The 107,006-nt window shown below is 48.8% G+C and overlaps 2 protein-coding genes across 4 annotated transcripts; both read left to right on the top strand.

The window, feature by feature from the left end:
• The first annotated feature begins 791 nt into the window (after positions 1-791).
• On the top strand, positions 792-40,529 carry KCNN1 (potassium calcium-activated channel subfamily N member 1). 2 transcript variants are annotated; one of them, XM_072601681.1, is made up of 9 exons: positions 792-1,773; positions 16,467-16,943; positions 18,850-18,945; positions 22,934-23,352; positions 27,453-27,594; positions 27,852-27,962; positions 28,269-28,396; positions 34,658-34,727; positions 35,208-40,529. In XM_072601681.1, the coding sequence occupies exons 1-9, from the start codon at positions 1,759-1,761 to the stop codon at positions 35,436-35,438; spliced, it is 1,689 nt and encodes a 562-aa protein (XP_072457782.1). In that variant the 5' UTR covers positions 792-1,758; the 3' UTR covers positions 35,439-40,529. The 2 variants fall into 2 exon arrangements, with proteins under 2 accessions (XP_072457782.1, XP_072457781.1); XM_072601680.1 differs by lacking the exon at positions 792-1,773 and adding an exon at positions 11,647-11,940.
• Positions 40,530-41,494: 965 nt separating this feature from the next.
• Positions 41,495-64,252, top strand: ARRDC2 (arrestin domain containing 2). Of its 2 annotated transcripts, none has more exons than XM_072601679.1 (8): positions 41,495-41,999; positions 57,004-57,070; positions 57,466-57,613; positions 58,512-58,614; positions 59,105-59,361; positions 62,086-62,248; positions 62,677-62,828; positions 63,241-64,252. In XM_072601679.1, the coding sequence occupies exons 1-8, from the start codon at positions 41,747-41,749 to the stop codon at positions 63,292-63,294; spliced, it is 1,197 nt and encodes a 398-aa protein (XP_072457780.1). In that variant the 5' UTR covers positions 41,495-41,746; the 3' UTR covers positions 63,295-64,252. The 2 variants fall into 2 exon arrangements, with proteins under 2 accessions (XP_072457780.1, XP_072457779.1); XM_072601678.1 differs by lacking the exon at positions 41,495-41,999 and adding an exon at positions 56,442-56,788.
• The last annotated feature ends 42,754 nt before the right edge of the window (positions 64,253-107,006 follow it).

Raw genomic sequence — 107,006 nt, 5'->3', positions numbered from 1 at the left:
CCGCGCGGAATCCCCGGGCCCACGCGCATGCGCCGCCCCCGGGCCGGGGAATCCCTCCCACCCCCATACCCTCTCCGCAGTCTGTCTCGAGGGGGGTGGAGGGGGAACCGGCTTAAACTGGAGCAGGGATGAATTATTGATTTGCTGAAAGGAGAAGACCAAGGGAACTGGAAACGGAGTGGGGGAGGGGCGGGGGCTCTCTTATGAGATTCCCCTCCCTCCCCTTCCGCACCGCGGTACATCCCGACGGGGCTGCCCGTTGCCATGACGACCGGGAGCCTCTGCTGACAGGCTGCGGGGGCGGCTGTTGAGCTGCTCGGGGAAGCCAGCCGCACTCCGCGCCTGCGCCGGGGCCCAGGGCTCACGAACCTGGGCTTCCCCTCCTGCGTGCGCGGACCCGCAGGTGTGGGGGGAAGGGCGGAGACTCCGCGGAAGATGCGGCCCAGACCGAGGGGAAGGGCTCTCCACCGCTCCCCCTCCCCCCAATGGCTACGCGAGGACGCGGGCGGGGATGGACGTGGAGGCGGTGGGGGCAGGAGACTAAAGTTAGGACCGTTGAGGCCCGCTTGGAGGGAAGTCTCCGGGGGAGCATCTCCGGGATCTGTACCATTCCGACAGCCGAGTGGATGGAGGGCAGGAGGCGGCCCGCTGGTCAGAGACTGGCCAAGGCGCTGGACGACCCGAGCTTCTCCACGAAACCAAAGCCCGTACTTTAAACACTGCTGTGCTTTCAACATCCTCTCATAGGAGCCAGTAATTGAAATGAAGCTAACTCCCCCCCACCCCCAAAGGGCAATGGAGTCCGGAGGGGTGGCGTGAATGGACTGTCACATATGGCAGAGGATCGTGGAAAGGAAGTCATCACAGAAATGCATGCGCTCACATGGGCTGTTCCCGGACTGCGAGAGCCAAGGACAGCCCGGAGCAGCCCAAGTTCTCCGATAACCTTGACACGTCTAGAGAGATGGGAAGCCCGACCCACCCCCAGGAGACGAGCTCTCCGGGGATTTTGTAATAATGAAAAATAAGAAATGTAGAGCATCCCCAAAGGACCAGCACGGGCTCCAGTCCCAGAGTAGAGCCACACTTAATACACAGTTCTTGAGCTCAATTGGACAGGCTTGACCCATCTAGGAAAATGGAACCATGGGTGGGGCTGGACCAAATGTAAATTCTTCCATTTGGGTCCAAACAATCATCTTCAGAACTACAAGATAGAAGAGGCTTAGCCATCCCAACAGTTCATCCGAAAAGCCCGAGTCCTATTGGACTTCAAGGTGCCTTTGGCGGCAGCCCAAGAAACCAGTGCCTTTAACGGTAGGATGAAAGAATAGTGTCCAGCACCCGGGAGATATTTAGTCCCCTGTCCTCTTCCCTGGTCAGACCCCATGTGGAATATTTTAGGTCACAGGAGCCAAATTTTAGCAATAGACAAAGTATAGATCAGCCAGAGGAGCTCAATCAGGATGCTGAAGAGCCTTGAGTTTGTGCTACTGTAGAAGGATCAATCAAAGCTTGGAGAAAAGGAGACATGAGGGGGACATGACAGCTGCCATCAAGTATTTCTGAGGCATTCATGAGACTTATGCTTGGCCCCAGAGGACAAAGCTAGAAGGAATGGGTGTCAGTTGCAAAGAGGCAGATTTAGGCTCCATTAAAGGGAAAACTTGTTAGCCATGAGAACTGTTGTTCCAGAGTGGAGTGGGCTGCCTCCAGAGGTGGGTTCTCTGTCACTAGATATCCCCAAGCAAAGGCTGGATGACCACTGAGCAGGTAGGTTATAAAATAGTCTGCTTCAGGCATAGGTCTGAGAGTCTACGGTTCTGGGACAGGGGAGGGTTATCTGGAGGGGAGAAGATAAGGAATTATAGGGAAAGGGATGAGGGAAGGGGAGGAAGATAAAGCTACAATCAACCAGGATGTGGAAGATACCAGGACTCCTGGAGAAAGACCCCTCCCCAAGCTGGTAGCTGACCAAGGTAACAGCCAGCTTGTCAAAAGAAAAAGGAATAGGGTGGGGATGGGAGGGAGGATAGATGGAGTTGGGAGGGAGGAGGGGAAGGGGGAGGAAGGGAAGAGCCTTGGTCTGGGAGTCTGCAGACCTGGATCCTACTGCTGCCTCTGTGACCTTGAACAAGTGTCTTCACTCCCCTAGCCAGTTTCTCTTGGGCTGCGAAATTGGGGAGCTAGACCTGCTGATTCCTAAGATCCTTTCTATCTTTCTCCTGCTTTCTCTGTTGCACACACACACCCACACACACACACCTCTTATCATCCTCTCACCACACGTTCTTTCCTGAGTGTTCACACATACACACACACACACACGCCTACTCACACGTGCCTGAACACATACACACATGGATCCTGGCACACTGAGTACCTGGCATCTTTCCCTACTCTGTTTCCTGGCCAGCACTGAACTCACACAACTCAGCCCTTCTCACATCCTCTGCCTGCTTTGTCTATGGGTGTGCTATCCCCAGCACCCACTCAGATACACACGTGTGGCATTTTACACACAGCCCCACATTTTCTCTCTCTCTCAACCCTCATGTTCTTTGATGCCCCTGTGCTGTCTCCCCAATCCCTGTATTCTCTTTCATTAGCATCTTCTAATACACCCCATCTGTGTGCTCTCTCTCTGTCTCTGTCTCTCTGTCTCACCACACTGTGTCTTCTTTCTTACACCCTCTGATTTCCATCTCATATCCAACATCACACAGCCTCGTTCTCTCATGTGTGCAATTGTTTGTCTCCCAACCCCTTTGTCTTTCTCACATACCCTTGTATATTCTTTCTCTCACTATCATACTCTCTCCTTAAACACCCTTGTTGTTTCTTGGACACACACGCCCATTTATCTTCTCTCACACCCATTCTCTCTTTCTCTCTCTCTCTCTCTCTCTCTCTCTCTCTCTCTCTCTCTCTCTCTCTCTCTCTCTCTTTCACTCTCACACACACACACGCACACATCCCTGTGTTCTGTCACTCACACACCTCCATATCAAGATGCCCCCCTTCTGTCTCATATTCCCTTTGTTCTCTTATCTTTCTGTCTGTCTCTCCTGCTTCCCCTCTCTGTCTCTCTCTGTCTCTGTCTCTGTCTCTCTCTCTCTGTCTCTCTGTCTCTCTCTCTCTCTCTCTCTCACACACACACACACACACACACACTTTTTCTCACAACAAGAGGTAGTGAACGATGAGGGACAGAGAAGGAGAGATATGAGAGAGAAGGAAAGAGAGACAGATGAGAGAGAAGAGACAGGAAGGGGAGAGAGGGAGAAAGAGATACAGGAAGAGAGAAAGAGAGAGAAAGAAACAGATGGAATAGGGAGGAGAGAGACAAGGAGAGATGGGAGAGAAAAAGAAGGGGGGATGGAGGAGAACATAGAGAACATAGGTGTGTGAGAGAAAAAACAGGTGTGTAAGAGAATATAGATGTATGTGAGAGAACAAGAATGTGAAAGAACACAAAAGTATACGTGAAAGAGCATGAATGGATCTTTCATTCTATGTTTCTCTCTCTCTTTCTCTCTCTCTCTCTCATCTTCTGCTATTCCCTCTCTTACACCCTACCTCATTCTATCTCACTTATCCATTGTTCTCTCTCACACACTGTTGAGTTCTCTCACATACCCATGTTCTCCTACACACATATATCTTTTTTCCTCATTTACACACACCATTACACACACTCTCTCTCACACACACACACCCCCCTATGTTTTTTCTCTTACAAACCCTTATTGTCTCTCTTTCACACACACACACACACACACACACACACACACACACACACACACCCCTACCTCTCTGTCCTCTCTCTTACACACACATCCTCTCACCCTCTGTACTCATACATATTTGGGCTCACACACAAACACCTAATTTTTCTTACACATCCTCTTGTACTCTCACACCCCTTACACACCCACATTCTCTCTCACATACCTCCATGTTCTCTCTCTTACCTTACATTCTGACTCTCTGATACCCCCATGTTCTCTCTTTGTCTTACACACTGCTACATTTCCCTCTCAGATGCCCCCATGTCCTCTCACACTTCCCCAGATTCTCTCTCTGCCACACACTCTTGTGTTGTCTCTCATCTCCCCCCTTGTTCTCTTATACACCCACATCCAAGTACACCCTTGTGTGCTCCCACAAATGCCCCCCATTCTCTCTTCTCACTTCCATCTTTCCTGCACAGACTAAGCCCCCTCAAATCTCCCTCCCTTCAGTCGTTTTGTCTTTACCTCCTCAGGTGGGAGTGTGGGAGAAGGAGGATGATAGAAAAGTGGGAGCAGGGGTGGGGAGGGAGATGAGGAACATGATGGAAGGAGCCCACCTGCGAGGAGAGAAGGGAGAGGGTACTGCATGGGCAAGATGGAAGGGGAGATTCTTATCCAGTGACTGCAGTTCTTCCACGACTGGCCCAATGCTGTGGGGAGCATCTGTGCTATTTTTAGAACAAGAAGGAGAGAGAAAAGGAGAAAGGGACAGCCCCAGAGAGAGTCCAATTGAAAAGAAAACTCCCTCATTCAGGGGGCTCAGGAACACCTTGTGCTTGGGCATTCCTCACAACCACTAGGCTGTCCAGCCAGCCAAAAAGAGAGGATGGGGGTGATGAGGGGCCTCCCCTATTTACCTGTTACCGTACCCACCCATCAAAGGTTAATAGTTGGGATAAGCCCTCCACCCCCAGTTGAAAGAGAAACTAAAGGTGGTACAAGTCATTTCTAAAGGAAGAGGAGGAAGAGGAAGCAATTTTTACCAAAAACAAAATTCAATTCACTCCTCGCCTGTTTATTAGCCACAATGTGAATCACAGAATGTCAGAACTAGGAGAGATTTCAGAGATCTTGTGGTTGGAACCCTTCATTTTCAAGATGAGGAGGGAGGGGCGGGGCACAGTGATGAGAGAGGTGCAAAGCCCGGAGCTGGGTGGGCTTACAATAGGATCAGAGATACAAAGTCTAGACAAGTCAGCAAGGTCCCTGCCCTCCAGGGGAAGGTTAAACTGCAGATACGGCTGACATTACGTGTCAAGTGTGTTAGAGAGGTTAAAAAAAAATACTCTGTAAATGTCATGTCTATCCAGGGAAGGCTTCCTGAAAGAGGTGGCATTTGAGTTGGGCTTTAAAGGATGGATGGGGATTTATCTTCAGCATTATCATTATTATTGTAATATAGCCTTTGACACTAACTGTGAAACCTTGGGCAAACCACTTAACCTCTGTCTCAGTTTGCTCATCTGCGAAATAGAAATGATAATAGCCCCTACCTCCCAGAGTCATTTGTGAGGATCCCACAGATAAGAGGATTTCTGAAGCGCTTTGCAAACCTTAAAGTCTTATGTAAATGCCAGCTATTATTCATATTATTATTAATGACAACTTATAAGAGGCAGTGGTGTAGTGAATAGGGGGCCAGAGTTGGAGTCAGAAAGACCTACCTCTAGCATATATTAGCTGTGTAATTAATACTGGGCAAGTTTCTTGACATCTCTGGGTCCCGAGGCCATTCTCTAAGGCTAACGTATAGACCTGGCAGTGAGCTTTATCACTAGAGGGTATTTCCACCCTGAATATTCCCTACAGGAATGAGATAATCAATCTGGACCAAAATAATCATCATCATCATAATAGCTACTGCTACTATTGTTTCTACATAATTTCTGATGCACGTATTTCACCTTAAAGCTTTCCAATTTTTCTACACACATTTATCTCAAGAGGATGCTCTGGCATGAGATGGGACAGGGAGAAGACAATGCAAACAAAAGTTATATGTAAAACAGTATATAAGCAAAATCATGGAGATAGGAAATCAAGTGGCATATTTGGCAGGCAGATCATAGCCTCATAGACCCAAAACGTGCATGGAACAGAGTGTGGCTTTTGTGGAGGACAGGAATTATAAGCCAAAAAGGTCTCTTGGCACCAGATTGTTGGAAAGCCTTGAGTGCCAGGCAAAGAAGGTTGAATTGGATGCACTAGATAGAGCTAAAAGGGCCAGTCCCACTTCAGGACCAGGGACAGAGCAGAGTTCAGCCCCAAAACCTGGGAGGAGACTTGCTGCAAATGGGGCATTGGCAGGAGTGAAGACCTGTACTAGCTAGAGTAGAGGCATGGGGCATAAATATAAGAGACAGTGTGGTAAAGTGGAAAGAGCACTTGAACTCTCACTGGAGTCAGAAATCACTCTGAGCCTCACTTTCCCCATCTGCAAAATGAGAATAATATATAGGGCCTGAAGTATCTAACCAAACAGGCCAAGCTGCTTTGAGGATTCAATGATGGATGGTCAAGTAATTCCTTAATGGGCTATAAAAATGTCAGTTTTCATCATCATCATCATCATCATCATCATCATTGAGGGAAGACACTTCAACACTTTGTTGGCTATGATCAGCAAGAGAGAGGAAGAAGTCAAAGATAGCACCAAAGTTTTGAACAAGGGAGAGAAGCGGAGTGCTGGTGTCCAAGACAAAAGAGAAGAAAATCAGAAGGGACAGAGAAAAGATTAAATAAACTTGTCCTTGGACTTGCTGAATCCGAGGTTCCAGCAGGACCTTCAGGTGAAGATGTCCTGTAGTCAGATGAAGATGGGAAACTAGAGCTCAGCTCTACACAGGGATGGCCATCCCCATGACCTGACAGTCACTCAGAATTGGTCCCCATCCATGATGGAGAATGCCCAAAGCCCTCTCTCTGATCACTGCTACCTCTCCTTCTCCCTAACTTCTCCCACTCTTCCACCCACCTTCCCCAATTCTCCCACCTCCATTCTGGCCTCATTTCCCTGCCTTTCTCTTCTTGACCCAACAGAAGCTCTCTGTTACTCTTTAATCCTTTGCTCCTTCATCTTATCAGCAGTTATGCTTTGCCAGGCTCCAAAGCTAGATTCCTCCATCCCCATTCCCAATCCCATCTCTTTCTACCTACTTGTTGGTGAATGCTGCTGAAGTCACCCCACCCTGCTAATTGGATTCTCTACAAATTTATGTCCTCTGATATCAACTTGGTCTTCACGGTTGCACGAAATGCTTTTATTGTGCTATGATTGACTACTTGTCAGAATTTCCACAGCAGCTCTTCCTGACCTTCTCTCTCCTCAAATCCTTCAACCCTCAATAGAGGACCCCAATTCCTACTCCATTGAGAAAAGAAGCCATCCATCCACCACCACCTCATTTACATCCTGATTCAAAACCATCATTCCTCATTCTCTCTTCCTGTGATCCAATATTTAAGGAAGAGGTGACCCTTCTTGCTAAGGCCAACCCCTTTACTTTTGCCCTCAACCCCATTCTCTTTTGTATCCTCCAAGAATTTGTTCCCTTGATCATTTCCTCTCTTTTTCTCATTTTTAGTCTCTTCTTATTGACTGGTTTCTTTGATGCCATCTGTATGCATTCCCAAATCTCCCCATAGCCTTAAAAAAGTCACTTGACCTTGCAATCCACTCATGCTCTTGTCCTATAGTATATCTGTTGTCTCTTCCATTACCAGAAAGGGTCTCCTGTACTAATTATCTCAATTTCCTCACCTGCCACTCACTTCTCAGTCCCTTGTGATCTGATCTCCAAAGTCACTACTAGACTGAAATTTCCATCTTTAAAGTCACCATCAGTTCCTTCCCTGTTCAAACCAGTGGTTTTTCTCCATCCTCATTGTCCTTGGTATCTCTGTAGCTTTTGACACTGTCAGCCACCCCCTTCTGCCAGGCACTCTCTCTTCCATTGGTGCCTGTGATATCTCCCTTTCTTGCTTCTCCTCCTACCTGTGTGACTGCTTATCCTCACTCTGTTTTGCTGGGTCATCATCCTTCTCAATTTCACCAAGTGTAGGTGTCCAGAAAGGTTCCATTCTGGGGCCTCATCTCTCTCCCTTGGTGATCTTGTCAGTTCCCATGGGTATACCTAAGTATCATTTCCATGCAGATTCCCACATCTGCACGTCCAGCCCTAAATCCTCTCTCCAGTTTTACCTACATCGCTATCCTCCTGATGTCCCATCAGATTCATTTCAAATTTCTGAAACAGAACTCATTATTATATTTCCCCCAAAATCCATCCATCTTTTGAACTTCTTTACTTCTCTTGAGGTCACTGCTATAATTCCAACCCATAGAAGGTTTGTCACCTCACCCTCATCTTGCTTTTCCATACACTTGCCAAGTCTTGTCAGTTCCCTCATCACAGCTCAGACATCCATCTCTTTTCCTCCTCTCACCTTTTACTCTAGTTCATGTCCTTATCACTTCTTGCCTTGCCTCAGAGCCTTCTCATTAGCTTTCCTGCTTCTAGTCTCTCCTCTCTCTAGCCTACTTCTACACAGCTGCCAAATTGATATTTCTAAAATATAAATCTCGTCTGTTCACAAAACTCTACTGCATCCCTGTTGCCTCTGGGACAAAACACAGCCTGGTATTGTAAGCCCTCAGCAGTGTGGATCCCACCTCTACTTCCTATCAGATTTCATAATATTCCCCCTTTTGTGCAATCTCTGTTACAGTCAAACTGGCCTCTAATTGTTTCCCCCTGTGATAGTACATCTTCTACTTCAATGGTTTTGTACTTATCCCTAGCATGTAGTCCCTCCTCGTTTCAATTTTGTAAAACCCCTGGTTTCCTTCAAAGCACAGCCTGGGCCTCTCTAAACTGCCCTGCTTATCTGCAGTCTCTCCTTCACTCTTGAAATTACTTAGTATTTATTGATTTGCTTTCCCATGGTCTCACTAGTAGAACAGAAAGTCCATGAGGGTGAGGATGTCTCATATTTGTCTGTCTATCCCCAGTACCTAGTATAGTATCTGGCTCTGAGGAGCCACTTACTAAATGTTTCTTGAGCTTAATTGCTGAAGAGTTTCAGAACTGTACATAGAGATTTGGGAGTCCTCCTTAGTGGTGCTAATTGAATCCATGGCAGTGGATGAGATCACAAATAATAACAACTGACATTTATCTGGAGTTTTACATGATCTCATCTGAGGTGTCCTCAATTTCCCCAAGCCCAACCGTCCACCCATTCTGCCACCTTTTGTCTCAGTATTCCAGATGAGATCTGACCCGGGCACACATAGTTTAACAGAACCTCACCTCCTCCCTCCTGGGAGCTTTGCCTTTCCCAAGGCAGTTCAAGATCACAAGAATTTTTTTGGATACCATCTTAGCCTGTTGGCTCGTAATCAGTTGGTAGTCACTAAAGCACTGAGATCTTTTTCAGACAAACTGCTATCTAACAATTACCTCCCTCATCTCATTCTTGTAAAGTCCATTTTCTTCACCTAGATATGAGACCTGACATTTATCCCTATTATATTTTATCTTATTAACTTTATGAAATCTACATTCTAGCCAAGTAAGCTCTTTCTGTATCCTTTGCAATCCAACCTGTTAGCCATCTTCTCCAGCTTTGTGCAATTATTATGATGGGGTATTATGTTGTAAGGGGCCCCCCAGCTCTGACATTCTGTGTCCTAAGGGCCCTCCCAGCTCTGACAGTCTCTGTTCTAAGGCCTCTCCCAGTTCTGATATTCTCTGTTTTATGATCCCTTCTAACAGAACTTAAGGGTCACAGAATCTCAGGTATGGAAGGGACCTCAAAGGTCAGCTAGCCTACCCTGCCCTTGTTTAGGAATCCCCTCTATTATGTCAGTAACAGATGTCATACATTCACCTCTTGAAAATTTCCAGTACGGGAGAAATACTACCCTTCAAGGCAGCCCGTTTCATTTTTGGACAGCTCTAATTGGTAGAGACTTTTTCCTTCCATTGAATTGAAACCTATCTCTCTGCAAGGCTCCCCTTTGCTCCACGCTCTGTCCTGTGAGACCAAGCCTGTATTCTACAGCCCATTTCTGTTCCAACATTCTGTGTTTGAGGCTCCTTCCCAATTCAATGGTCTATATTCTAAGGACTCTTCCATGTCTGGGATTGTGTTTATTCAGAGAACCCTCCCATCTCAGCTGTTCTAAGGGCTCTTTCAAACCTAACATTGTGAGATTTTAAGAAGGCATGACCCAGACTAGCAGAGAAAGGGCCACCATAATAGATAGACTTGCTATGGGGAGCAAGATGGAGGGGCCATTCTCCCCTAAACCACCATCAATCTGGGGAAAGAAAACCCAAAATAGATGTCTGGGGTTCAGCCACCAGACCTGGTCCACCTTCTACCTAGTGAGACTTGTTACTAGTTGCCCTACTAGTAATGCTGATTGACAGCTTAGCCCACCTCTCTCTTAGAGAGGAGAGGCAGGAGTAGCTGCCTATCATGCCTACCCTGGGTGAATCTCACCCAAGGTCAAGGCAAATACCTGGTCCTTCTAGGCTATTGACTGGGGCATTGTATCACAGAGAGGTCCGAGCTCCCTGTCTAAAAATACTCAGCCCCTCAGCTTAAACCTATCCCTCTGACACCTGGGGACTAGCTGAGGGAAGATGGGGCAAGAAGAAAGCTGAGCAAAGAAGGGATACCACCATCGCGCTCACTTGGTGTAGTGAAGGAGCCCTATAGTGGGTGGGAGCCAGGAAGGCCTGGGTTCTAGTCCTCAGTCTTTCCTTGATGCTGTGACCTGACCAAATGCCTTACCATGCTCCGATCCGGAGGTTCTCCAGCTATAAAAATGAGGTACTATTGATGTAGGGCTGTTGTGAAAGTCCGGTGAGTTAATGTGTGTAAAGCTGCTCAGGCACTGGAAGGCCCTAAGCACATATCTGAGAGAGATGTGATTATGTTACTCTTTTGGGGACAACTCAAACACCCCCTTTGTCATGAAGCCAAATAACCTCTCCTTCCTCTGAAGCCCAGGAACCCTGTAGTAAGGCCGATAGCGTCTTTAACATGTAAAACTCGGAGCACACAGAGTCGGAGGGCCCTTAGAACAAGGAATGTCAGAGCTGGGAGAAGCCTTCCAAGGGAGCCTGTCACCGACGGAGTGAACAGCTGGAGTTCGAAAAGTCCTTAGAAATCAGCCCGTATGCTTTACACTTGTGTTTTACCCTGAGGCTGGGGCGTGCTATGGGACTTGTCCAAGGTCACATAGGGAGTGAGGAGGAAGATGGGCATCCTCACGCACGTCCTCTGATCTCCAATCCAGAGAGCACTAGCTCCGCTCCAACGGGAGTGCTCTTGGGGCCAGGCTTCCTCTCCTTTCTCGAGCTGGGGAGCCCCCTCCACCTTCTGCGCCCCACTTCCCCGTCCAGGGAGAAAAGAGACTCGCGTGGCCGAGCAGGTGAGCACACGGCAAAGGCAACGGGTGCGCATGGCACCAGCTAGAGATGCTGCCCTGCGCTCCCCCGGGCCCAGTGCTCACCGACTCAGCACGAGCCCCGGACCCCGCAGGGGAGCGGAGATGGGGGGAGGAGGGGCGGGGCGGGGCGGAGCTTCGGGACCGAATGGGGGGCGGGGCCTGCGGGGCGGGCCGAGAACGTCACGAGGGTCTCGCGCCCGCCTGAGCCCACCAATCAGCGGGTCGGCGAGGACGTCCCCGGCACCCGGGAGGGCGCGGGCCCCAGTCGGGCGGGCGGCAGCGGCGGCTGCAGCGGCTGCAGCCCCCAGTGGAGGTGGAGACGGCGCGAGGCGGCGCGGCTGCTGCCGGCGCGGGGCGGGGCGCGGGGCGGCCGGGCCAGGGCAGGGCATGCACCAGCCGCCGCCGCCCCCCGCAGCCCCCTGCCCGCGCCCGCCCCGCAGCCGCCCCCCGGAGTCCCCGGGCCATGGTCCGCCGCCGGGTTACTGGCACTGCCCGCCCCCGCCGCGGCCCCGGCCCGCGGCCCTGGGGGGGAGCCCGCCGGGACCGGGAGCCGCGGCTAGGACGCGTCCGCCCCCGCCGCCTCCCCCAGCGCCCCTCGGAAACTTCTCCCGCTCCCCCTCCTCTTCCTCCTGCTGCTCCGCCCGCGGGCCCTGGAGCCCGAGCCCAGCCCCGCTCCAGCAGGTAGGCGGGCGGCGCGGGACAGGGCGTCCGGAGTCCTGGGGGGCCCTTGGGGGGCGGGGGGCAAGCGGAGAGCTGGAGGGAAGGGGCCGGGAAGGGCAGGGGCCAGCCCCGGGACTGGGGAGGCTACAGTCGCCCGGTTTCCAGTGCGCTGGACAGGGATCTGGGCGGGAAGATTGGGGGAGGGGGCGCAGGGTCCCTCAGGAAGAAATCCTGGGAGGGAGTCACCTGGGACCCTGCCCCACGACGGGGCCTGGCAGGTGGCCCCCCCAGTGCCTCCGCGGCAGGGGCGGGTTTGAGTGCGTGTGTGTTGATGCCGCACCGGGAAAAGAGACACAGACGGAGGGCGCCCGGTGGCGGCGTCAGGCTGGCTCGGGAGAACCTCCGCTAATTGCACCCTGCTGATGGGGTAGCCACTGGGGAGATGTGGGAGGGAGCCCCGGAGCCCGAGACACTCGGCTTGGGCTGAGAGGCGCTAGGCAATTAGCAGGGGCCGTTGCATAATGCAAAGACCTTCCTCCTTTGTCTGGAGGGAGAGGGGAGTCGGAATCGGAGCCCCAGGTTGGCGAAGAATCCAGCCCCAAGGGGAGGGGAGGGTCCTTGCATGGAGCCCATGACCCGAAAGAAAGGGGAGGACCCTGGCCGGGTAAGCTGCGCCTGTCCTTCACCCGGTACTGCCCATCTGCTCTATAGGAAGGCAGCTCCCATCTTTCCTGTGCCCTATCCTCCGGGCGCTTCCTTCTGGGAAAGTTGAAGTTCCTTTCCCCATGGGAGGGGATGCGGAATGCTAGAGCTCTGGGTCAGTTTCAAGGGGGACTCTTGTGGTTTCCTTCTGGGAAAGTTGAAGTCCCTTCCACAAGACGAAATGGAGATGCTGAGATTGAGAGTAGGGTTTCGGAGTAGATCTGGGATGGTTCTACCTCAATCTGGTTGGGGCAGGAAAAATCAGTTCCTTTTTTACCCCACCAAATCGGGAGGCCTGGGGGGAGCCTCAGTCCCTCTTTTCCTCAATTCCTTTGGAGAACTCCCTTCTCCAGGATGGTCTTTCTCCCTACCACCTCTCTGAGTCACTTAACTTAAACTAGTTCTCTGCCCTCTGCTTTGATTTTTAGAGTGGGAGATGTGCTGGGACTCCTCCCTGATCCCTTCCATGACTATGGGTCCCACATTTGACCTTGAGCAAGCCCCTTGTTTTCTTGGGGATAAAATGAGCAAGCTGGTCCCTCCCAACTCTCATGTTCTACGTTCTAAGGTCCTTCTCAACTGTCATGTAGCGTTCTAATGTCTTTCCCAGCTCTCAGGATGTCTTCTAAGGGCCCTCTCAGCTCTGATATTCTAGCTTCTAGGACTAGTTGTTCCCAGGAATTCATTCCAGCCATATCACCACTTCCCAGGGCTGGTAAACTATATAGGCAGGGACCACCAGCATGTGGGGGTGGGATGGGAAGAAAAAACCCTTCTCGTCTTCCCCCAGGACCTCCTGAGGCAGCTCCCTCAGGTCTTCCACTTTACAGAAAATCCACCCTCTAATCCCAGACTGCCTCAGCTGGAAGGGCCCTGAGACATCTCATCAACCCTCCCCCTGTCCTTTTACTCAGTTAGGAAACTGAAACCCAGAGAGGAGAAGGGACTTACTTAGTATCAGCCGTAGAGTGTGACCACAGCTGTCTCCTTTTACCCAAGAGACATAAGGAAAGAGGGTTTTTCCTGAAGCACACTTGGTCCATTTGACACTGAGCCCATCTGCTAGGGGTCCTTTTGGACACTCCAGTCTAGTGGTGACATTGGGAGTCTCCCTGAGCCTGCCTCCTAACCAGGACTCTTCAGAACTTGGGTCAGATAAAATGAGGTGGGGGGAGAAGACCAGAAACAGCATAGCAGGAGCCCCTGCTGGCTCTGGCTGAACTGTGTGTCCTGAGGCACTCAGCCGATGAGCCAGATTTCCAAAAGGTAGCTTCTGCAATGCATTTCTAGAAGGTCACTTGTTCCCAGTCCTCCAACTCCCCTCCCTTCTTAAACCCCTTTAATAGCCTTCAGCCTCCACAACCCTGGTGAGAATTCCACCGTGGTGATCCTGAGTGTGGATTGAAGGTGCAGCATTTGCTGGGTGGTAGAGAGTCCATGGACTTACACATAGAATGTCAGAACCAGGAAAGGCCATTAGGCCATGGGATTTCAGAACCAAGAGGGCCCTCAGGCCAGACTCAGAAGACCCTGTGAGCCAAGGGGCATAGAAAAAAACATTCGATAAATAGGGAAGGAGCATCAGATTGGGAATCAAGAGAACTGAGCTGCTTCCCCCTCACCTTTGCCACCACCCAACTCCCTCAAAGCATGTGACCTTGAGCACCAGGTCCCTTGTGCTATCTGAGCCTCAGTTTCCCTGTGTGTAAGATGAGGACCTTGGGCTGGCCAGTCTTCCTGTTCCTTTCAGCTCTGACATTCTGGCATGTTTTGTCCATAGTAACAAGTGTTCCTTCCCTCCTCGTGGCTTGCCAGCTCTTTGCTTCGACCTTTCTTTCTCTGTCTTTTTGGTTCCTTTTCCAGGCAGAACAACATCTCTGCCTGTTCACCTTGGGAGTATTTTTAACAGGTCGTTCTGAGACTAGGGAATGAAGGGATAATTAGCCCTTTGTTTGGCTGTGGGAGCTGGGCAGGCCCATAATCATCCCTCACATAGGCACCCGGCTTTATAGTTTACAAGGTGCTTCTGCAAAGTGATTCTGAATAATCTAATATTCTTTTTTGATTCTTACAAGAGCTCCAGAAGGTAGGTGGTTGAATTTTGTTGTCCCTTTATTACTAATGGGGAAACTGAGACCCAGAAAGAGGAAGTGGCTGCTTGTTGTCCCAGGTCCAGGCAGAGTCAGGTCTGTAACCCATGTCCCTTGACTCTAGCCCCTAGGGTCTTTCATCTATAGAAAGCTGTAGAAGGTGTCTTCTTCCTATTCAGAGGTTTCCTCCACCCTAGTTTTCAGAAAAAAGAGACATCTTCTCCCCTCCATGCTGGGAGCAGGCCATCACCCTGATGCCAAGATTTATCCTCCAACAACTTTGCCCTTCTGCTTCTCTGACCCACCCCCAACAGCCTCCCTCTACCCTGGCCCTCTCACCCCCAACCCCTACTCAGCCATGGACTCTTTCCCCAGAGCTCTGTCCCAAATTCCGCTCTTAGGAAGGCTGCCCAGATGAACCTTAACCAGGTTACAGCATTGACTCAGCCCTGAGCTGTCATAGGCTGGTGTTCTTGGTGGTTATTTGTGGGGCCTGATCTTCCTCTGTCACACTGGGACAGCTAAAATGGAGGGGCTAGACTAGATAGCCTCAGTTCCCTTTTAGTCTGTGGCCGTGATCGTATGATCCTCAGTGACTCCTCTTCTTGGGACCTCAATCTCCTTAGGTCTCAGGTCCCTGCTAGTTCTGACCCGTAAGTTCTATGGTTCTCTGATGGACAGGGAAGTGCCCTCCCCACTGAGGCCTGTCTAGATAAGTGGTATGGGTTTACCTGACAGCAGCAGGCATTAAGTTAGACTTAAAAAGGACATCCTAAGGAAAGTCTAAAGCACTGCTGGAGAACTGAAGTGAAGTGTGAGAACTTTTCTGATGGTCTCACTTAACCGGCCTATCCTCTGCCTCCCTGAGGTCTTCTGTTTTAGGAGCATGAGTGAGTAATTTTGGGGACCAGAAGCTTGTTCCCATACCTGGCCCAACTAACCAGGGAGCAGAAGACACTGAGGAAATCAGCGTAAAAGGAATCTGCAAGTTAGATCTGAGTTTCAGTTTCCTCATGTGTAAAATGTGTCAGATTAGATGGTTTCTAAAATCCCTTTCAGCTCCAAATCCTATGACCCCTTCAGTTTCCTACTCCCATCTCTGTGTATAGATATTAGAGGGCAGAATCTTAAAAGTAGACTCACAGGATTCCAGGAATTTACTAAGTTCCATTTCTGAGCAGGAAACCACACAATAGTATTTCTGACAGCTAGTCCCTCTGTCTACTTGAGCTTTCTACCCATTGGAGTGACCCATTGTATTGTCAGTGGGCCTTCATCACTGATAGAGGTAGTGACGCCTGTGTGGAGAGTAAAGTGGGCCTGGGAGTCAAGAAACCTGGCTGTTCATGTCCTGGCTCTTACCGGTTGTGTGACCCAGCCTGGCGAGGCTTTACCTCTCCCAAGCCTCAGCTTCCGCATCTGTCAAATGGGGGTGCTGATCCTTTGATCACTTCCCTCCCAGGGCTTATAAAGCTTAAAGAGCCCTAGAAATAGAAGCTGGCATCATAAGAATTTGACTCTATTGAGATTCATGTTAAGTTCATAGGAGTGGGTTGGAAGGGCTTGTAGGAATTTTAGAGCTAGACAGCAGCTCAGAGATCACTCAGCTGGCCCCCACGCCTGACCAGGAATCCCCTCTGTGGTATGCCGGAGAAATGGACCGTCTTTGTTCCCATGCCATCCAATGACAGTGACCCCTGCCTTGCATCATTGATGGGGCCCTCCTGACTCACAGCCTCCCCTTGCTGCTCACAGGTTGGTGTTGACAGTGGGAGGCTGAGCCATGCCGCCTCAAGATCAGCAAGCAGTGAGCCCAATCCCTTTGTCCCAAGAGCCATGAACAGCTGTAGGTACAACGGGGGTGTGGGACAGCCCCCAGGTGGTCTTGGCTTCTCTGTCCATGAGCCTGAGGGCCAGCCCTTGCAGGCCCTCGGTGGTGGGGGTACCAGTCGAAGCTCGGGCCTGGAAGTGGTTGTGTCTAAAGGGGAGCAGGTGCGGGTGTCCCCGGCCAGCCTGCATGACAGAGTGGAGGAGGAGGAGGAGGAAGAAGAGGGAGACCGTACTCCCCGGAGAGGCCTCAGGAGGACTCAGAATGTTGGCTACCGGCTTGGGCACCGTCGAGTCCTCTTTGAGAAGCGGAAGCGGCTCAGCGACTATGCTCTGATCTTTGGCATGTTCGGCATCGTGGTGATGGTGACTGAGACAGAGCTGTCCTGGGGCGTCTACACCAAGGTACTGCTTTCTCTTGTATAACACTCTCCCGAGCAGAGCCTGGTCTCCTGGGAGACTGGCTGATGGACTCGGTAGGGGCCTCCCCAGATGTTTTCTTCCCCGGTGTTTTCTCAGGCCCCCCTCTCTCCACCTCCTGCCTCTTTCTCTTCTCTTTGAACCCCAGACTTTAAAGCTGTGGCATTGGATGGGTCAGAGCAGGGGTCTCACTCTGGGGTCCACGAACCCACAGGAGGGCCATGGATCAATGTCAGGGCATCTTTAAATGGGGATGGGGAAAAAATGACATCTTTGCTTTCACTGACCTTTAGCTGAAATGTGGTTGGTTTTTATAGTTTGACTTTTACCATGACTTCAGTTTATTACATGAATGAGATACACTGGTCCTACCAAGTTAAACAACCGACTCCAAGTGGATACAAGCTGGGAGGCTGGCTTATTTTAAACTTTCTTCTGAGAAGGGAGGGGTCTGTGATACAAAAAAGTTTAAGAAGCCTTGGGCTAGAGGATATTGTCTGGAGAAAGAGCACCTGGCTCCAAGTGATTGGAGGTCTTGCGTTCAGTCCACTAGTGGTGTTTATTACCTACATGACCTTGGGCATGTTGCAGTGTTTCAAGTGAAGAAAGCAGGGTGGGACTAGACCCTGAGGCCCCTGGGACCTTCCTTCTGAGCTAGTCTGGAATTAAGGCTAGGGGAGGAGCCAGCTTGGCTCCTACCTACTCTTTGTCCCCAAGGCCAGAGCATTTTGTGGAAGCCTTTTCTACTTAAATAAGTGTCTAGGAGAGAGCCCAAATACTGGGAAGAAAGACTCCAGACAGGAAAATGCCAAGGAAAGAGGAAGAAGGGAGAGAAGGAACCCAGATGACTGGAATCAGAGGGGAGAAGGGGCTCCTCCAGGTCCATGTGCTCCATGTCCTCTGGGCCTTTCACCCACTGCTCTGATTCTCTAGAGGCTGGGGTACCTTAGACTTGCCCTTTCAGGTCTTCACTTTGCTTATCTGTCTGTGTAGCCCCTGGGCATCAGGAGGAAGGTGTCCCCTGCTCTTCCAGCATGCTGACCTCCCAGGTTTTTCAGTGAGGATGTCTAAGATCTAACTAGTTTGTGGTCCAGAAAAGCTAGGATAAGAGACTTAAGGATGGCCAGGTGTGACTATGGGCAAATTATTTCCACCTCCCAGAATCAGTTTGGCTATCTGCAGAATGAGCATGATAATACTGACCACCAGGAGATGCCTTCTGTTAATCCATTGTGTTTCCTACCCATCCTTTTCCTCAGTTAGCCCTGGGAGATGTGGTTGATGTGTGATGGCAAAGGCCCAGGTCTGAGTGCTGGTTCTGGAGTGTCTGGTTGTGTGATGCTGGGCAAGGGCTTCAGTTTGGAGCCACGCCAATAGTTAGACTTACACTCCAGACCCCACTTTTTTGTAAGAAATGGTGGTGAACTCCAGAGGCTCCAGATCCTTGTGATCACCTAGGGAGGAGAATGGAAGAAGGCTGAGAGCCAGCGAGGTGCCTGCCTCCCCCCCCAGGAGGCCAAGTTGTCTGACTGCCATCTCACTAGGCTTCCTAGTATATCACCTGACCTCCCAGGGCACCACAAGGATTGTTCCTCTTTCCTCATAGCCCTGTTTTATCCCTAGACCTGCCTCCAACCTATTACCAGAAGGAAAAGCTGGAGGAGGGCTTTGCTGTTGTCTAGGAAAGTCCTGGCTTTGAGGTCAGAGGGTCTGGGTTCAAATCCTGCCTCTTGTAATTAGTGACTATCTGACTTTGGGCAGATCACCTGATGTTTGTCAGTCTTCCTTTCCTCCTTTAAAATGAGGATGGTGTAAGCCCTGTGTTCTGAAGTTCTTCCTGGCTCTAAATCTACCCCACAACTCTCATGGACCCATTTCTCTCTGTTCCCAGGAGTCTTCATATTCATTTACACTAAAATGCCTTATCAGCCTCTCCACTGTCATCCTGCTGGGTCTCATCATTATGTACCACGCCCGGGAGATCCAGGTGAGTGCCCCCTGCAATCCCATCCCAGCAGCAGAGGGCAGATCCTTCTGGTCATCCGGGCCAATGCAAGTGGGTTTACCTTGACATCTGCTCCAAGATGCCAGTCAACCTGGGCTTTCCCAAGTGTGCATTGGGCTCATTTAGCAAACATTGATTCAATGCCTACTATGGATGGAAAGACAAGAATACGTCAATTCTTATTCTCTAGGAGCGTATTTCCTTCTGGGGCAATAGGCATACCATCAGAGAGGTAATGAGCAAGTAATTGAAGCAGGGGTACGGGATGGGAGGAAGGTTGTCTCAAGCCTCTCAAGTGAGCCACTGGGACATAATGGTCTATAAGGCTCTGATATCCCAGCCCTGACATCCTGCATTCTAAGGGCCCTCCCAGCCCTGACCCCCTGCGTTCTAAGGGCCCTCCCAGCTCTGACATCGTGTGTTCTAAGGCCCTCCCAGCTCTGACATCCTGTGTTCTAAGGGCCCTCCCAGCTCTGACATCGTGTGTTCTAAGGCCCTCCCAGCTCTGACATCCTGTGTTCTAAGGGCCCTCCCAGCTCTGACATCGTGTGTTCTAAGGCCCTCCCAGCTCTGACATCCTGGGTTCTAAGGGCCTTCCCAGCTCTGATATTCTGTGTTTTAAGAGCTCTTTCAATTCTGACATTCTGTGGTTTCTGTTTTTCACATTTAACCTAATTTTATTCATGCTTTCTTTGGGATACGTATCATTCAGTAAAAACAAAATATACCTTACCATATATATCTTTTAACCTACAATAATGATGTACCTTAATGATGTCCATGCACACAAGTCTACCACTAAAATTTTAACAATCAATAAACAAGTACAAGTAAGACTTGTAGGAGCTTTTTATTTAGAAGTCATTCCTACTCTTTCTTTGTAGCTAGATCAAGCACCTCCAAGTACATATTTCTACACCCAGTGGGTGCTTTACATAAAATGAACTCTTAAGTAAATTGAACGTAAGACTCAGAACAAGCCAACGTAATATTCAGCCAGGCGGGCAACAAACCATAGTGCCAAGTGGAGGAACTTTATTTGCAAATAAATTTCCAAAGCTGTTAACTTTCTATAATTAAATAGAAAAAATGTGCTGATTTACTAAAATAAATAAAGGATGGTATAGTAACACTTCACTGCACAGAATGCCCACCAGATCACTATAAACAGTAACTGATTCTGGTAAGAAGCTAATATACTAACCCTGGCTGATCAGGTTGTGAAGCTCTGTGAGTGGTCCATGTTTGGTCACATACCTCGGCTAACGTGGACTGACTTTGGCCTTCCTTTTCAGTAGCTGCTGGTATCGTGTGTTGTAAGAAATGTGTACAGTACAAAAAAACTTAAGTACTCAGGAATGAAAAATATTTTAGGAAAAAAAAATAGATTGTTTTTTTCCCAAGCAATTATGCACAGTCGCACTGTATAAATTTCAAGGCAAGATTTTTTTCCCCATGTAAAACAGATAACGTTTTACCAAGATGTTTTGAATGGGTTTAGTGCGTTTCTTTTGTCTCCCTGCATTGCATTATTTTGTTCTGTTTTCTAATTTCATGTGCAAACAACATGCCAATTTCAGAGAAAAACTATTTTATGTATCAAAAGTAATTTTGGATTTTAAAAACCAAGAACCCAAGAAAACCATACTGAAATGACACCACTTGATTCAAGGAAAAAATGACTTATAGTGGTGAAGCCCATTTCATGAGAAAGAACTGTCTGCTCTGAGTTTAGTTCTGATGTTTCAGAATGCTGCTATAAGTTTTACTGGGAATCTGGGGGGAAGATTCCTAGCAGAAGGTGTGAATGTGGCCAGCCCCAATGGAACCCTCTTCACCTTCGCTTTCCCCAAACTCCCCAAACTCTGCTGGCTCCCTGTTTAGCATTTCAGTATATCCCTTCCTGCCAAAGAATGTGTCCAAGGAGCTGGTATAAGTGCCTTCCTTCTCAGTTGGTTCATCCTTTTTACTTCACAACAAATTGACCTATGAGAAAACTTTCCCCCACTTACAAGCCACAATGCCAAGAAAATGGATGCAAAGATTCCAAGAGTCAAATTTGCTGTGCCTTTTTTGCATTTTTCCCACCCTCCTGACTTTGATATCAAATTTTTCTCTTCCACTTGGGACCCTGAGCTATTCAAGTCATTTAATTTATCAATTAGTCATCAAGTCATTTTATCCATTTAGTTAATTAATTTAACAATATCACTAGACTCCTTCAGTAAAGGAATTCAAGTCATATTTTGGATTCTTCTCCCTTTTTCAGCCAGTTGCTGCGATACTTCCTCAGGGGCTGTTTGAGCTGTAATGAATCCTTGGCTTTCCTCTCCTTTGAACTTGCCTTTGTTTATCAGAATGTTCTTTCCACTTAGAAAACTCTGTATAAGTGTGGCTCCTAACTTCACTGTCTTTCCAAACTAAGTTACCTAGATAGGATGACAAGCTCACATTGTGGTTACAAGTGTGACTGTTCTAGGCCACAGTATTTCTTTTCATGATGTTCTGGAGAGGACCAGTAAGGTTCCGTAGAGAAATGGGTTGGGTATCAAAGGCAAGATCCTTCAGATACTTTTCATGATCTCCATCCAAATATTTTCAAGGATCTGTGTGTACTCTCTCTTCATCAGTGACCTCAGAAAGAGCTCTTGGGTCACACTGAACCATCAAAATTATAGGCCAGTCATGGTCTGAAAATGGACACATTCTGTGTCCTTAAGGGCCCTGCCAGTCCTGATATTGTGTGTTCTAAGAGCTCCCAAGTTCTGACATTCTGCATTCTAAGGGCCCTCTCAGCTCTGACATTTTCTTTTTTTAAAACACTTATTAATGCTTTTATACACCGCTCCCACTTCCCAGTGTCCCTTCTCCCTAACGGAACATTTCTTTGCAAACAGACAAACCAGTCAATTGACCAAGTCTGCCTGCCCGCTCCTTGTTCTGTACCCATAACCCAGCACCCTTCTCCCAGGAGGAGAAGCCACACTGGGCATCAGGGCTGTTTTCATTGATGTAATTGTGGGCCTCTCAGAGATTGTTCTGGTCTCGCCGGCTTTGCTCCCCATCACTTCCTGTGTTTCTCCAGATTCCTCACAGTCAGGCATCCTTTCTCCTCGCACTCCCCTGGCAGGCTTTGTTTGGCTATTCTCAAGTCTAGGGGCGCCCCTAGTGCTTCATTCCTTTCCTGCCACAGAGAATGATGATGAGATGTTCTGTCGCATAGGCCTTTCCCACCCCCTTTGATTTTCTTGGGGTAGATGCCCAACAGAGGAGCCACCAGGTTAAAGAATACAGACATCGTTTTTAAACAGTGCATTTCTACTGGTGCCTTTGGCCCACCTCTGGTGTTACTTCCCAGCTTGCCACCAGGATGGGCCCTCCCTGGCGAGGAGATGACTCATCAGAACCATCCTTGAGAGAGAAGGCGCCTGGTGCGCATCATTCTGCTCTGTCCCAGCTGTACCTGGCCTCTTTCTCCAGCTACATGCCATCCACTTGTCCATTCAGTCTGACTTGGGGAGTAGTTTTGTGACTGGTAGGGTACGCTCTTTCCCCAAGTGCTTGCATCATCTTCACAGCTCTGCCCCTCTTCTGTTCCCTAAAGGATTTTTAGGCCTGACCATCTTGTCTCAGGGAGCCTTCTTTACTTGGGCCGTGATAGACATGCTGGACTTGGAGTCTGGAAGACCCAAGTTCAGATCCTCCCTCAGACACTACTCACTAACTAGCTGTGTGACCCTAGGCAAGTCATTCAGCCTCTGCCTCAGTTTCCTCAACTGTAAAATGGGAATAATAACATCACCTACCTCCCAGGGTGGTTGTGAGGCTCAAATGAGATATTTGTAAAGCGCTCAGCATGGTGCCTGACACATAGTAGGCATCCCAATGCTTCTTCACCTGCCTCAGGGGCTTGGCCGGTCCCTTCCTGCCCCTCCCCAGCACTAAGTCTCCTCCCCTTCTACCTTTGCAGCTCTTCATGGTGGACAACGGGGCTGACGACTGGCGCATCGCCATGACGTATGAACGGATCTTCTTCATTGCGCTGGAGCTAGCCGTGTGCGCGGTGCACCCCGTTCCCGGCCAGTACCTGTTCACGTGGACAGCCCGCCTGGCTTTCACCTACACCACGTCAGTGGCCGATGCAGATGTGGATGTCATCCTCTCCATCCCCATGTTCCTGCGCCTCTACCTCATCGGCCGTGTCATGCTCCTCCACAGCAAGCTTTTCACAGATGCCTCGTCCAGAAGCATTGGGGCCCTCAACAAGATCCATTTCGACACCCGCTTTGTCATGAAGACGCTCATGACCATCTGTCCCGGTACCGTCTTGCTCGTCTTCAGCATCTCTTCCTGGATCATCGCTGCCTGGACCGTGCGAGTCTGTGAGAGGTGCGCCTGGCGCCTCTGGGGCTCGCAACCTTCCTCCCCCTTCCAGTCAGTGCAGCCTTGACCCTCTCTCTTCCCTTGGGGCTCCTTGTGACCCTGAATTAAGCCCCTCCTACAAAAGCTCTGACCTCAGCTCTTCTCCACCCACCCAGGGTCCCTCTGACCCCCAGTTCTTCACTCAGTGTGGCCCTGATTTCCCCTTCCTTTGGTGGTCCCTTAGCTAACCCCCTCATACTGAGCCTCTGTGACCTGGGTTCTTCCCCTCCACCCAAGGTCCTCATGATCCCAGCTCTTCTCCCCCTTCCATTCTTAGTGTGACCTTGACTCACCCTTCCCTGCAAGTTCCCTGGGATGCCCAGTTAGCTCCCCTCAGACCAGGGCTCTCTGTTCCCAGCTCCTTTTCTGCCCCTTCTATCCTTGGTAAGACTCTGGCTCCTTTCCCCCTGGACTCCCTGTGAACCTTAGCTCTTCTCCTGCCCTTCCAGTCTCAGTGAGGTCCTGATTTCCATTTCCCTCTAGGTTCTCTGTGACTCCCCACCCCCAACTCTGCCATCCTGAGCAGGCCTCTATGCCCCTAGCCCTCTTTTCTGCACCATGGAGATTCTGGGATACTAGTTCTCCTGGTGTGCTCCTCTCTGACACCTCCCTAACTGTGTTCCCTTGGGGTCCTCATTGACTTCCCCCCAATCCTTCTCTTATCTGAGACCTTCTATGACCAAGATCATGTGTCTCTGGGGCCTTCAGGGCTCCCCACCCCAGTACTTCTCTGTTCCTGAGGCCCTCTGTGACCTCTGATCTTCTGGGACTCCTAAGGTCTCTCATATCCTGAACCCACTGCCCCAGGTTCTTAGTGGAATTGGGGTGTAAGTGATCTCCTTGCCCTGGACCCAGCTCCAACTGCTGCCCCAACTCTTGTTTCCTCTGACACAGGGGAGCTCCCTGCTCCATCCTGCCCCCCTTTCCTCTTTTCTGATTCCTCTTGACCCTCCTTCTAAGCAGCCCTGGAAGCTGGAGAAGCTGACAGACTATCATCTGCCTTATGCCCTTTGGGTAGAGGCCCCTTTTTCTATCTGTTCCCCCACTGGAGTCAGATCTGAGTGGCTAGAAGCATCATGCTTGCTACTTGGGGCAAGAAGCCTTGGCAACATGGTGGATGGTATGGGTCTCTGGCTTCCCAACCCCCCTCCCCTCTCTCTCTGTCTCTCCAGAGGGTAGGCAGATGCTTCATTTAACCACCTCTCCTCTTCCCTCCCCTTGCTCCGTCATCTGGTAGGGAAAAAATGTGAGTTGGCCTCCCTGGCACAGAGCTGTTCTGCTCCCCCCACCCTTCCCTGACTCATGCCCGTCAGAATTTATGATTAGCTGCTGTGACTGGAGGAGGGTGGGCTAAGGGAGGGGGCAGGCGGGGAGAGGCTCCCTGGGGGAGGCAGTGAGGCCAGGAAGGATGAACCTTGAAAGGTTGGAACCAGTGCCTAGGACCCAGGGTGCTGCCATAGCCCAGCTCCAGTGGGAGCTCTCAGGTATTGGCCTATCTTCCACCTCCCTTGCATTCTCACCTGCAGTATGGGGGTATTATTTCTCCAACCTGAGCTTGAGAGGTAGACCCTCAGGGCTGGCTGCCTCCTGTCTTCTTCCTGGCCCTGGTCAGGGATGTTACCTTAGCACTGAGAGAAAGCCTGAAGGCCAGTACACAGACCCTCCTGCCCTGCCCTGCCAAGAGTCCCACATCCCCCTAGTAAGATGGAGCTCATCAAACCATCCCTGCCCACAGAGCTAGTCTAGGTGAAGACATAGGACTTGGCAGGGAGGGGGAATCAGAATGATTCAGAATGCAGTCGGGGTGGGATTGGCTAGCGTCCCGGGGAGAGGCTGCCTCACATTGCCTTTGGAGTCAGGAGAGCTTTGCTCTGCCACACGCTAGGTGTCTTGGGGTCACTATCTATAAAACAAGGGGGCTGAGACCCCACCCTGCTCCAAATGGATGCTCCTGTGACCGCATAGAAGGACATCCTAAAACTTTAGGATTCTGGCTCTGAGCTGGAAAGGGTCTCCTAGAAGCTCTACTCCATATTCCAAGGACAGGAACTCCCTTGAGTATGTATCCAACCTCTACTTGCATACCTCAGGGGCTGGGTAACTCTTTACCTCCCTACTGGCTCATCCCATTATGGAGCAGCCCTGGCAGCGAGGGAGTCCTCTCTGCCACCCTCCCCATAACCAGCCCACGTGATCAGTGGTTCTATAGTGGTCTGACTGCCTCCAGAGGGGATGGCTTCTTGCTGGAGCAGAGGCTGCCCCAGTGTAGACAGCAGATGCTCCAGAAGCAGTGCCCGCTCAGGGAGGGATTGGGTGGCTCACCCTCTAAAGCATGCCCCACCCCATGCCCAGACCTGTTCTCACAGATTCTCTCCTCCCCTCCCTTGGGGAGCAACACATCCTCCCCAGGCTCACAGGACAGCAGGGCCCTGACTCTGAGACAATGGGGCCTTTACCAGCCTTAGACCTCTACAGCCTTTGGGGATAGAATGGGATCAAAGGCTGGACCCCCTAGTCCAAGCCCAGGCTGTCTATTCAGCCCGGGGCAAAGCCAAACCTCAGGTCCTGGGGCAGGAGGTCGGGGCAGATCCTGGCACTCACTGCCACCCTGTCTCTGAGGTTCCAAGCTACTCCCTTCAAGGGTCATGTTTTGCCTCAGCCTCCCTGATCCCTGAGGACCCCTGGAGAAGGGGCTAGGAGCCTGGGGAATGCATATGTGTCGGGGGAGAGAAGCGGCCAATCCTAAATTCTCAGCCTGGCTTGCTTAAAGCTGCCTGTATCTCCTTTGTGGATGTGTCCCTCTGGCCCTGTGCCCCTCCCCCCGCCCTGCCCCGCATGACCCCTTATGTGTCCCCTTTCTGAGGGGCTTTCTTCAGCCACCTCATCCCCTTTGGGGGTGCCATACCAGGGTGGAGCAGGCAGGGATTGGTCAGGATTGTGGGGAGGGTTCTTGGATAAACCAAATACATGGAGAGAGACTTTGCTCTGTATTATGGCTACTCTATGACTCACGGGATCCCCAGTGAGGGGTGGAAAGGGAAAGGACTTTCAAGAAAGCCAGGAGTTCTCACTCAGCCCCTCGTTGTCACCATTCCTGCTGGGGTCCTGTGGCCACCTTGGAGGGTGGTCTGCTTGAACCCAGGGTAAACCCTGGGAATGGCCTCCCTCCCCTTAGCTACTTTACCCTATTACCCACAGGCTTATTAGTCTGAGATTCCTGGGTCAGTTCTCTGCTTCCCTTTCCCCTCTTGACCAACCTCCCCCCGCCCCACCACTACTACACACACACAAACAAATCTCAGGCTTTCTTCTGTCTCCCTTTCCCTCAAAGCAGGCTAGGCATCAGGAGAGCCAGTTTCTGGCCACTATTCTGTCACTGTATAATGTAGACAAGTCCTTTGACCTCTTGGAACCTTTGTTTTCCCACCCATAAAATGGGGATAATGTTCCCTGTCCTCCCTCCCTCTCTCATCAAAGGGCAAAGGGAACAGTTAGACATACAGCCTCAAGACTAACTGAGGTGTGTCCTCCTGGTCCTCCCACCTGGTTGGGAGATGTCCTCCCCACTTCCTCATGTTTCTGGTCATTCCTTGTGGCTTTCCCACTGGCCTTGTGTCTGGCCTGAATCTCCTCCTCTCCCCTGCTGCAGCTTTCAATGCCTGCTGCTGCCACTGCCAGTGTCTCTTGCTGACTGTCTGTGTCTCATTTTGTCTTTGGGGTGTGTGTTTCAGTCTTTTTCTGCCTCCTGGGTTGGAGGAGGGGGCCCAGTAAAAGCCCCCTCCCAGCCCAGCAGCAGTGTGGAGGGCAGGGGAGGACTGGATTCCTAGTGGTTGAAAGGGAGCTCTGGGGCCCACCTGAAATCTTGTGTTCTCCAAGCCTCCCCCAGGTAAGACCACAGTCTTCCATGCTCTGTGGGTCTCCTCTGGGCTGCTTCAGAGCTGCCACCCCTCCAGGAAGAGGTTGAGGAGAGGGCTAGTCCCATGCCTGGAGTTCCTGTTTTGGCAGCTGACTGGGTAGGAAGAAACTGCCATGCATTTGCCTTGACCTCTGTCTTCTCTTCCCTCTAGGTACCACGACAAACAGGAGGTGACCAGCAGCTTCCTAGGGGCCATGTGGCTGATCTCCATCACCTTTCTGTCCATTGGCTATGGGGACATGGTGCCCCACACCTATTGTGGGAAGGGCGTGTGTCTCCTGACAGGCATCATGGTAAGAGGGCCCTGCCCTGGCAGGGAGAAGATGCAGTGCCTCCTGCCCCATCCCTGCTTTGGGCTTCCTGCCTACCTGAGGGAACCTGGGGTGAGGAGACCTTTGTTTTGGAGGTGCATCCTCTTAGGAAATGCAGTGAGCATGCCACACGCCACATCCATTAGTGCTTCCAGGAGATATTGGAGCCCTTCTAGAATGGGGGGAGAAGGGGTCTGGGTTCTCACCCTGACTTGCCTCACCCCAGTTCCCCTCCTCAGGGCGCTGGCTGCACAGCCCTGGTGGTGGCTGTTGTGGCTCGGAAGCTGGAGCTCACCAAGGCGGAGAAGCATGTCCACAACTTCATGATGGACACTCAGCTCACCAAGCGGGTGAGTGTTTGAGCGTATGCCCATTGGCACTGCCAGGTGCAGAGAGGCCTCATGCTCCTCTCTGTCTGTAGCTGCCCTCGCTCTTGCTCTCTTGGCCCCAGGCTCAAGGGGTATGCCAGACCCACACAGACATGCAGAGATGGGCCTCTGTGCTCTCATTTATGGTCAGAATTCTCCATCTAAAGATTCCTAGAAAAGGGAGAGGGGGCAGCCATGGGCACCAGGAATCCCAGAGATGTGCTCTTATGCCCACACACCCAGGGGCCCAACTGATCATTGGTTTCTTATGTCCCTACCCCGGCCCAGGTCAAAAATGCTGCCGCCAATGTACTCAGGGAAACGTGGCTCATTTATAAACACACCAAGCTGGTGAGGAAGCCCGACCATGCCCGAGTTCGGAAACACCAGCGTAAGTTCCTTCAGGCCATCCATCAGTAAGTGCAACACATTTCCCTGCTTCTGTTTCTGGGTCTGTCCTTCCCCTTCTGAGGCCACATGAACTGCCCCAGGCTGCCACTGCTGGATAGTCCTCCAGCCCTCCCTCTGGCCACCAACCCTAAATGTATCCACATGAGGCCTAGCTCTCCCCTCCTTGGTGGCCATCCTGGGCCCTCAGATCTGTCACCAATGATGCCCTGAAGCCTGGGCTATCACATACACAGTGGAGATAAGACCCACTAACCAACAGGCAGTGTTTTCCCATTGGGAACTCTGCTGTGTTGGAGGTTGAGTTTCTTCCCAAGGACACATGAATCCAGCACACATTTATTTAATACCTACTATGGGCAGGCCCTTGACACATGTACCACTTAAATTGTAAGTGAACTGTTGAGTAATATGGTACCTTATCTGCAAGAGGTAACATATAAATGTTCATTGACTCGTAAGTGCCTCCTGTGTGCCAGGCATTGTGTGGCAGTCACAGGAGGTGGTAGGAAAGTGGGGTTGGGACATTGCATGTGAGGGAGTAATACGTAGGTCACCTGGAGCCATGTTGGAAAGGGTATTATGGTATCACAAGCAGCGCCTTGGGGCCTTAGACAGCGTCTAGGCCACAGCCTTCGTTTTACAGATGAGGGAAGGAGGAGACCCTGAAAAGGAAAAGAGCTTGACCAAGGTGATGCTGAGTCTGTGGCAGAGCCACATCTAGCTCCTGGCTCTCCTGGCTCTCAGGCTGGGCCATTTGACCACATGCTAGACTGCAAAGGGCCTTGAATAGCAGACTTAGAAGTGGAGACATTCTCCTTTGGGCCATGGGAGGTATCAGTAGGGCAGGACTGTTACCAGAGCTGCATTTTGGAAAAGGGGCTTTGGCAACTAGTCTTGCAGAAACAGAGGGAGAGAGTAGGGGAGGCCAGTTAAAAGGCTTGTATGGAATCCAGGCTAGAGAGGATGAGGCTATGGGCCTTGCCAGACAGAGGCTGTGGGAGTGAAAAGAAGGGAGCAGCCAAGAGAGAGATGCTTTGAAGGGAAGCAGATTGATTGGCCTTGGCTGTGGAGAGAAGGCATGAGGGTGAGCTATATCAGGTTTGGAGCCTGGAGCATGGGCAGTGCAGAGGGTCACCAGGAGAGATGGTAGATCCAGAAAGGCTGCTGCCCCGTTAGAGGAAGAGGGAGAACAAGCTCATGTTGAACATGGTGAGTTACATCTAGCAAAGGCAGTTAGAAATGTGGGGTAGGCCCGGGAGCTGGTGCTGTGAGAGTGGGGGTGAGCTCTCCCAGGGCCTGGAGGAGCCCATAGGCCAAGGGCTGAGGCTGGGGAAATGCCTGGCAGCCTGCAGGAGACAGCCTTGGAGTAAGAGCAGGGAGAGGTTTGGGGCTGGGGTTGGGCGGGAGTGCTAGACTGCGGCCTTGGCCTGGCTGCCCAACCTAGGCTGGGCAAACCTAAGACCACCCTTCTTTGCTGTTTGGTGGCTAGGTGCTTCACTAATTGTTGATATTAGGGCTGCCTGAAAATTAATTTTATCCCTACACATAATTAGAAGAATAAAATTGCTGCATGAAATTAGTGTGATGGAAGGTCAGGCTTGGAGTCAGAAAGCCAGGTGTCAAGGCTGACTGGGGCACTCATGGTGACCAGGTGAATCACCACCTCTCGGCCTCAGCTCTCTGGAAAATGGGGAAGCTAGGGCTCATCCTGTCCACCTGCTTGGGTTGCTCTAAGGAAAGTGCACTGTGGATGTCAGGCTGGGCGGGAGCTGAGGCTGTGTTCCGAGGATGAATTTGAGTGCACTGCTCCTGTATTTTTAACGAGGCAGCTGACACCAGCCCAGCCATTCAGGCCCAGAATGAGAATGCAATGCAGCCCTCCTAGCCCAGGAGGGTGACAAGAGCAGGGGTGGGAGAGGCGTCATGGGGCTGGAGAGAGGGGGCTTTGGGCTTGCCTGGCCTTGGAACCCTGGGCAGGCTTCTTTACCTTTCCTAAGACTGCCTTGTCCCTGAGTTGTAGGTAAATCAGTGCAGCGTTTATTTAGCACTAGGGGCACTGTGCTGGGCACAATAACATGATCCCTGCCCTCAGGGAACTCCCATTGTAATAGGAGAGACCACATGGATAACTCAGAACCCAATAGATGGACTGAGAGAGTCAGCAGGCCAGGCAGCAAGGTGGTGTAGTGGAGAGAACCTTGAAGTTGGAGTCAGGGCAGCCTGCATTCAAATTCTGCCCCAGCCACCCCCAGCTTGGGTGACTGGGCCAGTCTCTTAACCTCTCAGCCTCAGTTTCCTCATCTGTAAAACAGAGATAATAACAGCACCTGGCCCCAGAGTTATTGTGAGGATCAAACAACAGATTTGTAAAGCACTTTGCAAAACTTATTTAGAGAGAATGGGGCGGACCAGGAAGGTTCCCCTGAAGAGGGTGGGGTTTGAGCTGAGTCTTGAAGGAAGGCAGTAATTTCGTCACTGGCATCCCTTGCCCTGGTGAAGTCATGAATGCCCACCCCCCACCCCGCCCCGGCCCCCAGCGTGTTCTCAGAGTGTGTGTGTATACTCGTGTTGGTTAACATTGAAGGCACATTTCAGTTTGCTGGATGGAGCAGTGGTGGGCCCAGCCAGCCCAGGAGGAGCCCTGGGCACTGACAGTCTGTACTGAGGACAGACACTTGTACAGCTCCGGCCACCCCCACCCTCATCCTGTGCAAGTCAGGGAGCCCAGGTCTTACGTCCATTTTACAGATGGAGAAACAGAGGGCAGGGTTGGAGCTCCTGGATGGTGGAACTGGGATGTGAATGTGAATCTCCTGGCTCCAAGGCTGGTTTTCCTGTGCTATCCTTCATTCAGCACGCCTGGGTTAGGCACCTGCCATGTACTAGGCATTATTGATTAAGGGACAGTGATGAGACACCACTTACCCATCGTAGCGGATCCAGAGCTATCCAGGAAGGACCTCAGCAGTGATGGGACACACTCCCTTCTCCCATGTGTGGGGAGCACAGAGTGGAGAATGAGAGTGGGAACAGAGTCCTAGAGAGGGTCTGGGACTTGCCCAAGGTCACCCTGCGAGAGACGGCTCTATTCCCCTGCCCCACACTGCCTCCTTGTGGCACAAACACTTGAAAATTTTTTTTTTTAATTGGGATTTTTTCTGTTTTGTTTTAAGGGAACATTTATAGAAAGTTTTATGATTAACTCAGACTTATCTGGTCCTCGGTTAGGTGACAAGTATTTATTAAGCACTTACTTTGTTCCAGGCATCAATCTAGGGACACACAGAGGGAAGTACAAGGCCCCTGCCTCAGGGAGCTTATAGTCTAATGGGGTAGCCCACATACCACCAACTGTGTGTGTCCAAGATCTGGACAGAAAACAGTGTCTGGGGGAAGGACCAGTGGGGCCAGGTTCCCCAAAAGAGAAGGAGCTATCAGATAGGCCGGAGAACCAGGACAACCCAGAGAGGAAAATCTGTAGGAAAAGCTGGTGATCAGCAGTGCCCAAGGCCTTGCTTAGAGAGGACCAGAGAGATGAAGTCTGAGAAAAGACCATTTCTGTTTGGCCATTAAGAGATCATTGGCAATTTTAGGGAAGTTTCAGTCGCATGTTGAGGTTGGAAGCCAGCTTGCAGGGCCATCAGATGGCAGATGCCAAGGAGTCTGGCTAGGAAGGGGAGGAGAAGTGGAGGATGGCAGCTAGTGGGGAAGGTGGAACCCAGCAAGGGTTTGGTCAGGCTGCCAAAGACATGGATACACAACTGGTATTGAGGGAGAGATGAAACCTTGTAGAGGCTCTCTGCTAGAGAAGACAGGCTGGTATTGAGGACACCTTGGCAAGGAGAAGAGAGATGGGTGAAGGAAGAGATAGCAGAGGAAGGGGTGTGAGGGATGGAGGGCACTCTGGGCCTTCTGTGAAGCACCAAGGCTGAGGGAGCACTGGAGGGGGATGAACAGGAGAGAGGAAGAGGGAAGGTGGGAGGGAGGTGGGAAGGGTTCACTTCCAGGCATTGAGGACCTGACCAAGACTGGTGTTAGACTTGGTCCCCTCTGTTCCCATGCTTCTTGCTCCATTCAGCAGCCTGTCAATAGGAAGGAAGGTGGCAGAAGGGGTGGGGGGAGCGATCCAAGGTTAGAGGAGCAGCGGGGGATTCAAGCCCAGGGAAGTGAGCTGATTCACCAGGGGGCAAAGGGCAGGAAGGACGATGGATTCACAGTGCTGGGGTGCGGCCTGGGAAGGACTGAGGGACCAATGGCTGAGAGGTCACAAAGAGAAGGCAGAGGGACCGTGAGGCAGAAAGATGAGATGGTAGGAGATTATGATCACATGAAGGTGTTCTGAGTGTACAAACGGCAGTCTGGCACTTGTGGGCAGTGGCAAGATCTAGGGGCTAATCCTCTCTGAAGGTAGCGGAGTTGGGGTGGAGGAGATGGAGGAATGGGGAAGGGAAAGGCTAGTGTTAGAGGAAAGTGAATATGTAAGCTGAAGTCTCCTCCAATGAGGGCAGCAGGTGGGACAGACAGAAAGATAATCTTTCTCAGAATGTCTTAAGGTCATGGTGTAAATGAGTCAGTGACAGAACTGGGCATAGAACTCCAGTCTCCCGATCCTTGTTTCTCCCTAATGAGGCCTTGCTGAGTCTGATTGGAACACAGCTGGCTGCTGGGTGGGCTGAGAAGGACCAAGCAGCTGAGGCTCAAGGTAACCCAGACAGGAGGCAGAATTGCACCCAGTCTACACACACACACACATACACACACCATGAACAGGAGAGAAGTAGCTACAGTGGGGAAGCTAGGGGTGCAAGCAGGTAGGAAGGAAGCTGACCCCACTGGTGCCTTCCCCCAGGAGTTCCCACAGAGCCACAGATGGAAAGGGCTGTGATCATCAGCATGAGAGCCTTGGGGGCACCTGCTTCTTTTATCCCCAACACTGTGGGAGTTGTAGGGTTGGAAGGCCAGGGACTTGGGCCTCCACTGTGGAATGGTGGGGGATACTTACAGTCCATAGGCCTGTCTACACTGGGTTTGAAGACAGAGGTTGGAGCCACAGACTGGTCAGTTTTTGTGGGGTGGGGATATAGATGGTCTGCCAAGCCCTGACCAGGACACCACCAGTCTGTCCTTTATCCATATTCCTCTACTGGGCGAGAGCCCCAGCTGTGCTGAGGGATCAGGGGTAGGCTCTGCACTGGTAAGACAAGTGCCACTCCTTGCTGCCTATCTTTCTTCTTCCTCTCTGAAGATTCCAGGTTGGGAGGCATCTGTTTAAGGAAGCTCGCTGGTTGGGCAAACATTGTAGATCCTTGGAAAGGGTCCCCAGGGCTAGTACAGCTTGGGTCTGTCCGCTCCAGAGTGTCATGGTGGGGAGGTGGGCAGAGCTAGTGGGCACCATGCTTGGGGCAGGCGCTGATTAAAATCTACACTGTGATTTTTTTGCTCTGCTTGGTCCCACCAGGGCTCAGAAGTAAGTCCCACCCCGCCACTGGGAGTCAGTTGCTTGACCACTACCTGCATGGTTCTGCATCAGGGGAGGGACAGGGGAAGACATGATCCAGCCCATCTTTGGCCATGAGAACCACCGGGCAGCCCCTTCTTCCCCCTCCCCAGGGAGAATCCCTACCCCAAGAATAGGGCCCAGGACCTAGAGACCAGGCTGGTCTGAATGGGCCTCCTGGGGTGGGGGATAGACAGAGGGTGTGACAAGACCATTGCCCATCTGCACTGGGGCCCAGGGCATTTGCTCAGGCCTGGGTGCCAGGCAGCTTCTGCCCTGGGGCTGGTCTAGGACAGAAGGGGCTCAGTGGCATAGCCAGACGCCATCACCTTGCACCATAGACATCTGGACATCATCCCCACTGGCCTGGCTTTGGGTCCCCAGGTGCTACCTCTCTGGGAGGAGGGAGGGAAGGGAGGCAGCCTCCAAGCCATACACTCCCTCACTGTTCAGTCACCATGCCCTGCATCATGATGCCAGCTTCGTTTCTGACTCCAGGTGGATTACAACTAGGAGCGGAAAGAGTGGAGGAAATGAGGGGGCACGGGGGAACTGCCCCCCGAAACCCTCCATTGCTCTACAGGCTACCCTCTCCCACCTCATTCTCCTGCTGCATGTCCTGTGAGGCGTGTCCCCTGGGGATAGAGGGAAGGATTGGGGGTGGGACCCCTGCATGAAGGGGATGAGGCCCGTGGGGCCACCCCCAGCTCTGGTCCTGAGTCTCACCTCTCTTTCTCTCTCCACTCATCCCACCCCCATGTTTCCATAGGCTGAGGAGCGTGAAGATGGAACAGAGAAAGTTGAGTGACCAGGCTAACACTCTGGTGGACTTGGCTAAGGTGAGGTGGGCACTGACCCTGATGGGCTGGGGTGGGAGGAGATGTCTCAGCATTGCTGGGAGGAAGACTCTTTTTCTGGACAAGCTAAACTAGTTTTCATCCCTTCTGTAGAGAGCATTCCTGCTCTTGGGCTGAGCAGAGGGATTCTTCTTCCCCCTGGGGTTCTTTCCAGTTCTAGACCTCCTTGGCTTCCAAGGTCCAAGGTTTAATGAGTAACCAAGTGCCAGCCAGCCTCTAAACTGGGGGTGAAGCCCCGTACCCAGGCCTGGCAATGGGGCTAAGAGGAGAACAGAGTAGGACCCGTGTCCTAGAATTGACTTCCTGGCAAACTCAAAGACACTGAGGCTGAAGAGCCAAAGATGGATGGCCACTAGCATGGCCAGTGGGTGTCCAGAGCCAGGAATTAATCTTCCTAGCCAAGACCCCTTCTCCTGGGGGCCTGGAGCCAGGGCCTCTCACCTCATTGCCTGTCTTCCTCAGACCCAGAACGTCATGTATGATATGGTGGCTGAACTCCAGGGGCGCAGCGAGGATCTGGAGAAGCGAATCACGGCCCTGGAGACCAAGCTGGACACTCTAGGGGCCACCCTCCAGGCTCTGCCCGGCCTCATCACCCAAGCCATCCGACAGGTGCCGACCACAACCGGGGATGCAGGCGCTGGGACCTCCCCCCGCCGGCGCCTGGCCCCACCGGCCCCAGACAGTGGGTGAGCCCAGGACATCTGGGGCAGGGAGACTTAACTCGGACCTTTTATGTTTAGCCATTGTGTGGCTGATCTCATTTGCTTTTTCTGTAAAGCCCTGTACAGTTATCTCTCTTGGAGTTCAAGATGCTGGAGTGGAGCCCAGCCTACTTCAGCTGGGGCCCTGAGCCCAGGTGGTACCTCCTCCCCTGGTCTAGGTCCCCAGGGCTGAGGGCAGTGGCTCCCCAGCTGCCTCTCCCGTGTCCTTCCAGAACCCCAGTACTCCCTCTGAGGGCAGAGAGCCTCACAGCAGGGACTTGGCCACTGACACCCCTGGAAAAAGGGGGCTCTGGACACTGAGCTCCCTTCCATCCCCCAAGCCCTATTCCACGGGCCAGCTTCTGATGATGGGGTCCGAGGGAGAGTCTCTGGGTCTCTTGTTTCTTGAGCACCTGAGAATTGACCGAGTCTCCATAGAGAGTTGGGGCAGGCTCCAGAGAGGAGGACTGTCTCTCCCCAGCCCCTGCTACCTTCACAGGAGAGGTGGGGGGTAAGAGGTTGGCTGCATGCCCACTTTCAGACAAAGTGGGATATGGAAAGGAGCCAAGGCTTCCCTACTCCAAGTCCTGGCTCTGTGGGGTTCAGGGAGGGTGGGACAGGTTTGTCCTGGCCTGTGATGAATATGGAAGTTGGGCAGTAAAGGGAAGGGAGGGTAGGGAGGTGGGTGAGGAGAAGAAAATGGCTGGAAACAAAGAGCTGAGACCCCAGTGTTCCTACCCTTCTGCTGGAAGGTCCTTCAACTTCTTTTCTAACACCTTTCTGACCCATAGAGAGCCTGGCTGTGGAGTTAAAACTGGGTGGGGGTGGGAGTGGGGTGGGGAAGGTTTCACTGCCATTAGCTCCAGCCCAGGGTCCCAGGCCCCACTTGTGCTCAACATCTCAGCTGACCCTCCTCTGACTCGTTGGACCTCTTGGGCCTAAGGGAGAAGGAAGACCAGTGGTGCCACTGAGGTGTTCATTGTCCCCAGTGGTGACCAGCTGGAGATCCACAAGGGAGGGAATGAGGCAGGATGACCCCTGTGCTCTCTCCCTCCCCCAGGGCCTTCCCCACCAGACTAACTGGGGACCCACTGTCTACAGAGCTTTGTGTGAGACCAGAGGTTCTTAACCAGGGGCCCACAGGCAGATTTCAGGGGATCCATGAACTTGGAGGGGCAAAATAGGACATCTTTATTTTCACTACTGAAATTTAGTATTCCCTCCAGTTATTTAAAACATGATTCTGAGGAGCCCCTAGGCTTCACCCAGCCACTCAAGGGTCCATGGCACACAAAAAAAGGCTAAGACTCCTTGGAGAAGTGGGGAGGGGAGGTGGCGATCCAAGGAGTAGCTAAGTTTGTCTCTGCCCTGGCAGGCCAGATGATAACTAACCAGAGTATGGGAACAAGATGAAGGAGCAGATGGGTTGTCTACAGAACAAAGAGGGCTTCCTGGAGGAGGCCTTTGATGTGGGCTTTGTTAGAAAGACAGGACATCCCCCTGCCCTGTGTGGGGGCAGGAGGAGACACTGTGACTGGAGCTAGGGAATGCTGTTGAGGGCCTTGGAAGGGTTTGAAATTGTGCTTGGAAGGTCATAGCTCAAAGGTTCTCACAGCCCAAACTAGAGATGAGGAAAATGAATTTGGCAGCTGATGAGCCACAGTGCAAGAGCGTGGATTCAGAATGGTCCATCTGTTTCTGAGGGGTCGAGCCCTGTAGTACAGACACCTGAAGCCTTGGCCCCCCAAGAGCCGCCTTCTCTGAGTAGCTGATCCTCCTCAGCTTTACCCTCACTCTGTGGCCTCGGGACCCTAAAGAGCTTCTGTTTATTTGGGTTATATCTCTTCATATTTACTGTGTTAGAAATTAAAATGTCTTAGTATTATTAGGAAAACAGTTTTGATCTTGCAGACCCCCAGAAACAGGCTCAGGGACTCCCAGGGTCCCCAGACCACGTTTGGACAACCACTGGCCTAGAGGATGTGTGTTGTTTCCTCTTTCAAGTGAAGTCAACAAGCATTTATTAAGGGCCTACTATATACCAGGCACCGTGCTAAGTGCTGGATGACTTTTTCACTCTTTTGGGGTCCGTGTGCTTCATTGGACCAGGCTCCACTTAAGAGCCTGGGTCCTTCTGGGTTGGGGTGGTGAGGTCACTTTGGAAAGTGAATGCATTGATGAGGCAGGTGGCTTTTGGCTTTCAACTAAGTACAACAAAAGGAAAATAAATCAGCTACCCTTCACCCTCTAGAAGTCTCAGCTTGCCCACCTATAAAACAGGAGCATTAGGCTGGCCTATTCCTAGGCCCCTTCAGCAGCCCGGACATTCTGGGTTCTGCTGGGTCTCCCATCCATCTCCCAGGCCCTGGCAGCAATTCCACAATTGACCACAGGAGGGCATTCGGAGACTGATTGAGATCTCTGGGATGGTCCGCCAGAAGAGACCTTGCAGATACAGCCCCAGGAAGGCCAGCCTGTGTGTCTCTGCTGGGGACATTTGGAGTCTCACTCCCTCTCCCAACTGCTGAAGGCCTCTTCGAGGCTCCACCATGAAGCCTTCCTGCACACACACCTCATGAGCATGCACTCCCCTCCCCAGACTTCTCAAGAGCACTCTCCTCCCCTCCTCCTGCCCCCATTGCATCCTGCCTTGGATCATACTTGTCCATCGGTCATATTCTCCCATTAGAATATAACGATCTCTGTCAGTGCAGGGATTGTGACGCATCCATCTTCATCTCCAGCATTCTTACAAATAGTAGGGGGTTAATAAATGCTTGTTGCGATTTAAGATAGGGGGAGAGGGCTAGAGAAGGAAAGGGAATTAAAAACTGAAACTGAGAGAAAGGGAGGTCCAAATGCCTCCTCCCTCCCAAAGCCCTCATTTAGAATAAGCTGAAGGTACTGCACACAGTAGGTGCTTAATAAATGTCTTGAATCCATCTGTTGGCGTGGAGTCCCTCACTCTGTGCTGTCACTACTGAGTGTAGCAGCTTCAGACTTGTCCCCTCCAGCAGAGAGCCAGCCTTGGTTGGGGTGCTGGCTCCATCCCTTACTTATCTGGGTACTGCCCAGCAAAACTCCTTTGTGGTTCCCAAGACTCAGTACCCTTTCCGCCCAAATGAGGGGCTTCTTCACCTTTATTGTGTCATGGACCCTTCTGGTAAAGCCTGTGGGTCTCTTTTTAAATGAATAAAAGCAAATACGGGGTTAGAAAATCATTCTGTTGAAATGCCATTACCAAAATATTTTGAACAGGTTGGTGGGCCTGGCCCCAAGTTGATAACCTGAGATCGTTCATCCCTCTCCTTGAGCAGCCGCAAGGGGCTGGGGGAGGGACCCTTATTTGGAATCCTGAAGGGCTGATATCAAGGACACCAAACGCAAGGGCCCCAGACAGGATGGGGCCTATATCAGGCGCTGAGCCCAAGTCAGAGGGAGGCCTGAGCATCTCAGATAAGGCTTGTTTTCCTTTCCCCAGGATAGAAAACATTATGTACCCTCCCTCAGGCCACAGTCAGGGCCCAAGAGAAGCAAATCCAGCCAGGTCCTTTTCTCCCTCCTACCAGGACCTGAGTCAGACAGTTCTAGACTGAGAATAAGAACACTTTTAGTTAGACCTTTAGAACAAAGAACATCAGAGCTGGGAAGGCATTAGAACATGGAATGTCAAGAGTTGGGAGGGCCCTGAGAATATAATGTCAGAACTGGAATGGCCTTTAGATTGTTGTTAGTCCTTTGTTTTCAAAGAGGACCATGATGTCAGAGAAATGATGACATGACTTGCACTTGACTTTGTTTTGAGTGAGGGAGGGCTGTGCAAGGTCACCAGCCTCACTTTCTCCTCCAGAGCCATCAGGGTCCGGTGACCAGATACTCATCAGAGTAACTAGAAATGGCCCTTAGAACAGAGAATGTCAGAGCTGGGAGGGCTCTTAGAACCTAGAATGTCAGAGCTGGGAGGGCTCTTAGAACACAATGTCAAGGCCATCAGAACCTGATGCATTGAGTGCATTGAGTATTAAGGGCTGGAAAGGACCTCAGAGCACACTGTAGATTCTGCAGCTGAGAAGGACCCTAGAACACAGAATGTCAGAGGGAGAAAGGATCTTAGGACAAAGAACAGCAGTCCCAGGACCAACATTGGAACATAGAACCAGAATCTTAAAGCGAGCCTCAGACACCACCTAGTCCAAGCTACGTCCATACAGCAATCCCTTCTGCAGCTTCCCCTACAAGAGGTCACCCAGTGTCCCTGGAAGAGCAAGGTTCCTACATGTGGGAGTGGGAGGCTGGGAAAATGGATGACTTCCTAATGATCAGAACTGTCTGAGTGTAGAACGGCCTCTGATGGCTCTAATTATTAGGAAGTTTTTACTTAGAAGGAACCACATCTGCCTCTCACTTCTGCCTGAAGACATCTATCATCTCCACACTGGTTTCACTTTCCCAGGGCAAACATCCCCAGTTTCTTTAATTATCATAAAGCCTGTTTTCCACAGTCGTCATTATTCTGGTCACACTCCTTAGTCTTAAACTATGATGCCCCAGATTGAATGCAGTATTCCGGACGTGATATGACCAAGACAGAGGGACAATGGGATCATCATCCCCTTCATTCTGGACCTGACGCTCCATGCAGTCTAATTGCTTTTTTTTTTTTTAACTGCTAAATCATACTATTTGTATTAAGCCTGTGGTCCACTAAAACCCCCAGATCTTTCTCAGGCAAACATCTCTAGCTACAATTCCCTTAGCTTGTACTTGTGAGGTTGTTTTGTTTTTTTTTTACCCCAGGTTATATCTATTCAATTTCATTAGATGCAGCCTAATGCTTGAGTCAGTTGAGGTCTTCATTCAACATGTCAGTTATCTTCCCCAACTCCATTATCCAAGTCAAGAGCCCTAGACTTGGAATCAAGGAGACCTGGGTTTAAATCCTGCTTCTGAAAATAGCTGTGTGGCCAGGGACAAGTCTGTTTTCATTGTTGTGAAGTGGGCCTAATACCTGTGCTACCTACCTCACAGGGTTGTTGTGAGGTCCAAAGGAAATAATGTATGTGAAGTGCTTTGGAAAATGGGAAGGCCTCAATTGTTACTGTCACATTTGACAAGCTGCCAGGATGCTTCATCCAAAGCATCCACTAGAGACCCCTCTCCAGCCACTGTAGTGACAGCTTCGGGGGGCTAGGCTGTCAACCACCTCGCAATCTTCCCAACTGTTCTCATCTCACCCACACTGACCACCTGCTTCTCAAAGACTGTATAAAGATTTTCTTCGCTGAAATCTAGGGACACTGTTATGAGCACAGAATACCACAGCAGGGTGGGTTAGCTGGGAGGGCCCTTAGAACACACGATGTCAGAGCTGGGAGGGCCCTTAGAACATAAAACAAGGTCTCTGAACTCCCCCCTCCTCAATGGGTCTGTGCATCAGACCATTTGGCCATTGGTGATTTTTTTCTGTAATTTCTGGATGGAGATGTTCTGAACTGTTGCCATACCCAAGTCATGAATACCTTTTTTTTCAGTATCTAGATAAGTAGTCAAAGAGCCTCTGTTTCAACCCCTCCAGTGACAAGGAACTCATGACCTCTCACAGGTGAAAAAAGAAAGAAATTGGCTGGCTGACTGGGTGGGTGGGTGGGTGGATGGATGGGTGGAAGGAAGGAAGGACAGAAATGCCCTTTGCAGACTTCAAACAGCTATTTTTTTAAGTCCGTGATTATTGCTTCCCCCAACCTGGACGGCTCCCCAGGGCCTCCGCATGGGTCTCCCCAGACTCCACTCTCCTATTTGACAGTCCAATTTTCCCGCCCCACCCAGAGCTATAAGCCTCCTTCCCCAAAAGCTCCCTCTCGGTCCTGGGCACGAGGCACAAGACCAGCCTTCCCGTCAGTGTCTCCCCACCCACCCGCGAGCACGGAATTTCCAGCCCCGAGGGTGGGAACCTTCGGGCCGGGGCAGGGAGGATGCCCTTGGGCGGGGCTTGCAGACAAGGTGTGGCCTTGGGCCACGTAAGGGCCCCACAGAGTTCAGCTAACCCGGCACCGCCCGCGCCCGACTGAGCCTGAGCCTGAACCCAGACCTCCCCGCCTCGGCACAGCGACCCTGCTCCAGCGGGGGGGCCTGAGCCAAGGGCCCTCCTTTCTCCATCGCTGGGGCCCGGCTCCCAGCTGGAGGCGCAGGCCGCCCAGAGCGGCAGCCCCGGGGGGCGCCCCGTACCCGCCCCTCCGCAGCCTGCGCTGTCCGCGGAGCGCCCTCCGATCGCGGAGCGCCCTCCGATCGCGGCACACGATGGGCCGCGGCGGGATCCGCAGCTTCCAGCTGGAGCTGAGACCCGGCGCCTATCACGGCGGGCAGCTGCTGAGTGGCCTCTTGGTGCTGGAGCTGAGCCGCCCCCTGCGAGCGAAGGGCCTGGACGTGGCGGCCCGGGGGACCGCGGCTGTGCACTGGCTGGACAGCCGCAGCGTGGGCGTGAACGCCGTGTACAACGACTACGCGGCCTTCCAGAGCTTCCTGCGAAGCCGGAGGCAGCTGCTGCCCCGAGGTAAGCCTCGCCCCGCCCCGGGCCACCCTGCCGGCCCCGGGCCACCCTGCCGGCCCCGAGGCTCTCCCCTCGCTGGGGGAAGCCCGCACGTCGGTTCTGGGGCCGGGCCTTCCTGGTCTCGAAGATGGGCAGCGCCCCCCGAGCATATTCTGTTTGTGAAGCTGGTCTCGGTTTCACCCACCACCCGGCCTCTGAAAAGGGGCCTCAGTTTCCCCAGTTTGTCTCACACCTCCTCTCCCTGCCAGCAGAGGGGCCTCAGGCCACTTTCCCGATTCAGTCCAATTACACCTAGTGCCTACTACGTGGGCATTCAAGCCTGGAGAACCGCCTGCCCCAGGGCATCCAGCCTGCACAGGACCCGCTGAACCGGGGAAACAGCCAACACCAGTCTGCCTGGAGCTCAGAACAGCCATTAGGAATTAGAATACTCGAGTTTACCCTAGGGTGCAGGATAGGGGGTAACCAGAAATAAGTCTGGAAAGGGCGACCGGAGGCGATCTGAGAAGGGCCTTCAAGGTCAAGGTGAAGAGGTTTGTGTTTTTTTTACACCAGGAAGGCAGCAGGGAGTCACCACAGATGTTTGAGCCAGGGAGTGTCTCTGTCAGATCTGTGCTTTCTCCTCAGATTGTTTGGCAGCTGTGTGTGTGGATGATGGATTGAAGGGGGGAGAGACTAGGCAGGGAGACCCATGAGGAAGCTGCTGCTGTAGGATGAGGTAAGGGCGCCTAAACTCAGGTTGCTCTGTGAATGAATGAATAAAGCATTTATGAAGCACTCACCACGTACAAAGCACTGCTGAGCCATGAGCATATTAACAGAAAAGTAAGCCAGTTGGGGGAGATGATGCATGCTTTAAGTCAGATGGAAAAGTCCCATGATGCTCAGGGTGGTGTAGTAGTAGCAAAGCAGATGGTGATGCCTCTTTTGTAATGTCATTTCCTTTGATGAAATCATAAGTTTCTGCGGTTGAACCATCTGAGAATGCCAGCCTTTGGTGACAAGAACTCTCTTCTGGGTCTTCAGTAGTTAGATCCTGCTTCCGTGGGACCCGCGAGAAGGATGGTGGGGGACCCTGGGCTGGAAGCCATGCTCTGCCAAGGCTCTAGTCCTGGGCTGCTTCCACCAGGGGAGATGGTGGCCCAAGGGTTGGGGGGTCTGACTTGTCTGGCACAGGCAGCTTCCTGCCCTTCCCTCAGGGGTCTGGCTGCTTCAGCTTGGCTGGTTTACCTGCCCTGTATACTGCCCCTGGGAGGCACCTGGTGGGAATGGCTGGTCCCTTCTCTTTAGGAGTTGCTTACTGGATGATGACTGTGAGGCCTGGGTTGGAAACAGGGCCTGTGGCCTGGGAGATACTGTCAGTTCTTTCTGTCTGACTTTTGGGGACACTTGTCTCAGTTGATGATGAGGCAGGCAGCTCCCCCACCCCCCCATGATGACTTCTCCCCTCAGTGGTGGCTTTGGGGGCTGGGCTGGAGACCAAGTTGGTGGTTTGTGGGGAGGGGCCCCTGCTATTCCCAAGATCCTTGGGCTTTCTCCCTCAGGGTCTGAGGGAGAATGGTGAACATGGTGTTAGTGGTTTGGCCCAGGTGGCACAGGCTGCCTCCTGTTTCTTCTCCAGGAGAACTTGCTGCTTCAGCTGGGCTGGTTCACCCACCTTCTTTGTACCAATTGGCATTGTTGGCATGGCTGTTTCCTTTCTCTATAGAAGTTATTTCTGCAGATGATGTCTCTAAGGGCTGTGTCTGGTGGGAACAGCTGGGTGACAGATATTGTGGAGATAGAATTTATAAGACTAGGAGGATTATGGTGTCCTCCAATGAAAAAAGATACCTACTATACGCCAGGCACTGTGCTAAGAGCTTTACAGGTCTCATTTGGTCCTCACAATAACCCTGGGAGGGAGGTGCCTCATTTTTACACTTGAGGAAACTGAGGCAGAGGTTAAGTGACTCTCCTAGGGTCACATAGCTAGTAAGTATCTGAGGGTGGATTTGAACTCAGGTCTTGCTGATTCCAGGCCCAACACTCTAACTACTACCCCACCTAGCTACCTCAAAAAAATATCAATTTGGGGGAGGCGGCAGGTTAGGGAAGGAAGGTAATGAATTTCATTTCAGACAATGTGACAGCCAAGTGGCAGTGTCTGACAGGTAGCTACTAATGAGAGATTGGAGCTCAGGAAAGAGATCAGAGTGGGATGTATGTGTAGATCTGGGAGTCAGCCATGATTCCCAGTTATCATGAGAGGATTCTTGCCTCCAGGGTTGATGAGATCACTGAGGGAGGGTGTAAAGAGAAGACAGGAGGATCAGAGATCCAGGCCTCATGGGACAGTGTGAGGGAGCAGAAGGAGCACTTGGGGTGGTGCTTATTCAAGTACCTGAGGTCTTGCTTGAGGCACAAGACCAGGGTTTAAGGTCTGCCTCAACTACTTATTATTTCTGGAACTTGAGGAAATCATGTCACCTCTTCTGTAAAATGAAAGAATTGGGCTAGATGCTCTCTGAAATCCCTCTGTGATTCTATGACACTCATATTTCAAGTGAATGACTGAGAAATACAGGGAGGAGGAGAAGCAAGGGAAGGTCAAGGGACGGGCAGCCTTCTCAGAGAGTGTGGAAAGGAAGAGGTGCAGAAGGCTGAAGTCTGACCAAAGGCTGTTACCTCTCATGGGGACATCGCCGCTAAGTGGGGAGTGGACTTTCAGGAGAGTGATGGAGTTGAAGCTGGATCAGACACACTTGAGAAGTGAGTGTCAGGAAAGGAAAGGGAGGCCAGGAGCAGAGATGCCTTTTTCTAAGATTTTAGCCAGAAGAGGGGTAAGATAGCACAATAGCCTTAAGGGATTTGGGGGTCAAGCGGAGGAATTGTTGATAATGATGATGATGGGTAGAGGCTGGGGGAGCTTGAGTCTATGAACAGGCAGCCAAGAAGGATCCAGGAGGAAAGGAGAGGCTGAAGATGAGAGGGGCTTAGGGTGGGCCCCAATCCAATCCTAAGAGCATTTATGAAGTGCTGACTGTATACCTGCTAGATGCTGGAGATACAAAGATGACAGAAAACTAAACAGCCCTTGCCCTCAAAGAGTTTACAAGCTGTTGAGAGGGTACAGCATGTAAACAGATAAGTACATATATATGATAATATTATATACATATGATATATACATGAAATATTATATCTACGATAATCTGTAGCATAGAGCAGAAGTAAACACAAAGTCCACAGACTGCCTGCCCACAACCCTTCCAGATATGGCCAGAACCAGATTAAAGTATAATTAAGAAACATTTAGGTGGTGTAGATAGAGCCAGCAAGAACTGGGTTCAAATCTGGCCTCAGACACTTACTAGCTGTGTGATCCTAGGCAAGTCACTTCACCTTGTTTGCCTCAGTTTCCTCTTCTATAAAATGAGCTGGAAAAGGAAATGGCAAATCACTCCAGTGTCTTTGCTAAGAAAACCACAGCTGGGGTCCCAAAGAGTCAGACATGACTGAAATTCTGATAACCACTAAACAAAGAATAGGGAAGCATTGAACAAGATAAAGAAAATGGCAACAAAAGGTAGATAATATTACATTTAAAACAAAGTCAGTGGCGCCACCTGCAGGAATCCTCCTGTAAGGATTAGAAGCCCCCTTTCTATTTGAGTTTAGGTACCCCTCGTCTAGAAGACCGTGGGAATGTGTGTAGGGTAATCTTTTTCTCAGAGCCTGGAGCAAAGGAAAAGAGGAGGAGGAACAATGTAGGATTCTGAGGTGTAGTGAAGGGGAGAAGAATATCACTATGGAGGGAGTCTATTGGAAAGGTGGGGGACAGTGGGTATGGAATGTTGCATATGCTGTCACCAGAGATCTCCATGGGTTGTTGGGTTTGGGGTTTGTCTTTGTTACAAGTGAAGGTTCACTGGCTGTGGGGAGGATAGGGAAAAGATGATATATCCAGAAATAACTCTGATGTGAAAACCTTAAGTATCCATAAAACTTTAAAATAATAAAATAAGAGAGTGTCCTTTGTCTACAGAGAAGGAAGGAAACAAGGGTTTGAGGAAAGAAGAGAAGGTGAGGCTTTTAATAGTGTGAAAGATCTATTTCCCACGAGCCTGGAGGTTCGACCTAGTATTGGGACAGTGAGTGGTAGGTTGGTTTTGGAGCCTTGAGCTGGTTGGCCAGCCTTAGAAGGGATTGGTATGTTTGAACTCTAGTCTCATCTTAAGGGGTTGGGGGATCTGGTCTGTGCCCTGGAGGCTGAAATTCACATTTGGGTCCTGCCACTATCTAGCTGGGCTGTGCTCCATGGCAGGGAGGGGAGCTGATCCTGCCTCTTGTCCCAAAGGGCGTGAGTCTGATGTTTTTGTGAGATACCAGGAGTGAGAATTTAGACAATTTCTAAGTCTGATGCTTTTACAGTTAAGGAAACTGAAGCTCAGAAATGGAAATTGACCTGCCCAGGGTTGCACAGGCGATAAATGGGGAGAGGCAGAATCTGAACCCAGGTCCTCTGACTCCCGGATGGTGTTCTTTTTACTCCACACTTGTTTTCGTGTTTTGCCATCTAGGGAGTCCCCAGCTGGGGAGAATGGGCAAAGCTATAGGCAGGAAGAGCTGGATGGGAATTTGCTGTTCATCTTGTCTAACCTACTTATTTTGCAGATGAGGAAACTGAGGATCAGAGACATTAAAAATGACTTTTCCAAAATCCCATAACTAAAGTGACAGATTCAAACTGAGGTCCTCTGATTCCAAATCCAGAACTTCATCTGCTTTATACTACACATAAAGAGACTGAGGCCTAGAGGAAAGGAATTTGTCAATAGTCACAGTGCCAGCTGCCACAGTCAGTATTTGTTCAGCACCGACTATGTGCCAAGCACTGTGCTGAGGGCCAGGGATACAAAGAAAAGACAGTCTCTGCCCTTAAGGAGCACAATTAGAGATGCAGTGGAGGGAGTGCTAGATCTGGAGGCTGAGGACCTGGGTTCATACCCTGGCTCTTCCTCTTACTACCTGTGTGCCCTGAAACAAGTCCCTTAACTGATCTAGGCCTCAGTTTCCTTCTCTGAAAAATGAGGGAGTTAGACTAGCTGGCCCTTAAGGTGCCTTCTAGTTCTCCCTCTGTGATTCTGGACCTTCTCTGACCCCTAAGCCTGAATCTCCTCCCAACCTCCACCTCCACAGAAGGCCTTTTCCTCTTCTCTGTGTCTCCTCCCAGCTCAGTCCTTCTGTAATGGGAAGGCTGCAAATCCAGCCCTAGAGGAGCTGTTTACACACAGGAAAGCCAATTGAAAAGGCTCAAGGTTTCCAGGTGTGAAGATGGAGCCCTTTGGCCCATGGGTAAATATTTACCCCAGAGTTTCCGCCAGATTGGAAGCTGTCTGCAGGAGACGAAGACAGGACAGACTGGGCAGACTGGAGGGTGGACTCCTGATTAAACAGAAGGAGCCAGAGAACTGCCTGGCTCTGGAACCATGGCCAGCTCCCTTGTCTCTCTTACAACTCGAGCTTTCAGCCAGAGACTCTCCAAGGCTCTTTATCCCCACCCTGGCTTGGATGGTCTTTGTTCTCCCAGAGACTTTCTGGAGGAAGCATCACAAAGGAAGAATGCTGAACCAAATGACCTGGGTTCGAATCCTGCTTCTATTTCGTACAGTGTGACCTCAAGGAGTTTGCTTTCCCTGTCTAGCCTCAGTTTCCTCATCTGTAAAATGAAAGGGTTGGAGCAGATGGCCTCTGATGTCCCTTCCAGCTCCTATACTGGGTATAATTCTGAAGGATGAAAGCCAAGATTGGTGGAAAAGGGGCAGAGCTTTTAGGTCACAGAAGGATGGGGTGGAGGTGTGGGGGAGATTCCTATGGTATCTTTCAAATCACAGATCCAGAGAAAGCTAACCCTGGATGTGGGCACTAGGATCTGGGAGGGCAGACAGAGGTCCCCAGGTGTGTTTGGGGGTGAGGTTGTGGTGTGTGGTCACTTCTCCCCCACACACCCCTTCACCTCAGGAGTACTTTAAAACCAGCTGGGGTCTGGTAGGGACCCTTTGCCAAGGAAGCTCTGGGTAACTTGCCCTGGGCCATTTGCCATGTTGCCCTGTCAGCTCTATCAGGAGCTGACAGACCAGACATGTGAAGTCACAGGTCCGGGGCAGGACAGAGAGAGCCCTGGCAGCCCCACCACGAAGTCCCAGGGATGCTCCATACCCCTTCACATCCCACAGCAAGGTTGTAGGTCTGCTTGTTCCTTCATCAGACATTCATTAAGCACCTGCTGTATGTAGATCCAGAACCAGACTCCCAAAGCAGGAAGTTCCACTGTAGACACTTCCTAGCAGTGTGATCCTAGACAAGTGACTTTACCTCTCAGTCTCCTAAGCAGTTCTCTAAGACTTGAAATAACCAAACTGGTACAGATTTGTGTTAGTGGAGTTACCTCGTTGGAAGTTCCTTATGCCAATGAAATCACAGATTCTGTTCCCTAACCCCACCCCCAATATTTGGGGGACAGAGGGTAGACCAGTGTAACTGGAGCCTGGGGCAGGAATATAAGAGCAGGTGGTATCAGGTCGTCTAGGGCCAGACAGAGGACGCTGAACTTGCCCTTATGGATGTCAGAGAGCACATGGGGATGTTTTCATGGGAAGGAGGGACTTGCCCTGACCAGCTGCCTCAGGGAGATAAGTAGCTAATGGACAAATTGGAGGCAGGAAGACTTGTTTGGAGGCTACTGCAGTCACCTAAGTGAGCAGTGATGAAAGGGGAGAAGGGGGAGGTCTCAGATGGGAGATGTTCTGGCAAAGGAGCAGATGTGATTTAGGAGAGCAGTCCAAGATAAACTCCAAGGGGCTTCAAACACAGGAAACTGAGGGAAAGGTATCACCATAGAGTGTTATGGATAATTCTGGGCATGACCTTTTAGGAAGGACATTGACAGACCTAACCAAGAAAGGCAACCACAATGATGCAGACTTGGGGATCAGGGATTGACCTAAGGGGAAAGAGGGAAAGGGAGGAAGGGAACAAGCATTTATTAAGTGCCTACTGTGTGCCAGACACTGTACTAAGTTTTTCACAAATGCTATCTCATCAGATCCTCACGTTAATCCTGAGAGGGAGGTGTAGCTGCAGGAGTAGGGGGAGTTTAGCCTAAAGAAAAGAGAGCTGGGGGGAACATGAGCCCAGAATCAAATATCTGAAGGGCTCCTGTACGCTGAAAGGGTCAGGCTCCTTCTGCTTGGTCCCAGACCAGCAGAGCTAGAAGCACTGGCTGGAACAAAGGCAGGTTTGGGGACATTTCCTAAGAATCAGCTCTGTCCAAAAAGGGAAGTGAGTTGACTGGAGTGGAAGGGAGTTCCTCCTTACTGGAAGTCACCAAGTGGAGGTTGTTGGGGCCTCTAGAGAAGGAAATCAGCCAGATGCCATCACAGCTCTAGCTTCTGTGACAGTAAGAGTGGCCTTCTGAGGAGGAAGTGTTTGTTCAGCCATTTCAGACTCTGATCTTATTTGGGGTTTTCTTGGCTTAGATACTGGCGTGGTTTCCCATTTCCTTCTCCAGCTCATTTTACAGATGAGGAAACTGAGGCAAGGGATTAAATGCCTTGCCCAGGGTCACATAGCTAGCGCCTGAGGCCAGATTTGAACTCAGGAAGATAAGTCTTCCTAACTCCAGGTCTGGTACTGTATCTACTGCTGCACAAACTCAGCTGTCCAGGAGCAAGTATAGGGGAAAGATAACTCTTATTGGACAGCTGGAGTTTGTGATGTTGGTGGGACATCCAGATGGAAATGTACTGAAGGCAGCTGGAGATACAGGTCTGGAGATCTGATTAGAGATCAAGGATCAAGGTGGAAATGTGGGAGTCATGTACGTAGACTGTTTAGGAAGAGAAGAGAGAGAAAGGGACAAAGGGGACCATTTGAGCATGTCCACATTGAGGAGTTCTGAGGTCCCATTTATATCCTGGGTTTGTAGGGGCCTCCCAGCTCTCACATTCTGTCTTCTAAGGTCATTCAAGATCTCTGCGTCTAAGGGCCTTTCCATTTTGTGTGTGTGTGTGTCCCTGCTATGGAATCTAAGGTTATCTGGGTTTCTGACTGTGAGCTCCAAGGAGGGGACCACTTCTTTCCTAAAACACTGACCTTTTTCCAGGAGTACGTTCTTACTAAGTAGTTTACTTTGGAATAACTAAATTCCATGGCGGGGGGGGGGGGGGGGGGGGGGGGGGGGGGGAATTCCTACAGCACCTTCCTAGTCCCTCCACAAGGTGTCGCCACAAGTGCACAGTCAGGCTATTCCAGGTGTCCAGTGGAGTGGGTGGGGGCAGGTGGTGAGGACCAAGGAGGTCCAAGTCTGACTTCTGTGTCCTGGGCAGGAGCCAGGCCTGAACTTGTGACTGGGTCCCAGTGTGATGAAGGGTGGGGTTGGACAGGGATCAGCCCTGGCTGTATTTTTCCATCCCTCTGGGATGCCTGGCCAGAGTTGAGGAGGGGGAAGTAGCCACCTGATCTAGTGAGCAAGATGAGAACTCAGAAACAGGGCCAGGACACTGACTGTCTTACTGCTCACCCCCTCTAAGTCCATCAGCCCCAGGAAATGCTCTCAGTGGACCTCTTTCCTTCTTTGCCCCTTCCCTGGTACCAGCCCTAACCACCATCCCTGGCACAGGGAAATCATTTGATTCAGAGCTGGAAGGATCCTCTGGTTGCCCACTCCTCCATTTTACAGATCAGTAAGCTAAGGTCCACAGAAAGAAGTGGCTTTGTATGAATTTATACATGCTGGTGGTGAGAAGGGAGGGCTTGGAACTCAGCACTCCTTCCATTACAAAGGCATGGTCTGATAGAATGAGATCCCCTGGAGAAGGTCAGACCTGAGTTCAAGTCCCCTGGCCCCTCTCCAATCTGGCTATAGGTGTCTATGCTATGTTGTTTCTGTCTTTTTAGGGGAGATGTCTTGGTCATTCCTCAAACTCTTAGGAGGGAGGTCATAGGGGGTCCCTGCCTCTCTTGGACCAGAGGCATGTAAATCTCTTGAAATTCCTTCACCTGTGTTCCCTGAAAGTACAGTCTGATCTCACCCTCCCCCTCCCATCCCCTGCTTCATAGAGCCCTACCCCCAGCTTCCATGGTCCTGTGCCACCTTCCACAGCAGGAGGCTGACTGGCTCTGGCTCTGGGGGAGGAGATCAGACTGAGCCTCCCCTTCTCCCCCACCCTCTTCCAAGTCATAGAGGCAGACCCCAGGCAACTTAGGGACTCTCAACCTAAAGGTTTCTGGTACCCCAACAGAGAGGGAGAGGAGGAAGTAAATCAGGAAGAGGGAGTGGGTGGGCATGGGGACTAGGGCAGGTGAGTCACCAGAATCCACCAAAACTGGTGCTCTGACTTCTCCTGCAGGCTGAGGGGTCAGGGAGGGGAATGACTGCATCCTAGGAAGGAAAGCTGACAGCCTCCCTACCCTTGCATTAAAATCCCCCTGGCTCCTACTCTTCCTCACTCAGCCTCCTTCAATCTTTAAGAATCTGCTCTTAGAGGAAGGGTGCATTGGAATGACCACTCATTAGGCTGGGAATCAGAAACCTGGGTTTAGATCCCACTTCTGTGACCTAGGAGCTGTGACCTCAGGTGAGGTCTCTATTTCCTCATCTGTGGAAGTAGGAGAACAATACCTGTACTAACTGCTTGACCCGGCTGTTACCAAGCTCAAATCACATTGAGAACCTTGTAGACCTTAAAGCCCTTTACAAATGAGGCGCTGTCTTCATCATTATAGCTAACATTTACATAGTACCTACTATGTGCCAGGCACTTTACAAATATAATCTCATTTGATCCTCACAACAACCCTGGGAGTATATGTTATTATTATCCTCATTTTACAGATGAGGAAATGAAGGTAAGCAGAGGTTAAGTGACTTGCCCAGGGTCACACAGCTAGTAAGTGCCTTAGGCTAGATTTGAACTCAAGTCTTCCTGACTCCAGCTGTTCCACATCCTCATTTTTTGAAAAAGAGAATCATAGGGATCCTAGCTCTAAAACTGGAAAGGATCTAGAGGCCATTTAATCCAACCCTCTCACTTTACACACAAGAAAACAGACCCAGGGTCACATAGGTAGGGAGTGACAAAATCCTAGGAAACCGAGATTCCATGACTTCTGGCCCAGGGCCCTTTCCCCTTCTGCTAAGCTGTCTCCATCAAAATGAGGAAATGGAGCCATTTACTCAAATTGAAACACGCAAAACAAAACCAAACCCGCACAGCAAGAAAGTGGCAGAGCTGAGATTTGAATCCAGAGCTTTTGGATGACTGCAAACCCACCCTTTCAGGTTCTCTTTCTCTCATACTTATTCTTTGATATCTATTCACACACACGTTTCCATCCTCTTGATTTCTAAACACATACATCACCCACCCATCCAGTCTTTGTAACCAAGGATTAAAATAACAAGTGGTTCCTTATCACCAACCAACCCATCCACTGTGCCAGGTCAATCAATAAGCATGCATTAAGCGCCTACTGTGTGCTAGGCCCTGTGCTATATGCTGGGGATACAGAAAGGCAAAAGACAGTCCCTGCCCTGCAGGAGATCCCAGTCTGAAGGGGCAGACAATGTGCCTATGTCCAGCCAAGTGACATGCTGGACAAACTGGCAGTGCTTGGCAGAGCTTAGACACTCGATTTCTCGGGGATTGGGAAATGTTTCCTGTAGAAAGTGAGACTTTCAGCTACGATTGAAGCAAGCCAGGAGGCAGAGATGAGGAAGGAAAGTATTCCAGGTATGGGGGACAGCCAGAAGCAAAGCAAGCCCCAAGGTCTGACAGTGGGTGCAGAATTCTGTACCCACAGTCCTCACCCTCTGCAAAGAAGAGAAGGTCACACTCACTCTCACATTCTTTCCCCTCCCTCTCTTACTCATATAATCTCAAATTCACTCTCACCAGTACATAAGGTCATTCCTCCTCCTAGGCACAAATGCTGCCCCCCTCCCCACACACAGACACACACACACTCAGAACGGATGGGGACCCCAGGGTGAGGAGTCCCATCCTGGGTCTCAGCTTTAAACAGCGATGTGCCAGTTTTCTACAAAGATGGGAACATTCTGCTCCTGCCCAGCTAGATGGGTGGGTGGAAGTCTGCCTCTCCAGTGCTGGCCATGCCTGGGCTGATCTCACAGCTGAGGCCCCCACACCTGGGTCTGGGCCAGTAGACAAGCTCCCCTGGGGAGAGGAGCCTTCCTGGCCTCTTGACCGCCCCCTGCAGCATTCCAGCTCCATCTGTGACCCCTTCTCACAGACAGCCTGATGTTTCGGGGGAAGAAGGGAAGGGCTGTGGGAGAGGGAACAGAAGCAGCCCCCCTTCCCCTGTGCTGAGGAAGAGAAATTAGTTTTGTTCTCCTCCACCCCAGAGGGTGGAATTAAAACAGTAGGTAGGAGTTATAGAAAGACAAATTTTTACTTGATGTCAGTAAAAACTTCCTATCAGAGCCTGCCCAAAATGGAATGGGGCAAAGGCGGTGCAGTGGTTAGAGTACCTGCCGGCCCTGGAGCCAGGAAGACTTCTTTCCCTCATTTCAAATCCAGCCTCAGAAGCATCCTAGCTGTGTGACCTTGGACAAATCACTTTACCCTGTCTGCCTCAGTTTCCTCATCTGTAAAATGAACCTAAGAAGGAAATGCCAAGAAAACCCCAGAGGGGGATCACAAAGAACCAGGCACAACTGAACAACAACCAAAGTGGAATGGGTGACTTTGAGAGACAGTAGTTTCCCTTTCCATAGAGCAAGGGTGGGGAACCTCCGACCTGGAGGCTCCAAGTGGCCCTCTAGGTCCTCAAGTCCAGCCCTTTGACCAAAACCAAACTTAATTTGTTCTATGAAGTTTGGATTCAGTCAAAGGTCACACTTAAGGACCTAGAGGGCCACATGTGGCCTCAAAGCCACAGGTTCCCCACCCATGCCTTAGAAGATTTCAAGCAAAGAAGGAACGGAAATTTGGCCAGCATTTTCCTGTGGGGATTCCTTCTGTGTACAGGTAGTACTTGATGACCGCTGAGGTCCCTCCCCAGAGAAAGCCTAGAACTACAGACACATAAAACAAAGCCAGTTTTTGCACTTGAGGACTCCAATTAGGATGACCTCAATCATTAAAATAAGATGGATGTAAACCTATGAGGAAGGTCCAGAAAGGCTTATAGGATCATTGTTCTAGAGCTGGAAAGCAGGCCTTCTGACCTACTCCGTGGTTTTACAAATAGGGAAACTGAAGCCCAGGCAAATTAAGTGATTTGCCCAAGGTCCAACTGCATCTGTACTCTTTCCACCCTGAGGCACTGGTAGATTGCTTTCCCCAAGTCTTACAGAGATGAGTCTTGTAAGGCTGTAAAGAGGCTGCTTGTTCTGCTAGGAGTCAGTCTAGACTGCCTCTTTGAGGCTGCTCAGGGTCTCTGTAATTGAGGGAATCCCAGCCTAATTTCCCCTGCAGGATATACTAAGGAAATTGGAGGGAGGTGTCAGTAGTGACCAGTGACATGTCAAACTTTAGAGGTCATCCAGCCCAGCTCTGTCATTTTACAGATGAGGAAACCGAGGCTCAGAAAAGTAAGAGCTGAGGTTTGAAACTAGGGTCCCCATCTCCAAACCCTGTGCCTTTTCCATTGTACCAAAAAAGTTCTAACTATTCAAGGAGGAAGGAAAATCCCAGTGGATCTGGATAACTATATTATAGGCTCCACCTTGCCAGACTAGGTCTTGCCCCCCAGGTCCAGGAAAACTCTCATTTCCAGAAGGCTGAAACCCAGCTTTGGGATGGAAATGTTCCTGGAGTTCTTAGGCCTAGAGAGATGGGAAGGGGAATGGATGGTTGTGGAGGTGGGGGTTAAGGCAAGAAGGAGTTAAACTGATTAACTAGCTCCTTCACCAGGGATGGGAGGGGTGGGGTTGAGGAGCCGTATCCTCCACCATTTCCCTCCCTGCTCTAAGCTGTGGGGAAATTCCCAACTCTGCCCAACAACTGCATCTCAGCACAGGACCTGGGAAAACTTGGTTTCCAACCTGATGCTAATCCTTACTTAGAGGGCAGCTGAGTGGTGCAGTGGATAGAGCACCAGTGCAGGAGTCAGGAGGACCTGAGTTTAAATCTCGCCTCAGACACTTGACACTCACTAGCTGTGTGACCTTGGGCAAGTCACTTCACCCCAATTGCCTCATCCTGAGTCATCTCCAGTCATCCTGAAGAAGATCTGGTCACTGGATTTGGATGGATCTGGAGGAGAAGTGCAAGTCATGTCATTACTTCTCTGATGGCATGGTCTTCTTCGGCAAGGAAGGACGGACACACAATCCTTACTTAGAACAGAAAATGTCAGAATTGGGAGTGCCCTTAGAACCCAGAATGTCAGAGCTGGGAGGAAGTAAAGACCGTAGTTCAACCTCTTCTTATAGACGGGGTAACTGATCCCTGGGGAGATGGAAAGTAGCCATCTTTTGTCTGGAGCCACGGGCTCTTTCCACCACCACCCAGTTAGTTAACTGTCGTAAAGAGTTTCCACCCAGACAGTTGGAGGCGGGCGGGGATGGGTGGAAAGGTAATGAGTCTTGGCCCGGGGCCATGGACTCCTAAGTATGCTAAACTGGAAAAGACCCAGGGGTCCAGAGGCCGGACTTCGGGGTTCCAGTCTCCGCAGTCCCAAGACCTTTGCCGTATGACCTTGGGTCAGTCACTTAACCTTTCCAGGGCTCAGTTTCCCCATCTGAGGGCACTGGACCAGATCCCTCCTTCGACCCTTATTCCTAGTGTGAGCCCAGGGGCACGTCCCTTCCTTCACCTCCTCAGTTTCGGGGTTCTCTCGGTAAAACGGAACTGACCCCGCCTCTGGGACGGTTGGGGAGGGTCCGGGGCGAAGAGTGGGGTCCTAAGGGGCTGGGCCCACCTTAAAACGGAATACTGGAATCGTTGTCGCTGGGCGGCGCTGGGGCGAGGGGGGGATGTCTAAGGGCCTCCGACTCCTCCATCGAGCGGTAACCCCGGCCCTTTGTAGCCGAGAGGGGGGAGGCGCCCGCGGGCTGGACTTTTCCCGGACCGCTCCCTCGATTGGAGGAGGGGCAGGCGGGGCCCAAAAAGGCTCCTGGTCGTTTGTGTGTAGGGGAGGAGTGGGGTGGCTGGGAGGCCACTGGAGGGGCCACGAGCCCCTGGGCTCCCCGGAACCGAACCGGGCGGCCTTGGGGCCCGGGCCGTAACCCAGGCCCACCGCCTGGGCGGGGGAAGGGGACTGCTCTCCCACGTGTTTGTTTTTCTTCGCCGCCGCGCCCCGCCGTTAGCCACGCCTGCTGCGCGGCACCATTGGCCGCGTCTCCTCAGGGGCTTGAGGCGCGGCGTCGTGATTGGCCGGAGTCCTCTCTTCGGCCCGCCCCTCACCTTATAAAAGATGCTGCAGGCGCTCTTGGGAAGTAGAGCCTCCCTGAGGCAGCCCGTGGTAGCCGAGGTTTACGCGCTCTGACCGCCTGCCCTCTCGCCCATCTCCTGCGTCCGCGATGATCTTTGATAAGGTGAAGCGCTTCGCCGTGCTACTGGACGGGCCCGAGCCCGCCTTCAGCGGCGGCCAGGCCGTGTCCGGGATGGTGCTGCTGGAGCTGGCGGCCGCGGCGCGGGTGGGAGCCCTGCACCTCCGAGCCCTGGGCTGCGCCCGGGTGCACTGGACCGAGTCCCGCAGCGCCGGCTCCAGCACCGCCTACACGCAGAGCTACAGCGAGCAGGTGGAGCTGGTCAACCACCGCGACACGCTGCTGGCCCCAGGTAGGGCCCCCCACCGGGCCCAGCACCCCGGGGATGGGGCGGGGGGGCGCCCCGGAGCCGCGGCTGCGACCACCTCGAGCTCTCCTGGAGCGGGATGAAGACGATCCTGGCAGTCTGAGCGGACCGCTCCCTGACCGGCCGGTCGGTCGTGATTTCGGTCCCTTAGCCTGCCTCGCCCCCCTCACAAACCCCCCTCAATCTCTTCCGCCTTTCAGACTCTGGGGACACAACCACCTTACAGCCGGGAAGACACGAGTTCCCCTTCACCTTCCAGTTGCCCACGTAAGTGTCCGAGTGGGCAGCTTTTGATGGGACCGGGGACTGACACCCCAACCCGTTATTGTGAAAAGTAAAAATACCCTGGGCTTTTGTGGGTGGTACCCCTTAGTGCCCTTCCATGTGTGACTGCTTCCTTCACTTCTCCCCTGAGCCCCTCTTCCTCTGTCTGCCTTCTCCCATCCCTTTCATTCTGTCTAGGTCTATCCCCTCACCACCTCCTTTTCTGTTTCCCCCATGGCCCATCTTGCTGTCTCTCTCTTTCCCCTCCATTTCCTTTCTCTCCTGCTACGCAGTCTCTCAGCCCTTCCTGAGAAACCAAGTATAGAGAGATAGAGTTGGGGAGTTTTTTCCAGTGCCCTCCACCCCAGACTCACCTGCCTCTCTTCTCTGCTGGCTAGGACTTTGGTGACTTCATTTGAAGGAAAGCATGGGAGTGTTCGCTACTGGGTGAAAGCTAAGCTCCATAGACCGTGGGGCACAGCTAAACGGGCCAGAAAGGACTTCACAGTGATCGAGCCCATTGATATCAACACTCCGGCCCTGCTGGTATGTCAGGCTCTCGGAGGCTACTCTCCCCGCTCTGTCCTGGAGCCTAGCACCCCTCTTTTCCCATGCCACATTTGGGGACTAGTCTAGGGAGCCCATTCATTTCTCGGCTCTTGGGAGTGTAGATTGTGCTGGGAGGAGATAGTAGGGACTCCCTGTGGAACCTTGAGCAAAATCTCCAACTCTGTGGCCTCAATTTCCTCACCTGCCAAAAGGGAGATCATGTCTCTACCTCATGGGATGAAGTGAAATAAGATCATAGACTGTCTGATCTGAGAGGAAATCTTGTCCCGTTCCCTCATTAAAACAGAGGCAGGGAGAGGGAAGTAAAGTTGCTTGTGATCTCCACAGCCAGTGATCACGGAGCAGGACTTTGTGAAGGGTTTATGGAGCGTGACTAGAGGGGCAGCTTTAAAGCCAGGAAGCCTCAGCCCTGACCCATGCTGACTGACTGACTCTGGATCAGTCATTTCACCCAACAGGGCCCCAGCCAACTTTCTGGGGCTAGAAGTGCCACCGGGCATTGGAAGAGGGAGTTTCAGCACTGGAAGTTCCCCAGGCCTCATGGAAAGGCTCAACTCTGGGCCTGTTGGTCAATAAAAGAGGCATTTCTTAAGCACCTGCTTTGTGCCAGGGACTGGGGCTGCAGAGCTCCCATATTGTCAGTATTTCTGCTCAGTAGAGTGTAAGTCTGTGGCGGGTAGGCACAGTTCCATTTATCTGTGTAGCCCCCGTGTCCAACACAGTGACTGCCACTTCACAAACCCGAGTTCAGTGGGATGAGAAAAGAGGCATGATGAGGCTCTCTGTACCCACCCTGGGCCTTCCTAGCCAGGTGTGGCTTTGGTGTGAATAAGCTCTTGTTTATTCTTGCTTTGGGGGGTTTATTCTTTCACAGGCACCTCAGGCAGGTGTGAAAGAGAAGATGGCCCGGGCCTGGTACTGCAATCGAGGCCCAGTTTCCATTACAGCCAAGATTGATAGGAAAGGCTATACCCCAGGTAACTAGGGCACTGTGCACTCACCTGAATCCTGGGGGGAGGTCCAAAGGGAGGCTGCTCATTCTTTGTCTTATATCTTAACCATCTGCCAAGGGGACCAGAGACACCAGCTGAGCAGGCTGTTTTCCTGGACTAGATCTTTGGTGTAGGTGCTGTTCTGTGTGGGTAGGTGTGGTCCCTGTACAGAGCACTTCATCTTTGTCCCCATCTCTGGCTCTGATTTGGCCCAGGGCCTTGGCAGACTCCCCTTCTTGGACCACGGAGATTTCCCCTCTGTAAAACATGGGGTCATCCACTTAAAGCTGGAAGGGACCTTGGAGAGTTAAACCCCCTCATTTTAAGATGATTCAGTGACTTGAGCAGGGTCACAAAGCTCAGGTCTGGTGTAGGCCCATTCCAACACTAACCTTCCTTCATTGTGAGCCTAACTATGCGATCCAGTCTCACCCTGGTCTGTCTTCATGCTGTCATCCCATTCTCTCCATCCCAGGTGAAGTCATCCCCGTCTTTGCCGAGATAGACAACGGCACTAACCGGCCAGTTGTGCCCAAGGCTGCCATTATCCAGACCCAGACCTTTGTGGCCCGTGGGGCCCGGAAGGAGAAGAAATCGGTGGTGGCGAGCATTGTGGGAGAGCCTGTCGCCGCAGGGAAACGGGAGCTCTGGCAAGGGCGGGCACTGAAGATTCCTCCTGTGGGACCTTCCATTCTGCAGTGCCGAATCCTCCACGTGGATTATTCTCTCAAGGTAGGACGCTCAGTAGGGTGGTATGGGGTCCTGGAAGTACCAGAAAAGGGGGGGAAGGGGGCATCTGACCGTGGTGTAGTTAAAAGTTTCTTCCGCTCTGAGCCTCGGTTTCCCCATCTGTGAAATGCACAGGTTGTACCAAGATCTCTTCCAGTTCTTAAAGCCTCTGGCAATTAGAAATCGTGCCACTTGTAGTTTGGTTCATTTCGAGAACATGTAGTAAGCACTACATGGGGTGCCAGGGATACAGAAGTGATGGTCTGACCACCAAGCAGCTGCCTTTTGCTGGAGTTTACTGTGGAATCAGTTGAGATAACTAAGGCTGACAGAGGAGGGGGCTGTTGTCACTGTCTTCAAGGATCTTCAGACCTATCATGTAGAAGCCTCGTTCTGCTTGGCCCCAGAGAGCAGAGAAAGGAGTACTGGGTGAAGTGAGAGGGGCAGATTGAGGCTTGAGGTCAGAAAGAACTAACTGGCAAATGACGTGCTGTTCAGTTGTATCCAACTCTTGACACCATTTGGAGTTTCCTTGGCAAAGATACTGGACTGGTTGGCCATGTTCTTCTCCAGCTCATCATTTAACACACGAGGAAACCGAGGCAAACAAGGTTAAGTGACTTTGACCAGGGTCACACAGTGTTTAGGGCTGATTTGAACTCAAAAAGATGAGTCTTCCTGACTCTAGGCCTGGCACTCCACTATGCTATCTAACTGCCCCATTAGAGCTACCCCAGAATGGAATGGCCCTCGTGTGAGTGATGAGTGCCTTTGAGCTGAGCCTAGTCAAGATCTAGAACAGGGCTTCTTAAACTTTTCCAATTTCTACCCCTTCAGTGCTTATTAAACTGGGTTGATACCTCATGTGGGGTCCACAGTTTAAGAAGTGCCAGAGGTGACTTCCAAAGCCTAGGTGTGTAATAAGCCTAAGAAGCAGAATTTGAATTCAAATTCTCAGATTCTAGAGCATGTGCTTTTAGAAGGGGTTGCCACCCAGTAGACTGTGGATGCCTATAGACCTCTTGTTCTGAGGATCTAGGTCAGGCTTGCACAACCTGTGGCCCTCAGTCTTTGGGCAGGCCCATGAAAAATGTAAAGGATATGTTTCTTTACGGTTTTCAGAGTGGCTGCCTGAAATCCTTTGGTGGGTCAAAGGTTATGCAGGCTTGATCTAGGTGATCTAGAATGGGGTGGCAGGTTTCACCCAAACTGTGCACTTTGGTGAAGACACTCACTCTGAAGTTCCTTATGGGGTACAGAGCTTGTGTCTGTTGCTACATGCAGGCCCTTGTGTATGTAGGTGGAGAAAGCATAGGATTTGGAGTCTTTTGACTCAAGACTCTTGGTCTCCTGTCTCAGTTCTGACACTTGGTTACGCATATGACCTTGTTTGGGCATATCCTTTCAGTTCTTTACCTCAGATCCTTCTGTAGAATGAGGGGTTGGACAAGATGGCCCCTTTCTGCTCTACATCTAGGATCTTGATGAATCCTTGCTAATGCTCTACCTTGGATCAAAGAGAAGTTGAAGGAAAGACCCTGGTCTAGGAGGTCTTCAGAGAGGAGTCTTTGGAGCCTGAGTTGGTCCCTGAAGGAAGAAAGGGGAAGGGCTCTCATTGTACACACATCTTCCAGGGCTGTTGTGCCAACATTATCCTTGAAATGCCAGGCACATTTGTTACTGTTAACTGAGGGTAAGGTGTCACTGATCTCTAAAAAATAGTGATAGGCAGCACCAGTGTTGATACACAATAACATCTGGGCCCTGAGTTCCAATCCTTCTAGAAGAGGGGGCAGTGAGGAGTGAAGAAATCCTGGTCTCAGCCCTCAGGTAGCATGAAAAGGAGGAGACTGACCATAGGCCTGAAAGGTCACTACCACCTCCTAGGTAGGGAGGCTGGACAGGGGTTCATCTCATTTGACTGATGAAGAAATTGAGGCCTAGAGAGGGAAAATGACTTCCAGAGTCATGCCTGACAGGGAACAGAGCTGAGACTAGAACCCAGGTCTCCTGCCCCTGATCCGGGGCTCTCTGACCCTGAGTGCCTCTGGAAGAGAAGAGCAGAAGGGTGGGGAGAGATCAGCATGGTGTTGGGAATCAGGAGACAACCTTGGGCAAGGCCCAAGGCCCTTCCCTTCTGAGTCTCCGTTCCCTCATGTGAAAAATAAAGATAATGAGACTTGCCCTAACTATCTCTGGGAGTTGTTGTGAAAGAACCAGGTTATCAGGCTACAGAAATAATTGTTGCTACCTGTCTTTGTATATCAGAGGCAATGAGCTCTAATGACTAGAGTGGTAGCCTCCCAGCAGGAAAGACCAGGGTGCAAGTGTTGCCTCTGACACCCACAGGACCTCTCAGTGCCCCAGAAGGCACCATGAAAGTGCAGTCTGCGTTAATGAAGGGAGTTTCCTCACCTGGAAGTTCCCACAAGCTGGAGGGTCTGGCCCAGACACAGTAATACCAAGTATTGTGAAATATCTTAGAACTACAGAAACAAAGCAGTCTTTGCCCCCAGGTTGCTTACCTTCAGCTCTGTTTAGTGCCTGGTGTTAGAGGGGGTGAAGAAGAGATTCACCTCCCACTCAGTTGGTGACTGGACATTCTGGCTCACCTGTCCACCGAGTCCAAATCTATCCCTTTCCCCTTCTCCAGCATGCTAGGGGGTATGTGCCTCCCCTGTCCTTCTTGCTTGCTCCCAACACCTCTGCTCCTTGTCACCTTCCCAGGTCTGTGTGGACATCCCAGGCACATCCAAGTTGCTCCTGGAGCTGCCGCTTGTCATTGGAACCATCCCCTTGCATCCATTTGGCAGCCGGACGTCTAGTGTGGGTAGCCAGTATAGTGTCAACCTGGACTGGCTGCATATGGCCATCTCCGAACAGCCTGAAGGTGAGCTTTGGAGCCCACACCGGGCGAGGGGCCTTCCAGGGGTCTTTCCTGCTAGTGCCCTGGGATATGGGCAAACTGAAGTCCAGAGAGGAGCCTTGACTTGCAGAGCTGGGACTAGGCCCCAGGCCCCCACACCCCCTGACTCACCTGGAGGACGCCTCACTTCTGTGCCCATGTTTTCCCTCCTGTTAAAATGAAAGACAGAATGCCTGAGAACAGAGGGTGGGGTGCTGAGGCCAGTTTCCTGAGATCCTTTCTTCTACCCATCTCTCTGTTAACTTCCTAACCTCCCCTCCCCTGCTGAGAGCAGTGTGGGGAGGGTCAGACAGGTGGGAGGCCAAGCCAGGTTGAAAGGGGCAGAGGGGGGACTCTGGAGCCAGGGATCCTCCCCTCCCCTTTGGCCTCACTGCCTGCATGTGCTATTTCAGCTCCACCAGAGTACTCTGAGGTAGTATCTGAGGAGATGGACCCAGGCCTCTCCCCACCCCTCCAGGATCCTGGGAGCAGCCAGGCCCCGGAGGGCCCCTTCTTCGCTTATATCCAGGAGTTCCGCTACTGTCCACCTCCCCTATACTCTGAGGTCAGTGAGTAGCCTCTCTTGGCTTTGGGAAGGTTTCCTTTCACTGAGGTCCCTAAAAGGAGGGGTGTCAGAACTAGGGCAGGATCATTTTCTCTCCTTTCCTGCCACCCACAACATCCCTTCCACCTGAATCTGCCCTTCCATGTACAAGCAGGTGGGCTTTTAAAAAAACAAAAAATTCTGATTTTTTTCTTCTCTCTTTCTTCCACTCGTTTGAGAAAGAAAAATATAAACAGTCCTAGCAGAACAGATTCCCACCTTGGCCAGGCCCAAAATCATGTCTCATTCTGTACTGAGAGACCATGGCGTCTGTCAGTGGTTTGGGTTGTTGGGGTGAGGGAGAGGAGGGCAGGCGCTCCCCCAGGGTCCTCAGGAGCTCCCAGGACACTCCTGACCATTACTTCCCTTGCAGGTAGATCCAAATCCTCCCTTGCAGACCATTCGTCGGCGATGCATGACATGTTGAGGTCCAGAAGCAGTGGCTTGATTCTGACCAGAACCAGTTCCTGGGATCCAGTAATAGGCTTTCCAGCTGGATTGAGGCCACAGAGCCCCCAGATCCGCCCTGCAGGAGAGCAGGCGACTGAAGCAAGCTCCTGGCGCTATGGTGGCCATGGTGGGGGTTAGGGAGTCTGCTCACCAGGACTTTAGGACTCAGCTGTGGGTCCCCCTTTTCTCTGGCCCCAAGTTGCTTTTGGGTGAGGATGATCCCTGACGGGAGGCAGTTTAGTTTTTTCTGGAGACAGCTCTGAACTTCTTTTGACGTGGAATTGGGAGAATGTTTCTGGCCCTGTGCTTTCATTTGAAGATTGCAGAGATGAAGCCCCTTAGGGGGCTCAAAGAGAAGCCATGACTGGGCCAAAGTAGCACCTTGGTCACACAAAGGAGAGCCGCCACTGGAAGCAAAGCCATCAGGGCCCTCTCATCCCCAGGCTGGGTCTCTTACCTACACACTGCCTGACTTTGGACCAGAAGAAGGTGATCCTTTCCCACACAGACACCTGAGAATGCTGGGCCAAGACAGCAAGGGTTTATGGGGCTGGGCCTGGGGAAGGGGGATGAAGTGAGGAGGGATGGTCCATCGGTGCTATAAGTGAGCATGGCCAGGGGCTGGATGCCCCCTCTGAAGCTGGTGCTAAAGTTGGGAGGGACCAAGGGGGCTCTGATCCATAGATATGCCCCCCACACCCACCTGGGCCTCTGCTAACGGAAGCCTTCCCCTTCCAGAGCACACCACCACAGTGCCCAACTCAGACCTAGGCAATGAATGCCAGCTCCTTCCTTTCATGAGCAAGTATACGCAAACACACACTCATCTGCACTGTGGTTTTGATGAAATCAAAAAACAGGGAGGCTCCTTCCCTTTTTGTACAGGCTTTCGTTTGAAAATAATTAAATAAAATGAATTCCGTGCTTTCTACTGAGATGGATGTTGGTTTTCTCTATTTCATTCCTAAAGTAACTTAAGCTGAATAATAGTTAGCCTTTTTAAAGTCCTCTGAGGAATAGCTGGAAGTCACTTTCCTTGTCTTTAATTTTTACTTCCAAATTCTCCCTCTAGTTCCTCCCCCACCCATTGAGAGGGCATATAGTATGATATCCATTATCCATGTGAAATCAGGCAAAACTCATTTCCATATTAGCCATGTTGCGAAAAAAATAGAAAAGGATGATTGTTTGTGCTCAGAGTTCATTTGTTCAGAGGTGGATTTTTTTGTTAAATTACACCTTTTTTTTTTTTTTTGCCTTTGATATCACCATCTTTTGCAAAAATAGCCAAAGAAGAAATAGAGGCAGTTCGGTATTCAGAATCGTTACCCTAGTCGTCGATTGGTTCTCAGAGCATATGCACTATTTTGCACCCACAGCCCCCCACCTCTGCAAACAAAGGTGCAAGGGGCTTTTCAGCACATGAAGGTTTCATTGCCGTTTCCTTTCTTGGAGTTGTTTCATGTGTTCTCTCTGCTTTTGCCTCCGCTCACTGTTTCCATGTAAATCTTCCCAGGTGAGCCAGAGCCAGAATTCTCGAAATTCCTCCCAGTCCTCCTTTCTGAAGGCACAGTAAGGTTCCATCACACCCATGGACCACAGGCTTATTTAGCAACTGGACAAAATTCATTCAATTCCTTCATCTTTCTACAAATAGCTTTTCCTAAGAGATTGTGATGCAGACTCTGAGAGGCTATGTGAATCCCCTGAGGTCACGCAGCCAGTGAGTTTTCAGGGCCGGTCAGTGAGTCTGGCTCCCACTGCCTCACATGGTCCCTTGAAGCTTTTCATTGGAGGACCTGGTGCTGGATTCCTTCTTGGAGGAGCCAGGGAGAAAGGATTAATAAATGTGTATTAGATTAGAAGAATTATTTGACCTCTTTGCCCACCGTCTCACACAGGATCTGCAGACAAGGGATGGGTGTCTTCTTTTGTCCTTACAAGTGTAACAAACAGCTCTGGCCTGAGAGATTTCAGTCCAGACCCAGCTGGTAATTTACTGTGTGATCTTGGACATGTTACTTCCCCTTTCCTCAGTTTCCCCTCTGGTTAAAAACAAAACCTTTAAATGATCTCATTGGCCCCTCCTTTCTCTGAAAGCCAAGTCCAAAGGTCCCTTCCAGTGTTGACATTCTGTGTTCTGAGGTCACTCTCCACCTCTGACTTTCTTTCCTGCTTTTTAATAGAAATTCTCAGCTCCTGCCCTCCCTTCCCCAAGAGAACCAGAGTCACAGCATCTGAGTAGGCCTGTAGGTTTCTGGGTGTCAATTTCTGTGTCCTACCAGGAGAAGGCTGGGGAGAGTAGGACAGAGACCTGGTCTCTGACTCAAAGGTTTCTATCCCTCTTTCCCGCCATTGGGCTTTCTCAGTAGAGCTCAGGGCCAACTTGGAGGAACAAGGCCTTCCTGTTCACAGGAAGTGCCTGGCCAGCTGTTCCTGGGAAACAAAGCTGCTCCAGTTTGGGTACAGTACAGCCGTTAGCCTGAGAGTGCAGTGGGGTGGGGGGAATGTGCCTGGTTCAGCCTGTACCAGCCCCCCAGGAACCTTGGCCCCCTAGCATCTCCCCACCACAAAGGAAACGACCATTGTTGGCTCTCTGCAGATCTAGAAGCTTTACTGCATTCTGTCATGTGAGCCTTCCAAAATCCTCAGAAGGGAGGTATTACTGGTATTATCCCCATTCAACAGATGGGAAAACTGAGGCCCAAGGATAAGGAGCTAAATGTTTCCTACAGTCCCATCCATCTCAGAAGCATGGAATCTTGGGATTTTTAAAGGTCTGAAGCTGTCCCTGAAATAGTTATAATGCCTGCTATTCTGTAGGGTTATAGGGTTCAATCTAATTTGAGGGTGAATGTATTCCCCCCACACATACCCCTTGACCACCTCCCTAGGGCACTGTTGAGCAAACACCGGATCTGATATCAGGAGACATGGGTTCCAGTTTTCTGGTATGCCTGGAGAGATAGGAAATTCCCCCATTCCTGGAGGTATACAAACCTTGGGTAGATGGACGCCAACTAAGAGGATGGAGAAGGGGATCCCAGTGTGAAGTTAAAGACTTCTGAAGTCCCTTCAGCTCTGCTACCAACTTGCTCTAGACTTTGGGCATGTCCCCTAACCTCCGTCTCAGTCTCCTGTCAAAGAGCTAGGGCAGCAAGGTGATCCAGCCGATAGAGTACTGAGCTTGGAGTAAAGAAGACCTGAATCTGAATCCAGCCTTAGACACTTATTGGCTGTATGACCTTGGGTAAGTCATTTTACCTCAGTCTCAGTTTCCCCATCTGTAAAATGAAAATAATAATAGCACCTACCTCCCAGGGTTGTTCTGAGGATCAAACGAGATAATGTTTGTCAAGTTCTTAGCACATACTTGGATATAAATATTAAAGAACTCTAACAACAATTAACAAATATTAAACAACCCCCACTGAAGAGTATTTAATCTAAGGGAAAGCAATCAGGATGGTGAGGGGTCTCAAGCTCATGGCACATAAGTAGCAGTAGGAGGAATGGGGTGGGTTTAGCTTAAAGAAAAGAGCACTTGGAAAAGAAGTGACTGTATTTGATCGGGATTGTCCTGTATTAGCTTTCTTCTACTTGACCCCAAAGGGAGGAATAACTAGAAATTAGGAGGAAGGTACACAGTAGCCATTTAATGTCAGGAAAAGCTTCCTAAGAATTAGAGCTCTCCAGGAGTGGAAGGAGCTGCCTTTTACCCCTGCCCTCGCCCAGGAGGCCTTTCAGCAGAGGCCAGATGACCACTGGCCAGGTAGGTTGGAAAGGGGGAGTCTTGGTCAAGGTCGGGTCAGACCAGCCAGCCCCAAGATCCTGTCCAGCTCTCAGAATCTGTGATTCTACCCTGCCTTACTCACAGGTCTGGCATTTGAGGCCCCACATGTTTAGGTACCAACCCACCTTTCCAGTGGTATTTTCCACTCTTCAGTCCAGTCAAACTAGACTATGGGCTATTCTCTGATATTATTCTACCCTCTCCCCTCCCTGGGCATTTACTTGGGTCATCTCCCTTTCCCCTTTGCTGCCTCCTCATTTCTGTCTTTCAGAATCTTTTTCTTTAAGGCTTAGCCCGTGAAAACTTCCTTGGTTTTCCCAAGGGAAAAGTGTCTGTCTCCTCCCCACTGAAGCTTTTGTAGAGCAGTTTCTCTGGATGTCACTTTTTGCCACCTCACTCACCCCCTAGCCTATATTATATCCTATCTGTGTCTCTGCTATGTGACTCCCCCAGTGACATAGGGGATAGAGTGCAAGGCCTGGAGTCAGAACACAGTTCAAATGCATCCTCTCTGTATTGATTTATATGAATTAGGAGGGTGTCTACCCCAAGCACAGGAAAACTTTTCCCAATGGAATGGGTGGATGAGAACAATTTGTTCCAATGGCCGTGAAGGCGGCTGAAGCAGGCACTTTGGAGTCTGGGACCTCGGTCAGACATCAAAGACCCCAAGGTTATCTACTGCATCCCAGGCCATCTTGACTTTTGTCCTGACAGTGGACTTCAGTGACTCTGGAAGGGAGAGGGAGACTGACGACTTTGTGCAACTCTGCCTCACTAATTCTAATTCTAATTCATGCCTGTGTCAAGACATCACCGCGTAATACCACTGGTCCTCTTCGAAAACAAAGGATGAACAAGAAGATATTTAGTAAGAAGGTTGAATTTAACTGGAAGGTTCTCATAGCCCCAGAAGCTTTTCAAGCTCCAGACTGGGAGGCAGGACATCCAGGAGAGCACCTCAGATGCTCAGATAGCATTGACCCCCTTCTGTCTAAGCAGCAAGGAAACTGGCCAGGAGCTCCATGAGCCTTCCCAGAAGCCTTTAGGAGCAGGGTGAAAGCCCGACACTTTGTTAAGAATTCTCCCCCAATCATCTGTTGGGAAGGTTCCTCCAGCCAGCTGGAGCTGTTCTAAATGATGTAACCTGTTCTGTTTAGATCAAGTATCCATTTGGAGCTCACTGTGGTCTGCGGTCCCAAACCTGATTTCTACCAGCTTCCCAGCAGGTCTGGGTTGAGGTTTCCCAGCAGTTAGGGAATGGAGAGGTCCTCCCCCTGTGGTGTGTGTTCTGGAGTTTATTGAACATCGAATGGTTATAGAACGGAGGCCTGAGGTCCAAGAAGAAATTTCACAGGGTCCATAAACTTGAATTATTACATCTTTATTTTCACTGACTTCTAATGGAAAATTGAACATGTCCCTCAAGTGTGATTTTTTTTTTAAAGTCCAACATGATTCTGAAAAGGGGTCTTTGGCCTCATCAGACAGTCAAAGCTGTCCAGGACACACAAAAAGGTAAAGAACACCATTACTAGAGAATCAGAGCCTTTAGAACACAGTAGGTCAGAGCTGGGAGGGGCCTTAGAACAGGGAATATTAACTGGGAGGACCCTCAGAACACAGGATTTCAGGCCTGGCAGTGCCCTTAGAACAAAGGCATTCTAATTAAGATCCAGAGAAGGAAAGGGGTTTGCTGAAGGTTACACAGGAGGGAAGGTAACAGAGTACAAGGAACACACTCTAAGTAGGTCAGAGAAAAAGAAAATTCACATGAGTTCTAGTGGTCAGGGGAGGTGAGGCCTAGCTAGGCCTTTGACCAAGGGCAGTGGAGGGCAGGTGTGGGCTATGGGGGCATTCCTGGCAAGGGGCCAAAGGGGCCAAGGCTGGAGAGGAGGGTGGGAAGAGCTAAACCCAGGCAAAGTCAGCCATGCATAGGGGGCTGGAAGGGACTTAGCAATGGGGTATGACCAGGCAAGGGAAGGTTGAAAATGAGGCCCTGGGGAGTTGGGACAACACTAGCTTTGGAGTCACAACACCTGGGTCCACATTCTCTCAGAGCTCCTGTGTGACTTTTTGGGGGCAACAAAAACCTTTCCAGGCTAGGATCCTCCCTCTATAAAATGATAGGGTTTTCTAGATGATTTCTAGAGTCTTCCAGTTCTAAACCCCATAATCTTTTGATCCAATGAGTTCTCAGGGGGCCATGGAATTCCCCTTCTGGAGCCAAAGTTCCCTATGACTAAAGGAGACAGTTTCTGGAAAGCTGGACAAGAGACACAGGCTTCCTTGGGCAGGGGATTTGTGGGCAAAGGGCCATGTGACAGCTGAGCCAAGGGAAAGACAAGGGGAGGGGCCCATACCAGTTGTCAAAAAACCTCTTAAGGCCCACACCGAGAATGGCACTAGTGAGAGTGATGTCTCCTTCTGTTGCTGAACCAGGGCTCTGAGTGCCTTTGAGACATGGGTGGGCACAGATGTCTGCAGGCACACACATCAAGATACACACATATACATATATGATGCTGAGATCCACACAAGTGAATCACACAAAATCTCAGAGTTGAATGGGGCATCAGGGACTGTTTAGTCCCATTGGTATCTGAACAAGAATCCATTTCATGTCAGAGTATCATAGAAGTAAAACACTGGAAGGACCTCCAACTGGTCCAACACATGCCAAAGGGAATCTCTAGGGATGGACTAGTGGTTATCCAGACTCTGCCTGAAGACCTCCAAGGAGGAAGGGAACCCTCTGTTGAGACAGCTCATTTATTCCACTCTTGGACAGCTCTTCTAGCTAGGCAGTTTTTCCTGACATCAGGCCTCACTTTACCTCTTTGTAACTCCCACTACCCATAGTTTGGGGACCAAGCAGAACAAAGCTAATCTTTCCTCCACATGACACCCCTTCAAATACCTGAAGAAAGCTACCATCCCCGCCCCCTCTCTAGACTTCTCTTCATGCCAAACACGCCTACTTCCTTCAGCTGATCCTCGTATGTTATGGACTTAAAGTCTTTCACCCTCCTGCTTCCCCTTCTCTGGAGAGCTTATCCGTTTTCTTCTTAAACCACAATGTTCAGATCTGAACCCTAACTCCTGGTTGAAGGCCTGATGAGGGGAGAGGACAGTGGGCCTACCACCTCCCTGTTGCACAAAGCTAGGCCTCTATTCATGTGGCCCAAGTCTGCTTTGGCTTCTTTAGCTCCATTATCAGACTGCTGACTCATCTGAGTTTTCAGTTTACTAAAATCCCCAGATATTTTTTAGACCAGCTGCTTTCTAGCCAAGCCTTCCCCATCTTATACTGGTGACACTGATTTTTTTTTTTTTCCCACATATCCAACTAGTGGTCATCCAACTTCTGTTGGAAGATGGCTAGGACCAGGAAACCCACTACCTTCTGAAGCAGTTCATCTCAGTGTGCTATAGTGAAAAGGGCACTGTCTACAGACCCAAGGAACCTGGGTTCAAATCTTGCCTGTGATACTTTCTATGTGTGGGTCCATGGAAAATAATTTAATCTCTCTGGATCTCAGTTTCCTTATCTACAAAATCCAGGTAGAGGAGCCAATTCACTAGATGATGGATCTTCTGACTCTACTTCTGGATAATTCTAATTTTTAGGAAAGTTTTCTTTATAAGGACTGGAATGATTACAAGGCACATATGTATACATGTGTATAGTCATGTACAGGTGATGGAGATGTACGTGTGGGTATATACATATGTATATGTGCATGCATGAGAACAGACACAAAACAGTCTCACATGGACATGTGTGTTGACATAAACATGTATTCAGATCCTAACCTTCATTAACATGTACACACACATACTTCCCAGCATCCGGAAGCCTTAGAGACACTTCTCCTTCCCTCAATCCCCCAAGCTCCAGTCTCCCCAGACAGCTGTTTGGTTGTTTTCTTATCAATTTTCAGGGAATGCTTGGAAAGTCCCCAAAGTTGGCTTGAAAAATAACTATTCTTAGACCCATGTGGTTGTTTGTCCCACTGCCGAATGGGGTCAGGATCTGAGAACTTGCTCTGGCCTGGGATCAGAATATACACCATTACTCATCACCCACCCCCAGTTTTAAGCCTGGCGCCATCACAAACGGGACATGTTCCCCCATAAACAACTTTGAGTTTTTGGAGAAGGAACACGCTGTAAATAAGCCTGCTTGGAGTCAGAAGAACTGCATGGAGGGAGAATGGGCCAACGGGAAATTCTTCTCAGCCTGGTGGGTGGACCCTCTCTGAGGAGGTCAGAGCCCTCAGACCAAAGAGCCTGAGAACCTGAAGCAGACAGAAGCATAGAACCTTATTACCTTCAGAATCCTAACACCTTAGAACTGGGGTGAGTCTTAGAACCTTCAACACACAGAATCCTAGAACCTTAGATGAGAAGGAAAGGAAAGGAAGGAAAGAAAGAAAAGGAGGAGGGAGGGAAGAAAAAAGGAAGGAAGGAAAAAAGGGAGGAAGAAGAGAGTGAAGAGGGAATTAAGGGAGGAAGAAAAAGAGAGAAGGAAGGAAAGAAGGAATTAAGGAAGGAAGAGCATTTATTAAACTCCAACTACAAACCAAGTGCTGCACTAAGGGTTTTACAGCTATTATCTCGTTTGATCTTCACAATAACTCTGGGAGATTGGTGATACTTTTATTCCCATTTTACAGATGAGGAAACTAAGGCAGACAGTAGTAAAGTGATTTGCCCAGAGTCGCCACCTAGTTAGTAAGTTTCCAAGGCTGGATTAACACTTCCTGATTCTTCCTGATTCTAGGTCTTCCTGGTTCTAGGCCAAACATGACCTAGTGGCCTTGGAACCAAAGAATCTTGGGTCTTCAGAATCAGACTCATAGAAGTCTTAAAAAAAAACTCAGAGTCTTTTAAAGGTTCAACAAGATTTTTTTCTCTTTAAAAAAGGCTGCTTTTTACATATGCCTTCTGTTTTCACATCATATTCATTCCTGAATCTATCTTTCCCAGGTATACCACCAAGCAAGTCAGTTTTCCAAATAAGGATTTTTTAAAAGCAATCCAACATAACTAACCATTGTCAGTTGCACCTGACACACCATGCAGTCGCTTCCCAGAATTCCAAGATCAGAGAATCTTGGAAACTTGGAAGCTCAAAGCTGGAAGGCCTCTTAGAGATTATTACTGAACGCAACCACCCCACCCCCTTCAAAGTCTCTGCAACACTATACTTGAATTCTCAGACCTTTATTAAGTGCCTACCATGTGCCAGTCATCAGGGATACAAATGGAGGGATATTTGTCAGGAGAGAGGATATGCACAGCATTTCCAGAGAAATTTCACTAATCACTAGTGTCAGGAAAGACCTTGTGCTCAAAGTGAAACCTCATCTGCCTTTGAAGAAAGCTGGGGACTTTTAAAGGGTGAGAAGGGAGTCATAGGATCAAAGATCATACATAGACATAGAGCTGATTAGCATCGTAGGCAGTTAGGTGTTCCAGTGGCTAGCACATCAGACCTCAAATCAGAAAGACTTGAGTTCAAATCCAGGCCCAGACATTTACTGGTTAACTCACTTCACCTTTGTCTGTCTAGGTTTCCTCATCTGCAAAATGGACATAATAGTAGTGCCTACCTCCCAGGGCTTTTGTGAGGATCAGGTAAGATGCTGGTTAGTCATCTTTCAGTCATGTCCAACTCTTTGTGACCACACTTGGGGTTTAATTGGTTTGCCATTTCCTTCTCATTTTACAGATGAGGAAACAGAGGCAAACAGGGTTAAAGTCGCTAGCCCAAGGTCACACAGTTAGTAAGTGTCTGAAGCTGGATTTGAACTTAGGTCTTCCTGACTTCAAGCCTACTGCTTTATCTGCTGCGCCACTTCCTTGACCCTTAAAATGAAATAGCATTTTTAAAGTCCATTGTGAATTATTATTATTAGAGGCAGTTCAGCCCAATGCCCTCATTTTACAGAGAAGGAAACTGAGGCAGAGAGGTGATGTGACTTGGCCAAGGTTGCACAGGCAAAATGCCATCAGAAGTGGGATTTGAACCCAGATTCCCTCATTCTGAATCTAGTGCTTTCTACTGCACCACAGTGAGCCATTCAGTGAAGTCTTCCAGTAGATATAGAGAGCTTACCGCTGATTATTAGAACACCCAGCCACTGAACCAAAGTGAGTCTCCTGGTAACTTCTTCTCACTGCGTTTCATTCTTCCCCTAAGGCCACACACTGGGAGATGGAAGTCTCTGGCCCACAAAGCCAACATACCCAAGCCCTAAGACTGCCTGCTGGAGGCTTGACGTGACTCAGCCTCTACCTCGATACTTACTCCTCGGATGACCTTGGGAATATCATCTCCCCTGACCCCAGTTAGATTAGATGGCCTTGGAGGGTCCTTCCAGTTACTCATCTGTAGAGTTCTAGAGCATCTCAAAGGCCCCCTCTCTGAAAGCCTTCCTGACAGTGTTCAACAGCAGCCATCTGTCCTCAGCCAGCATCTCCCTTGCCCCAGCTATAGGCAGGACATCAGGCTGATGTCCCAGGACAATCAACCTCTTGCCTGTCCCCCAGTCATCTAGTACCCCTTGTTTCCCAACCCCAGCTAGCACCAAAGACGGAGGGCTGCCAGAGCTGCTGAAACTCCTGTTTCAGGTGGGGGCCACTTCAGGGATCTGTCATTTTCTTAGTGTGAGTTCTCCCCAACACTTCTGACCTGGTAAATGGTCCCTAAGAACTGACAGCTCAGAAGCATTCACCACTGACTCTCTCCTCTTCAGACTTAGCTAGACTCTCCCTTTGGCCAACAGGCCAACAGGCCTTCCCTCTGCCTAAACTGCAGGGGAGAAGTCATGATGCAGAGATTGGTCCACAATTTGAGCTCTAGATCTATGAACTTTGTCACTACATGCATGTCAACCAGCACTTATTCAATGCCTACAATGTGCTTACTTGCACATAGTAGGGCTTAATAAATGTAGGCACTTAATAAAAGAACTGATTATGCAGCCCTGTGCTAAACCCTAGGGAATACAATGAAAGAGAAAGCAATCCTTGCTCTCAAGGTGGTCACATCTAATGGGAGAGGCTTATGTAAACAGCTACACACAAATGAGATACAAAGGCAAATTCAAGAAAATCTAAGGTGAAAGACCCTAGTATTAAGGGGGAAGAGGAAGAGATCCATAGGTACATAGCTCTTGGTAGAGGGCAAGTCTGAGCCCCAACTTTGACTCCAACTTTGTTGTTTTGTACAAATATCATGTCATTTGATCCTCACAACAAGCCCTAAAGGTTATTATTAACTAATCAATTGATCATTTTTGTTCATTGATTAAGCGATGATTTGTTCATTATGTGCCAAAAAGCCTGCTAGATATTGGGGATCTACATTAACAAAAATAAAATAGAGTCTACTCTCAAGAAGTTTACAGGAGAGGGCATTAGAGACCTCAGAAACTCTAGAAGTGGGAGAGGTCATTGTATTGACTTCCCCCATCTGGCCCCCTTCTCTGAGGTCTCATCCCAGCCCAGAGGGGACTCTAGACTCCAGAGACTCTTCCAACAGAGCTCAAGCTGAGGCAATGACTATGCCATGCTGGAAAGGCCTGGTAACTTTGGAAGGACCATGTATCTACCCTCCTAAGCCCAGTCACCCACCAGTAAAGATCCACTCTTCTGATGAAGGTTGGCTACCAAGAGATGAGTGTTTCTTCCCAGCTCTAGGAATTTTTAGTAAGTCAGGTGTAAAAGGCCTGATATCTGCAGCAGTGACAGGAAGCCTCATGCCAAAGGACTCCTGGAGACTCTTGAAATAGCAAAGAGGCTGGAGTTGTTGGTGTTCTTAATGTAGTTCCCATTTTCTCATTAAAGACAGAGACCTTGTCTGCTTGGAGCTCACCATATAGGAAGAGGAGAAAACACTAAATTAAGGAAGGAAGGCTGGAAGCATGGTTCAAGGCTTACGATGTGCCAGACACTGGGCTATAAGCACTTTACAGATATCTCATCTGATCCTCACAAACTGAGGTAGTCAGAGGCTACATGACTTGTCCAGGGGCACACATCTAGTAAGTATCTGAGATCAGATTTAAACTTGGGTCTTCCTGACTCCAGGCCCAGCACCATGGATAGAGTGGAAATTTCATATCATATCGTTATATATAGAATACATAATATTCTAGTTTGTTATATGTTATGTATTATATTATGTTATGTTATGTTACATTACATTACATTATATATCATATTGTATTATATTCATTACAACTTAGAATCTAATAAGTATACCATAGAGAATTCAAAGACCTTGGAGCACTTGGCTCTGAACTACCAAGAGACAGTGGGAGATACAGAGAGGAGGGAGGGAGGGAGAGAGAGATAGAGGAGGGAGGGAGAGGCTGAGAAAAAATAAACAGAGAGAAAGAAGGAGGGAGGGAGAGGGTGGGGGGAGGAGTCTAGCTTCCTTTGATGTCTTATCTTGCCTCCTTAGGATATAAATTCCTGGAGCAAGAAGGCATGGAAGTAGATAGAGCCCTGGCCCTGGAGTCAAGAGGATCTGAAATCAAATTTGACCTCAGCTTCTTACTGTGTGCCCCTGGACAAGTCACTTCAACTGCTTGCTTCCTTCCCTTCCCCGATCTCCACCCAAAAACAAAAGTCTGCTCCCTGCGGGCGGGGACTATCTTTCTTTCTGCTTTGTATTCCCAGAGCTTAACCCAGTGCCTGGCACATAGTAAACACTTAATGAATAAATTCAGGTTGACTTGATTTGATTTGACAAGGTAAGTTTTGTGGGGAGGGGACACTAGTAGCTGGGTGGAGAGGGGGTCGGGGTGTCAGAAGAGCTTTGATAGAGAAGATAGCAACTGAGCAGAATTTTGAAGGAAAAGAGAGATTTTAAGAGGTAAGGAGGTTATGGATTACAGGTCTGAGCTCTCCAGAGAGCTCAATTTGAGCATGAAAAGCCAGGTTAAGTGAGGAGATTCCAAGGGAGCTCAAGGAAGTTCCCAGAGTCTGAACCCCATCATGCCTACTAAGTGCTGGACACTGTACAGATATGCTCTTATTTAATCCTCACAACAGCCCTGGGAGGGGGATACTATTATTATCCCCATTTTACAATTGGGGAAACTGAGGCAGAGTTTTGTGGGGGATTTTTTAAGTAAATTGGCCCAAGATCCCACAGCTAATAAGTGTCTGAGATCAAATTTGAACTCAGGTCTTCCTAACTCCAGACCCCACAGAGCATGGCTTTCAGACTCAGTGGCTTGAGGAGTCTTTTTTGTTGGATTGTTTTTCCTAGTTACAAGGAAGAACTGCAGTGGGGGAAGGGAGTAGATCCGGAAATGACTCGTTTAAAAACGAAAGACATTCATAAAACTAAAAACAGCTTTTTAAAAAATAAAATAAAATAAAATAAAATAAAATAAAGGAAGGCCCTGGCTTACCAGGTTCGGCCCGTCCTTGATTTCTGGGGTAACCTGTGCATCACCTTTCTGCTGCAAGGAAGGACAAAGATTGCCTCCCGAGCCCTTCCCCCCACTGGCCCAAGGGTTGTGATCTCCAGCAAGAGCCGGAAGTCTGCTGGGATATTTTGGCTCTGACCTCAGGGCTCTGGGGCAGCGTGCACGTCATTAGCATGGTCCAAGACCTCAGACTAGGTCCTCACAAAGAAAGCTAATTACAGTCAATTCACACTTGCCACTAATTGCAGGAAAGGAAAGAGCTGTGGGTGAGGGAGAGACCTGCACCAAGGTTGTAATCCGAGGCAGTTTGGCAAGGGAGGTGGAGGGAGGGCCCAGTGCCCAGGGCTGTCAGCTCCCAATCCACAAAGGGCCTGACTCAACAGCTGACTTGAGCTGGGACTGCAGGCAAGTCTTTGCCCTTCTCTGAACCTCAGTTTCCCTATCTGCAAGAAGAACTCGGAATACTAGAATGCTTTTTAATGTCTGTCTCAACCTTCTGTGTTCTAAGGCTCTGACATTTCCCATTTTAAGGGCCCTCCTGATGGGGTTCAGACTCTGGGAACCTCCCTGAACTCCCCTTGAATCTCCCCACCTGGCCTTTCATACTAAAATTGTAGACCGGTACCCCCTGAATCTTGCCACTTAAGCTGGCCTTTTATACTCAAATTTGTAGCCAGGTCCTGCTGAATCTTTCATATTCAAATCTATTGCCCTTGGCCTAGCTTGGCCTTCCATTGTCTATTACCTCTGGATTGCCCCACCTTGCTTCCCACTCAAACCCTCCATTGTCTGATCCAACCCTGGACCAGTCACCTCAGTCCCACTGAGGGCCTCCTTGGACTTCTCAAGACCCTCCCTAAACCCCTCCTCCCATCACCCTAGACTACCAGACCACCCCCAGATCCCTCCTACAGTCTTTTCTGTATTTAAGTTCCATCTTGCCTCACTGAAGGTGCTCAGATTCAATCCAGCTCAGACTCCCTCTAGCTGAGATTCTATCTGGCCCACTTGTGAATATAAGCGTTACAAATGCTTAGGCTCCATACGAGTCCACCCAATATGACAAACTTTAATAACCTTTGTCTTCTTTTGGCTTTAAGAAGGCTTGTGTCGAATTCATTCAAGCAGGACCTGGCATGTCGGTATTTCGGAGTACCCTGCACCCTTAACCTCAACACTCCCAGCTCTGATATTCCATGTTCTAAAGTTCTGGAGTGCCTCATCGCACCGGTTTCCTCAAGAAAGAACTAGACTACATTAAAGACTACATTATTTATTAACTTCAAGTGGGCTTTATCTTTAAGCCACAAACTCCAACTTCCCCCAGAAGAAGCTTTGTGGGTCTTTCTGTTCACACTTGCTGAGGCTTATCTCGGCCTCTTATCTGGATTTCCTTGTCCCCAAGATTGGTGGAACCAGGCAGGGATGGAGGAGGCCACGCTCTCCAAGAAGAGCCAGGGAAAATGCTGCCCGGTGCCTTGTCTGGAGCTCTGGATCCAGCTTCTAACTCTGGCTCTCCCCTGATCTGCACACTGTTGGGCAAACCATATCTCCACTGAAGGCCTCAATTTCCTCATCTGTGAGATAAAGTCCTCTGTCATCCATTCCACCTCTAAATCTATAACCTTAGGAACCTATGAAGTCTCTTCCCCTCCCCATCTCCACTTAACCCAAGAAAAATCTTGGTTCTATAAAATCTCTGGCTACCATCAGGGAGTAGGGGGCTCAGAAGGATTCCCAGGGGGCCAAGTGGCAGGAGTCGTCTCCTCCAGGTCCCAGGATCAGACACTCAAGACAGCTTTGCTGGGAATTAAGGCAGGATTCCCATCCTTGGGCACAGCCCGTTACTCCTTATTAATCAGTCACTCCATCAGTAATGATTCTCCAGCCCTCCTAGGGGCTCAGCCCTGTACATAACCACCCCCAGGGGGCTGCAAGGAAATGAGGAGAGGTGGGCCATGCCCCCTAGGAAACTCCCATGCTAGCTAGAGGAACTAGGCTCGGGACCCAGAAAGCACCTTGCCAAAAGGCATAGGCCTTACCATTGACTTATCTAGACACTGAGCCTGGCTCTAGGCCTGAATTTCCCCTTTTAAAAAATAAAGGCTAGGACCTGAGGTCACTCCAGGTTCTAATACTAAAAATAATAATGGTAATAATATTTACATATACCTTCAGGTTTGCAAGTACTTCCCCGGGAGGCAGATGCTATTACCATTGCCATTTTACAGATGAGAAATTGAGGCCACCAGACCTTAAATAATTTGCCTAAGGGAAGAGCTTTACGGTCAGAGTCTAAAGCCATACTTGAACTCAGATCCTCCTAACTCCTAGTTCAGCTTGTTGTTTCATCAATTAGTCATCTCCAATTCTCTGCAACCCCATTTAGGGTTTTCTTGGCAAAGATACTGGAGTGGTTTGCCAGTTCCTTCTCCAGCTCATTTGACAGATGAGGAAACTGAGGCAAAGTGAGTGAAACTGAGGCAAGGTTATTTGCCCAGGATCACATAGCTGGCACACGTCCGAGGCTGGATTTGAAGTCCGGTCCTCAGCACTCTAGCCCGTGCACCCATTGCCTCTAAGTCTGATGAGTGTAGAATGGGGAAGCACAGATTCTGAGCCGGAACTCTTTAACTTTCTTAGGTGAGGTAACTGAGGGGAAGTGCCTTTGGCCACATGTGCGAAGCCCCAAAGCTGGGATTCCAACCTAAGTCCTGATTTCAGGGCCCAGTGTTCTTTTCCACTTCACAGTTTGAAGGGTTTAGTTGGAGGTCAGTGCAGGCTCTGGTGGAGGCCTGGAGCCGTGGGGAGAGGAGGCTGGGTGGCCAGGCCCCTCTTGGACTGTTGGCTGGGGCAGGGAGCTGCGGAGGAAGGAGACCGAGCTACACCTGCTGTTTCGAAATTCGAGCCTTCTGTGGGGTGGAAAGGTCGGCGGCTGCTCGCAGTTCCCCAGCTGGCCAGCACAGCCAGGCGGTGCCCTGCTGACATGAGGACGGGTTAATAAGGATGCTGTGTATTGGCCCTCCAAAACTGGGCTGGCTCGGGACAGAATGTGCTAGGAAAGGGATCAGCTGGGAAAGCAGACGGGGAGGCCGGCCCATCTATGGATTCCTGAACCCCAGCCCAGTCAGGCCGCTAGCACCCAGCTGGGGAAAACAAACCGCTCCATTGAGGCGAGCTTCCAGCCTGACCCCAGCCCAGCTCCCAGCAGGCCTGGGAGTCTAGCTGCTACAGCACATACAGGGGCAAGGACAGAGAGGGGGCAGAGACAGAGACAAGAACAGACACCAGGACAGAGACAAGGATAGAAACAGAAACAGAGGCAAAGAGAGAATCACTGGAAGAGACAGGTAGAGGCAAGAGGAGAGATAAAAACAAAGAGGAAGAGAACAGACAGACAGACAGAGATGGGAGCAGAAACAAAGACAGACACAGAAACAGAGAGACAGAGACAGGATGAAAAGACAAGAGCAGAAACTGAGGCAGGGACAGAGACAAGGACAGAGAAACACAGAGAGACAGACAGAAACTGAGGCAGGACAGAGACATTGGGGAAGGGGCAGAGACAGACAGACAGACGCAGACAGAGCAACAAAGAGAGGGGCAGAGACATGGAGAAAGGCAGAAAGAGAGAAGCAAAGACAGGAAGAGACAGGACAGAGACTGCTCATCCTTTTTCTAAGGAAACCAAGGACATCACAAGATGGTGTTGTAACAGACAGACAGGAGCAAAGGCAGAGACAGGCAGAGGCAGAGGCAGGCACAGAGGCAGGAGCAGAGGTAGAGACAGACAGACAGAAGCAGAGGCCAGCAGCCTGCAGATTCATTATCCCAGGATCTCTGGTCAATATCCAAAGCTGTCATACTCAGACAGGTCACATATGGGGGGCTCTGGAACGTGAGGAGGAATCTTTTCTTTGTCTATTTCCTCAGAATAAAATATCCTCAGAATCTTACCCTCTACTGTGCCCCACTCCCCTTTACCCCCAAAATCTTAGGGAAAGGATCCCACCTGGGAGCTATAAATTAGTCCAAAGGTCTATTAATCATCATCAGTTGCTGAAGCCTGAGAATTCAGTTCAAGGAACAATTGAATTGGATACTTAGTAAACAGTTCTGTGTTCCCAGACTTTATTTATAAAAACATCAGGAAACTGACTAGTGACAATCCTTGGGTCCAAAGTTTCAGGACATGAGACCTTTTACAAAGTATCGGTCTTATTTATAAATAGTAGCTTTACCCTAGAGAGGAAGCATGGGATAGGGTAATGGGTAGGAATTGGCCTCAGAGGCTGCCCTCCCCTCAAACCCTTCCTGGCTCTAGTGATACCTAGTCATTTTAATCTCTCATAACCCCAGGCAGAAGCAGCCAGTCTACTTGAGTAGGAGTTTTTTCATTGGGATTTTCTCTTTGGGATCAATGGAAGCACAAGAAGGGATGTAAAAATCCTGCTCCTCCCCCTAATCCTGCCCCTAAGCCCCCTTCCACCCACCTACTGGTCTTCCAAGCTTCTCTTTCCCTAGAGAAACCACATCCTTCTCAGTTATTCAAATTAACCTCAAAATCAGTCTCCTCCCTGATGCTCAGTCTACTCAGTGACCAAGTCTTGTTGATGAGGAAAGGAACAATCATTTAAGAACCAGCTGTGTACTAGGCACTTTACAAATATTATCTCCTTTGCTTGATTCTCACAACAAACAGGAGGCAGGTGCTCTCATTAGCTCCATTTTACAGTTAGGGAAACTGAGGCAGACAGCAGGAAAGTGACTTGCCCAAGGTCCCACGGTGTCTGAGGCTGAATTGAAACTCAGGTCCTCATGATTCCAGGTTCAGCATTCTATCCACTGAGCCATCTAACAATGCTAACTTTGAATCTCTCATGTCTGTCCCTAACTTTCTAATCACCCAACTATAAATTTAGTTTGGGCCACACTGCCTCTTGTCCAGTCTATTGAAACAAGCTCCTATTTGGACTCCTTATCTTAGTAACTGCCAAAGTAATATTCTTAAAGCATAGAATGATCCATGTTACTTTCCTGCTTCAGAAATTCAATCCCTGGGCACTTCAAGCCCTTCACATCCTGACTCCAATCTGACTTGCCAACCTTTTTCACATGCCCTTACGTCCAGCCAAACCAGCCTTTTCACGGTTCCTTTAATGTGCTATTCATCTCCCTTCTCCGTGCCTTTGCCTAGGCAGCCCCCATGCCTAGAATGCCTTTCCCCCTCACCTCCTCCTATTAAAATCCCTAGTTTCTTTCAAAGCTTAGCTCTCGTGTCAAACTCTATATTTGACTTTTCCTGATTATCGCCACCCCAGCCACTGGCACCTCTCTTTCCCAAAGTACCCTGCATTTATTTTGCTCAAATTCACATTTTGTTGTTGTTCAGTCATTTTAGTTACATCTGACTCTTCTTGATTCCATTTGGGGTTCTTGGCTGAGATATTGGAATGATTTGCCATTTCCTTCTCCAGATCATTTTACAGATGAGGAAACTGAGGCAAACAGGGTGAAGTGACATGCCCAGGGTCACAGGGCTTCTACATGTCTGGGGCTGGATTTGAGACTCCAGGTCTAGCACCACCTACCTGTCCATTAAAATGCTTATATTTTACCTGATAACATAAAGTCATGGAGGAAACTGAGGCAGACTGAGTTAAATATCGCTGCCCTCAGGGACAGGAAGACCTGGGATCAAGTCTCTGACATTTACTGGCTGGTCAGGTCATTTTAACCTTCAGCGTCCCAGGCCACTCTCTAAGAGTGTAGATTATAGAGAAAGGGCCTCTCCAAAGAGGCAGAGAAGGTTCTGATGAAATCAGATTAAGTTTCAAAAAAAGCACACTTAACCTCTATCTGCCTCAGTTTCTTCAACTGTAAAATGGAGATAATAATTGCACCTACCTCTTAGGTTTGTTGTGAAAATCAAGTAAAATAATGTTTATAAAGTGCTTAGCAAGGTACCTGGTATACAGTAGGCACTTAATAAATTCTTGTTCCATTCTCCCCCTTCTCTTACCTATCCTCTGCAAGGACTATCTCTTCTTTTATATTCTATCTTTATCCCTTAGTACAATGCCTGTTCCAGTAATAGAGAACATACTTATTTTAATAAATATAAATTGTTGACTAAGTGACTTAATAAATTGATTTTTTTCATTCATTCCATCATTTTATAAATTAAGAAACTGAGACCCTCAGAGATTAAGTGACTTTTCCAAGGTCACACAGGTAGTATGCGACAGAGTTGGGCTCTGAACTCAGATCCTTGGACTCTAAAGTCAGTGCTAACTCTACACCAGGGCTTCTTAAACTTTTCCCATTCAAAACCTTCTTTATTATGTCTCCATTTTACAGATAAGGAACTGAGGCAAATAGAGGTTAAGTGACTTGCCCAGGGTCATACAGCACCCATATGGGGTCTCCACCTACAGTTTAAGAAGCACTACCTACATTATCCCTGCCTCCAAACAGGGAAGAATTGTTAGAAACAGAGAGGCAGTGGTCATGGAGCAAAGAGCCCTGTGATGGGGGGCAGACATCCAGGCACCCAGGATCTCACTCCCCCCCTCCCCAGCCCCCTCCCTCCTGCATCCTCAACAAGCATTTATTAAATACTTCCCCTGTGCCAGTGGGCAGCTGAGTAGTGAAAGCCAGGACTTGGAGGCAGGCAGGCCTGAGTTCAAATTCAGCTTCAGATGCTTACTTGCTCAGTTTCCTCATCTGTAAAATGAGTTGGAGAAGGAAATGGCAAACCACTTCAGGATTTCTGTCCAGGAAATTCCACAGGGGTCACATAGAGCTGGATTTGACTAAACAGCAACAACAATATGGTGGGGGGGAGCAAAAGAAAGTATTAGAAGAGCTGAGGAGGCCTTATTTAGGAAGTAAACCTTAAAAGAAGCTAGGATTCTTAGGGAATCCTGGAGACAAGGAAGGAGGGAATGGGATCCAGGCACAGGGGCAGCCAGTTCAAAGGCTTGGAGGTGGGAAAACACCATCGACATTGTAAATCACTAGAGAATGGAAGCCACCATTACTATTAGCACGGAGTCCACCTCAGAGATTACCAATGAGTCTCCATTCCCTGTTGGAAAAACATCTTATGCCCTTTTGGCTTCCCCTCATGACCAATCTCAGCTAGTAGGAAAAGAATGAAAACATCTTAGTCAGATCTGACTCATCCCTCTGTCATATAAATAGTATTGATATATCCTCAGCAACCTGGCTTTTCCCATGGCTACTTGGGATTGGTCCTTCCTAAATCACAGAGCTGAGGGAAGGGGGAGGGGAAAGAGAGGGGAGCCCTTAGTGTCAGAGCTGATGTAATGGGGGGGGGTCTCAGGAGAAGCCAGGGACACCCTAGACTCTCACTGGGAGGGCCCTTGGAACACAGGATGTCAGAGCTTGAGGGAACCCTTAGAATAGTCAGAGCTAGCATAACACTTCCCCTGGCAAGTAGACAGGTACGGTCTGGGCTTACACTGGAAGGCCCCCTAGAACAGAATGTCAGAGCTAGAAGAGGCCTTAGAACAAAGGATGTCAGAGCTGGGAGGGCCCTTAGAACAAAGGATGTCAGAGCTGGGAGGGCCCTTAGAACAGAGAATGTCAGGACTGGAAAGGTTCTTATAATCCAGAATGCCATACTGGAAGGTCCTTTAGAATGTAGAATGTCAGAACTAGAAGGGCCCTTAAAACATAAAAGACCATAGATATCATCTAGTTCAACTTCTTCATTTTTACAAATGAGAAAATTGAGTCCCAGAGGTGAGTGATAACTTACCCAAGGTCACCCAGTATACCAGTGGCCAAATCAGAACTCAAACTCAGTTTTCTGGCCTCTTTCAAGTGCATCAGGTTTATCTAATCTTTATCACACCTCTTACTTGAGGAGTGGGAAGGGATGACTTTTAGAACTTTCAGTAGATAGGTAGGAGATCTTTATCGACTGGAAAAGGGAAATGGGCCGGCCCTAGCTACCCAGGTTGAAATGTACCCCCTTCTTCAGTTCAGAAGCAACTATGAGCTGGGAGCCACTCATGTACCCTGAGGCCCACCTAGGAAATGAGGTCACAGGGCCAGTATGGTGGCTGGTGCCCAGTTAGTTAAACAACATCAGGGGAGCCTGGAAGCCAGGTCTGAGTGGGCCCTGAGTGGGCTATTTGAAGTGAAAGTGAACATCACAACTGGGAAGGATTAGCTGGGCTAGTCCAGTCTCCCCATTTTGCAGGTAAAAAGACTGAGACCCAGAGAGGGGAAGGAAGGAAGGTATGATCAGGACCAAAATCAAGTTCAGGACATTTCCCATTCCTTTCTAGAAAGGGAGAAAGAGGACAGGAAGGATGATTTCCAAATTCCCTGAGCTAGGGCGCCTCAGAGGACTCTGAACAGCAGGGTGGTGTCTCAGTGGATAGAGCATTGGACCCTGCTTTAGATACTTACCAGTTGGGTGACCCTAGGTATGTAACATGAAGTCTCAGCCTGTTTCCTCATCTGTAAGATGGGGATGATAATAGGAGCACCCATTGCCAGTGTTCTTGTGAGAGTTAAAGGAGATCATATTTGTAAAGTGTTGCAAGAGTGGTTCCAAGGGGTGCTTTTGCTTTCTCCCTCCCACTCAATGCCCTGAGTCAGCTCCCAAGTACCTTCCTTGGGTCTGTCCCTCCAGCACAGGCCTCACCCTCTCTCATGATGACTCGACCATCCTCCTAACCAGTCTCCCTACCTCCAGCCTCTCTTTCTCCATCAGGCCTACACAGGCTTCCAGAGTCACTTTCCTAAAAGCCAGCTCCAGTCCCACCCCTGCCCTGCCCAGACTCCTTCCATAACTCCCAAGAGAAAGTCCAAATGCCTCAGTCTAGCTTTTGAGGCTCTGCACACTCAGGTCCCTCTCCAGTTTTTTCTACCCTGACATACATATTCAGTACTCCAACTAGACCTGAGGACTCACCACCCCTCCCAACATAACCTGCATTTTCCTACCTCTGGGCCCCAGGCCTGGGATGCCTACCACATCTGAGTGGCCCCCTCCCATTCCCATCCCTTGATGCCCTCTGACCTCCTAGCTTAGCATTATTTCCTCTAGGAAGCCTCTCCTTATTTCTTCTTTCTCCCAACACAAACAACCCAGTGGCAGTGACTACCTCCTCCTTTGTACCCTCTAAATCCTACCACCCCCATGGCCCTTATCCCACCCTGCCTCAGGTTGTACTTCCAGGGGTCCCTTAGTCTTTGACTAGACTGTGGGTTCCCTGGGAGCAAGAGCCCAGGTTTTGGCCGCCTTGTCTTTCCTACCTCGCAGTCAAGTCCAGGAATGAGGAGACATTGAGTGTTAGTCAATGGAAATGTATAGCTAGCTTCCAAACCTGTCATCTAAGGAAGACACTGTGTCCTCCAGGAAAAATCATCAGGCTGGGAGATAGATGAAAAGGCTTTGGGTGTCCCTAGAATATGGGCAGGGAGGAGGGCCCTTAGAGAGGAAGGAAAGGTTTCTGGTCAGAAGTCGATGGGGGCTGGTCGAGTTGACTTCCTGGGCTTAGTTTGGACACAGGGGAGGAGAAGCCAGGCTGCTGAGGGACATGGAGAGCAGAGACCTCACCCCAGCCTCTCAGTCTCATTTCTGTCTGGCTTCAAAACCCAGCTCTGTCACCTTCTCCAGGATCCCCCAAGCTACTAGTGGCCTCCCTCCCAGATTGGCGTGTTGCTACATACATGGAGAATGTAAAAGCCTTCGCTTTTGTCTGGCCCTGTTGTAAGTACATAAAAAATGGCTGCTGACTGATTGATTGACAGAGGGACTGGACAGAGAGAAGAGAAAGGGAACCATCTGTCTCACTGTTAAATGGGCCAAACTGGACTCACAGTTAGTCTGTATACACTGGGAATTACCTAACCTACAAGCAGTTTGTATACCCATTGTCTTCACTGTATTCAAGAAGTTGGTGTGGGTGTCCAAGGGGCCTTGGAGAACAGAGTGGGAGGAGAGCAGAGAGGGGAGCCAGGAGCTACCCACAGCCTGCAGTCACCAGGTTAACAATATTGATAAGGGCCTAGGGAATCCATTCCAGCCCCATTGGAACATGGAGGAGAAGCAGCTACACAATATGCAGAGACTTCTTGGGTTGGCCCAGGCATTGCCCTTTCTTTTAAGATCAAAGCCTCCCAGGTTCCAGGTGCCACTCTGTCCTAAGTGGGAAGGAACTAGACCCCTCCCCCTCCAACTGGTCATGGAAGGAGGCAGGGCAGGCACCTTGGAATGGCCAGGCCAGAACAAGGCTGAAGACCTAGGCTGAGGAACCCTAGAACTTGGAATGTCAAAACTCAGTGGATCTTACAGTACTGTATCCTATAGAGTACAGAGAATGTATAGAATGTATAGAGTACATTCTCTATCCTATAGTGCTAAAACACATGTCAATATATCAGCACAATTTTGTTGGTGGGATCATCATCTATGACATAGTCTTGGAGAGTAGCCTGAGGCTCTGGGAAGTTATTACTTACCCAGAATTATAGAGCTAAGAAGTGCCAGAGGCAAGAAAAACACACACACATCCATCTGCAAACCTACAGATACATGCAAATGTACCTTCACATATGCAAACACACATGCTCACACATACAAAGGTACTGAAAGAGGACCAGAACACTGGGAAGGTCACACTGAGGCTCCCACTAGAGAGAAGGGGACCAGGCTTCCTGTTTTCTGAGCTCTGAAGCACGTGAGGGGCCCGGAAATGCTGACGCTGAATTTGGCTGGGAGGAGTGGCCGCATGTGCCATGGGACTGTGGCCAAGTGGCCCCACGGGAGGGAAATGAGGGACAGAAGCAGCAGTACCAGAAAAAAACAAAAAAAACAGTGCTAATGTTATCGCTGTTACTTTCTTATTCCAGTTCTCCTTCTTCTGGAACCTTCTAACTTACAAATCACCAGCTTCCCAGTGACCTGGAGAAGGAGGTAGTATATGTGCCACCATGACGCCCATTTTACAGTGATGAAACTGAGGCAGAGAGGGGCAATGGTTAGCATAGTGTCTCACATGTACTTACATGCTTACTAAACTGAGTCACTCAGTCCTAGCTAGTAAAGTGTCTGGCCCAGTCTTCTGGCTGAAGCCTGGGGGCCTGGGCTGTTCAGGGGAGGAGGTGTTGGTCTGGCATGGAGGCTGTCTCACCTGAGGCCAGGAGTGTCCATGCTTGACTCCCAACACCTAGGGCCAAGTAGGGCCCACCCTGGTAAAGGGACCAGAGACTTCTAGCAACTTGGATCCCTAGAAACTGTAGGGTCAGGAGTTTTCAGAGGCCCTGCAAGACAACTTCCTATCTTTCTCTCGGTTCCCCTCTTCCTGACTGGGCCTGAAGTTTTCTCTTGGTGCTAACTGCTCCTTTTCCCTCTCCATTCTCCCAATCCAGATCTTGTGAGCACTGACCCAGAATTGAAAGTGTATCATTAATCCTGAGACCTCCAACATGAGATGCTCCAATATGGTGCCTCCTCACAGGAGAGGGACCCTTTACCACAAGGCTCTGGAATGGCTGAGGAAGTCCCAGAGAAAAGGGTAGCACTCCCAGGGAAATAGGGCACAAAGGGGTGTCAGGCTCTTCCTGGTTAACACTCCACCTTACTTTTCAGGGAGAGTGACCTTCCTTCTGGAGAGCTTTGATATGACCTCCAATCCTGAGTGTCCTGCCAATAAGTCTGGAATTCTTAGAAAGAACCCTCCAGCTCCACAGGCTCCCTACTGTTTACAAAGCACTCTGCAATTCAGGAAGCACACCAAAGTTGGCCACTTTCTAGTTTACAAGGGTCACTGTAGTTTACAAAGTTTTTCTCCACTTGAAGAATGCTCTCTAGCAGAGGAGGCCTTGTGAGCCAGCCAGGTTTCTAAGAGGTTCTCTAAGCAAGGGGGAGCCTAGCACTGGGAGAAATCCCAATTCTCCCAGAGCCCCTCCCTACAAAACACGCACACATACACACACACACACACACACACACATACACATACACACACACATACACATACACACTCACATACACACACACACACACCCCTACATTCTTGCAAATCTTTCTTGTTCCCCTCGCAATTGGGAAAAAAAAAATAGAACGGGGATTTTTCCTGGCCTAGAAGTTGTGTAACTAATCAGGATGATGCAACCAAAACCCAAGATGAATCCCTCCCTTCCCCCTCCCCATCCACCCAGGATATCCTGTTAGTAAACAACTGAGATGCCTGTGACCCACCCTGAGCCCGAAGCCCCAGAGCCAAAAGAGGGAAGAGCTTGGCTCTGCCCTGAGGTCTAGGCCTGCTCCAGATCCTGTGCACAGAGTGGCCCAGGTCTGAGTCCTAATGATGGGGCACATTCTCAAAAAACTCAGTTTCAATGACCACAAGCTCCCTCTAGTGCCTGCCCTTAGAAGAGAGAACAAAGAATGTCAGAACCCTAGAACATGGAAAGTCAAAGTTGAACAGACCTCAGAGGACTGTCTGTCAGAGATGGAAAGGGTCTTCGAACATCAGACACTGAATCTCTGAGCTGAGAGGGAGGACCCTGGACAGCGTCATGTTCAAAGGTCTCATTTTCTACATGGGGATATTGTCACCAAGTGAGAAGGGTCTTACTCAAATTCACTCAAGGAATCAAACACAGAGCCAGGCTTCCTGTCCACCAGGTCAGCACCTTGAAACATTTCTTGGCGATGATGATAAACATTTTTTTTCATGTGGGATGAGAAGACTATCACAGGATCCCTCCCCCTCTCTTTTCTCTTTCTCTTCCTCTCTTCTCTCTGTCTCTGTTTCTCCTTTCTGTCTCTTCTCTCTCTCCTCCTCTCTCTCCCTCTTCTCTCTCTCTCTCTCTGTTTCTCCTGTCTCTCCTTTCTCTTTCTTTCCCTCTTCTCTTTCCTTTCTTTCCCTCTCCTCTCTCTCCTCTCCTGTTTTTCCTCTTCCTCTCCTTTTCTCTCTCCTTTCTCTCTCTTCTCTTTCTCTCTTTTATCTTCTCTCTTCTTTCTTTATCTGTTTCTCCTTTCTGTTTCTCCTCTTTCTGTCTCTGATTCTCCTTTCTGTCTCTCCTCTTTCTTTTTCTGTCTCTCTTCTATCTTCTCTCCGTCTCTCCTCTCCTTTCTTTGTTTCTCCTCTTTCTCTTCCTCTTTCTCCCTCACTCTTGTCTTTCTCTGCCTCGGTGTCCCTTCCTCCTTCCCTGCCCTTTGTCCTCACAAGCTACCTCCTCACTCCTCATTTGTTTGCTGATACTGATTTCATCCCTCCCGGCTAGAACAAGTTCTCTGGGGCACAAGGAAAGTCTTTTTGGTGTCTTTGGCTGGTACAAAGGGGGCCTCAGCTTCAGAGGGGAAAAGCCAGGTTTTGAGGATCCCACGACAACCCACCTCATTGCAAAACTGCTGTGCCCATTTATTTCTCTATCAGACATTCCTTGGCTGGCTGCTTCCCTTAGGCTTTCCCTCAGTAGTCAGGGTGGGAAGTCAACTTTCTTGCCAGGAGGGAGGGGCTGGGATGCTCAGGCTGGTCATGGGAAAGAATGATAAGATCATCAGGTTAGAAGGAGAAGGGGGACCTTACAGGTTCTTTAGTCCAGACCCTCATTTTACAGATGTGGAAACTGAGGTCCAGGGTGGGAAAGTGACTTGCCCAAGGTTACCAAGGCAATAGAGGTGGAGAAGGAGAGAGTCATCAGGATTTCACAAAATCACAGAATTTGGGAATTGGAGGGGACCCATACACAAAAAGAATACCCTCTAGAACGCTAGACTGTGAACTCGAGAGCAGGGACTGTCTTTTGCATTCCTTTGTATCTCCATCACTCAGCACAGTGCCTGGCACACACTAAGTGATTAATAAAAGCTTGTTGACTGATGGTCACACCAAACAAATGGTGATCCTCTGCTTGGGAACCATCACCTCCCAATGGGAGCTGGCTCTTTCTGTGAGGATGGGTTTCCTGCTGTCAAACCTGACTAAACCTCTCTTCGTCTCCCTCTCCTCCCCATACTGGCCTCCTGGGCAGAACAGAGCAAAGCTAACCCCTCTCCGACATGATATGGTCTTCTAGTGTTTGAAGTTGATTCCAAATCCAGAATCCTTCCCACTTCCCTAGGCTGCTGCTCCCCAGGAGTTCAGTTTGAGACATTCAGAGGCTAAAGGAATGGCCAGCTCCCAGGAGCTGGCCCCAGTGCGATGCCTGCACCTACTTAGACATCACCCAGCTGATGGCCTGAACCAGCCTCGTACCAGCTTGGGCCTGGAGGAGAAAAGAACCGATACACTTGGAAGTTTAATAGAGACCACTAACATTTTCTTCTCAACAAACCAATTCATGACTTATAGAGGTCATTCCAAGGTTTAAATTCTCACACTGAATATTTAGCAGCCAGCTTCAGTGAGGCCACAAGGGCTGGCTCCATCCAACACACCCCTGAAAGCGTATCCGTCTGAAGCCCAAGTCTTAGTTACTAGATTGCTTCGGCCTCACTTGGACATCGTAATGGATAGAATGTGTGAGCTGGAATCAGGAACACTTGGATTCCTTATTAGTTGTAGACTATCTTTCTGACTACCTCAGTTTTCCTTGCTATAAAATGGGACAAGGATTCCTGAAGCTCTTGCCTCTCAGAGTTTCTTGGATGCTCAAATGAAGTGATGTATGTTCGAATGTCATGTAAATGTCAACTTTTATTAGTTTGATGCTCCCCTCACCTTAACCTTAGCTTTTCTTTCTTTTTTGTCATTGAAAAAGAAGTGGAAAACCCAGTCATGGGAGAGCACATGGGTGGCCCCACTTGTAAACTGAAGGGTGCTCCATCAATTAGAGCCCTTGTAAATGGCAGAGGGTAAAATGGTAGCCTGGATTGTAACTGGTTTAATAAAGGAGAGAAATTATAAGATGTCCCTAATCATCCCCCCAAAAAACAAACTCCCTTCCTTTAAAGTCTTCTTCCTAATAATAAGGTAACACAATTTGGGGGTTTTCTAAGACACCTTCACCTCCAGTGCTTTAAAAGAGAGCGTGGAATGATGGAAGGAGGGAGTCAGGAGAGTCAGAGGGTCTAGGGATCAAATCCTGGCCCTGCTTATGAAGTATGTCACCCCCAAAGGAATTATTTCGCATCTATGGGCTTCTGTTTTCCCCTCTGTAAAATAGGGGATTTCATGAACTTCAAGGTGTTTAGTTTGGAGGTGATCTGGGCCAACCTCCTCATTTCACAGATAGGGAAACTGAGGCCACAGACCTATTAAGTGACTGACCCTGGTCTGGATGATCTCTTAGGTTTCTTCTAGTTCTGGATTCTTCTATATTTCAGTATAATGGAGATTGGGTACCCCTAATGGACTAAGTTGAAATGTTTTCTGGGGAAAAGTTGCGTTTCATATATACAGACACACATATATACAAATATACACACACATACACACATATATACATATATGTATATGTGTGGGTGTATCTATATCTGTTCCCTTTCCATGGTTCTGTCTTGGCCCCAACTGTTTACCAAGCAACAGCCTGGGGAAAGAAGTGGACCCAAAATCTCTTGGCCCCCAGAAGGACCTTCAAAGAACCTAGAAGAAAGGGCCTTTTGTCCCTGTAACCTATTTGGAGGTGATTAGTCACAGGCCCCAGAGATAATTAGAGAAACTTTCAGGTTAAACAGGCATTGGGGAAAGCAATGAGTGGGAGAGGGAGGGGTAGAAGGAAGAACATGGAGAATGTCAGAACTGTCTTGTTGAACAAAGATAGGCCCAAAGGATTTTCCTCTTGTGTCTGATGTACATGTTGAGGATGGCTCTGAACACAGAGTGACCAATTGGAAAGAGTGTCTATCTGTATTTAGAGCTCCTAGAAAAAAAGGAAGATTTGGGCCCAAATCCTGGGGCTGCCTTTCACTTTCTGTGGGATGCTGGGTCTCTGGAAAACAAGGGAATCTGACAAGATGACCTCTTCTGGCTCTGAGTCCATGATTCCAGTAATGCCCCCTTTACACCCATGTGCACCCCACTTCACAGTTTGTTGATGTTCAGTTGTTTTCAGTCATGTCCAACTCTTGGTGACCCCATTTGGTGTTTTCTTGGCAGGGATACTGGAGTGCTTTGCCATTTCCTTCTCCAGCTCATTTTATGGGTGAGGAAACTGAGGCAAACAGGGTGAAGTGTCATACAGCTCAGGGTCATACAGCTACTAAGGTCTGAGCCCAAATTTGAACTCAGGAAGATGGTGCTCTTTGCACTATGGTGCCACCTAGCTGCTCACTTTACAGCTGGCAAGGTACTTTTGTCTTGGAATTCCCATACTCTGAGGGAAGCAGGCTATGATTTATTCTGCCTATTTTAAAGATGGAGAAACTGAGCCCCAGGACATTAGTTCACTTCTCGACCTCAGGTGATAGAAACATAACCAAATACTCCTTAGAGCTAATCCTCCAGGGTTGATTGATAATATTCCAAACCATCATTCAAACAGTCAATCCTCAAGCATTTACTAAGCACCCACTCTGTGCTAGGTGGTGGGAGATACAAATACAAACAAGATATAGTCCCTGCCCTCCAGGAGTTGATCATCTACACACACCAATAAGTAAAAGCAAGATCTACAGAAAACAATTACAGCGATGGGGTTGGGGAGGGAGGCAGAAGCAGCCGGAGGAATAAGGAAAGCCCTCTTCAAGGAGGTGGCCTCTGAGCCTGGAAGGGAGCCAGGGGTTCTAGGAAGTAGAAGTAAGGAGGGAGGGCCTTCCAGGTATGGGGCACAGTCTGTGCAAAGGTGCCAAGGTAGGAGATGGAGAACCACAAGGAGGTGGGTTTGACTTGAACATGTTGTCGTTTGTCTTTCATTCTCAAAGAGAACCATGAACCATCAGGAAAGTGGAGGAGTCATGTGTAACAGGCTGGAGGTAGACTGTGGACTGTTTTAAATGTCAGAGTTTGGATTTGTTGGGGTTTTTTGCTTCCTTAAATGCAATAGGGAGCCATGGAAACTTTCTGAGCAGGGGAGTGACATGGTCAGAACCATGCTTTAGGAATATCCCTTTGCTCTGTGTAGAGGATGGACTGGAGAGGGTGAGCCTGGGTTGAGAGAGATTAATCTGGAGGCTATTGTAAAAATCTAGGCTGGAGGCAGAGAGGGTGATGGTGGTGATGATGGTGGAAGTAGCAAAAAGGGGAGGAGTTGGGGGCAGCTAAGAGGCCAATGGATAGCTGGAGGCAGGAGGGCCTGAGTTCAAAACTGATCTCAGATACTTACTAGTTTTGTGACCCTGGGCAAGTCACTTAACACTGATTACCTTCCAAAAAAAAATAATAGGGAGAGGAATTTCAAAGACATGGAGGAGGAGGTAACAAAACTAGGTAACTGCTTGGCTTGGGAAGGTGAAAGAGTGATTAGCTGAGGATGATTCTCAGTCTAATCAAAGGTTTGTGATTAGAATGGTGGTGACTTATCTTCCTGAGTTTAAATCTGTCCTCAGATACTTATTAGCTGTGTGACCTTGAGCAAGTCACTTCACCCTTTTTGCCTCAGTTTCTTCATCTGAAAAATGAACTGGAGAAGGAAATGGTAAACCACTCCAATATCTTTACCAAGAAAAACCCCAAAAAGAGGTCATGAAGAGTTGGACATGATTGAAAAATGACAACAACAAACCCAAGGAATTCCATCAGATATCAAATGCTCTTGGCTCCCATTCCTAAATGGCTGCCATCTTTATGTGTCCTCCAGTAGTATTAGTTGACCTAGTTAACCGGTTCTGTGCCCTCACTACAGGAGGAAAGGGACACATCAGCTTACTCACAGAAAGGTACTAGAGAAACCTGCTGCTACATGTGCTGTCTCCTTGGTGGGTCAGTTGATGGGTGCTATAGAGATTTCAGTTAACTTCTCTCAGAATGCCTGACCTGCCTTTGCTCTGCAATAATTTCTTTTGTTAATTAATTAATTTTTGGTTTTCAACATTCATTATAAGATTTTGAGTTCAAAAATTTCCCCCTCTTCTCCCTTCCCCTCTCCCCAAGACAGTAATCATTCCGATATAGGCAAAAATGTACAGTCCTATTAAACATATTCCCATATAAGTCATGTTGTGAAAAAAGAATCAGAACAAAAGGGGAAAACCACGAGAAAGAAAAAAACTGAAAAAAGTGAAAACAGTCTGCTTTGATCTGCATTCAGACTCCACAGTTCTTTCTCTGGATGTGGATGGAATTTCCATCATGAATCTTCTGGAATTGTCTTAGATCATTCTGCATTCACTTCTGACTACAAAGTCTAGATGGAACTGATATTTTTCCTCAACTTCCTACTCTTTCGTTAGTGATTCTCCAGTAGAAACTCTTGGAGACATTTAAGCTTTGTGTTCTAGAAACATGACTCTCCAGTCAGAATAAACATAATAATAGCTAGAATTTATATTGAATTTAAGATTTATAAAGTGCTTTTATCACACCTATTATGTGCAGCCTTTTGATTGAGTCCAAGTTTTATAGAACAAATCCTTATATTAAGGGGGGGGGGATTTGTTCTATGAAGTTTCAGTCAAAGGGCCACACTTGAGGACCTAGAAAGCCACAGTGGCCTTAAGGCTGCAGGTTCCCCACCCCTAAGGACTGCTCCACTTGGTCCAGGAACAGAGCCTTACCCAGGTCAAAGCAGCACCTCCAAGAAAGTGAGAGATCATCCAGTAAATGTCAGAGACAAGTAGCAGTACTTATTGACTGCTTGCTAGGGGAGACTGAGGCATGGATTTATTGTCCTGATAGCAGCAAGAGAAAGTCTGTTGTCTTCCCAGGGTTTGTATCCAGGATAGGTCAGACAACCTTTTAAAACTTATCAAAACAGTTGACTGGGTCAACCAGATGAAGCTCACCCCTCAAAATGCAGAGGAGTCCAAGCTTGGTTGAAAGCAGTAAAGCTTTATTAGGAAGAAAATCAGATACTAATGCTAAAACCTTCCCCTCCCCCCTTGCCCATGAGGTAGCCCAGGAGAGGTAAGATAAATTTGTGTTGAAAACCACAAGGGGGAGGTTCCAGAAGGGCTGGGAAAAAGAATGGACAATCTTTCCCAGAAACAGGTGGACCTAGAAGCAAGATGTGTTGCAGGAATGGTTGACTGCAAAGCTGGTTTGGGCCAGCTTGGGGAGCACAGCTCAGCTCAGCCAGCCATTGAACAACAGCAAAGGCATCTGGGAGTGAGCAAGACTTTGGCTCATGGCCAGCTCCTGACTGGTTTCTTTCAGCAAACAGGCTTACTCTGTGTCCAATGCACCTGCCTGGTAAGGTAACTCATAGAAAACAGACATATTAATCTCAGGAACACTTCCATGACTGATACCCACTACTGGGGGTTCATGTAGGTGCAGATGATCCTGCCAGAGGTAACCCAAAAGCTTTGTCAAAAAGGGCAAAATCCTGAGCAAGAGACTAAAGATGACCTTAGGGTACAGATGGCCTTGTGGCCTCATCTGCCCATCCAAGACCAGAGATTTGGAAGAGAGAGACAGCATAGGAAAGGGACCAGACCCTTTGGGATCTGTTGGGGTGAAAGGGCCCTCACTGGGCATCTAGTTCCTCTCACTCATTCTATGGAGGAAGAAATGGACACTTCGTGAGGTTAAATGTCTTTCTTGCCCAAGGTCACAAGGACAAGAAGTGGCACAGCTGGTCCTTGGACTCCAAATCCAGCATTTTTTCCAGGTTACCAGACTGGCAGCTGGTTAAGAAGAAAGTGTCTGAGGATGGAGCTTGGATTTCTGGACCCTGACGATGAAAGTCGTGTGAAGCGGACAGGGTGCTCTTCTCCCCATCAGCACCTGTTTTCCATTGGCTCCAATAGGAAAAAAGCAGGGAAGTGTAGGTAGGCAAAATGTGTCCACACAAAAGGTGGCAAGTAGTGTTTTGAGGTCCTCCGAGGCAGGCCAGGACTGGAGTAATTGATATTTCTGAGGAGAACACTGGAATGTGCTGGGAGCTTGGCACCCACCGACTCCCTCCTTCATGCAGATGCATCCAGGGCTTTGCCTGAGTCAGGTTAAGTCAAGAAACATTCATTAAGTAACTACCATTCTCCAGGCACTCTTCTAAGTGCTGGGAATACCCAGAAAGCAAGAACAGTTCTGGCTGGAATTCTAATGCAGGAGATAACATGCAAATAACTACAAACCAGATCCATACAGGATGAGTTAGAGATAAGCAACCTAGGAAGGCTCTGGCTTTCAGGGGAACTCTAGAAAGGCTCTGGGAAGAAGATGCTGAGACTAGTCAGAGCCAAGGAAGTCAGGAGGTGGAGATAAGGGAGGAAAGAATTCCAGGCACGTTGGGAAGCCAGTGAAAAGGGATGGAGACATAAGCCCCTCTTTTTGTGGTGGCAAAGAACTGGAAATCAAGGGGATGCCCATCAACTGGGGTATGGCTAGACAAATTATGGTATAGGATTTTGATGGAATACTGTAGTGCTGTAAGAAATGATGAAGGAAATGGCTCCAAAAAAACTTGGGATGATTTATATGGATAAATAAGTGCAGAGTGAAGCGAGCAGAACCAGGAGAACCATGAGTACATGTAATGATAATAACTTAGAAAGACTTAGGAACTCTGATCAACTACAATGACCAGTACAGTTACAAAGAACTCCTGATGAAACATGCAGCCCACCTCCGGAGAGAGAGCTGAGGGACTCCATGTAAATTGAACCATATTTTTTCCCCCTTCTTTTTCTTTCTTTTCTTTGAGACATGGCTAACGTTGGGGTTTGTTTTGCATAACTATACATATTTCTAATTCACTTTGATTTTCTTGACCTCTCAAAAGGTGGAAGAGGGGGAGTATTTAGACCTGAAAATAAAATAATATTAAATTTTGAAAAGAGAGTATTTGTAAAGCACTTTGTAAATCAGAAGGTGCAATATAAATGCTATTTAAAAAAAAAAAGAAAAGGAAAGCTGTGGAGACATAAGATGGAATGTCTTGTTTGAGAAATAGAAAGGAAGACTGTCACTGTGGCAGATGAGACATGGAGAGGAGTAAAGTGTGCTGGTGTAGCTGTTCAGTCATTTTCGGTCCTATCTGACTCTTCATGATCCCATTTGGGGTTTTCTTGGCAAAGATGCTAGAATGGTTTGCCATTATCTTCTCCAGCTCATTTTACAGATGAGGAAACTGAGGCAAACAGGGTTAAGTGACTTCTTCAGGGTCTCATAGCTGGTAAGTGTCTGAAGCTGGATTTGAACTCAGGAAGATGAGTCTTCCTGACTCCAGGCCCAGCACACTCTATCCACTACACCGTCTAGCTACCCCAAGTAGAGTGGAGGGTGGACTAGAATGAGGAGAGACTTGTTGCAGGCCAATCAACTAGAAGGTTATTGTAATAGTTCAGGTGTGAGGTAACAAAGACCTGCACCAAGCTGGTGGTTGTGTCAGAGGAGAGACAGGGACATACAGAAGAAATATTAGCAAGCTTGAAAGGACAGGATTTGACAACTCATTGGCTATGGTAAGGAAAGCCAGAGAAAGAAGTTGGAGATGATATGTAGGTTATGAGCTAAGGGGACTGGAAGTTAGGAATGGGGAGGAAGATTTGGGGGAAAAGATAATGAATTCTGTTTTGGACATCTTGACTTTAAAATGGGCTGGGTAGACAAATCCGGAATCATCTGCAAAGAGATGATAATTGAACCCATGGGAGCTGATGAGATCACTAAGTGAGAGAAAAGGGAAAATGGCCCAGGACAGAGCCTAGAGGGACACCTAGAGTTATATAGTATGGCCTGGATGATAAGCCAACAAAGGGGACTGGGAAAATACCTTGTGACAGAGAAAAGATGGACACAGGGTCTGGAGACATCTATCTTTTGGACAGGGCCACGGTGCTTTTGCTTTGCTTGACTTTGTTTATTTGTTACACACGTTTTTTATTTCCTTTCTTTCAAATATTTGGGGAAAAAGTGTCAAGGATAGGATCTTCTGCATCACTACTGGTAATAGTGATGAAAAAAAGGGCCATTAAAACATTTTGTAAAATGCACAGAAAAAGCAGTTCATAAGGAAGCACCAACAAGCAGGACAGTTTTGAAAGTAATGTGTAGCATTTATTACATTTTTTTAAAAAGCAAGAGGAATGAGATGGAGGTTTGGAGTTTCATGCAGAATCATTTTTATGTATATGGAAATGCTCTTTTGTTTCAGCATTTAAGTTCAGAATAAAAATAAAATATAGACAAAATAAGTTCAAAGCAATTTTTGGAAGAGGAGCTAGCATCTGGGGAGTTCAGGAAAGATGTCACCCAAATCGCTCTGGTGCTCATTGATTAGGCAACAATAGGTCCCAGGCCTCATTGATTAGGCAACAATAGGTCCTAGGCCAACCCCTACTCGGTCATTGTTTGGGCCCAGATCGGCTAAGAGTGAATGCAAATAGCAATTGTCTCTGTTTTGGCCAGAAACTCTTAGGGTCTTCCCCTCCCAGACTGATTTTTTTTTTTTAAACTAGGTTAAAGAGTCCGTTCTCTGCCTCTTTTCTTGCCTAGCCTAAATCACTGAATGGGTGTTGCCTCAGTCAAACTGAGGTCTGTTAAAGATCTTCGTTTACAAAGGCCACAGTCTCCCACTGCATACAAGGCCATCTCCTGTTGTCTTGATCTGTATCTTACCACTGGTGACTTTGAACAGCCGTCCTTAATTTAAATCCAATTCACTCACATGAACATGGTATCACCTGCCTGACATCATGGTCCTCTTCAAGAGTAAAGGACAAACAATAAGTTCAGAATAAAAATAAAATATAAAGAGCAAAAATACAGAGTACTTTTGGGAGGAGACACCAGCTTCTGGAGAATTCAGGAAAGGTCTTGGGTAAAAGGTGAGCTCTGAAGGAACTAAAGATCCCATAAGGCAGAGGGGAAGAGAGAGTGTGTACCAGGCTGAAGAGACAACTTACGTAAAAGTGTGGGAGTACTGGATGAAGTATCCCCTACTGGAAACAGTAAGGCAGTCCAGATTGGTTGGATTGTAGAGTCTTGTTATGGGAAATGAGCTTGGAAAAGTAAATTGGAGCCAGTAGGGAAGTTGGAATTTGATTCTACAAACAATAGGGAACCTTGCAGGTCAAGGGAGTGAAGTGATCTAATCTGTGCTTTAAAAGGATGACTTTGGCAGCTTTCTGTTGCCTCCTCTGGGGCAGTACTGGGGGGAACTGGATTCATCTGGAGAAGGATGGCTTAAGGCAGTAGGGTTTGAGGGAAGGGACTGGACATGTTTAGCAAAGAGAATAGAAGACTTAGGAGGGAGCCAATAGCTACCTTCAAATATTTGAAGAGCTGTCATATGAAAGAGTGATTAGACTTGTTTTGCTTGGCCCAGGGGTCAGAGAGCAAATCATGGAAGCTGTTGAGAGGTAGTTTTATAAGGAACACAGTACTTCTTAGCATAGGGGAGTGGATAGATTTCTGGACGTGGAGTTAAGAACATCTGGTCGGAACTTATTCAAATACCAGGTGTGCTGGTAATTATTTAACAACTGGTTCTCCAGGGAAAAAAATGTACATATGATACACTTTTAAGTTTAATCTTCATTATTAAATTTTCTCCATCGCTTTCTTTAATCCAGACATTCAACAAAACAGTAAATCAAACCCTGATTTGTAGCATTTGCCAATTTCCAAAATGCAAATGCTCACACTGAGAATTTAGCAATCAGCTCCTCCAGCTGGCTCTGGCACATCTCTGGAACAAACCTAGCCTCTTATACTTAGCTGAATCATCATGGCTGAGACACATAACCCCTTTGAATTTTAGTTTCCTCATCTGTAAAATGGAGATTAAAACACACCTATTCCACAGAGCTATTTATGAGAATTAATAACATTTAATTAATGTTTAATTGGGCAGCTAGGTGCTCAATGGATAGAACTTCAGGCCTACAGTCAAGAAGTCAGGAAGACTTGAGTTCAAATCCAGCTTCAGACACTTATTATGTGACCCTGGGCAAGTCATTTTACCCAGTTTGCCTCAGTTTGCTCTTCTGTAAAATGAGCTGGAGAAGGAAATGACGAACCAGTACCTTTGTCAAGAATACCTCAAATGAGATAATGTAGAGTTCAACATGACTGAAATGACTAAACAACAACGTTTAATTAATAACTTTAATGAGAATTAATAATTTCTATCAGAGTGTGAAAATTTCCATCTTTTGATCAGGCTTATAAACCTCAAAGTATCACATGAGACCTATTTAGAGTACTGTTATTTTTATTATAATTATAAAAATCAAGCTATCTCAAAGTAGAATAGGTCACCTTGTAAGGTAATGAGCTGCCTGTTTCTGGAGATTTGCAAGGAGAGGTTTGGTGATCATTTATTGCGCATGTTACAGAGAGGCATCTTGGTCAAGTAGGTTGAACTAACTAGTTTAGAGTTGCCTATCTGACAATCAAGCCTGTTCTTCTAGTTTGTGTTTCATGGGATCATAGACATGGAGCTATAAAGGAACTTAGAGAAATCTTGCCCTGTTTCTCAGAATTCTTCATATTCATCAATTCTTGACTGAGTTGAAGACAGAATCTGGTCCATTGCCATAGTCCTTTACTCAGTGTGCTCTGCTCTCTCACTGGACTTTCCCTACCATGAACCTGGAAGGGGAGGGAGATATCATTAACTCCTCTCATCCCTTTCAATTCACTTTAATGTATTTTCTCTCTCCATCAGAATGTAAACTCCTTATGGGCAAATATTGTCCTTTCTGCCTGTACTTGTCACAAGGTAAGCCCTTAATAAATGTTTGTTGATTTGACTCTTGCTCTACCAAAATTTTTCAATACATTCAGATACCACAGCTTTTCCAGACAATTCCTACAATCCACTTGTTTGAAAAAAAGTTCTATGAATGCCTTTGTTTTCTCTATGTGATATACCTTTGCCCCACCCCATCCCTAAAGAACTCTCCCTTGTCACAAAGAAAAGCACTTAAGCAATTTACATCCCTGTAGTCATTGCATATATTCTTTTGGCCCTGTTTTTTTCCTTCTGCACCAGTTCATACAAGTCTTTACGGGTTTTTTTCTGGCAACTTCATTATTCTTACATCCTTTGCATTAATATACTATAGATTGCTGAGTTATTCTTCAATCAATGGACACTTATGTTGTTTCCAGCTTTTTGCTACCATAAAGAAGTTTTACTAATTTTTTTTAAGCATATGGCATCTTTCTTTCTTTCTTTGACCTTCTTGGGTTGTATGTCTCTAAGAGGAATTTCTGGATCAAGGTTATAAACAGTTTAGTCACTTTTCTAGCATAATTACAAAATGTAATATAAAACAATTGAACTAATTCACAGCTCCATCAACAATGTATTCCCACAGCTCTTCTAACATTAACTGTTTCCACTTTTTACTACTTCCCAGATATTGCGCATCATGCTATGATGCCTTCACTCCAACTGTTATCTGCATTTCACTCCCTACCTTAGACTCTACCCCTGAGATGCTGGATCGTGAAGTTAGCTTTTGCTTTATCTTGCTATGATCCAGGTATCCACCTCACTTTCAAGCCATCTCCACATCATGCGGCCCCTGTTGTGCTAGGAACCCTGAAATGCAAAGGTAGAGGCAGGGGTCTGACTGGAAAGAATTTGACCACTCAAGCCTTCTTTTAGTCCAAGTAGTAAGTTTATTATGACACAGGTTGGGGTGGGCAAGATTCATAGTGAGTCTGCCATATTTGTGACTCCAGTATAAATGGTCCAGATTTTAAGAATCTGTGGATATGATGGAGGTAAGATAGATATTTTAGGGAAGATTAAGAATTGGGATTAAGAAATGGCAAATAGCCTGGGCTGGGCCAGTGGGCCAGGTGCTGACAGTGAGGGCCACAATGAAAGGACAGTTAAAAGAATTATACTAGGAGAAGTCTGATGCCTCAGAAGAAGCCAGAGACTTTGTTGCTGAAATTTGTGAGAAAGTTCAGGGACCCTTTTTTAGGGTCCCATTGCTCCATCATTTCCAGTTCCCCTTCATGTGTTTTCTTCCCCTATTTGAAGGTAACTCATTGAAGACAGGTACTATATAGCTTGAATTTATTTGTTTTCCAAGCTCAGAACATAACAAATGCTCTATCTGCCTAATTATCTAGTTTAATTATCTAGTTATTTAATTATCTAGTTGTCTATTTATGATGGGCATAAAAATGAAACCTCAGTTATTTAATTTGCATTTCTGTTATGATTAGTGACTTGGGAGATGTCTTTCACAAGGTTGTTCTTGATTTATAATTCTTTTGAAAACCGTTTTATACCCTTTGACCACTACTCATTTGAGCAATAATTGTTGTTCTTATATTTGTATCATTTGTATATATATATATCGGTTATAAGATATTTTATCAGTGATATTTGAGGCAAATAATCCTCCCACTTGTCACTTATTCAAACTGCATTAATTTTGTTTGTGCAATGAAATTTTACATAGTTGTGCAAATAAATTTATATCATTTACATAGAGTTGACTCTTGTCTTTTTGGGGGGGAGAAAGGGGGGCTATCCCTAATTTGATTATAAATTCTCCCACTAACCCTAATGGAAAGTATCTCTGTATAATTTTAATTTTTAAAAACTATGAAATCATTCATATTTGGGTTGCTTTTCCACTTGGAGTCAATTGTGACATTAGTCCATTTTTTAGACATGAGGAAACTGAGATCTGGAGAGTTGAAATGATTTGATCAAATTCACGAAAATAGTAAGTGGAAAGGATAAAATTCGAATGAAAATAAACCACAAAATCCAGGCTTCTTCCCACGATACCACTCTGCTACTGACTTTGGACAAATCTCTTCCTTTCCTTTCTCTGGGCCTCAGTTGTCCCATTTTTTTAGCAGGAGTAGACAGACCTAGATGATGTCTAAGGGCCCTTCTAACTTTACTATCTTTCCCCCAGGTTTTTCCCTGCCCTTCCCCTAGCTGTCTGCACACTCCCAATCCTGAATAACAGGTGTCACAAGCACAGATAAACGTATGCTCACACACTACCCAGTTGAAAGGACTTAACTGAGAACAGGAACAGGCCAGTTAGATCAATCACCAGCTTGTCCCAGGGTCAGCCGGAGAGTTTCTCCCAGGAAATAAAGATTCTAATCAGGCGGCAAAGAACCAAAACCACCTCCAGGTCCCCAAGGGTTTCTCTGATTACACTGGGGGAAACACTAGGGCCTAGCTGGACAGCCAGGCATGGGTGGGGATGGGGGTAGGAAAGCAGAAGGTCTAGATTTGAAACTGGCTTCTGCTACTGCAATTCCCTCCCTATCTGGGCTTCAGTTTCCTCATTTGTAAAATAAGAGTTGAGTTGATGACCATTAAGGCTCCTTTCAGGTCTAAATCTTATGATCCTGTGTAAGAATGTTCAGAGCCCTTTTAGTCTGCTCTATCCCCTCTGTTGATGGACAGCTCTCTCCCTCCTGAACAATCCTCTTCCATAGTGGGGCAGGCCCTGGATGTTAACAGAAATTACATTCAAGTCAAGTTACATTAAAAAGCATTTATTCAGACCTCACTAGGTGCCAGGTACTATGCTAAGCCCTGGGGTTGTAAGTACTAGAAAAAAGAGAGCTCCTGTCCTCACAGAATTTCAATTCCACTGTCTTGAATAGATGTCACAGATGGGGTAGAGCTGGCACCAGTAAGTCATTAGAAAAAGATGGTGGGTGGAAAATATATGTGTCTCCGTTTCCTCAATGACTGGATCCCAGGCCTGCAGGTGAAGTATGAATTCATGACCTTTACTCCCACTTTCAAAATTAGAGCGTGAGGCCTAAGAAAAGACCATTCATTGTTTCCTGGAGTAGTTCCTTAGGCTCTGGGCTGAGGTAAATCAGAGTTATCACAGCTGTGTATTTCCTATCCAAAATGTGTGGGCAGAGGAAATGCCAGGAGGAAAGGTCAACAGGTTCTCTTTTTGAAATTGGAAGGGTTGGGGAGGGGTCTTCTCTTGGAGGTTAGGCAGGGATGGTGCCAAATTAGGTGAGAGTCTACTTTAGTCCACTTCTACTCTGGGCTCCAATTCAGGTTCTGCCACTCAAGCTCTCCCCATTTGGGCCTTGGTTAACTAAGTAATCCAGAAATGGGGGATTTGGGTTCAACAATTTCCAGCTCCCTTCCCATTCTGGGTCTTACAATTCAAGAAAGTCTCTCGGCTCTGATATTCTGCATCCTTTGTTCTAAGGCTCTTTCCAGCCCAGATATTCAGAGTTTTGGCTCTAAAAACTCTGTACGTATGGATAGGGCTGAATCTAGTGTGCATTATCTCTGGATTTCTTAGCTTAAAAATTATTAATGCTTTAGGCTTATTCTACCACTGTTACTTCTAATAACTCCTTCCCCCACTAGAACCTTTACTTGTAACAAAAAAAAAAATTAGTTCAGAAAAAAAGAAGAAAATAAAATACATCATTGCCACTATATGCTGGCAGTTTATTTGATTTTCAGTAATTGTAGTCTACCTCCTCTCAGTGGAGAAGAGGGAAGAGGGATAGGTTTACTTCCTGAACCAAGATGGCTATTTGCATCTCGTTTGAATATTGATGACTTTTAGTGCTGTTTTAATTTATATTCCTGTAGGTTGTTGTGCATATTTCTTGGGCTCTGCTTTCTTTCACTCTGTCAATTCATTATCTGTAGATTTCAATAATCTTTCTTCCCCTGCACTTGGTATTATATACATGATTCCTCACTGTCTGTCCTTGACCCATTTCTCATGACCCTCTGTGATATTTATAGAATGTCATAGCAGAAGGATCTCAGAGGTCATTAAGTCAAATGTACCCATTTCATAGTTGAGGACATTGAGGTCTATCAAGGGAGAAAGTCTTCAAGGTTTCACAGCCAGTTACTTTTCCCCTTCAACTTATCATGGAACTGCCTTCCTCTTCTCAGAATCCAATTCATGTCTTCCTAACTCCTCAACTCTGCTTGGGCCAGGCTCGTCTCTACCTGTTGAAATCCTGCCTGTAACTCAAGACAAAGATCAAAGATCATTCCTTCTGTATTCCTTTCCTTCTCTACCCTCTAAAAGGAAGATACCTTTCATTCCTGTACTTGTCACCCAGAAGCCCTTTATCTGTCCCCCATTGCCTTTCCATGCATCCCTTCACACACACACACACACACACACACACACACACACACACACACACACACATACACACACACACACACACACACACGGTCTGGGTCTCACTTCCCTACTTGCCTGACTTAGATGAAATGGGTGTCACCAACTCCTTTTGATGAGATGGAGGACCACCATGTCTTACCATCTCCTCTATTACTGAATCATAAAGTCCTATAAGTCCCCAGACCCATGGCACTACCCCCTGGGTCTGGCCATCCATTGAAGGCTGGACCCTTACGACTTCCTGGCCTTTCTATTAACCCAGTGGCTTCTATTTGTTTTATCCCTTCCCTCCGTGGAATGCCTTCCATTTATCCTGTCTTTATTTTCTTTGTACATAGTTCTTTGAATTGTCTCCCCTATTAGACAGCAAACTGTCTGAGGGAAGGTATTTTTTTTTTTTTGCCTTTCTTTGTATCCCCAACACTCAGTCCAATGCCCAGCACATAGCAGGTGGGGTAATAAATGCTTGTTGCCTTGAGCTGCACATATGAAGCATTAATAAATGCTCATTCATTCATTCATCTATTTGGGGAAATTTACCCAGATGCAGCGATAGTGTTCATGGAGGCCTCCACTGGTTTGGAGAAGGCTTTGCCTGAGAGAGGCAGCCTCCCAGCTCTGAAGTTTCTCAGCTCCGCATCCTGCCAGCTGTCTTGTTTTGCTAAGGCTTAAGTCAAATAGATTCCCACAGCACCACTTAATCCCTCTGCTGTGGGTTTCTTTTTGAATAGAGGCTGTGGCTATTTGTTCTCCAGGTAATCCTATCTTCAGCTGAAGAGTTACTCTTTCAAATGAATTGTTGGTGGAAACAAGGACCTTCCCTTTTAATAAGCAATGGCTCAAAGAATAACCACAGACTCAGGCTCTCAGAGCTGGGAGGGACCTTAGCACACAGAACACAAAGCATCAGAGCTAAAAGACTGTAGGACATAGAATATCAGAGGAGGGAAAGACTATAGAATGTACAATGGCAGAGCTAAGAGGGCCCTTAGAACATAGAATGCTAGAACTAACAGGGTCCTTAGAACAGAAAATGCCAGAAGCAAGAAGGTCCTAAGAACAGAGAATGTCAGAGCTGAGGGGGCCCTTGGAACACAAAATGTCAGAGATGAGAAGTGTCTTAGATCACAGACTGTCAGGACTGGGAGGAACCTTAGAACAGTGAAAGTCAGAGATGAGAGGGCCCTTAGAACATAAAATGTCAGTACAGACAACATAAAACATTTGATTTAGAAGGGTCCTTAGAATATAAAGTATCAAATCTGGAAGGGACTTTA

This window comes from Notamacropus eugenii, chromosome 4 (genome assembly GCF_028372415.1).
Source record: "Notamacropus eugenii isolate mMacEug1 chromosome 4, mMacEug1.pri_v2, whole genome shotgun sequence".
Taxonomy (NCBI): domain Eukaryota; kingdom Metazoa; phylum Chordata; class Mammalia; order Diprotodontia; family Macropodidae; genus Notamacropus; species Notamacropus eugenii.
Note: the sequence above shows the minus strand (reverse complement) of the source record. Positions and strands in the feature narration are given on the sequence as shown.

Coding starts and splice junctions, on each gene's coding strand:
- KCNN1 (XM_072601680.1), top strand. CDS start 11,647: ATGCACCAGCCGCCGCCGCCCCCCGCAGCCCCCTGCCCGCGCCCGCCC. Junction 23,353..27,452: donor ACCGTGCGAGTCTGTGAGAG/GTGCGCCTGGCG, acceptor TCTTCCCTCTAG/GTACCACGACAAACAGGAGG. Junction 34,728..35,207: donor CTCTGGTGGACTTGGCTAAG/GTGAGGTGGGCA, acceptor TGTCTTCCTCAG/ACCCAGAACGTCATGTATGA.
- ARRDC2 (XM_072601678.1), top strand. CDS start 56,527: ATGATCTTTGATAAGGTGAAGCGCTTCGCCGTGCTACTGGACGGGCCC. Junction 59,362..62,085: donor ACGTGGATTATTCTCTCAAG/GTAGGACGCTCA, acceptor TCACCTTCCCAG/GTCTGTGTGGACATCCCAGG. Junction 62,829..63,240: donor CACCTCCCCTATACTCTGAG/GTCAGTGAGTAG, acceptor CTTCCCTTGCAG/GTAGATCCAAATCCTCCCTT.